At 39.7% G+C, this 117,706-nt stretch overlaps 2 protein-coding genes, 1 long non-coding RNA gene and 2 pseudogenes across 12 annotated transcripts; 3 read left to right on the top strand and 2 right to left on the bottom strand.

Moving 5' to 3' along the window:
* The first annotated feature begins 11,989 nt into the window (after positions 1–11,989).
* GNB4 (G protein subunit beta 4) lies at positions 11,990–68,205 on the top strand. 2 transcript variants are annotated; one of them, XM_008981252.5, is made up of 10 exons: positions 11,990–12,159; positions 43,926–44,024; positions 48,990–49,028; positions 50,445–50,551; positions 53,658–53,721; positions 55,180–55,342; positions 56,388–56,454; positions 56,553–56,754; positions 59,565–59,781; positions 63,577–68,205. In XM_008981252.5, the coding sequence occupies exons 2-10, from the start codon at positions 43,968–43,970 to the stop codon at positions 63,681–63,683; spliced, it is 1,023 nt and encodes a 340-aa protein (XP_008979500.3). In that variant the 5' UTR covers positions 11,990–12,159; positions 43,926–43,967; the 3' UTR covers positions 63,684–68,205. The 2 variants fall into 2 exon arrangements, with proteins under 2 accessions (XP_008979500.3, XP_078206330.1); XM_078350204.1 differs by lacking the exons at positions 11,990–12,159; positions 53,658–53,721 and having other exon boundaries at positions 43,923–44,024.
* A 1,074-nt stretch (positions 68,206–69,279) lies between these two features.
* Positions 69,280–70,210, top strand: LOC100404225 (protein SET pseudogene; annotated as a pseudogene).
* A 4,834-nt stretch (positions 70,211–75,044) lies between these two features.
* On the bottom strand, positions 75,045–117,382 carry MFN1 (mitofusin 1). Of its 8 annotated transcripts, none has more exons than XM_008981249.6 (18): positions 117,210–117,382; positions 115,917–116,035; positions 113,593–113,728; positions 105,732–105,894; positions 102,300–102,424; positions 101,439–101,547; positions 100,530–100,637; positions 98,186–98,339; positions 97,683–97,750; positions 91,428–91,549; positions 89,663–89,789; positions 89,392–89,496; positions 88,705–88,807; positions 88,329–88,558; positions 82,995–83,147; positions 81,799–81,995; positions 78,239–78,373; positions 75,045–75,563 (listed from the first exon to the last, which is right to left on the bottom strand). In XM_008981249.6, the coding sequence occupies exons 2-18, from the start codon at positions 116,026–116,028 to the stop codon at positions 75,485–75,487; spliced, it is 2,226 nt and encodes a 741-aa protein (XP_008979497.2). In that variant the 5' UTR covers positions 116,029–116,035; positions 117,210–117,382; the 3' UTR covers positions 75,045–75,484. The 8 variants fall into 8 exon arrangements, with proteins under 8 accessions (XP_008979497.2, XP_008979496.2, XP_078206326.1 ...); XM_008981248.5 differs by having other exon boundaries at positions 115,917–116,032; XM_078350200.1 differs by lacking the exon at positions 105,732–105,894.
* Positions 95,134–97,561, bottom strand: LOC144579472 (uncharacterized). The gene is made up of 2 exons (XR_013527015.1): positions 97,505–97,561; positions 95,134–96,946 (listed from the first exon to the last, which is right to left on the bottom strand). It is a non-coding gene; the product is annotated as an uncharacterized LOC144579472 (long non-coding RNA).
* On the top strand, positions 105,913–107,091 carry LOC108588312 (large ribosomal subunit protein uL24 pseudogene; annotated as a pseudogene). The gene is made up of 2 exons (XR_013526997.1): positions 105,913–105,952; positions 106,042–107,091. The product of XR_013526997.1 is annotated as a large ribosomal subunit protein uL24 pseudogene (transcript).
* Positions 117,383–117,706: the final 324 nt, after the last annotated feature.

Genomic DNA, 117,706 nt, shown 5'->3' with positions numbered 1-117,706 from the left:
CAAGTAGCTCGGATGACAGGTGCCTATCACCATGCCCGGCTAATTTTGTATTTTTAGTACAGATGGGGTTTCACCATGTTGGCCAGGCTGGTCTCAAACTCCTGACCTCAGGTGATCTGCCTGCCTGGGTGTCCCAAAGTGCTGGTATTATAGGTGTAAGCCGCCATTCCCAGCCAACCAATTATTTTAAATAGATTTTTTTTAAAAAGCAGTTCAGAAAAAGTAGGCTACCTCTCTGAAGTCACACAATTCATAAGTGACAGAGGCAAGATATGAACCTTAGTTTTTCTAACCCCATAGCTCATGTTCTTTCAAGTATGCCATGCTTATTGTCAAATCTGGGAGGCAGAATAAGCACACAGACTATTATAATTCAAGCCAAATGAATTATAGTGACTCAAGTACACAAGTAGTTTAAGCCAGATGTGGCTTGTGGACTTGGTTTGAGTTTGGTCTCTGTATGAGACACCGCAGTTCATGAGAATAGCACACACACACACACACACACACACACACACACACATAAAGGGAAATCCCAGCACCTCTTCTCAGAATTAGGAAGAGCCAAGTTTCAGTGGAAAATACCATAGAGATAAAGCAAGAAAGGACAGGTTGGGGCCAGATTATGGAAGGCTATGCCAGGTGAGCAGGAGCATCTAATTCAGTAAACAACTAGAAACTGTTGTAAGAGCTTAGCCAACAAGTGACTTAATCAGAGCTAAATTTTAGGAAAATGAATTCGACAATAATATATTGGATGGATTAGGCAAGGAAAAGCAGAAAGCTCCATTTGGTACCATGATGGATACACAGATGCATCAGCCTTTTTTCCTACGTTTAAGACTCTCATTACACAGTAAAGTTAGAATTTAACAAATGTCATTGAAATATACAAAATATCATAGTAGTTGAAGGTTGAGGCAGCAAAAAATCTGTTTTCAGTTAGTCTAGAAGGACAGGTTTATTAGGCAATCATTGTCAATGTGAAAATTTTGAAAAGCCAAGTCTAATTTCATGGACTTTCTTGAAATTTATATTTCAGCTCATATGTAGACCCAAACAATTAGCTTACCGTCTCTTCAACTTAGCAATTCCTTCCAAATACTAATACCTAAAATCATTTTTTAAAATTATATATTAGGATTTCCAGTGGCAGGGTCTGGGGAAGGGGTGGCAGGCAGCTTATCTGGCTGCTAAGGTGGCAAGAAGCCTCTGAAACAGCCCAGGACGCAGGCCAAGGAGATAGACGAGGAAGACACGGCTTTAAAGCACAAAGAAAATGAGGTTAGAAGAAACTCAAGGAGCTAAAAGAGAAGGCTGTGGAGAAGGGGCCCCTGGACACAGGCGGAATTCAGAAATCTGTCGAAAAGTGAGCTGTTCCTCGTGCCTGGGGCAATGGTGACCATTGATTTCATTTGTATTTAAACATCTGTATTCCCTGCCCCAGCATCTTTTGCCACCAATAGCTGAAAGGAAGTGTGGTCTTGGAGCCTGTTGCACAATTAAGAATAAACTTTTAGGGGGCGACGGTAGCTCCAGCCAGTTGTTCTGGCGCTTGAGGAGGCGAGGCCATGAGTTCAAAGCCAACCTGAGCAACGTTACATGCTGTCATTGATTGACAAAAAAAAAAAAATAATAAACTTTTGTGAAGATGAACAAATAAAAGATCAAAAATTATATTTGACTATAGAAGAGATTGGTGGCCATACCTGTTGTCCCAGCTATTTGGGAGCTAGGCAGGATAATTACTTGAGTCCAGTCTGGGCAGCATAGTGAGATTCTATCTTTAAAAAAAAAAAAGGAATTATTTAGGTATGCAAGAAAAGCAAAGTTAAGTTTGGTTTTTAAAATAAAATAAAAAAGAACAAAACTACAGTAAGTTTTATTTTTAGAGCTACTGCTTTATCAACTAAACCAAGATGAAACGTTTATTTATAAGATGACACATTTTTTTTCTTCTGAAATTCATTTCTGATTTAATACATATCTGACTCACTGTCACCAAAGAGGAACCTTCTTGCAGAGACTGGTGCAGCTGCCTTAGGGTCCGTCTCTCCAGAAAATATACTTATCTTCCTGCAGTACTAATAATGTAAGTGTTAGTTGAATTCTGATTTTGATTATAAATAAGATTTTATAGAAATTGACAAGTGGACTAGAATTTTCTCTGCAAAAGTGAAACTTTTAACAATGAGGTTTCTGGTTTTTTGAGAAAATACAAAACAGCCTAATACAGACTCATTTGCAATGAAAGAAAGTCCATGAAATTCTCAGAAAGTAAGATGGAGCAGTGCGAATATCTGTAACAAGCAATAATGCCACATTGCAGAAAAAGTAGGATTAATGTCATTCTGATTCAAAGCTTTTAAGCTTGGAAATCCATCTGGCAGAAAGGATAAGAACTCAAATTTATTTCTGTTGAAGCAAAACAGGAAGAACAATAAGTAGCTAATCCTGATAATGGAAAACGGGGGAGAAAGATCAGCTGAGAAATTGATGTTTCCAGATTGAATGAATTTGTGAAGTCTCTGGGATTTGGGTTAAAAGTTGGGGCAAATTGGGTGAGGATGGGGTGGTGAAATTCACCTACGTGATTTTTGTTTATGAGATCCAACTGGTGAGATAGAAAAACTTCTGAGGCATTCATGTACTGGAGACTGTGCTCTGGTTTATTTAGCAGGAAACACAATATTCACAATGAAACCTAAATGAAAGCAGTTGTAGGCGGGGCGCGGTGGCTCAAGCCTGTAATCCCAGCACTTTGGGAGGCTGAGGCGGGTGGATCACGAGGTCAAGAGATCGAGACCATCCTGGTCAACATGGTGAAACCCCGTTTCTACTAAAGATACAAAAACTTAGCTGGGCATAGTGGCGCGTGCCTGTAATCCCAGTTACTCAGGAGGCTGAGGCAGGAGAATTGCCTGAACCCAGGAGGCAGAGGTTGCGGTGAGCCGAGATCGCGCCATTGCACTCCAGACTGGGTAACAAGAGCGAAACTCCGTCTCAAAAAAGAAAAAAGAAAAAAAAGAAAGCAGTTGTGGAACTGTTGCAAGATAGGCTTCTAAGAGCAGGAAAAGGAACACACCCCAGCATCAGGTCAGAAAGTTCTGTCTCCATATGTCAGTGCCGGCATTAATCAACTGTTTGATTCCGTGTAGAAGTCTGAGGGGCTGCCGTGTTGCTGAAGCATTGTGGATTTCATTTGCACAGCAAACTCACGCTTTCCTTAGGTTGTCTAGCTACTGTGGGAGCTTGGAGGACTTGAAGATGGGGGGTTGGGAAGAGTAAGGAGGACCCGATCTCCCCGCGCCCACCCCTGGCACTGCCTCAGGACCTTCAGCAAGATGCTCAGTTCTCTGAGCCTAAATCATTCTTTAGCACATTGGGAATAATAATATCCCCTTACAAATCTGTTGTCTGGAGTAAATGAGGTTAGGTAATGTGAAGTGCTGTCTCCTAAATGCTCCGTAAATGTATGTTAAATATAAAAGATATAAAAGGGGAAATACGGAAGTGGGAAATTTGTTTAAAAGCAGATTGTTTCTGTTAAAAAGTTCCAATTCTGCACTGTTCCTAGATCATTTTTGAGATCTACTTACAGATATAGTTAGCCTTCCATATCTTCTGTATCCTTAGATTCAATCAACCTCATGTCAAAAATATTTGAAAAAAATTGAAGGTAATAATAGAACAATAAAAAGAATATAAAAATTTAAAAATACAGCCTGATAACGATTTATGCAGCATTTATATTGTGTTAGGTATCATAAGCAATTTCGAGATGATTTAAAGTTTACAGGAGGCTATGCACAGGCTATGCAGACACCACACCATTTTATATCAGGAGCATGAGCATCCCCAGACTACAGTATCCGCAGGGGTCCTGGAACCACCATGCCAAGTATAAGGGAGACGAAATATATTTGGTCCTAATAGTTAATAATAATTTTTTTGTTTTTGCTTTTGCCAAAGACATTTTAAAGAAGAAAAAAGCAGTTCTCGTTTAAATCATCTTATCCTGCCAATACTGTGGTTCAAATTCAAAGGGCCGTGTTTTCCCAAAGAACACTTGAAAACAGGGGACTCTATCACACTGTGAGGACAGAGCTGTTTTCTCTCACTCCTGGTCCCTGAGGAGAGTGAATTAATTGCCCCGGAAGCCCTTATTCGCTGCTGTCGTTTGAATAGTGAAGTGCTAGAGCAACTCCCCCGCCTACCCCTCCCCACATCACATTGGGCCTAGTGCCTGTAATCCCAGCACTTTGAGAGGCTGAGATGGGTGGATCACGAGGTCAGGAGTTCGAGACTAGCCTGGTCAATATGATGAAACCCCCTCTCTACTAAAAACAAAAATTAGCTGGGCGTGGTGGTGGGTGCCTGTAAACCCAGCTACTCAGGAGGCTGAGGCAGGAGAATTGCTTGAACCTGGGAGGCAGAGGTTACAGTGAGCCAAGATCATACCACTGCACTCCAGCGTGGGTGACAAAGCAAGATTCTGCCTCAAAATAAATAAATAAATAAACCCTAAAATGATGGCAGAAGAAAATATGAAGCTGTAAAGGTAGCCCAGTGCTCAAATGTTACTACCTTGAAGTAAAGGAAAATTGTAAAAACCATCCCAAGTCTTAGAACTCATGCCCTACTTCCACCCCAGGTTGACTATCTCACCTGACAGGAAAAGATTCCACTCCTAGAAGCATTAATGTTGAACCTAGCATTTTGTTAGCCTGACTCTATTCATTCTTAAATAGGTATCAAGATACCTTTTTATCTGAGAGTTTTTTTTTTTGAGACAGAGTTTCGATCTTGTTACCCAGGCTGGAGTGCAATGGCGCGATCTCGGCTCACTGCAACCTCCGCCTCCTGGGTTCAGGCAATTCTCCTGCCTCAGCCTCCTGAGTAGCTGGGATTACAGGCACGTGCCACCATGCCCAGCTAATTTTTTGTATTTTTAGTAGAGACGGGGTTTCACCATGTTGACCAGGATGGTCTTGATCTCTTGACCTCGTGATCCACCCGCCTCGGCCTCCCAAAGTGCTGGGATTACAGGCTTGAGCCACCACTCCTGGCCTGAGAGTGCATTCTTATAAAAGAATGAATATATGGAGCTCCCAGAGACTTTCCCTTAGAGCTCTGTATTCATTTGCTCACTCATTAATTGAATAAAATTGGTGGGTGCATGTGCTGTGCTAAAACTGTGGCTAGAATGTGATAAGAAATGACTGAGACCCCGAGAGAGAGAGTTTGGCATCAGATAGTCATCCAGCTGTAAACCTCTGGATCACACAAAGTACAGTATTACATGCTAGGCTCTAGAAAATGAGCATAATTATACAAGGGAGAAACCACGTAGAATGTAACTTTAGTGCATCATACACTCTACCTGAACTAAATTTGCTATCATGAACAATTTCACTTGACTTTCTTAAAACTGAAATGGGCTTTTGGAAACATGATTCAGATATCCTGGTCTATTTAGCTAAAATGGCTAAGGAAGTCTGAATTCATGACTCCTTTTTCTCTCAAATATTCCATGGGGTAAGAAGAGGCATTCAAAATCATTCTCTTAATCTTAGAGTTTTGTTCTAAAGAGCAGGTTCTTTATTATTATTATTTTATTATTATTATTATTTTTGAGACGGAGCTTCGCTCTTGTTACCCAGGCTGGAGTGCAATGGCGCGATCTCGGGTCACCACAACCTCCGCCTCCTGGGTTCAGGCAATTCTCCCGCCTCAGCCTCCTGAGTAGCTGGGATTACAGGCACGCGCCACCATGCCCAGCTAATTTTTTGTTTTTTTTTTAGTAGAGACGGGGTTTCACCATGCTGACCAGGATGGTCTCGATCTCTTGACCTCGTGATCCACCCACCTCGGCCTCCCAAAGTGCTGGGATTACAGGCTGGAGCCACTGCGCCCAGCCCAGGAGCAGGTTCTTTAATAGTTTTGTTTATGATGCTGAGATTGCCATTTCTACCACGAAATAAAAATGTTTAGAGTAAGAGTTGGTCCACGGGGCTCTTTTTCATCTTTTCTTACCTCCTAAATAGAGTCTGAAGTCCGGGCTGTGTGGCTTGGTATCAGATCAAAGCAATTGTTTCTATCAGAAAACTATTTGCCAAATGGGTAAACCAAGAGTGGTACTTCCATACCGAGGAATGCGGAATTCTGCACAGCAATAAGAAGGAGCTAAAGTGTCAGGCCAGTGAGAGAAGACAGTCTTGAAAGGTCACACGCTGTATGGGTCCATTTATACTATAATCTCAAAAAGACAGAACTCTAGGGATAGAGGGCAAGTCAATGATTGCCAAGAATCATGGAAGAGAGGTGACTATGATTAAGGCTGTAAATGGATAGTATGAGGGAGATTTTGGAGGTGATGGAACTGTTCTGATTATGATAATAGTTACATGAATCTGTACGTGTGTTCAAAATCATAGAACTGTACACTAAAAAACAAAAGGTCAGCCAGGTATGGCAATTCATGCCTATAATCCCAGAACTTTTGGAAGCCCAGGCAGGTGGATCACAAGGTCAGGAGTTTGAGACCAACATGGTGAAACCCCGTCTCTACTAAAAATGCAAAAATTACCTGGGTGCGGTGGCATGTGCCTGTAATCCCAACTACTCAGGAGACTGAGGCAGAATTGCTTGAACCTGGGAGGTGGAGGTTGCAGTGAGCTGAGATCATGCCACTGCACTCCAGTCTGGGAACCAGACCGAGATTCTGTCTCAAAAAAAAAAAGGTCAGTTTTACAGTATAATTTTTAAAATCAAAGCAAAGCCAAAACGAATTTGTAAGAAAAACAAGATATTTTCAATTGTTTGAAATATCTAACTAAAGGAACATATTAGCATAAATAAAATCAATGTTTTATGGGAGGAAGCAATGGAAAGACAGAATTTTAGATTTTTGGATTCTCATAGATTATTCATCCAGGGTTAGCAAATGTGCTTGTGGCAGATTATATTTCTGAAGATAGCTGCAACAATATGTACCATTCAACATGCTCCTCTAGATAAGTCTGTCCAGCCTGGGCAACATGGTAAAACCCATCTCTACAAAAGTATGAAAACATTAGCCATATGTGGTGGCACATGCCTGTAATCCCAGCTACTCAGGAGGCCTGAGAATCACCTGAGGTTGCAATGAGCCGAGATTGTGCCACTGTACTCCAGCCTCGGTGACAGAGAGAGATCCTGTCTTAAAATAAAAAAAGAAAGATCTATGTCCCTATTACATGAATTTGTGACCGCCTAGACCAAGTGCGGATGGCAGAAGTGACACTGTGTGACTGCTGAAGCTAAGTCATAAAAACGCTATGCACTTCCTCCTTGTTCTCTTGGAACACTTGCTCTTAGAACACAGCCACTCTAACGTGAGGAATTCCAAGTAGCCTGTGGAAAGACTTACGTGAAAAGGAACTTAAGTTTCTGCCCACACACCTGGCTGATCTTCCAGCCAGCAGCCAGCACCAACTTGCCAGCCATGTGACAGAGCCATATGAAAAAGAGTCAAACTATCTGAGGCTGCATGGAACGGAGAACAGGTCTGCCAAGCCCTGCCCACATTGGAAACACACGAGCAAATTGAATAATTGTTGTTGTCCTAATCCACTAGGTTTGGTGAGATGTATAGAGCAGTAGATAACTAATATGTCATCTCATTTTTAAACTCACCTAAACAGATCAGACTTCCTATTGAAAATGTGGTGTTCAGAAGAGTTCTCGGGATGGAATGAAGCTTAGAGGGCAAGAGTCCATGATTGATTAGTGAAGTCAACCTGGACACAGTACTGAGAGATGGCACCAATGTTGTCTATTTATCAATCATATTAGAATTCAGCACCTTCATTTTATATAATTAAGACAGAATGTGGGCAGGGTAAGATCTGCTTAAGATCACACAGATATTTAGTATCAGAGCCAAAGCTCTAAACCAAGTCTTCAGATGTACAGTTTAGTGTTTTTCCCTTTGCCATGTCCCTTTTCAATAGTAGATTCCACGGACCTGAACGACAGAGCCTAGAGCAACAGATGTATGCCTAGATGCTTCCACTTCCCTCTTCCACGCCTGTCACTGGCTTCTCCTAAGTTCACTGGGATGCACTCAGATGACAGATTCCGAATTGCGATGGCTAATGAGAACCTGAGTGTGAAGAGACAAAAGCTATAACTGATTTATATCATGAGTGTCAGAGGAGTACAGCAAAGGTGACTCAAAGTACAAACTGTACTTTTTTTTTTTTTTTTTGAGATGGAGTCTCACTGTCACTAGGCTGGAGTGCAGTGGTGTGATGTCAGCTCACTGCAACCTCTGCCTCCCGGGTTCAAGCAATTCTCCTGTCTCAGCCTCCCAAGTAAATGGGACTACAGGCGCCCGCCACCATGCATGGCTAATTTTTGTATTTTTAGTAGAAATGGGGTTTCACCACCTTGTCTGAGCTGATGTCAAACTCTCGACCTTGTGATCCTCCTGCCTCGGCCTCCCAAAGTGCTGGGATTACAGGAGTGAGCCACCATGCCCAGCCACAAACTGTACTTGGATATGGAAGATACATTGTGTGTGAGCAAGAGGGAAGGCTTTGGACATGCCTCCTTTGTATCAAGGATGTCAGTCTGAAACCACACATAGACTGACTTCTTACAGAATCTTCTAGGGAATTGCTTCTCACGTCCTTGGGGAACTGTGCTGTAGATCCTGTTAGACAATTTCCATTATGTTGTTGTGGGTGACAGAAAATCTGTGACTGTGCTTACGATGTTGCATGTATATACTTTGGCCTCATTTCAAACACAACAGAATGGAATGCATACAACACATATGGGGCAGTACTGAAATATTTTAACTTGAATGGGTCTGTTCTTCCTGGTGTGCTTGACATTGTCTGAGAGCAAAGTAGGCTCAGAAAAAAAGAGAGACCATTTCTAGGGTCAAACTTAAAAGCAGAATATACAGACCGAAGGCGCTATGGATTACAGGGTAGCTCACTGAGTACAGCATTCAGATTCATCCAATATATGACCAAGAGCAGAGCCTCTCTGAATTTGATCATAGTGAAGCAAAACACCCTGTAAAAGTAACTGTCACTGAACTCCTAGAAAAGCAATGATCACTTTCTCCCATCCTATAATTCTGACTAGTGTATGGCATGGGGTGAGGTATGGAGGTTATTTGCATAAAACAAGCGACCAAGTGCATTCACTCATTTATTTGTTTCTGGAGTACCTAGTAAGTGCAAGGTGCTCTGTTCAACACTGTCGGGGACATAAAGATGAAACAGACAAGGATTTTGTCTCCAAAGGTTCTCTAGCAGGGACCCCACCATGCTCTCTTAATAGAGTAGGATTTGAGTACATGGGCCTAATGAGTTAGAAATCTAATGATCAGCCAATGGCACCCAAACAAAACATCCTGGAGCTTAATCTTTAGAAGGAGGACACGTCTCTACAGCTGCCTACACAAACCAGCAGGCAGCAGAAGTGTTAATAGCATACCCCTTCACCCTTCTCTCTACCTCCCTTCTTTTTTTCTCTCTTTTGTTCTTTATGGATTTCATTATAATTGGAAAAATTATGAATTGCTGGATCTCTCAGATGCATTAATATTCTGTTATGAAATTGTTCCTGATAATGAAATTCTTTTAATCAACTCCACCTTCAGACTACTTTCAGATTTTCAGTATATGCTTGTCCTTTAACAAGCAAGTTTTTTTCCAGAAAAATATGCAGCAGATGTGGCAAAACAGAAATATAATATTATTGGAAGTAGATTCGTTTGGACAATAATTAAGCTTTCGTTTTTCTGTACTTGGACTTCATTCTTCTAGTAATTTCTTTGTCTACATTAAATTTTCAGGAAGGTTGATGTTATCATTTCTTCTAAACTCTTCAGAAGACCGTCAAATTCTTGTTCATCTTTTCTGGTTTTGTATTTTATGTTTGGGATCTGTTCATTTATATTTCCCCTCATCTTTTCTGGAATAGACGATCTCAGTGCTTCCCACTGGGTTTTCGTAAATACCAGCAACTTGTGTTTCAACAAATAATCTTAACCCAACAACCACCTCTCAAAGCATTATAGCATCTGGTAAATGCAAGTGCGCAAGGAACAAGGCAGCAAAGAATCTGAAGAAAGAATACGGGGCCAGGCATGGTCTCCTGTAATCCCAGCACTTTGGGAGGCAGAGGCAGGTGGTTCACCTGAGGTCAGGAGATCAAGACCAGCTTGGTCAACATGGTGAAATTCTGTCTCTACTAAAAATACAAAAAATTAGCCAGGCGTGGTGGCACATGCCTGTAATCCCAGTTATTTGGGAGGCTGAGACACCAGAATCTCTTGAACCTGGAGGTGGAGCCGACATTGTGCCACTGCACTCCAGCCTGGGTGAAAAAGTGACTGAAAAGAAAGAGAAAGACAGAAAAAAGAAAAGAAAGAAAGAAGGAAGGAAGGAAGGAAGCAAGCTTTGGAGTTGATCCAATCTGATGTTATGCAAGGCTCTGCCAGTACCTCCGTGACTCTGATAAATTAATCTTACTAGGGGATCAGTTTGCTTATCTGTAAAATGGGGATGAAACTCACACTTCGAGGTAATTATGAGGATTAAGTAAACTATAAGAAAGCAGAGAGCTTGGTCCATAATAGGCAATTTATGGACCAAGGCAACTATTTCCCTTTGCTTCCTCCTAAAAATGACAATGATAAAGCTCAAGATTGAATAATTAAATCATAAATAGTTACAGATGCAAAACACTAATGTCCCAACGAGCTCTTCTGACACATCGATATGCAGAATATTTGGCATTTCTTCCCTTTCTTTTGAATAGAAAAATGCTCCTAATATTAGTGAAAATGAAAATTTTGAGGAAGAAACTATCCAGTTTTTTTATCCTAGGACCATGGCTGTTGCTGTTTGTCATGGCCTGGCTTTTACACAAAACCGGCACATTTTCTCCACAGTCGCCATCAGGGTGTGCCTATCATGGCATCACCTCTTTCAAGGGACTAATAGACTTATTCCAGGTGATGGTGGGAAGCAGCTGGAGAGGAAGCATTGGAAGGCTGCGGGGGTATTAAGTTATCTGCTGATGTTGTCCAAACCTCTCTCCGGCACAGAAACTCCACCAAAAACTCCTCTGCAGTTTTCGCTACCCAGGGCTGTTTCTTTAAATTGTTTGACGTCAGAGAAGGAATGCTATAGCAACAGTCTGTCAAACTGGAATGAACTCAGAAGAAAAATGGGGGTGGGGAGAGGAAAAATGCTCCCAGGCGGTACTGACTACAGAGGAAGCAAATTCGATAGATGCGTTTATTTTATAACATTTTAAACATAAAACACCCAGAAAAATGTGGGGAAAAAGAACGCTCGATGGAGATGCACGTGGTGTAAAACTCTTGCAGAGAAGAGCGCCCTGGCAGGGAGGTCTGGAAGGCCCTCCAGTGTCATCAGAGACAATGGGACAGTAACTTTCAAGTGCCGGCCGTTTATTTGGCGGCAGGCTTCGTGCAGCATCACTTCATTTAACACGCTCAGCACTTTCTGAGGCAGGTGCCCCGATCCTTGTTTGCGGATGAGAAACTTGGGCCCGAGACGCCCACGGTGTCCAGCTGGCGGCGGCAGCGCGACTCGGCCTCGGCGGACTCCGGGGCGTGGAGAACCCGGGCGGGGGGGGGCCTCGAGGGAACCGTGGGGTCTCCAGCCCCGCCCCTCGCGCCCGCGCCCGCTCCCGCCACGCGGCGCCCGCCAGCGCCGGGAAAGAAACGGGCGCCACTTACTTAGACGGGCGCTACTTAGCGGCGGGCTCGGGCGCCGCACCCCGAGAAAACGAAACTGCGGGAGTGAACGTTCTTCTCCCTGCGGCAGGAAACGAGACGGAAAGTAGGAAGCAGAAGCTGCGCGCGGCGCCCATCCCCTTCGCCCCCGGCCCGGGCCGCGCGCGCTCCGAGGGTCTGCGCGCCCCCGACACGTCCCCGCCCGTCCCGGCGCGCGCCGAGTTGCTGCTGCTAGGCGCGGGGCTGGGTGTGGCCGGCGGCTCCGGGCTCGGGGCTCGGGGCTCGGGGCTCCTGCGAAGCGCTCGCTGTGTCGGCTCCGCGCTCCAGGAGCTGCTAGCGCCCGGCGGCCCCCGGCAGCGCGCGGTGGACGCGGCCCGTGCTCCCTCCAGGTAGGCGGCGACCTCGGCAACCACCCCAGGCTGAGCCCCGCTGCGGAAACGGCCCGGCCCCGGGGCGGAGGGCTGAGGGGACCCTCCCGGCGCCGGGGCTGAGGACTGAGGGGACCCTCCGGGCGCCGGGGCTGAGGGCGGGGGGCTGAGGACTGAGGGGACCCTCCGGGCGCCGGGGCTGAGGACTGAGGGGACCCTCCGGGCGCCGGGGCTGAGGACTGAGGGGACCCTCCGGGCGCCGGGGCTGAGGACTGAGGGGACCCTCCGGGCGCCGGGGCTGAGGACTGAGGGGACCCTCCGGGCGCCGGGGCTGGGGGCTGAGGGGACCCTCCGGGCGCCGGGCCTGGGGGCTGAGGGGAACCTCCCGGCGCCGGGGCTGAGGGCTGAGGGGACCCTCCGGGCGCCGGGGCTGAGGGCGGGGGGCTGAGGGCTGAGGGGTCCCTCCGCGCGCCGGGGCTGAGGGCGGGGGGCTGAGGGCTGAGGGGACCCTCCGGGCGCCGGGGCTGAGGGCGGGGGGCTGGGGGCTGAGGGGTCCCTCCGCGCGCCGGGGCTGAGGGCGGGGGGCTGAGGACTGAGGGGACCCTCCCGGCGCCGGGGCTGAGGACTGAGGGGACCCTCCGGGCGCCGGGGCTGAGAGCTGGGGGCTGAGGACTGAGGGGACCCTCCCCGCGCCGAGGCTGAGGGCGGGGGGCTGAGGACTGAGGGGACCCTCCCCGCGCCGGGGCTGAGGACGGGGGGCTCGGGCGGCGGACGCTCGCGGAGGGACGCGGCGGGCTCGGCTGCCGCGCGGGAACCGGCCCCACCACCGCCGCCGCAGGCACCTCCCGGGGGTCCAGACCGGCCGCGAGGGGAGGTCTGCTGTCCGAGTCCTCCAGATCCCCCGGGTCCCCTTCACGCCCCGAGGACTCCTCCCAGGAGGTCGGCGCGAGCCCGTGCGAGCCCCCGAAACAGCGGGTACTCGGGACTGTCCCGGAGGGCCGCGGGGCGGAGAGCGCGGGGAGGACTCAGGAAAGTTCCACGCCGAGTGCGAGGCGAGTCCGGTGGTTTCTGTCACATTGATCTTGGAAATGATACAACGTCCGGAGTTTCGGGGTGGGAGGGGATTAATGAATTTTGAATGTTTTTGAGTTCAGTACAAGAAATTCCTTTTCTCTCCACCTTTTTCTGCATCAGAACACAGATGATTGCCCTATACTTTGACATGTATTGATATTTGCTGAGGGAAAATGGAGTTTTCAGAAGTTTAAAACCAGGCTTTCATTTGTCGACACAAGCAGTGCTTTGCCATTTTGCATCCCCTTGTCTCCCTTTTCTCCCACTCCTTCCCTTTCTCTTTCCATAAAGGATAAGGATGCGTCTTTCCCCCTTTCAGCACCGACGAAGTTGCTGGCGTGTGAATTAGCGCTTTACCGGGAGGTTTTCTCAAAACGTTCAAAATTTAATTGTTGATTGGAACTTTCCTCATCAGTTCATCCCAGTGTTGCAGACTGAGTTTATGACCTTTAAGTACATCTTGTAGGACAGATAGAACACACGCTGCTTATTTAAGATGAGAGGGAAATCATTTCTAGTCGAAGAGGAAAACGACGGATTAGGTACATTTAAAATGGTGTGCTTTGAGTCTCTCCCATTGTTCATTTTGAAACTCTTCACTGTGGGGCTTTCGGTTTACTACTGATCTCGTAGGCTCTGAAAATTTACTGTATATTTCAGTATGTGGTTTAAAATCATTTTAAGATTTTCCATGTTGCATTTGGGTTTGTAGATGAATTTGAAACAACTAGAAATTTTTAAAATATCATCTTATTTAACATTGTCAACCCTTTGTATACACACTTATACAACTGATTAATATGGCTTGTAATACATTTAGGTTGGTTCATCTCTTTGTGGGCCCATAGACATTATTTAGGAAGTTATTCCGAGTCTTTGGCCATTGTTAACCTGTGGAATTGTTTCTTTTAAACAGTTGGCATGTAAGTATGTCAGCACATACTTTTACACTTTAAAAATAGACTCTGGGGCAATTTGAAGGTTAAGAATTGGAACTAAATGTTGGACATTTTTCTGCCCTTACCAAATACTGCCTGAGATGGTGTGATTTCTCTTTGGCATGTTACTGAAGACAGCTAGCTGTGTCATTAGTTTCTTTACCTTGCTGTTTTAATCTGCATCTGTTATGGACTTAGTTATTAAAATATCTCTCCTGGGCTGGGGCAGTTCTATAAGTTATTCTGCTTATAACTCGCAATAATTTGGCATTATCTCCTTCCACCAGTAAGGAAACTCCCTTTGAGATTTTAAGTAGCTTGGCAGTGGTCATGTAGCCATTAAGTAACTCAACTGGGATTCAAAGCAAGACTTCTCTGTTTCTAAAGTCCATGTTCTTTCCTCTGTGTCATCAGGGCATGAGAAGTGACCCTTAATTACTCATTAGCATGTGTGTAAAATATCTAAGACCTGACAGACGTGTTTGTTTTTCCAGCAAAATCATTATTGTCCATCCCATGTTTTTATTGAGCTCCCTACATCAACCATTCTCTTCTCACTACTCGACTCCTAGTTTAATGTCTTGTTCCAAGTTCAAAACCTCCCCTTTGCTAGGGCACAATGTATCCTATTGATATTAATAGGTAGTGATGGCTTAATTATCTTGATAAAATAACACCATTTTATTTATTTTATTTATTTATTTTTTTTTAGGGAGGGAAGGAGGAAGGGAGGAAGGCAGGAAGGGAGGGAAGGAGGAAGGAAGGGATGAAGGAAGGAAGGGAGGAAGAGGGGGAGGGAGGGAAGGGAAGGAAGAAATTCAAGCAATGAGAGAGACATTGCCGACCTGGATCTAGAGGTTTACAAGTTGATTTCTTTTTTTGAGAGAAGGAAAGGAAAAAAAATGAGTAAAGGAGAGAAAGAAAGAGGAAGAGAGAGAGGGAGGGTGAACGGAAATATTGCTTTATTCTGAAAAAAAATGGGTATTAATAATGGCCAATCAATGTTTCATTTAAACCTATGAGTAGGTGTGATGTGGTATTGACAAGAATATATATTTTATGTATTTGAAGTGGAGAGCTCTATAAATATTTATTCAATTTACTTGTTCTCGATCTGAGTTCGAGTCCTTGATATCCTTATTAATTTTCTGTCTTATTGAATCTAAGTCTCTATGTATCTGGGTGTTAGGATCGTTAGCTCTTGTTGTTGTATTGATCCTTTTACCACTATATCTTTGTTGCTTTAAAATCTATTTTATCCGCTACAAGAATTGCAACTCCTGCTTTTTATTTATTTATTTACTTTTGCTCTCCATTTGGTTGGTAAATCTTTCTCCATTCCTTTGTTTTGAGTCTTTGTGTATCCTTGCATGTGAAACAGGTCTGGATGTAACATGCCATTGGGTTTTGGCTGTGTCTTTTTATTGGGGGATATAGTCGATTTAAATTTAGGGTTACTGCCATTTGATGTTAACTGGCTGTTTGATCCATTCGTTGATGAAAATTCTTCTTTATGTTGGTGCTCTTTACTTTTTGGTATATTTTTAGTAAGGCTAATACTGGTTGTTTCTTTCTGTCTGTAATGCCACTTTCAGAAGCTCTTGTAAAGCAGGCCTGGTGATAATAAAATCTCTGAGTACTTGCTTGTTCATAAAAGATTTTATTTTTCCTTCAGTTGTGAAGCTTAGTTTGGCTGGATATGAAATTCTGGGCTGAAGGTTCTGTTCTTTGAGGATGTTGAATATTGGCCCCCACTCTCTTCTGGCTTGTAGAGTTTCTGCTGAGAGATCTGCTGCAAGTCTGATAGGCTTGCCTTTGTGGGTAACCTGACCTTTCTCTCTGGCTGCACTTAGTATTTTCTCCTTCGTGTCAACCCTGGTGAATCTAACGATTATGTGCCTTGGGGTTGCTCTTCTTGAGGAATATCTTTGTGGTGTTCTCTGTATTACCTGGAGTTGAATATTGACCTGCTTTGCTAGTTTAGGAAAATTTTCCTGAATAATATCCTGAAGGGTATTTTCCAGCTTGGATTCATTCTCTCCATCGCATTCAGGTACACCTATCAAACGTACATTTGGTCTTTCCACATAATCCCACATTTCTTGGAGACTTTGCTCATTCCTTTTTATCCTTTTATCTCTAATCTTGTCTTCTTATTTTCTTTCATTAAGTTGGACTTTGACTTCTGTTGTCCTTTCTTCTGCTTGAACAATTTGAGTGTTTAAACCTGTGCATACTTCTCAGAGTTCCTGTATTGTATTCTTCAGTTCCATTAATTCACTTATATTCCTCTCTAAGTTGTCTATTCTCAATAGGATTTCGTCAAACCTTTTTTCAAAGTTCCTAGTTTCTTTACATTGGGCTACAACATGTTCTTTTAACTCACAGAAGTTTCTTATTATCCATTCCTTGAAGAGTGATTCTGTCATTGGGATGCGCTCGCTCTCCGTCAAGCCTTGTTCCATTGTTGATGTGGAACTGTGATCATCTTTAGAGAGAGAGAGGTGTTCTGACTTTGAGTATTCTCAGCCTTTTTACGCTGGTTTCTTCCCATCATTGTAAATTTATCCTCCTGTCGTCTTTGAAATTACCAACTTTCAGATTAGGTCTCTTGATTGGACGTCCAAGTTGTTAGTTCCCAGGGCCAGAACTGCGGCTTAAGACTGATAGTGCTTTTTCTGCCCAGGATTGTCCTGTATGGCTTCTTTCTTGTGTCCGTAATGGGCAACTCTGCCTTCCCCGGGCGGTCAGAAGGGGAACCAGTCTCGTTTACTCTGCACTGAGAGCTGCCGCGCTGAGGTGCCGTCACAGCCGCTGTGCTGGTCTCAGGAGTCGTGCTGAGGACCCGTGTGGGTCCTCCAAGCCTCAGTCAGAAAGGGAGCCAGCCCTGTTTACTCTGTTCCGAGAGCTGCCGCGCCGAGGTGCCGGCGAAACCGCTGTGCTGGCCACAAGAGTCGCGCTGGTGACCCGTGTAGTTCCTCCACTGGGGATCTTCTGCTCCATGAGCGACCAGAATTTGTCTGAAAGTGTGGCGTCCTTTAATTCTCTGCGCTTTGACTGAGAGCTGCAATCCCGAGCTGTTATTGATCGGCCATCTTGGATCGTTCCCCAATAACACCATTTTAATGCGGGTTCTCTGGAGATATAACTAATTTGGACGGTTACAAACAGGATGGCAATCTATTTTGGGATATGAGAACTTTTTGATATCCCTCGAATTAAACCAGGGGATATTTTGATACATATTTCCCTCTGCAGTTTATTATACTCTCTCCTACATCTTCAAGTTGTCAGTTACTACAGAATCATTTACATTATTTTACAGTCTATCTCCCATTTTAAAATAAAATTGTTTCTTGATCCAGTGTTCTGCTTCAGTGACTGACTCATTTCTTTTTATTTGTTTTTATAAATAGCAGTGGGATCTCACTATGTTGCCCAGGCTGGTCTCAAACTCTTGGGCTCAAGCCATCCACCCACCTCAGCCTTCCAAAGTGTTAGGATTACAGGCATGAGCCACTGCATCCACCCCTGCCTCATTTCTCTACCTCGCCTTGAGGAAGTGTAGTTTTTTGACAGAAAAAACAAATACAGGAGTGACAACTAGAGAATATAATTAGTTACCTACATGCACTGGGTAGGTACCAAGTAAACAGGAACAACAGAAGTAATGGCCTTGCTCTGAATATACCTTTTTGCATAGTTTTGAATTTTGGAAACTTGTTAGTTTTTTTTTTATATGTTCAAAAATAAAATTAAAAAGATGTGGAGAGTGGGACTCCAAAACTGAATACAAACAGCGACAACAAACTAACTGTATTTCTGTGAATAACATAAACTCCCAGAAGAAAAAAAACAAAACAAAAAACGAACCCAGGTAAGATTTGAGCACAGGACTTTTACTGTCTGCCCTTAATCTAAAGATTAAAAAATTGAAAAAACAATCTTGAACTCTGTGTAGTAGGCTGCTATTCATATGGTAGAGGAGTAGCAATTCTGAAGCTATTTTGTGTGTATTGTAGGATTGAGCAAATGAGTAAATTCATCGATATTTTGGGAACTAGGGTTTTCACTCTGGAACAAGAGAAATAAAAATATGAAACAGAAGAAGGCAATGAAGAACTCTTGATTTTGGATTGGAATTAATGGTTTCAACATGATCTCATTATTAAAATATATATTCACATATACATACTTTCATTTATTTCCTAGCTCTGTCTGATGAAAGGGCCCAGAAGCAATGACACTCTAGTACCAATGAACACAACCTATCCCCAATCTAAATGGCTGATTCCAGATCTGGGGCAGGGAAGATATAAGATATATCTTACATACCTTGTGCCACAAAGTTAGGACATGTTCAAAAAAAATGATGGGGACATGTCAAAAGGACATAGACTAGCTGGAAGCAGCTGCCACTGACCAAATCTGGGAAAATTTGAGCATGAAAATGAATAATGATAGTAATAGATGATAACCCACTGAATAAAAAAAGAATCCACAAGTCCATAATAAATAATGAAAAAGGGAAAGCTTTTCCAAGTAGAATGCCAATTAAAAAATGTAGAAGGGGCCGGGTATGGTGGCTCATGCCTGTAATCCCAGCACTTTGGGAGGCTGAGGCGGCGGATCACCTGAGGTCAAGAGTTCAAGACCAGCCTGACCAATGTGGAGAAACCCTGTCTCTATAAAAACACAATATTAGCTGGGCATGATGGCGCATGCCTGCAATCCTAGCTGCTTGGGAGGCTGAGGCAGGAGAATTACTTGAACCTAGGAATCAGTGAGCTGAGATGGTGCCATTGCACTGCAGCCTGGGCAATAAGAGCAAAACTCCATTTCAAAGAAAAAAAAAGGAACAATACAGTTAGAAAAATCATAGGTTTACAGCCATCATGGTAATTAATATTTATTTAGGCAAGTGTCACACAGTCTGAAATGATCTCTAGGTTAACAACCAAGGGGAAAACAGTAGCTTCACAGTGGAGAAGGCTGGCGGATGCTATCTTAACCAAGGGGTCAAAGTTAGTATCACCAGTAGTAGCATAATCATGTTTTTCTTCATGTGCTTGAACCAAGAACATTATTACTTTTATGTGATATTTCTAAAATAACCAGAATCTAATCACAAGGAAGCAATTGGGGGACCTTAACTGAGGATTATTCTACAAAGTGACTGCCTTGTAATCTTCAAATATGTCAATGTCATGAATGACAGAAGTTAAGGAACTATTCCAGATTAAAGGAAGTTCAAGAGACATGGTAGTTAAATACCCTGCATTATCCTGGATTGGATGTTTGCTTTGAAAAAAAAATCATTTCTCTAAGAACATTATTAGGATATTGGCGAGATTTAAATATGGAGTAATAGTATTGTATCAGTGTTAAATTTCCTCAATTCGATAATTGGTTTGTGATTATATAAGAGAATGCTCTTGTTCTTAAAGATAACACAAGCAAAGGGTCAAAATGTTTTTACCTTAGTCTCAAATGGATAGATGATAATAACAATTCCATATAGAGAGAGACAGATAAAGCAAATGTGGTACTTGTTAGCAATTTAGGCAAAGGGTACAAAGGCATTCACAAACTGTTTTCAAGTTTACAATTTTTAGAAATGAAAAGTTAAAAATAAACTCCAAAAAATAACTGCAACTTTGCTTCAAAAAGAAATATTTTAAAGATTCCATATAGGCTCTCTCTACTTCTGCTGTCTGCCCTTAATCTAAGAAGATGGAAACATCTTCTTCTCAACCCACTCCAGAGAGACATTATCCCTCCTACTCCATGAAACAGTTCTTCTCCAGGTCACCAGACATGTCAGTCTTGTCAAATTAGATCTTCATCCACATTTGACCCAGGCAACAGATCACTCCTTCCTTATCTCAGTGTTTTTCCCCTTGGCTGCTGGGACAACCGCTCTTTCTGATTTTTTTTTTTTTTTTTTTTTTTTTTTGAGACGGAGTTTTGCTCTTGTTACCCAGGCTGGAGTGCAATGGCGCGATCTCGGCTTACCGCGCCCTCCGCCTCCTGGGTTCAGGCAATTCTCCTGCCTCAGCCTCCTGAGTAGCTGGGACTACAGGCACGCGCCACCATGCCCAGCTAATTTTTTGTATCTTTAGTAGAGACGGGGTTTCACCATGTTGACCAGGATGGTCTCGATATCTTGACCTCGTGATCCACCCGCCTCGGCCTCCCAAAGTGCTGGGATTCAGGCTTGAGCCACCGTGCCCGGCCTCTTTCTGATTTTTATCCTGCCTCATTGGCTACAGCTTCTCATTCTTCTCCATCTCAGTAAATGGTATGAACATCCACCAGTTGCTCAGGCTAAAAATTCTCAGAGTTACCCTAATTCCCCTATTTCATTCATCCTAAATCTATTCCCCCAACAACAAGTATTATGGGCTCTACCTTCAAAATCAATGTAGATTGGATCATCTTTTTTTAAAATTTAATTTGACCATTCCTATCACTAACACTGCCACCAGCATCCTTGTGCCAAACTGTATTCTTCCCTGGCCTGGATGACTGCAGGAGCCCCCACTGGTTTGTCAGCCTTGTCTCCTAGCAGCCAGCATGTACTTTAACAGAAGTAAATCAAAGCAGGTTATCTCAGTCGTCAGAACCCATTATTGTTAGATAAAATAAAAACGTTTTAGCCAGACGTGGTGGCGCATATCTGTGGTCTCAGCTACATGGGAGTCTGAGTCAGGAGGACTGCTTGAGTCCAGGAGGTCAAATTTGCAGTGAGCCATATTTGTGCCTGTGTAATAGAGCTTGACTTCATCTGAAAAAAAAAAAAATTCAGGATTTTTTTTTTTTTTCTTTTAACCGTGATCAAGAGACTGACTGGGCTCTGGCGCACCCTTCTAATCTCATCTGCCACTCTCTGTCCTGCTCACTCTCTTCCAGCCTCACCATCGTTACTGCTGTTGGTTCAGCAGGTCAGGTTAGTTTTTGCCTGGGCATTTGCTTGCTGTTCTGCCTGGAATGCTTTCTCCCAATTAAGACATGGCTCATCCTCTCATTTCATTCAGTCCTTACTTTATTTAAAAATAGCCTTCCTCTTCATCCTCTAGCTTCCTGACGTTCTTGCAGTTTTTTTCTTGCATATGACTTATCTGTACTTAAAATTACATTATTGATGTGTTTTATTATTTGTCTGTTAGGCAGATAGAGAAAAAAGCACTATGGCAATGGGAAGTTTTATTTGGTTTATGTTTGGCACAGGGTTAGGACTCAAATATTTGTTGAAAGAAGGAATGAATGCATGAATTAATATTTGCTGTATCTTAGCTAATACTGTTTCAAATGGAGAAGACAGTTTCCAGAGAATCTTAGTGTTGGTGCTATGTAAGGTGTTTGGTGACGCTGCTAAAGCTTCTCTGGAAGCTAACAAGTTATCAACTTTGAGTGTTTCACACTGTCACCTTTCTTTTGTATGCCCTCTGGTGGAGTAATGATAATAAACGGCAAGTGAGTAGAATAGGTCAAGAAGAAACTAAACTGCAAGAACCTAGATCACAAACTGGATAATTAACTTAAAAAATAGATTTGAAAATTTTGATTTTATTTAAGCCTCCTGAATAATTATAAGATTAAAAAGAATGAAAAGAAAATGAGGCACAGATTTGAACAGATATCTGGCTTAGGATGAAAAAAATAACCTATTTAGCACACTCCAAATGTTTGGATTACTTAAAATAATTCCTGCTTGAATATACTTCTGTCCCTTAAATTATTTTAATATTTTTTCATCTCTAGTTCAAAGACCTCTTTTCTCAACCATAGCAATAATTTCAGTGAACCTTTATTGACTTTACCATGTGTCAGTTAACATACGCAAGTGGTAAAGCCAGTGTTCAAACTCCAGCAGTGGAGGACCAGAGACAGTGTCCTAAATCATCATGCTTCACTGCCACCTTTGTGCTTATGTCCTATGGATGGTGCAGGGACCAAAGAATTTCCCTTGGTGCAATAGTTAGAAAAATGCTTGGGAAGTTCACAGCATGTGTTCCTCAATTCCATTTTTTCAATATACTTATAGAGAGAGAGCCTTTTCTTCCAGAATTGCTGAAAGATGTGTTACTTTATCTGGTTTGAAATAGAAATCACATGAAATGTTTCTACACTCAGGTACTACTGACTTGCTAAAAGAATACACAGTTTCCCTCAGTGTACATATTTAATATTTATGGCAGTATCAGCTTAATTGTTCCCCCAATTTTGACTTTAGCAGTGTTTGTTCATATGCTGTATAGTTATTACAAAGGATATTTAATATACCTTACTGGGTAGGGACAAATTCCCACTGAGATGCTCATCTAACTTGCAGGAGAAACGCTCCAAAAGAGAAAGAATTCATTCAGAAGATATCACGATTCTTAGCATCTTTAGAGCAAGTCAGTACTTAGAGCACTGTCTTTTTAATAGCTGCGTAATATTTCATTGTATGAATGTATCATATCTACTGTCCTATTTATATTTTTGATTTTTTGTTATATAAACAGTTGACTAATGAATATCTTTAAACATTAATTCTTACCTATTCAGAAGTGTTGGCCAGTTGCAGTGGCTCATGCCTGTAATCCCAGTACTTTGGGAGGCTGAGGTGGGCAGATCACTTGAGCCTAGGAGTTCAGGACCAACCTGTGCAACATGGTGAAACCCCATCTCTACAAAGAATATAAAAATTAGCCAGGCATGATGGTGTACACCTGTAGTTCCAGCTACTCAGGAGGCTGGGGTAGGAAGATTGATCAAGCCCAGGAGGCAGAGGTTACAGTGAGCTATGATCATGCCACTGCACTCCAGCCTGGGTGACAGAGGAGACCATGTCTTTAAAAAAAAAAAAAAAAAGGAAGAAGGAAAGAAAAGAAAATAAGTACTGTCTACTTTCTTAGCTTGTCACGAATTTTCAACTGTGAAAAAATTGGTGAAATCTGCTCTCTTTATGGAACAGATGCTATCAATTTCTCGATAGCTGAAAAAAGGGAGAATACTACTTTTGGAGGGACAGAATGAGGACAATGGTCCCTATGCTCAAAAAGCTAATAATTGCTAGGCTCTTACATAGGATTTAATTTTTTTTTTATGGCAACACTTAGCAATGGCTTGACTCTTTCGTTTTCTCCTTATTTTTATATTGAGTTTTTCAACTAAATGCCTTTACCCAGAAATTGTTTAAAATATGAAAATTGGTCTTTAACTACTTGGTAATGTGAAATAAAAAACACAGTAAGGCAGCTTAAGCTGAATGAGGTTTTATATCTAACTGGCATGTGACATAAATTATATACATTGTATTTAGCATAGTTAAAAAGGCTTATGGTGGCTAGTGTTTATAAGGAAATAATTTAACACGTCTTATTCTGGAATTCTGTAAATGAAATTATGTATGTATGTATGTATTTTTTGAGAGCAAGTCTCTCTCTGTCACCCAGGCTGGAGTGCAGTGGCATGATCATGGCTCACTACAGCCCTGACTTTCACAGCTCAAGCAATACTCCCATCTCAGCCTCTCAAGTAGCTGGGACTGTCGGTGTGTGCCACTGTGCCAGTGAAATTGTGTATGTAAATGGAACATGGTAGGCGGTTAATTACTAGAGGAAATTGAAATTTGTCAACAAGGGATCTTAATTATCTGCATTACTTATTAAATGGGGCTCTAGGGAACCTGTTGAGAGAAAAAAAAATACTGAAAAATGTGATCTCCTTGCCATGTGGTCTAAAAAAGCAAAAACCTTAGTATTTAAAAATTTTAAACTTAGATATTAGTTTTCATAGTTTGTGTAATCTTTATTATGGAAATTAAAATTTATGAACAAGAGAGTTCATTAGGTTCATTAATTATTGAATATATCACCAGGGAAACATTTTTGGGGGAAAAAAATTAAACCACAAAGACTCCTCCTTGCTGTAAGATATAAAAAAGGTAGAGATAGGTTATCGTGTAAATTTTATCCATATTTATGTGTTGACTCACCTTTTAATGCAAAAAAATTTTGGAAAGATTTTAGAAATTATGACGAGACAGATTACGTGAGGATGCTGAAGGATCAGGGGTATTGTGTTCTCTTAAGGCACTGAAGAACAGTCTTGGTATATGTGCTAGAGAGTGTTAAAAGATAAAAACAATAGGAAAATCAGCAGTAGAACAAAACTAAATGGGACTAAATGTAACTAAAAATGAATATTCTGTTCAAACCACATGGTGGGGATAAGACCCTTTGAATGATAGATTCTGAGAACATTAGTGGTGGGGTAGAAAATTGGGGATGGAAGGAATCCCAAGTAACTTGAGTTATCAATTAGCTGCTAATCTAAACCTGAGACAGATTGTATAATATTTTGATAAAGTATGATTCTGAGGTAGCAGAGATGGGTATCAGCTCATGTCATAACAGTATCACCACAAGTACACTTACTCGTTAAATAAAACAAAGTTTTATCTTACAGGTAGGCATGATGGCTTTATGTTAAGAAAAATGAAATCTACAGTAGAAGACACTGGATGCTGTATTCTACTTCTACTTATTATTGGTAACTTTAAGATATTTTACTTTTTTTTTTTTTTGAGACAGAGTCTCACCCAGTCACCCAGGCTGGAGTACAGTGGTGAGATCTCTGTTGCAACCTCTTTCTCCCAGGCTCAAACGATTCTCGTGCCTCAGCCTCCCAAGTAACTGGCATTACAAGCATGTGCCACAACACCTGGCTAATTTTTGTATTTTTAGTAGAGACGGGGTTTCACCATATTGGCCAGGCTGGTCTTGAACTTCTGACCTCAGGTGATTCAACTGCCTCAGCCTCCCAAAGTGCTGGGATTGCAGGTGTGAGCCACCATGCCCAGCCATAAGATATTTTACTTTTATTAAAGCTATGAACATATGGAATTTTAGGTACCTTTCCATGACTACGTTCATTGCGTAAGTTACATTTTGTCCTTTGAAGCCAAGTTAGCAGATAAGCTCGATGGTGATGCTTGTGAGGCACTCATAAACATTTGTTGGATGAAATTCTGATAACCCCAGTTGTCATATTCTAACCCTTTAGTGGTGGGATTGATGTTTAAAAATTTTACATGTAACCAAGAATAATATATAACCAAGTCTGGTAAATTTAAAAGGTGAGTTCTAGTAAAACAAAAGCAAATTCTATGACTTTAAAGTGATGTAAGACTGTCAGATGTGGTGGATCACACCTTTAATCCCAGCTACTTAGTCGGCTGAGGTGGGAAGACCACCTGAGCTCAGGATGTTGAGACAAGCCTGGACAACATAGTAAGGATCCCATCTCTAAAAATTTTTTTAAAAAATTAGCTTGGCGTGGTGGTGCATACCTGTAATTCCAGCAACTTGGTAAGCTGAGGTGGGAGATTGTTTGAGCCACTGACTTCAAGGCTGCAGTGGTGAGCAAGATGGCAGTGCCGTAGTGCTTTAACCTGGGTAACAGCACAAGACCTCATCTCTTAAAAAAACAGTGACATAAAACTGTGTGACTTGGTAACACAGAGATAACCACATATGGTCATATAAAAAAAATCCAAGGATGGTAATGCTTGAGTGTGTCATGTGAGAAAAGACAGGCTAAGTGTATGATTTTAAATCTATATAATCATAATTTATGTTTCTAATGTTTAGTTCACAGAATCTTAGAATACTAAAACCACCTCTCTAAGGCTTAAATACTTAAAACTACCTTCTCTAAGGCTCCTCTTAGAGAAGGTTGTTTTAAGACTAAGTAAAAGGAAATGTCCTTTTATTTTACAGAGCTGACAGTAAATTGATAACACTTGTTACTTTAAATGGTAGTACAGATGAAAATATAAGCATACTAAAAATGGGTTCAGTGAATTCATGGACAATAGTTTCAAAACGTGTTGTGTAAAATTTAAGAGAAATCTTTCATATATTGAGTTCAGCCACATTCTCATAAACATTTGGTTTTAGGTTCTGTCATAGTACTTACATGCTAATATAATCATAGTAATGAGCCCCATAATGATGTTTCAGTCAGCTGGGTGAAGTGACTTACTCCTGTAATCTCAGCACTTTGGGAGGCTGAGGTGGGTGGATCACCTGAGGTTAGGAGTTCAAGACCAGCCTGACCAACATGGTGAAATCCTGTCTCTACTAAAATACAAAATTTAGCCAGGCATTGTGGCAGGCACCTGTAATCTCAGCTACTCTGGAGGCTGAGGCAGGAGAATCGCTTGAACCCAGGAGGTGGAGTTTACAGTGAGCTAAGATCACGCCACTGCACTCCAGCTTGGGCACAACAGCGAAACTCCATCTCAAAAAAAAAAATGATATTTCAGTCAGTGAGCGCACTGTATATAGGATGATGGTCCCATGAGATAATAATATCTTTTTTTTTTTTTAAGATGGAGTCTCACGCTTTTACCCAGGCTGGAGTGCAGTGGCGTGATCTCAGCTCATTGAAACCTCTGCCTCCTGGGTTCAAACGATTCTCCTGCCTCAGTCTTTCAAGTAACTGGGATTATAGGCACCCACCACCAAGCCTAGCTAATGTTTTGGTTTCATTTTGTATTTTTAATAGAGACAGGGTTTCACCATGTTGACCAGGCTGGTCTCGAACTCCTGACCTGAAGTGATCCACCTGCCTTGGCCTCTCTAAGTGCTGGGATTACAGGCATGAGCCACCATGTCCAGCTATACCATATTTTTACTGTCTTTTCTATGTTTACATATGTTTAGATCCACAAATATTTACCATGGTGTTAAAATTGCCTGCAGTATTGAGTATGCGGTACAGGTTTGTAGCCCAGGATCAATAGGCTATAGAGCCTATTGCTGTAGAGTTTAGGTGTCTAGTAGGCAGTACCATCTAGGTGTGTGTAAGGACACCTTGTGATGTTTGCACATTGATGAAATAGCCTAAGGACCTGTTTCTCAGAGCATATTCCCATCACTTAGTGATGCATGACTGTATTGTTACTTATCTGTTTTTCCAATGGATCCATGTTTCTAATGGGGCGGGTTTCTGTGCCTAGCACAGGGTAGGTGTTAAATACATGTTTGTTGAGTGGAAGAATCAATCATGTGATGAGATTGACAGTAGGTCAGAATAATACTCAGTATGTACTTTTAGGAGTATAGGTTAAAATATTAGGAACAATGCAGAAGAAAATCCTTTTGAAAACTTTCCCAAAATGTTGACTGGAAAAGAACTTAAATTATTCATTTAAAGCTGCTATTGTGGGCTTGGCGCGGTGGCTCAGGCCTATAATCCCAGCACTTTGGGAGGCTGAGGTGGGTGGATCACGAGGTCAAGAGATCGAGACCATCCTCGTCAACATGGTGAAACCCTGTCTCTACTAAAAATACAAAAAATTAGCTGGGCACGGTGGTGCGCGCCTGTAGTCCCAGCTACTCGGGACGCTGAGGCAGGAGAATCGCTTGAACCCAGGAGGCGGAGGTTGTGGTGAGCCGAGATCGTGCCATTGCACTCCAGCCTGGGTAACAAGAGCGAAACTCCGTCTCAAAAAAAAAAAAAGCTGCTATTGAACGTCTCTCTCTCTCTCTATATATATATATATCTCTCTCTCTCTCTCTATATATATATATATGTGTGTGTGTGTGTGTGTGTGTGTATATATACACACACATATATAAATATATATATTATGTATTTAATATATAATATATATACATACATACATTAATATATACATAGTATATATTATGTACATAAATATATATACATATATATAGTATATGTATGTATACATACACACATATATATATAATTTTATATTCCCATATATAGGAATTTTTTTTAAATACACTGAAAGACTAGAAACATATTAACATTATACTTAAGATGTGTACTCTGCATTAGGTTTTAACTCCATAAATTGCTATTCATTTTTTGGTTTTGTGCATGAAATTTTACTGGGTAATGGAATTTACCATCCCTGTTTTGATTTCTGCATTGACATACCCTGTTCAGTGTCATAACCTCTATTAACCAACGTGTTCACTCCAAATGGATCCTTTTTTTTTTTTTTGACATGGAGTTTCACTCTTGTTGCCTAGGCTGGAGTCCAAAGGCATGATCTTGGCTCACCACAAACTCCACCTCCTGGCTTCAAACAGTTCTCCTTCCTCAGCCTCCCATGTAGGTGGGATTACAGGCATGTGCTGCCATGCCCGACTAATTTTGTGTTTTTAGTAGAGACGGGGTTTCTCCATGTTGGTCAGGCTGGTCTCGAACTCCTGATCTCAGGTGATCCTCCAACCTGAGCCTCCCAAAGTGCTAGGGTTACGGTCATGAACCACCACACCTGGTCTGGATCCATTTATGATACATGGAGAAAGAACTTTTTCTAGTTGGTCAATGTATGCCTATGTGTGGACTGATCACATTGTGCCTGTCCAGAAAACATAATCACAAGTTCTTTTAAAAAATACAATCATGTAAAAGTCAGTTGACATTTTAGAGTCTAAGTACCTTTTTAATTCCAAAAATACATGAAACACTATTTTCTTGGTATTTTCTCTTGTTCTTTGCTACTTTAACAAAGATTAAGTCTTAATTTTTTTAAAAAAATGTTTCAACTGTCTCTTTTTTTAGGTAGCATGAATATTTCAAGATAAAAGAAGACAGCTTGGTTACTAACTAAGCCTCTCCTTTCCGACCTTGGTATTTATTTCATTCTTATATTTCTTTTTTTTTTTTTTTTTTTTTTTTGAGACGGAGTTTCGCTCTTGTTACCCAGGCTGGAGTGCAATGGCGCGATCTCGGCTCACCACAACCTCCGCCTCCTGGGTTCAAGTGATTCTCCTGCCTCAGCCTCCTGAGTAGCTGGGACTACAGGCTCACGCCACCATACCCAGCTAATTTTTTGTATTTTTAGTAGAGACGGGGTTTCACCATGTTGACCAGGATGGTCTCAATCTCTTGACCTCGTGATCCACCCGCCTCGGCCTCCCAAAGTGCTGGGATTATAGGCGTGAGCCACCGCGCCCGGCCTCATTCTTATATTTCTTTAAGAGTAAAGTAAGACCAAAGAAGGTACAGCTACCCCCCAAAAATCACAGTTCTTTCTGCTGCATTGTTTCCCTGGAGGAAAGAGAAGATAATACCTGAACTATGTCAAGGAATTGTTAATGAATTTTGTGTAAAAACATTTTATGTTGGAGTGTTGAGAAATTTGAAATTTATATGGGAACTTCTTTTCCCTTTCTGAAGCCATTCTTCAGAAAAAAATTCAAATTCTTGTCACAGCTGAGATATGGGAAATTATTTTGCTTTATTTTAAAATTAATAAGTATGAGATTATTTTAAAGTCTGTATTCCCTTTATTGTGTAAATCAAAGAAAATGATCCGGGCAGGTCTCAGTCATTTTAGGAGGTTTATTTGCCAAAGTTAAGGACATGCGCCTGGGAGACAGGTCTATGCCTTTCTTTGAAGGTGATTTTGAGGGCTTCAATATTTAAAGGGGAAAGGGCAAGATACTGGGAATACACAATTTTCATGTGCGAAGTGGGTAGGAGAAAATAGTCATTCATGTCTCTGTCTGGCTCAGCAAATCTGCATTTTTACATAAGGCAACCTAGACAAATAGGGCAGAGGAAGCAGTCAGTTACACGTTTGTCTCAGGTGAGCAGAGGGATGATTTTGAGTTCTGTCCTGTGTCCTCACACCTGTGAAGATAAGCTATTGATTTAAATTACCATGGTGAGCTTCAACAGAACTGCTTTAGGATAGAGATCTGGGGGCCCACAAGGAATTTCCTCGTGGGCAAAATCTGCAGGAAGTATGTATGTAGCTTTTCATCTTTGTAGCCATCTTATCTAGGAACCAAAATAGGAGGCAGGTTTGCATGACCCAGCTTGACTTTTCCTTTTGGCTTAGTGAGTCTGGGGTTCCAAGATTTATTTTCTTTTTACAGATGTCTTTATATTTAAGTGTTTGTTTTGTCTGATCAGAAAGATTATTTAAATGCCAGTTTAGCGGTTTTTAGGAAGTGATTAATGCATGAACACACATTCTTGAACTTTCCTCCAATCAAATGACCGAAAACTGTTTGTGTGAATAAGAACTTAGACCAGCGGGTCTCAAACTCTTGAAAGTTTCAGACTCACCTTGAAGATTTGCTAAAACACAAATTGCTGGGTTCTATCCTCAGGGTTTCCGAGTCTGTACTTCTGGGAAGGGATTTATAAATTTGCATTTCTAACACATTTCTACGTAATGCTGATGCTGCTGATCCCCATACTCTGAGAACCATTGATTGAAACTGTTTTGTTAAATTAGTGTCTATCAACCATGGTTCTGCCCTTACACACTCGAAGGATAGAACGTTAATAGTAGCGTGTCAATTTAAGAGTCAAGTCCTTAGGGTGGGGATGGGCCACAGAGGCAGGTGCTGCTGATGCGGTGGGGCAAGTATTTAAATCTTCAGCATGTGGATGTAGGTTGAGAAAGCCCTTCAAATGATTGGTTGATTTCTTCCTATCCTGTCTTCCCCTGTGAAACCACTTTCCTCTACCTCTCAGTAAGAGAGTCCTGGTGCAGATGAAACAGTGCTCCTGGGATTGCTTTAGTCCTCATCCAGAAAATAAGACAGCCTTTGCCAACAGTTGCCCAGTGCTTCTTAAGGACTTCAGAAGAAGAAGAAGTAGCTAAACCGCAGCACAGCTGAGATGCAAAGGCCAAGAAAGGACCTCCTTTTGGTAATTTCTTTTTCCATTTTTGTTTAGAGCACTGTAGTATCATAGCTGTCAATTAATCAATCACTGTAGATAATAGCCTAAGTAGTGTTCATGGTTATAGCTTCTTTGTATATTTCCCTTGCTGGGCCAAATTAGCCCTGACTTAAATTTTCAAAGATATTTTAAAATGTATATTGTTAGGGCCGGGCGCGGTGGCTCAAGCTGTAATCCCAGCACTTTGGGAGGCCAAGGCGGGTGGATCACGAGGTCAAGAGATCGAGACCATCCTGGTCAACATGGTGAAACCCCGTCTCTACTAAAAATACAAAAAATTAGCTGGGCACGGTGGCGCGTGCCTGTAATCCCAGCTACTCAGGAGGCTGAGGCAGGTGAACTGCCTGAACTCAGGAGGCGGAGGTTGCGGTGAGCCGAGATTGCGCCATTGCACTCCAGCCTGGGTAACAAGAGCAAAACTCCGTCTCCAAAAAAAAAATAAAATGTGTATTGTTTAATTCCCAAAACAATCCTGTAGGGGTAGAGATCCCACTGTTCACATGAAGGAATGGAGGCTTAGAGTAGTTAAAGAATTTCTGGGGTCACACTATAAGTAGTCATCTCTGGCTCCATGAGGTTGTGTGAACTTGGCTAAGGTCCATAACCTCCATGTGTAAAGTTTCCTCATCTGTAGAATGAGAATGATACCAGTATCTGCTTTCTGAGGTTGTTTTGAGAACTAAATAGTTACACAGAGTTGTGTACATACAGGTAACAGCTCAATAAACGTTATCTCTTGGTTGGCTAACTCCTAGTTAGTACTTTTTAAGTTCGGGGTAATCCTGCCTTTTTTTTTAATTTGACACGGGGTCTTACCCTGTTGTCCAGGCTAGACTGCAGTGGCACAATCATAGCTCACTGCAGCCTCGACATTCAGGGCTCAGGTGATCTTCTCACTTCAACCTCCCAAAGCACTGGGATTACAGGCAAACGCCACCACACCTGAGTAATTAAAAAATTTTTTTCATAGAGATGGAGACTCACTATAGCCCAGGCTGGTCTCAAACTCCTAGCCTCAAGTGATCTGCCCAGCTCAGCCTCCCAAAGTTCTGAGATTACAGGCATGAGTCACTGTGTCTGGTCTGTCCTGCCTTTGTGCCAGCTAATCCTTCTCATGTGTATTACAGATCAAGTCTCTTACCAACACTTTAGAAACACCAAACACTCTGAAAACTACAGGTTTTTTTTCTTTTTATAAATCATTTTGTGGTAAAACCTTATATGACCTGAACTCATTTGGTGGCACAGTGTGACTCAAACTATCATAACATGAAGCTATTGCTTATTCTGTTTTTCTTTTGTTTGATACAGATTTGCTCTGTTGCCCAATCTGGAGTGCAGTGGTGCGATCTTCGGCTCACTGCAACCTCTGCCTCCCAGGTTCAAGTGATTATTATGCCTCAGCCTCCTGAGTAGCTGGGACTGTAGGCTCATGCCACCATACCTGGCTGGATTTTTGTATTTTTAGTAGGGACAGGGTTACACCACGTTGGCCAGGTTGGTCTTGAACTCCTGGCCTCAAGTGATCTGCCTGTCTCGGTCTCCCCAAGTGCTGGGGTTATAGGCTCTTAGTCTGTTTTTTTCCTACCTTGGTGAATATGCTTTACATTTTGCTGCAGAAATGTTAATTCTTGACTATGTGGGTGCTATTCTGGGGTCTGGTTGTGGTGTTATGCCAATACAGTGAACATACTTTCCTGAAACCTGGAAACTTCCAAATTCTGAAATCTGGCCCTAGGGTTTAGGGTAATGGATTATGGGCCTGTGTGTGTATGTATTTATATATCTGTCTTACCTTTTAAACTGTAAACTCCTTGAGACCCAGGCCTAAGTTTTATTCATATGTAGCCTCAGTTCCTGGCACATTCAGTAAATATTTGGTGTGAGAATAAACTCTACTAGGATATAAGTTAGGTAAAGGGAAATAGACTGGAGGGCAGTGCCTTGTTTCTTTTCTGGAACACAAAACAAACTGCCTTCAGTTCACAAGAGGTTGAATTGTTTTACTTTAAGGGTATTTAAAAATGCTCAGTGTAATGAGTAACTTGGTAGCAAAACAAAAATTGAGATAAAAAAACAACACTTAATACTGTATGCTGTAATTTCAGCATCTGCAACTTCTTTTCCTCTCATATCCACTTGTCCCATGCAGCTGTAGGTTTTTGGCTAACTTCCTGAGAAAGAAAGCTACGTGGAGATGTCTGTATATAGAATACTTGGACATGTGTGTTTTAAAATTTCTTGGTTAAAAAAAATTATAAAAGCTTTAAATATTGCACCTGATTCATTATGATTTTTAGAAATTATTTTATAAAGTATAAGAAATAGAAATTTGTATTGTAAAAAAAGTAGAATATTAGAAAATTTATAACAAATTTAAAATTATGAATAGACTTTTAGAGAAGCAAAAGTAGTTTATACTTACATTTTTAAAGTACAATTTAAATTAACATTTTTATGGCTTATATAAGCTTTCATGATTAGTATGAAACTTAGTAGCTAAGAAATACTTGTATTTTCTTGTATAGATTAAAATGTGTTCATGAACACAGCAGTATAATTGTACAGCCTGCATAATGCCTTGCTTCACTAAAAGTTCTGTGGGCATTTTAAGATATGGAGTGAGAAGGCCATTTGAATTATCCAAGTGTATTTTTTTCCATTTTGTTTAACAAATTGGCTTGGATACAATGGCTCATTAGTATCTTGATATTTGTAACTGGTACAGCTAAACTTTTAAAAGATAACTGATATGTTGCTTTCTGCTCAACAATGCTTTCAGTATGTGATAATTATTTAAAATGTGTTAAATTAATCAAATATTCATGTTGAAACATTACTTAAGCAGTTACAGTAACAGAAAATAAAAGCACTGTGTTTATGAAACAATTTGTTTAATTATTAGTTTAAAATTGCCTTAGTCAGCAATGTTAATGTCACTTTGAAGATTGTGATAAACAGCTCCAATGTGATCTTGAGCAAAAATCACTATTGGTTGAAATTTTTTGACTATTACACTATTCTCTTCTGATTTTTTTGTAAAAGAAAGGGATAGTGTGTGTATCTCATATTCCTCTTTAGCTTTGCTTCCTCCCAAGTGGGAAGTTTCTTAACTAGCTTGATGAAGATAGAACCCTGGGAAACATAAATCAATATTTAAATAAATGGAGGAGAAGTTCCTGCAAAGGTAAAGAGAAGGAATAACCAAGTACAAGGATAATCAGAGAAGTATGGGTTTATGAAAGCCTTAGGAATAAAGTTTCAATAAGAAGAGAGGATCATTAGATTGAACAAAGAGGTCTTAGGATGCCATTTGAAAAGAGGCTACAAGGCAGAGTGGTTAAAAGAGCCTGGGTTTCAGAGTTATGCTTGGATTCAAATCTGAACTCTATGTCTAATCTTAATGAAGTTATTTAACCTGACTAAGCTTCATTTCTTTTCTTTATTCCATTTCATTTATTTTATTGTTCCCAGTGGACCTCAGGTACAAGAGTTGGATAAATTGTAAATATACTCATCTTGGATGCATATAGCACTCACTTTTATATATTTGTTTGCTTGGTTATTTTATTTATTTTTAAGAGATAGGTTCTCATTCTCCTGCCCAGGCTGGAGTACAGTGGTGCAGTCATAGCTTATTGCAGCCTTGAACTCCTGGGCTCAAGCGGTCCTCTTTCCTTGGCCTCCCCTGGAGTAGCTAAGACTACAGACATCCACTGGACGCTTCATTGCATCCATTCTTTTTTTTTTTTTTTTTGAGATGGAGCCTCATTGTCACCAGGCTGGATTGCAGTGGCGCAATCTCGGCTCACTGCAAGCTCCGCCTCCCAAGTTCAAGGGATTCTCCTGCCTCAGTCTCCCGAGTAGCTTGGACTATAGGTATGCACCACCATACATGTCTAATTTTTGTATTTTTAGTAGATACAAGGTTTCATCATGTTATCCAGGATGGTCTTGATCTCTTGACCTTGTGATCTGCCTGTCTTGGCTTCCAAAGTGCTGGGATTACAGGTGTGAACTACCATTCCTGGCTTTTTTTTTTTTTTTTTTTTTTAATGAGACAGTGTCTTGCTCTGTTGCTCAGGCTGGAGTGAGTGGTGTGATCTCAGCTCACTGCACCCTCTGTAATTTTCATGCCTTAGCCTCCTGAGTATCTGGAACTACAGGTGCTCACTACCACATCTGGCTAATTTTTATATTTTTAGTAGAGATGGGGTTTCACCACATTGGCCAGGCTGGTCTCAAACTCTTGGCCTCAAGTGATCCTCCTACCTCGGCCTCCCAAAGTGCTGGGATTACAAGTGTGAGCCACCACATCTGGCCCATAGTGTGCATTCTTAAGCAATGTATTATTTAATGGTAGTTGTTTTTGAGTTTTGTAAAAGGGATATGATGCCAATATTTGTCTTCAGGAATTTGCTTTTTTTTTTTCCCTCTCATCATTATGTTTAAGATTCATCTATGTTACATATAACTGTAGTTCATTTGTTTTCACTGCTGTATAATTCATGGTGAAAAGACTACAGTGATTCATTCTCCTGTCAGTGGGCATTGGTGTTCCAGTTTATTGTATTGTAAGTAGTGCTGTATGAACACTGTTAAATCCTGTGCACATGTACTATAGTTTCCTTAGGGCTTATATACCCAGAAGCAGAATTGAATTGTCAGGTTGAAAGATATACATGTTGTCACCTTTGTTAGATGTTGCCAAATTGCTTCCCCAAGAGTTGTCCTATTGACTATGTCCCATTTCTACAACCTTGCCAACCCCTGGTTGAGATATGAAATGTTATTAATCTAATAGATTGAAATTCTGTCTTATTTTAATTCACATTTCTCTGATTCCTGAGGTTGAGTGTCTTTTCATTTGTATGTGGTCCCCTGCAGCTTTTCCTCCTGTGGTTTGCCAGTTCATATCTTTGCATATTTTCCTATTGGATTGTTAGTCTTTTTTAATAATTTATTTGAAGTAATTGCTTTTAAAATTCTAGATGCTAGTTCATTATTTGAATTTTAGCTCACAACTATCTTTTCTGTCTGTGACTTGGTTATTTTGGTTTTTTGTTCTTTTGGGGTATCTATGTTCTCATCATAGATTCCTTGTATTTACTCAGCTGAAGCTACTTGCTTTTTTTCACCTTTAGAAACAGGGTCTCTTTTTGTTGCCCAGGTGTGAATGTAGTGGTGTGATTTAGTTCACTGCAGCTTTAAATTCTTGTGCTCAAGCAATGCCCCCACTCAGCCTCCTGAGTGGCTGAGACTAGAAGCATGGACCACCATGCCCAGCTGGAAGCTGCTAGCTCTTAATAATTGTCCTTTCCTCATCTCCCCAGTTTTCTTATATATAAGGATAATTGTAAAAATGGTCAGCAGTGGATGTGTCTGTACGTTTGGGGCTGGAGGGTACAGCTGGTCATTGAACTCTTGGTAAGCCTTTGGGGAGATTCTGCTCCCTGTGTTGAAAGCTTTTGTTTAAAAAATTAGCATGTGTGATGCCTTTTCATCTTCATCTTTGGGGCCCATTTATCAGATCTGTGTTATTGGGAGAAGTCTCACTCAGTTTTCTGTTATGTGTATAACTAGTGTAGATGAAAAACTTTCTGCCTATAATTGCTTCCTGTTTTTGTCATTAATACAGGAAAAGTCTGATCAGTGAGAGAGTATTTTTTGGTTTACTCCCCTCTCAGGTTGGGATCTTGATTATTTTAAACTTTAAATAAGGAACATTGAATTAATTGATACTGCAGTTAGTCTACCAGGCTAAGACCCAGTGGAGGATTTCTTCAGTAGTGGGTGACTGTCTTGCCAATTTCTACCCTCCCTCCACTTTCTATAGTGTTCTTTCACCCACATCACAAAGCTTTAGAAATCCTTTTGTCACTTCCCTGATTACTGTTTCTTATTAAACTGTGGATGTAAAGGAACTGCAGGAGGGCAAGTGGTTAGATGACTTTGTTTCTACTGGTCAAAATGTGTCCCTAAAGATCTTCACTTCCCGGATTTACACATGCTTTAGATAAACAGCTTGAGGGAGGAGCTACTTGCTAAAGTATACCTGATGTAATTGTATTGTTCCCAAGAATTAAAGCTTTTACGGTCATATTATATACACACATGCCAATACACAGATTGGCCACTTTGGATCCTTGTCTTCACAATATAATTTACTAGGACTGGCCATCTTAGGCTTCACCTGTGGCCTCTTTTACCCTAGTCAGCCTCCAGGCTTTTCTGAGAGTAGTTTATAATCTATTGGTCTGTGCTAGAGTCATGCTTTATTGGTATTATCAGGAATCCAACAGTTGGCTGAGAAGAAAAGATCACCAAAAAATCTGTGTAATTGGAATGTTCTCTCTCTCAAGTGACAAAATGAATCAGTTGTGCTTTTTTTTTTTAAGAGTGAAAAGTTAGTTCCTCTTTTTAGCAGCAAAAAGGAAAGGAGAAAAAAGGGCATCTTTCACATTTCTTTTCAGACATCCAAAGAAAGGTTGCGGTTGTCTGGCACAGGCATCACAAGGGTTCTGATTTTGCAGCTTAGCAACATTCTCAGACAGGCCCTGCCTTATAACAACGCTTCCTTTCCCTCATGCCTGCTCAAACATAGCTGGAGCCTGCTGGACATGTGTGAGGTTTGAAAACTCAAGAATGTCATGTGAGGAAGTGGGATCATGTGTGGCAGCTCTCTGTAAAAGTTCTTGATGAAGGGAAGAAAAAGGACTCTTAAATGCAATGTGGAGTCAAGGAATTTTTTCTTTTATTTCTTTTTAGGGGAGAGACTTGGGCACATTTAACAGCTGATGGAAGACCCAATTGAAAGTGAAAGGTTCCCCACAGATTGTTTGCTGGATGGGAGGGAGGGAGTATAATTATAGTGGACAAATTAAGCTGTTAGCAACTAAACACACTGAGGAATCTTAGCTTCACTGATAGTGGCATAAAGAAACATGAAGTTCATCCTGATGTACTATAGTATGACGTCCACAGCATCACCTGAAGGATCGGTGCCAAATATATTGAACCTGAATATAATCTAGCTGGTAGAACTAACTTCCTTCCAGTTTATAAGCAGTCAGTATAGAAAATAAACAAGTTAAAACAGTACCATAAGAAGTAAACAGAATGGAGTACAGGACAAGTGATTTAGTCTTTTTTTTCCCACTCTTCACCCAGGCTCAATCTCAGCTCACTGTAACCTCCGCCTCCCGGGTTCAAGTGATTCTCCTGTCTCAGTTTCCCAAGCAGCTGGTATTACAGGTGCATACCACCATGCCTGACTAACTTTTCGTATTTTTAGTAGAGATGGAGTTTTGCCACATTCCTGGCCTCAAGTGATCTGCCTACCTCTGCCTCTCAAAGTGCTGGGATTACAGGTGCCACCCACTGCACTCAGCCAATGATTTAGTCTCTAGTTATTCAATGTTAGAAAGTGTGGAAGAGCAGGCAGGAGATGGATACTTCTAGATGGTTGGACAAGAGACAACTAAATGTATTATATAGTTCTTAATTTGATCTGGATTTGCACAAATCAGATGTAAAAAGACATTGGTGGAAGAGTTGTGGGAGATTTGAAAATCTGGGTTTTAGATATTAAATAATTTCTGTTAATTTTGGTAGTAATGATAATAGTATTGTGGTTTGGTAAATATTTTTAGAGATGTATACGGAAGTATTTAGGGCTAAAATGTCTTGATGTCTGTAATTGACTTTAAAATACTTCAGTGAAAACAAGATAAAGCAAATATAGCAAAAAAAGTTAATATTTTATAAACCTGTATGAATATTAGGGATGCTCATAGTAATTTTCCTTCTCTGTGTTACAACATGTACCCCAGAACTTAAAATATAATAAAAAAAGAAAATAAAATGAAAAAATATTTTATTAATAAAAAGACTAGGGCCAGGCGCAGTGGCTCATGCCTGTAATCCCAGCACTTTGGGAGGCAGATCACGAGGTCAAGAGATCATCCTGACCAACATAGTGAAACCCCGTCTCTACTAAAAATACAAAAATTAGCCAGGCGTGGTGGCACATGCCTGCAGTCCCAGCTACTTGGGAGGTTGAGGCGGAAGAATCGCTTGAACCCAGGAGGTGGAGGTTGCAGTGAGCCGAGATTGCACCACTGCACTCCAGCCTGCCAACCGAGCAAGACTCCGTCTCAAAAAAGACTGCCAGGCGTGGGCGGTGGCTCAAGCCTGTAATCCCAGCACTTTGGGAGGCTGAGGCGGGTGGATCACAAGGTCAAGAGATCGAGACCATCCTGGTCAATATGGTGAAATTCCATCTCTACTAAAATACAAAAAATTAGCTGGGCATGGTGGCGCACGCCTGTAATCCCAGCTACTCAGGAGGCTGAGGCAGGAGAATTGCCTGAACCTAGGAGGCAGAGGTTGCGGTGAGCCAAGATCACGCCATTGCACTCCAGCCTGGATAACAAGAGCAAAACTCCGTCTCAAAAAAAAAAAAAAAAAAAAAAGACTAAAACGAGAAAAATGTAAGAGATTGAATATACTGGAAGTAAAAGATTACTTAAAAGGTGAGAGTTTAAATAGCTGGTGTAGGGGCTGGGCATGGTGGCTCATTCCTATAATTTTAGCACTTTGGGAGGCCAAAGTAGGAGGACCAGTTGAGACCAGGAGTTCAAGAGCAGCCTGGTCAGTGTAGCAAGACTCCATTTCTTAAAAAAAAAAAAAACTAGGCAGGCATGATGATGCATGCCTGTAGTTCCAGCTACTGGGGGAGGCTGAGGTGGGAGAATTGGCTGAACTCAGGAGTCTGAGGTTACAGTGAGCTATGATTTTGCCACTGCACTCCAGCCTGGTTGACAGAGTGATACTCTGTCTCTGAATGAATGAGTGAATGAATCACCAGTGGAGGAATTGGCCCAAACAGGAGAGAAGTCAGCTACTGTATTATAATAGAAAGGAAGGGCCAGGCACAGTGACTTACACCTGTAATCCCAGCACTTTGGAAAGCTGAGGTGGGCGGATCGCTTGAGCCCAGGAGTTTAAGACAAGCCTGGGCAACGTGGCAAGACCCTGTCTCTACCAAAAAAGAAAATTAGCTGGGCATGGTGGTGCGCACCTGTGGGCCTAGCTACTTGGGAGGCTGAGGCTGGAGGACTGCTTGAGCCTGGGAGGTTGAGGCTGCACTTCACCACCTCTGCACTCCAGCTTGGGCAGCAGAGTGAGACTTACACACACACACACACACACACACTCTCTCTCTCTCTCTCTCTCTCTCTCCCCCCCCCGACACACACACAGAAGGAAGATGGGAAATATGATGAGTCAGTTATGTATGTATAGCTTTCTATATCTAGTAGTAGAAAATTGAGAGTTTGTGTCTGATGGCTTCTACTTTATGATATAGATGGCAAGGTCATCTGCAACAAGAGGGGTTGTGAGAAGGTCAAAATCTTGAAAAGATTGCAAAAGAATTTAAATATTTGATACCAAGAGCGGAAGCAGTGCATACGAAGCTGTGTAGGGTTGCCAGGTAGTTTTGAGGGCCTAGTTGAGATTGGTGTTGTGAATTTGTACTAGAACTGATAATGCACCATTGTTTGACTTTCTGAATCCATGTTTGGCCATGTGCTGGCTGAAAGAAAGTAGGTAGCTTATTTAATCCAGGGTTTTGCCTTTGCTGTTGAATGTGACAAGGTGGAAGGGCAGGCATGCTAGGGTACTGTGAAAAAGCTTGAAGTGTTGGACCTAGAATGCCTGATGAAGTACTGGATGAAGCCTGGATAAGAAGGGATGAGCCACAGTCTCACTGTTTTCCACATTGGACCCCTCATCTTTTTTCTTATGAACCACATATCAATGACTGCAAAGGGCCTGAGATCTTTACCTACTTACAAGCTAATAAATGCATGTGTTACTGTTACATGAGACTCCATGGTTGGAGACAAAATATTTCATTACTCACAGTGAGTAGCATGGTGTGACTCTGCTTTGTGTTGATTCCGCATGTTCTAGGGCCCTCAGGGGGACACAGGTAGGCCCAGATGGATGCTGCACATGCACTGGATTTGCATCAGCGCCTATAGACACTGAGGTTGGGGGTTTTACCACTTTTACAGTAAATAGAAGCCATTCTGCTCTTTGTTTCATGAGGAGACATTGCCTTATTCCTTGAGGTTGAATGTTGCAAAACAACCTTGAGAGATGGCCCAAGTAACAGCCACTAGGGACTTATATTCTTGGCATTCCCAGCCAGAATGTGCAGGAAGGCGCAGGGTCTGTGACCAGTGGCCTCTCCCAGTAGTGCCCCGTCCACGGGGTGGTGGTGGTGTTTGAGGGAACTGATTTTTCTTTGTTTCCGTTTCTATTCATGGCACCTCCATCCTTGGGGGCACTCAGCCTGAAGTTCTCATTCATTTGGTATGGATCATAGTCTATCCAAGTAACTCTTATTACAGGTAGCTCCTGCTTTAGAAGGTCACTTGTATGTGTGTGTGGCTTCCAGGGTGGGACAGCAGTAGGGTGGGTAACAGGTAATTTTGAATGCGTTTAAAAGTTCTGAGACCCAGGCTGGGCTCAGTGGCTCATGCTTGTGGTCCTAGTGCTTTGGGAGGCTGGAGTGGGAGGGTCGCTTGAGCCCAGGAGTTTAGGACCAGCCTGGGCATTGTAGCTAGAACCGCATCTCTATAAATAACAACATCAATAATAAATGCAAATTTTAAAAAAGTTTCAAGGCCCTCTAGGGTCTCTTGATAGTTCTTTCTAGTATGTTAGCAACTTAGTAGGAGAGATGTAAACTAGTTCTTACCCATAATTTTGGGGGATCCAAAAAATAAAGAGGTATCAAAACCAATTCGGGTTTCTAGGACTTTTGGGCCAGGGATATCTCAAGAATGGTTAGCAAGGGAAGCTAGGGTTGTGACTTTAAAGAGCCTGCATGCTGCTTATCTTCAGTTCAGCAAGATGATATTCCAGACCACTATAATCTATCCAGTCTGGCCCTCTCTGAGAAGGATAGTAAATTGTTAAACAATCAGGGAATGGTTAAGACTCATAAATAAAAGGTAGAAAATCTGGATAAGCAGAGAAATATATGACAATATTACATTGGAAATGGAATATTAGAATGATTTTAGTTCTTCTCAAACTGTAATATACCTTAATGCCATTCTAGTCAGTCCCAATAAATTTATTTTTTAATTGGACAAAATAAATACAAAGTGAATTCTGAAAGAATAAACAGATACTGGTGTTTTTTTGTCTGAACATAATAAACAGATATTTGTACCATAGCTGATGTGATGATTATAAGATAGACTCCAAAACCAAATTCTTGCTCATAAGGGGAATCAATCTTTTACAGGAATTTGGACTTGGGACAGTTATTTTGGGCTATAATCTTGACCTAAAAAAATATAAGCTTGGGTTCTGAACTTAGGGGAGCAGAGAAAGTTACTCTGTAGAAAGAAAAAACCAAGGAAGACATGAAGAGAAAAGAGGACAGGTAGAGAAAGAATACTCCTAGTTTCTAGCCTCTGTTGCCTTTTTGAGGAAGTAATAGTTCTGTCTTTTAGTTCAGTGATTCATCCTAAATCCGTAGAATGAATATTCCTTTGTTAAGCTATTTCAGGTTGCTTTATTTAGTGGAGACTAAAGTATCTTAAGTGATGGGGACACAACAAAGACTAAAACAGAGACCCTACCTCAAGGAACGTTACATCTTTTTGTTTTGTTCTGTTTTGTTTTGAGACAGAGACTCGCTCTGTCATCCAGGCTGGAGGCATGATCTCAGTTCATTGCAACCTCCACCTCCCAGGTTCAAGCAATTCTTGTGTCTCAGCTTCTTGAGTAACTGGGATTACAGTCGTGTGCCACCACACCCGGTAATTATCGTATTTCTGGTAGGGATGAGGTTTCACAATGTTGGCCAGGCTGGTCTTGAACTCCTGGCCTCATGTGATTCACTCACCTTGGCCTCCCAAAGTGATGGGATTACAGGTGTGAACTACTACACCCTGGCCCTTCACATCTTATCAGAAGGAAAGAGACCACAAATAAGTAAATACATGCCAGATGGTGTTGAGTGTTATAGTGAAGAAAAAGATAGGGTAAGAGGAGCATGTTTGGGTGCATTCATGCTATCAGTAAAGGTCCCACTGAGAAGATAACATTTGAGCAGATGTAAGGGAGCAAGTGATTAAAATATCAGGGACAAGAGCTATCCAAGCAGAGGCAGGAGCAAACGCAAAGACACTGAGACTGGGGCCTGCCTAGTGTGTTCAAGGAACATTAGAGAAGCCTTTGAACAGCTGGAAAAGTGTGAGTGATAGAAGTAGTCAGAGGGGTGTGTGTGTAATGATATAGGGCTCTGTGGGTCACAATAAGAGTTTAGTGGAATGGAAAACCACTGGAACATTTACAGTGACTTGTATTTTAAAAGGATGTCTAGTTGCTCTAATTAGACCAGAGAGTGGTCAAGAGCAGTAGAAAGGGGACCAGGTGAGAGATAATAGTGGTTTACACCGAGACAGTAGAAGTGGAGGTACTCAGAATTAGAACCTGGATAATTTTTTAAGGAATAACTGACATTGATTTGCTAATAGATTAGATGGGGAGGATATTATTAAACAGAGAAGAATTGCTCCCAGATTTTTAGCTTAAACAATTGTAAGTAAGGATGGACTTGCGTTTCCTGAGATGGGGAAGGCTTGGGGGTGGGATGGGGTACTGTATGAGGTGCTGATCCAGACATCCCAGTGGAGAAGTGTCTTGGTGCCCTCTGAACTATTGTAAAATATTTCTCACTGGACTCCATTTTGGTACTAATTCCCCATAATTCAGTCTTGAATACTACAACTTGGAATTTCTCCTCCATCCTCTGATCATGTTCTTGTATAAAATCCTTCAGTAAATAACCTCAATCTATATTTACTAAGCATCTTTAAGTTCTATTGATAATTGACCACCTCAGTTGAATTTCAGAAGGACCAAAAAGAAGTTATATGTTAGTATTTTAAAACTAGATTAAGATGTAAATAGAGAATTGAATCTTCCTCTTTCTCTACTTTTTAACAGCTGTTTTCACTCATTAACTTCTGAGGTAAACAGATTGAAAAGATGAGCGAGCTGGAACAGTTGAGACAAGAAGCAGAACAACTGCGGAATCAAATTCAGGTAAAACTTTTTCATTTCAAAATTTTAACACTTACTTAGTACCAGGAATGTACAAAATTTGCCTATTAGTTTATCAGTATAATTTTTTTTTTTTAAGACGGAGTTTCGCTTTTGTTACCCAGGCTGGTGGGAGTGCAATGGCGCGATCTCGGCTCACCACAACCTCTGCCTCCTGGGTTCAGGCAGTTCTCCTGCCTCAGTCTCCTGAGTAGCTGGGATTACAGGCATGCGCCACCATGCCCAGCTAATTTTTTTGTATTTTTAGTAGAGACGGGGTTTCACCATGTTGACCAAGATGGTCTTGATCTCTTGACCTTGTGATCCACCCGCCTCGGACTCCCAAAGTGCTGGGATTACAGGCTTGAGCCACCGCACCCGGCAGTTTATCAGTATAATTTCTAGGGCTAGAAATGGTCTATTTTTTTTCTCGAAGTAAGAACTAAGGTCTATTTGTGTTTATCATGTCTCGAAAGAACTCTTCAAAAATCATTGCTAACAAGTACCTATGTAGAAGAATGGCCTCTATGAAAGACAGACATAATTCTCTTTTTATTTACACACCTAGAATCATAGATTTTTGGTGCAAAACAATAATGTAGATATTGTCACAATGTAATACACTAGGAAAATACTAATCTGTACATTCGATTGAAGAAAATCTTTAATACCAGCACTTTGGGAGGGGGGATCACCTTAGATCAGGAGTTTGAGACCAGCCTGGCCAACCTGTGGAACTCCGTCTCTACTAAAAATTCAAAAATTAACTGGACATGTGGTGTGCACCTTTAATCCCAGCTACTCAGGAGGCTGAGGCAAAAGAACGTCTTGAATCTGGGAGGCAGAAGTTGCAGTGAGCTGAGCTCGTGCCACTGCACTCCAGCCTGAGTGACAGAGTGAGACTCTGTCTCAAAGCAAAACAAAAAAAAATAAAACTATTAGTGGCAGAATCAAAACATGTCTGACATCTTTTACTCTTGGAATCAACTCAAAACAGTAAGGAGGATAAGAAACAACTACAGACTCCAGCTTTAACAAAATTAAAAGACTAAAGCTTGAGAGCATAATAGGCTAGGGAGGAGTTGCCAAATGCAGTGAAGCAACACATGGGGAGGCTCTGAGAGGAGGCGTCTGCGTAGGGAGCACTGTCTCAGAGACAGCACCACAGTCCCTTCTTTGGAACAATGGGAACAGATGCTTCCTTGGACTTGGTTAGCACTGAGAAATATCAAGGAAGGCTGAGCTAAAAATGAAAGGATATAGACGTGCCATCTTGTAGGCAGCCTGTGATAAGCAGGGTGGAGGAAAGAGGCTTTGAGTTGTGAGTAGCCTGGTAGCTGCCTACTACTTTTCCCAGAGAAAAGTAAAGGCTAAACCAACGTACAAGGGTAGGCAGGGAGAATCTCGTAACTTGGAACACAGCTGTGGCTTTTCCCAGTTTGAACCTCTCGCAATAGCTGTTTCTGAAGAATTTGTCTAATTTAAAGTGAAGAATACAAGAGATCAAGACCATCCTGGCCAACATGGTGCAACCCCGTCTCTACTAAAGAATACAAAAATTAGCTGGGCCTGGTGGTGTGCGCCTGTAGTCCTAGCTCCTCGGGAGTCTGAAGCAGGAGAATTGCTTGAACCCAGAAGGCGGAGGTTGCAGTGAGCTGACATCATGCCACTGCACTCCAGTCTGGCGCCTGGCAACAGAGCAAGACTCTGTCTCAGAAAAATAAATATAATAAAATAAAAAAGTGAAGAGTAGGCCAGGTGCAATGGCTTGTACCTGTAATCCTCGAACGACTCAGGAGGCTGAGGTGGGAGGATTGCTTGAGTCCAGGAGTTTGAGGCTGCCGTGAACCATGATCACACCACTGCACTCTAACCATATGAAAGAGCAAAACCCTGTCTCAAAAAAAAAAAAAAAATCTATACAAAGATGATACAAGAAAAGAGAAGAAAGGATTAGGAATAACAGGGATGGTTGAAGAACATTCACCATAAAAGTGTTGGTTCTGAGTGAAGTCATAACCAGACAGACTTATTGCCAGCAATTTAAGGAAGTTAATTATTTAGATGTGAATAAGAATTCTGAGTTGAAATCTTAGGAATCTGAACAAAGCTTTCAAAACAAAGGTGAGACTGATTTTGAATGGGATGATTGCAGAAGGCTTTGCAGGCTCACCTCTGAATTTGATGTTACTGCATCCACTCGATGGAATTTCTGTTCTCCCTACTTTGTGTCACTTAGTCCAGATGCTGAGGAGGAGCAGGTGACTGGCCAACCATGTGGCCATATGTCCATCTCATTTAATCCTCATGCTGACTCTGTGAAGTCGATGGTGTTACTTCATTTTATAGTTCAGGAAGCTGAGGCTCAGTGAGATTAAATAAGTTGCCCAGGTAACAGATCCAGGATTCAGACCAGGTGTGTTCTGCTATAACTTAAGGTTGGTTGTCCTAACCTTCGTTACTAATGTCCTTTCATGTGACCTGCGCTGTAGCCATACTAGGCTGGTTCCCTGAACACACATTGCTCTTTCTTATCTGTTACCTTTTATCAGAGTGTTCCCTTGGCCTGGAATTATACTACCTCTGGTCCAATTTTGCTCTTTGGAAATCCTATCCAATGACTCCTAATCCTCCAAGAGGCCTTCACTTGGATTTACCCTTTTTTTTTTAATGGAAGGCAGCAAGCCATGGTCAAACAGCCATGGATTTCACCTTTTCATTAATTTGGACAAGGTTCTTAACTTCACTGATGATCAGTATCTTTGCTATGAAGCAGGAGAACTAGTACTCCACTTTATATGTTTCTGTAGAGAATTAAGTGAAATAGCAGGTAGAGGACTTAGTCTGATTTCAGCAAGTGGCAGTTTTTCACTCATTCAGCATGTTGGACATCTGTTACACAGCTGGTCATGCCTGCCTTGTGTTGTTCCTTGTGCACATTCGCCCCTTCTCTGTGTACCTACATGGAAAACTCTGTGTCTTAAATCTCCCTATCTCACTAGCATCCCAAGCACAGTGTAATGGGCACAGGTGCTCACGAGATCATCTCCTCCCATGATTTCAAGTAACCACACATATGTGAAATGCTGTGTACTTTTATTGTTAGTTTGTCACACCATATTTAAGAACCTTTCCTTTCTTCCCCCTCCGATCCAGAAATATAATCTAACTATATTTTTACCTAACTATAGTGTAAACACATGGTATAATAGAAATGTAGGCTATTTATTGTAATAGATTATTGGTTTTAAATTTTTAAAAATGCAAATAATTGTTGTGCTTCTGATTTGGAAAAAAGCATATATCATCTTTCTTTTGGAAAAGATCTTATCAGATTTTGTGTTTCTTGTGGTGCTGGACAGTATGGAATTCAGGCTTTAATGTAATATTTATTTTCTTTTTTAAAATTTTTTATATTTTTTGCCAGATTTTACAGTGAGAATATTTGTTTGCTTTTAATAGAGACAGGGTCTCTATTTTGTCCAGGCTGGTCTCAAACTCCTGGGCTCAAGGAATTCTTTCCCCTCGGCCTCCCAAAGTGCTGAGATTACGGGCGTGAGCCATCATGCCTGGCCTTATATTTTGTTTTATAATGGATAATAATGTTCATAAGAGAGAGTTTTCGGTGTAAATAGAATCTTTGCATAATGTAATTTTGCAAGTAACTGCTGCTAACATATTTGTAGAATTATTGTATTCCAACATATTTTAATTTTTGTTACCACTTTTTACTAGAGTTCGATAGTTTTCATTTGCAGTGTTTAAATTGTGTTACTAATAGCTCGATGAGGGCAGAGATTTTTTATGTCTATTGGAGCCTAGAATAGTGCCTCACACATAGAGTTCAACAAATTATTTTTAAACAACTGACTAAATTAAAAAGGAAAGAGAGCCTAAACAATGATAGTTCATTTTCCTAAAGCTTGAAATAAACCTTTTTTAAGAATTTGGTCTTCAACTCTACCATTTTTGGAACATGTTTCAGGGCCATCATTGTCATTTCTGGAATATCTTTTTATTATAGGAAAGTGGGCTATGTTATTCCTTACCAGATGATGTCTTTAAACCCACAGTTTGGCTAAGAATGAAAGAATCAAATCATATAGTTTGTGCAACTACTTGTCCCTTACATAGAAAAATTCCAAGTGGTTATGAATAGGTTGAAAGGGCAGCCAGAAAGATCATGTCTACCATCCAGTGTTTGCTGTAAGCTGAAGCAGGCATTTTTTCCTTGGCTGACTGGAACAAATTGTCCATTTGGGACATTTTATTAAACACTTTGTGCCTTCTCCTTGCTCAGGAGTATGCAAGTACTTAAACACTGTAGAAAAAACAAAGTTGAGGATACTGCTGCAGCCTTTGTGGAAAAAAGTTCGCCTAGCAGGAAGGATTTAATCACACTTCTTAGTTTTCTATGTATAGAAATCCTCTAAATTTGTTTTTAACTAATAAATTTGGAAAAAAGTTGGTAAGTTTGGTTTAAAAATTTTTTTGTTTATTAAATGTGTTTTTTTGCAGTCTTTAATTTTTTGTTAATTTCTGTTTCACTGTCTTCCTTTTGATAATCCTCTTTAGTTTGTATAAAAATTTGAGGTCTCCAATTATTGACATCTCTCAAATTTTGTTGAGAAGAGACAATAGAGAAAGAAAGTAAATTAGTGATTGTTAAGGGCTGTGGGAGAAAAAGGAATTGGGAGATACGGGGTTTCTTTTTTGGGGTGATGTAAATGTTCTGTAATTAGTGGTGATGGTTCCACAACATTGTGATACTAAAAACCACTAGATTTTATATCTTAAAATGGTTAAAATGGTTCAATTTAGGTTATATGATTTTTATATCAATTTTAAAAATTTAGATCATGTGGTACAGTGAAAAGTAAATTTGCAGGTCTACATTTTCAATAACAATATCACTTTAGTTATTCCACAGGTTTCTAAATGCATTATAATCATCTTTCTTTACTTCAGGATGCTCGGAAAGCATGTAATGATGCAACGCTTGTTCAGGTAAATTGTTCTTCTTGATTTCATTTTGGTAACTCACATGAAATAATTTGACACTGAAGCAAATGACATTCAGATTCTCGTATTAGTACTTAATTGAAAAAAAGTTAAATGAAATTTCTGTATAAAAGCACTTTGTAATTTGTCAAATGCTATACAGTGCGAGTACTTTTTTTTTTTTTTTTGAGATGGAGTCTCACTCTGTCGCCCAGGATGGAGTGAAGTGGCATGATCTCGGCTCACTGCAACCTCCACCTCCTGGGTTCAGGGGATTCTCCTGCCTCAGCCTCCTGAGTAGCTGGGACTCTGTAATCCGTGCCACCACACCCAACTAATTTTTGTATTTTTAGTAGAGACACGATTTCACCATGTTGGCCAGGATGGTCTCGATCCCTTGACCTTGTGATCCGCCCACCTTGGCCTCCCAAAGTGCTGGGATTATAGGCATGAGCCACTGCACCCAGAGCTTTTTAAAATATGAGTTAAAATAGATGTCTATGGAAGAGTAAATGCTATAAAAATGTAGATTCAAAGCCGAGCACAGATGCTCACACCTGTAATCCCAGTACTTTGGGAGGCCGAGGTGGGAGGATCACTTGAGGTCAGGAGTTTGAGGCCAACCTGGTGAAACCCTGTCTCTACTAAAAAAAAAGAAACAAAATAGAAAAATTAGCTGGGCATGGTGATGTGCACCTGTAATCCCAGCTTCTCGGTAGGCTGAGGCAGGAGAATTACTTGAACCTGGGAGGCAGAGGTTGCAATGAGCCAAGATCACACCACTGCACTCCAGCCTAGAAGACAGAGACTCTGTCTCAAAACAACAACAACAACAACAACAAAAATACATACACACACACACACATATTTAGGTATGTATGTATATATAGATTCATATAGTGTATGTTCTTTTTAAGTAGTTTCTGATTCTTTTTGGTATATCCTGATTGGTTTTTTTCTTAGGTTGGGAATGATAGAGGAGTTAAGAAAACTAACATTTAAAAAAACTCTTGGGAAGGCTTCATGTTTAATTAATATTGATCATTTATATTAAGGAAATAATTTATGTGCTCTACAAATATAAAATTGGCTTTCTCACAGAGTTAAAATTACAAATGTTCACTGTGATCATTTGTTACTAGATTTTTATTTGTGGCTGGTTTTTTACTGAAGCATAGAGATATATCTATTTTTAGTTAATAGTCTGCAGAAGGCCGTCTTATTTACAATAGCACATAGGATTATTTTAAACTAATCATAATTTTTTATGAACATTTGATCCCATAACAGTTCTGTGGAATACCTTCAATTACTATAAATTTACTTTTGTGTCTGTTGTTTTGCCTCCTCACTGTTTCTAGTTCAGGTTATCTCATGAACTATGACTAAGGTAAAGAATAACATTTTTGTTGCTTTCAAAAGATTACATCAAATATGGACTCCGTGGGTCGAATACAAATGCGAACAAGACGTACACTGAGGGGCCACCTAGCTAAAATCTATGCTATGCATTGGGGATACGATTCCAGGTTTGTACATGTCATTTTTAAACTGTCACAGGATTATTTTCATTAAGAATCATAATTTGCATTTTCTTTGTTTAAAAACAAGCTATATTCATGAAGCATTTGTAGAAAATGCATCTCAAATGAACATGCTGCTTTTACTAAGAATATTCATTGACTCTTTAAGAGATTCCGGGACAACTGTTTAGAAGAGGATTTCTTTTCTTTGCAGTAGGACATTGCAGACATTGTTTTTTACATATGCCCAAAGCATTCTTACTGTATATTAACCTTGAAATTTCAGAAATATTTATTGAACATCTTCTATGTGCAAGTTATTGGATATTGCTATAATTACTTATTACATAAATTCACAAATAATGGAAATTACATGAAACAAAGATTTTTATTGAATATATCCTTTACTCTCTTGACTCCATCACAGAAAGGTATGTGCTTGAATGTGCAAGTTGACTGTCTGCAGGTGCACAGGCACACATGCGGCTGCCTGCAATTAGATAGATTGCTCATCACTACCATTCACTACGTGTATAAGGTTACAGTGCAGCCTATGCTTTTTCCATTGTCTGGCAATAGCCGGTGTTATCTGCTGCCACAGTTGTTTACTTGTTCCTTTGATTTGGTTAATCTTAATGGGAAATGTCTAAACCAAGAAACTTCTATTTTTTAATAGAAGTTGCTACTCCAGCTCTCTCCTGCTTAGTTTTTATTTTTAAAAGAAAAAATCCAGATGAGAATTAAAAGAAAAAATAAAAGAATTACACATTTATTCTCTTATCCCAAGAGAATAAAATTGTAAAGTAGAAGAAGCCTCAGTTGTTGCTCTAATTGGGATACTTGACCACAATCATATAGAAAATGTGTGTCTTAGAAAGGGGTACATAAAATTATATAATTGACAGCTGACATAAAGCTAGGCCAATTGTCTTATTCTTATTCTTTTTGTTTGTTTGTTTGTTTTTGAGACAGAGTTTCGCTCTTGTTGCCCAGGCTGGAGTGCCATGGCTTGATCTTGGCTCACTGCAACCTCTGCCTCCCAGGTTCAAGCGATTCTTCTGCGTCAGCCTCCCAAGTAACTGGGAGAACAGACATCCAGAATCACACCTGGCTAATTTTTGTGTTTTTAGTAGAAAGGGGGCTTACCATGTTAGCCAGACTGGTCTTGAACTCCTGACCTCAGGTGATCCAACCGCCTTGGCCTCCCAAAGTGCTGGGATTATAGCTGTGAGCCACCGTGCCCAGCCAAATGTCTTAATTTTTTTTTCTCAAAGAAGTTTAAGATAAAAATAATTTACCTATTGATAAAGTAAACTTTTAACTCAAAATATAACTTGAAAACAATGTTAATGGTTCTTGCTTTCCTTAAACGTTTTCTCAAGACTATTAATCTTTATAGAAAAATGAAACTATCACCCAGGAATCTATCTTACATAGTCTTCCCACCCATCCTTGTGATCAGTTCATTACTTAAGGTTCTCCTCAACTCTTATACTGATGATGCCAATTGATTTTTAAAGAATTTTCTTTAGATTCCATCCTATACCACACTATCAGATAGATTTTCTCTTTTGTAAAATCTTGTAATGACTGCTACCCCAAAACCTGATAGTGTTTTTTACCTATAGGGAAAGGAACTGGGTGGCTGGGGATAGGACCAGGAAGGTGCTTTTTTCATTTTTTTCTGTATATCCTTTTTTTATTTTTTGAATTTTATACCATGGTGAAAAATAAACATTCCAAACAAGGCTGGGAGTGGTGGCTCATGCCTGTAATCCGAGAACTTTGGGAGTCCAAGTGGGTGGATCACTTGAGGTCAGGAGTTTGAAATGAGCCTGGCCAACACAGTGAGATCCCGTCTCTACTAAAAATACAAAAATTAGCCAATGGTGATGTTGCGCACCTGTTATGCCAGCTATTTGGTAGGCTGAGGCAGGAAAATCACTTAAATCTGGGAGGTGGAGGTTGCAGTGAGCTGAGATCGTGCCACTGCACTGTAGCCTAGGGGACACAGTGAGACTCTGTTTAAAACAAAACAAAACAAAACCCAGCACTTTGGGAGGCCGAGGCAGGTGGATCACGAGGTCAAGGGATCGAGAGCATCCTGGTCAACATGGTGAAACCCCGTCTCTACTAAAAATACAAAAAATTAGCTGCGCATAGTGGCGCACGCCTGTAATCCCAGCTACTCGGGAGCCTGAGGCAGGAGAATTGCCTGAATCCAGGAGGCGGAGGTTGCGGTGAGCCGAGATCGCGCCATTGCACTCCAGCCTGGGTAACAAGAGCGAAACTCCGTCTCAAAAAAATAAATAAATAAATGAATTTAGTGGCTAACATTACTATTAGCTTAACAAACTGCAGTTTAAACCCAGTCTGCTTTTCTCTACTTACTTTTCCTTTTTCTCACAAACTCTGTACAACTGGAAGACTAACAATTCCTGAAATACTCACTGTTTTTCTACCTGTCATTGATCTCTCCTAAAATAACAGCCTTTTCCCTATCTTGAGCTCTCAACATTTTCTTTCAAGACTAATTCTCTTTTGATTAACTGAGCTAGCCATGGTTTCTCCTTTACTCGCCTGTGGCATTTATTTTATATCCCTCTTCTAGCAGTTTTCGCTTAAATATAAATATGAGTAAATGTCTTCTCTTCACCAGATGACAGAGGCCTCAAGAGCAGGAGATGTATTCTGCTTTGTACCTCTAGTGCTCTCGTATTCTCAGGCTCTCAGTGATGTTTTTAGATTGAATGGAATATGGTTGTTAGGCCTCTGTGTACATTCTTGTCATTAAATTTAAGTAAGTTAGTAAGTACTAAAGCAGTCAGCTAAGATCCACCCATACCTTGTTTAACTAAAATGTTACCACGAAAAAGTTTAATTATACCCATACATTTTTAGTCAGTTGCTAAATTTTATTTTATGAAATATGTTCAAAATTTTTGGCATGCAGCACAAATTTTTTTACAAGTTGGAAGAACATTTTTTTGGTATCAAATTTTTAATTAGAAAATGTATTTTTTTCTGAATTCTACATTAATGCAGTACATAACCAATTTCAGCTGTTTTTTTCCCTCTAAATATCAAATTATTTTTGTGTTTGTTCCTCTAGGCTGCTAGTCAGTGCTTCCCAAGATGGAAAATTAATTATTTGGGATAGCTATACAACAAATAAGGTAGAATTTCTTAATAATTCTTTTAAATAACCCTATATTTGTTTTGCTGTTCACCAGTTCTTTTTATTATTTTACCTCAAACTTTAATTGGTTTCTGAGATAAATTTATTGTTTATTTTAATCTAGTTCTTCTCTTTTGTCTTAGTGTTTACTTTTAATGTTTAACTCTTTTTTATTTCCAAAGATGACTCTGTGTTTTACTAGAGGACTTATATTTAATATTTGAATATTAGAAAAGGGTACCATTTTATGTATACTAATAAATGATATATTTTTTAAAATCCCCACTTCCAAATATGACAAAAAAAAAAAAAGAGATTTTTGTTTTTAGTTGTGGATAAGTTAGATGGCTAGTGTAAAGCTCCTCTTTGGCCCACTTCAGGCTTTGATTTGTGCTTCTGGACTGCTTAGAAGATAGAGTAGATTGGAGGCAAATGACAACTTGTTTAAATCTCTTGGTGGTAAAAGACTGTGGATGGTCTTAGTACATCCACTGGAAGGAATCTCCAGTTTTAAATTGTTGGGTAGTAGTGAAAAAGCTTCAGGAATACTTTCAGAAGTTTAATACCTTTATACTCTGTGTATACATATTAGTATTTTCATTAAACATTTGAAAATGCCATTTTTGTGACATAAACAATAACTTCAACCTGACTGAGATTTTAAAGCTAGCTAAGACAATTCTGTAATATAATAGTTTTTCTTTATTAATCTTTAAGCATGTTATCTTTCAACTGTATTTTCATTAAAAAAAATGTATTTTAAGCATATTGTTTTAGATTAAGCGAGAGCATAGTAGTAATCCTGCCATGTGTTAATTCCCTGTATGGACTGTTTAGCCTTGGTATTCTCATACACCTTATTTTTTTCCATCTGACCTTCAGATGATTGGTGTTAGGGTAACAAGTGACCAGATCAGTGCAAAACTCTCACCATTGTTTGAATGAGATCCCAGAATAGCAGCCTATTAATAGAAGGATGCTAATGTCATCTTTTCATGGAAGACCCATGTAATTGACTCTGATATTTGCTAATTATATCCCTTGTTCTTGCTCAGAGTTACGTTGGAGAAAATTTCTCTTTTGAGCACTATTACAAAAACGAAAATTCAGTTGAAACCTTTAACATTTTACACTTAATTTTTCAAATTATATTCAAATTAAGTATTTGGCAATATATTATCATTGAAACATCTTTATATTCTTTATTTTATCAAGATAATTATTTCCAAAAAGAGCACTTTTTGACTCAAATGATTGGATAATACAAAATGATAGGCATCTTAATGTGCGTTAGCATTTTATTTTTCATGTTTTTTTCAAGCCATTACATTATTTTATTTGATTTATCTTTCTTAGGTGTATTTAATTTTTAGTAATATTTACTTCATTGTAAATGGGTTTCTGCAATAGATGACTGTTTTTGTAATCTGAGTGATGTGTGGTGTGTGCTCCACAGATGCATGCTATTCCTTTGAGGTCCTCCTGGGTGATGACCTGTGCTTATGCTCCTTCTGGTAATTTTGTTGCCTGTGGAGGCTTGGACAACATCTGCTCTATATATAACCTAAAGACCAGAGAGGGAAATGTGCGAGTGAGCCGAGAGTTGCCAGGCCACACAGGTGAGCTTCCCTAAATATTATTCTTGCCCACCACACATTTTTTGTGTGGAATGTAGAATGTGCTGATCAAGGACAAATGACAAATTGTGCTCGGCTGGCTAAAGGATGAGGATTAATTGGGTGGGAGTAGAAATTATTATGAACAAAGGAAACATTAACTTTTTATAAGCATACACGTTTATAATTTTTTCTTTCAAAAATAGCTGTATTGTTTTTGTAAGAATGATGAATTTACTGCACAGAATTCAAACTCATCAAAAATGAGGAAAATAAAATTTGCTGCCATATAACAATTACGGGATTGTGGCATCTGTACTCAATTATATGATTGGAGGTATGCATTAAGGTACATTAGTGAAGTACTTTTCACCATGATAGTGTATTGCTTTGTTTGCCAGTGTGCACATCATAGTTCAGTAGTGTAGTATTGGGTTAGTGGTGTTAATCAGGAATTTATTGCCACTTGTCTGGCTTCTATCCATCTGAATTTTTGACCATACTATTTGACCATGCTTTTACAAAATCTCTAGAATGCTATTTTCCTGCCATTTCCATGTTTTGAAACACGGATGAATACTAAACATTCAGATGCCACATCTTCCATAAAGTTTTCACTGTTGTTGTTCTGATTTCTTAGAATATTTTTATTTTTTAAATATTTTTTATTTGAAAAAAAATTTTTTTAACTGCTCCTTGCAGAGCAGGGCTATGAGGTGAATTAGCCCTCTCTCAGTATTTTAAAAGCCAGGGTGCTTAACACAGTTGGCCATTGATTATAGTTCTTCCCAAGGTTATAGTTCTTCTAAATTTCAGAGTACCCAGTACATGTCATTAACATGTTAAGTCCCTAAGAATGGTTTGTTGATAAAATGTAGTTTATAGACAATGTAGGATTTTTTTTAGTAACTAAAAACAGAACTGTAGATTATATTGAGAAGCACTTGTTGCCCAGGTATTGTTTTTAAAAATATATATTGCTATTTCATATGGTAACTAAGTTATTCAATCAGTGATAACCTAAAATTTGCTACTCTTTATACTGTAGGGTACTTGTCCTGCTGTCGTTTTTTAGATGACAGCCAAATTGTTACAAGTTCAGGAGATACAACTTGGTAAGTTTATTCCAGAAGAACACTGGTTTGAGGGTTGTGGTAGGAAATGACATAAGAGATAATTGTCATTAAGTGTTTTATTTTGTCTTTAATTACAGTGCTTTATGGGACATCGAAACTGCCCAGCAGACCACCACATTCACTGGGCATTCTGGAGATGTAATGAGTCTTTCCCTGAGTCCTGACATGAGGACTTTTGTTTCTGGTGCTTGTGATGCCTCTTCAAAATTATGGGATATTCGAGATGGAATGTGTAGACAGTCTTTCACAGGACATGTCTCAGATATTAATGCTGTCAGTGTAAGTGAATAGTATTTCCAGAGAAAATTTATTCTGCATAAAGTATTGAGCTCTATGGCATGATTTTAACAACAAATTACTTCATGGATTTTTATAAATAATATGTTCTTATAACTTTGAATCTCCAAGTAATAAGGGTTTGATTTTTTTAAAAAGCTTCAATTCATAGTCATAGATCTTTTTTATTGTTGGATTTTTGTTTGTTTGTTTGTTTTTTGAGACATTCTTGCTCTGTTGCCCAGGCTGGAGTGCTGTGGTGCAATCATGGCTCACTGCAGCCTTAACCTCCTGGGGTCAAGTGATCCTACCACCTCAGTCTCCTGAGTAGCTGGGATTACAGGCATACACCACCATGCACAGCCAGTTTTTGTAGAAATGGGGTTTTGCTGTGTTGTCTCGAGCTCCTGAGCTGAAGCAATCCTCCCACCTCAGCCTCCCAAAGTGTTGGGATTATAGGCATAAGCCACTGTGCCTGACAGTCTAGGATTATGCTAGTGAATATCGCTCCACCCCCCCATAAAGTAGAGGGATAGATTATCATGCGTAAACAAGCAGATTGTGGATGTTCTAACAGTGAATTTAGATGAGAAAAAAGTCCCATATCTCTGGGACCAAAGGGAACAACCCAAAGAGAGAATAATAAGGATGAAAAAAGCAGCTGTTTAGTGTAGAGTATAGCTTTTGAAGTCAGTGAAACCTGGGATCTAATCTTAATTCTGCTGTCATTAGTACCTGTGTGAAACTAGTCATGCTGCTTAATATTCATGAACCTCAGTACTGTGAAGTACTTTCCATGAAAGTTTACAGGGCGTATTCTTGGCTCACTGCAACCTCCACCTCCTGGGTTCAAGTGATTCTCCTTTAAGGCATGGAGCAAATCCAATCACTGTTACTCTATTTTGACTGGAAGCAGAAGTATAGCCAAGAAATAATTTTTTAAAAAATATCTCAGTTGAGGAAAGACATTGAGTTGAAGGTCCAAGAGTCTTATGAAGTACTTTTTAAAAAGTAATTAAAAGAGGAGCCTGGAGCCATGGTTCATGCTTGTAATCCCAGCACTTTGGGAGGCTGAGGCAGGCAGATCACTTGAGCTCAGGAGTTCAAGACCACCCTGGTCAACATGGTGAAACCACATTTCTACTAAAAATGCAAAATATTAGCCAGACGTTGTGACACATGCCTGTAATCCCAGCTACTGAGGAGTCTGAGGCAGGAGAATCACTTGAACCCAGGAGGTGGAGGTTGCAGTGAGCCAAGACTGTGCCACTGCACTACAGCCTGGGCGACAGCCAGACTCCATCTCAAAAAAACAAAAAAAAGTAATTAAAAGAAAACAACACATCCTGTTGAATTTAGAGTATCAAAAGATAAGGGAATAAATTCCAAGATGAAAACATAGATTACCTAGATATAAAAGAGTAAAAAACCAAGCTAACCTCGCACGTTTTCACAATAGACACCGCTGGAAGGCTCCTGAACAATAATCTGCCCAGTGTTAAGGGGGAAATATTGTGACCCAAGAATTTTCAGTATCAGAAACCAGAGTGATGATGTGGGGAGAAAATACAGTAAATATACTATAGGATAAGAGATTAAGACCATGAATAATCACTTAAGGCATTACCTGTAAATGATTACCGCTATTAAAAGATACAGAATAGGCCAGGCGCGGTGGCTCACGCCTGTAATCCCAGCACTTTGGGAGGCTGAGGCAGGTGGATCACGAGATCAAGAGATCGAGACCATCCTGGTCAACATGGTGAAACCCTGTCTCTACTAAAAATACAAAAAATTAGCTGGGCATGGTGGCGCATACCTGTAATTCCAGCTACTCAGGAGGCTGAGGCAGGAGAATTGCCTGAACCCAGGAGGCGGAGATTGCGGTGAGCCGAGATCGCGCCATTGCACTCCAGCCTGGGTAACAAGAGCGAAACTCTGTCTTAAAAAAAAAAAAAAAGATACAGAATAAACTGAACCATAATGTTGTTTGCAAGAAATAAACGTAAAACAAAACGACCCAGGAAGGCATAATGTAACAGTAAAAGAATGGGTAAGTCATAAACTGGAAGGAAATCTGTAGTGATATTACTGTATTACTATTAAGCAAAGTAGAATTGGAGCAAAAACTGTAAATGAGAGTTGTACTTTAATAAAAGAGACAATAGTGATGCTGTAACATTGAAATTCATAAAACAAAAGCAATTAAAAATTCAGGGACCCAAAACACCATTATGTAGGACACTTAGTAGACAACTTGTCAATGTGGATATCCTAAGGTGACAAGAAGTAAGATATTGAGGATTTGAATAGTGTTATTTACTAATATTGACTTGATAGTGTATTGCAGATTGCACCAGATTTGGGTTTTGCTTTCTAAAATCTGAAAAATTTTGAATTCTGAAAAAGAACTGTCCTAAGGGGTCTTTATAAGCCTATCAAGATTGTGGACTTTTTATCTCCTAACCACTCCTTCCATCGTAGCCACACACACATGTATACATTTTATAAATATTAGTACTTGCCTTAAATGTTTCAGTATGACATATGGAGAACCAGAGCCAGTATCTGTTGAATATTTGCTGTGTACTGAACAATGCGCTGTGTACTTTGCATATGTTATTTAATTCAATCCTAACCAACACTCTGAGATGGAGTCTAAAGCTCAAAGTATTTAAGAAGCTTTAGTGCCCAACATCGCTCACCTGGTAAGTAGCCAAGTTGGAATATGAGTCTAGATTTGTCTGTTATTCACTGCCTCTTATGATTTTGCATCCATCTGTAGAATAAATGTTTGTTCCTTTCCTGTCTAGTTTTTCCCAAATGGATATGCCTTCGCCACTGGCTCTGATGATGCCACTTGTCGGCTCTTTGACCTTCGTGCAGACCAAGAGTTATTACTGTATTCTCATGACAATATCATCTGTGGAATCACTTCCGTAGCCTTCTCAAAAAGTGGGCGTCTCTTGTTGGCCGGTTATGATGACTTTAATTGTAATGTATGGGACACACTAAAAGGAGATCGTGCAGGTTAGTAAATAAGTCCTAATGTGGTTCTGATTTTCAGGAAGCAGAAGAGGTTCCCATCAGTTGTGTTCTAGGCCTCCATGGACATCTTGGAGTTGTGGAAAGTGGTAACCCAATGGTTCTCTTCAAGTTCTTTGTTTTTATCCTTTGTTTGTGGTTATAATCCATAAGCCATATTTATATTTTTGCTTTCTGAAGAGTCACATTGAGTTCTGTAATATTTTCTTGTTTGGTAGGTTTCAGAATTAAAGATGGATAGTGAATATGATTCAGTATGGTATTTTAGAAATCACACTTTTCATCACCTGACAGGAAACACTGTAACTGCTGGTTTTCTTCTTTCTGAAGCAGATCTTGTATGGGACAAGACATAGACCTGTGGTCTTCCCTTAGCCCCATACTCTGAGTCCTCCTCTGCTTCCACAAGATGACAATACACATTCAGCCACACTGGGGACCTTCATTAATAACAAGTCACACAGAGTAATTTATAACTATTTTTAAAAATCAAAATTATACTTAAAGCAATCCAATTGTCCTGTTACCAAAACAGCAGTTGTTTCATTCCCAGTGCACAGTTTCTGCTCCCCAGAGTAACTATACATGTAGTCATTTACCTGGTCCCCTCATCCCCCCTTGTTTTGGGACAGAGTCTCTCTATGTTGGTAAGGTTGGTTTCTTCTCATGTCAGCCTCTGGAGTAGCTGAGATTACAGGCTTGAATCACCTTACTTACATATCTCTAAATAACATGCCTGTATTGCTGTTACTTGTTTTAATTTTAGGGATGTTAACTGTTGCTGACCTGTTATCATAGATAAGTGTTTGTTTTAAGCTGCTCCCGCCATGGCCATCTTCTTCCCAACCAGTTTTTCCCATATGATAAATTTTGTTTAGGACCACATTCAGTGTTTAAAAAGTCCTTTGCTGTTGAGCTGTGAGACATTGTGACTTCTTTTGCCATGCAGGTTTTTTGTATTTTCTACAGTTAACTTTTTGGTTTATATTCTTAGTTTGGATATACTTCTCAGTAATGAATCTTCACGCTGTCTGCCGGTTTTGACATGTCTTGGAGCGGATCATTTTCATTCATTGTGCTGGGTTATCTAGTGAGCCTTTTTGATCTGGAAACTCATTACTCTATAGAACAGGACAACTGCGGGGTGGGGGGGTGCTTGTTGAATTTTATTTCTTCTCTGTTATCATCATTCCCTTTTCTAGATCTCCCATTATATTGAATGGGCTTCCTGGACTGATCCTTTGGCTTTTTAATTATATTCTTCCATTTTCCATCTTTTTCGCTTTATCTGTTGGGAGGAACCTTTACCTTGGGTTTCAACACTTCTGTGAAGTTTTGGTTTTCATTTTTGCTACCATCTTTTTAACTTAAGAGGTATTTTGTTCTTTTTGTGGCACCCATTTTTTTGTTCATAAATGAAGTCTGTGTTTCTCTGAGGTTATAAGTAAATTAGTTTTTTAAGTTTCTTCTTCAAGCATAGTCTTTTGTGTTTCCAAGTTGTTTTTTTCCTTCATTTTTAGGGTTCCCTGTCCTTTAGAAATTTTCTTGAAAGTGTTGGTTTCTTTTTTATTTTTTATTGAGACAGAGTTTCGCTCTTGTTACCCAGGCTGGAGTGCAACAGCGCGATCTCGGCTCACCGCAACCTCCGCCTCCTGGGTTCAGGCAATTCTCCTGCATCAGCCTCCCGAGTAGCTGGGACTACAGGCATGCGCCACCATGCCCAGCTAATTTTTTGTATTTTTAGTAGAGATGGGGTTTCACCTTATTGACCAGGATGGTCTCGATCTCTTGACCTTGTGATCCACCCGCCTTGGCCTCCCAAAGTGCTGGGATTATAGGCCTGAGCCACCGTGCCCGGCCAAAAGTGATAGTGTCTTATTCAAACTTAAGAGTGAGGCACTAAAACCACTTGAAGCTCTGAGCACATGGCTGGTGTGCTGATTCTAGGCCCCCCTGAAGGGTGATCTAATTGGCCGTTCACTGAGAAACTCTGCTATGTCTGCCTGTCTGACTTTTTCCATCTTCCGCTTTCCTCCATGAAGTGTATAAACTGGCTGCCAGTTGGGGGCTGATTTCAAGAGAAAACTGAGGGGCCACAACATTTAGCTAGTAAATTCTTTCTTCCCCATATAAGCACAGTTTTACCAGTCACATCTGTGCCCCTTTTCTTCCAGTCTGGAGACCCTGTTTCACCTTTTCCATTGACAAGAGTCTCTAGTCTTAGGCCACAGTGCAGGATGATCCATCACTGGACTCTGCAGAGTAGAGGAAGCGGACACCTGGGGGTCTTACTGATTCATGAACACTTTCCAGTGCAATCTTACTTTACTCTGACTTTGCCCTACCTGTTCCAGAGATACCTGGTTCCACCTAGTAGGGACATTTTCAGAGAATCTAGAGTGTAATTTTGTTACTTGGCTTACTAGATCTTTCATTTTGAAGTCAGTATTTTGGGGTTCATTAACATGGTTGCCACCATCTAGCTTACAGAGGTTTGTTGCCATTGCCTGCTCTCACTGTCCTTGTGGGTTTACGTCCTTACCCTTTTAACACCCGCCATGCAGTTGTTGGGGTTCCTGAGGCAGCAGAGGCAGTGTTAGCTTTTCCAAGAATAATTTTCTACAACCTCTTTTAAGAGACTGCATGGTTCACAATTTTACGCTTTCCAAGTAGATTATTGGAAATCTTCTGTTGCTTAAAGCTGATTACTTTTTAAAGGTATTGGGTGTTTTGCATGGATTGAATCCATTAGTATCCATAACAAAATAAAAGTGTGCTGCTTGTCTACACTTACATGCTTGAGTTTTAGTTTTGCTTTGTTTACAGCAGGTCTCAAGTTGACTCAACTGGAACTTTCAACTTAAAATTGAATCCTGACTTGTGAATTACAAATTCATTCCCCCTCCAGTGTGACTTATATAGCCACAATGTTCATTTTGTTGTTGTTATTTCAACTCCTAATGGTAAATTTTCCCATTTTCAAACATGGCCATACTGGAGACAGTATAGAGAATATTAAGAGTTAGACAAGATGAACTTCCATTCCTGAGATGATTGATGGAATATGACATGCTTAAGAATAGAGAGATAATGGAAATTCAAACACAGTGTCTTTTAAAAATTCTTTTGGGTATTTGATGTATTCTAAATTTTCTTATTAATCTTATTGTATTTCTTGTTTTCCTCCCAAATACTGGGAATGTATCAAGTGAGTTTAATATGTAAGAGAAATGAAAACTTTCATGGTTTCAGAAAGTTATAACCAATAACATTCCTGAGTTTGGTCATTAGCATAAGGAAGTAAGTAAATTATGTTGCTATTTTTGGAAACAGTGATATAAGGCAGCTTTATTCTTATGTTTTTGTTGTTCCTGTGGTAAAGGGCTACTTCAGTGAACTTCATTGAAAAATCTTGTTTTTGTTAAAAATAACATAGCTTGGTAGCAAATTTGGAATATCATGAACTTACTAGAGATGCAGAATAATTGTCTACATATGTTTTCCTAGATACAAGTTGAATTATAAAATGATTTTTCAAAAATTAAAACCACAAATTGACACACGTCAAAAATCCAAATAATACAAATTTATAAATACATCCAGGTTCTTCCTAACCTGAGTCTTCTTAGAGAAATTCGTTTTCTTTTAATTTTGTTTTTAGCTGATGAGCTTTCAAACTGGACTGGTAGTTTTTAAGTACCCTTTTAAATCTCAGTCTATGAATATAGTTGTTGAATTCTAAAACTCTACAACTGCTTTTTACTGAATTGTTTTTTTCAGGTGTCCTTGCTGGTCATGACAACCGTGTGAGCTGCTTAGGTGTAACTGATGATGGCATGGCTGTGGCAACAGGCTCCTGGGACAGTTTTCTTAGAATCTGGAATTAACAGTGTCATACATATTCTTTGTTCTCCACCCTTACATCTGGAGAAATCAGTGCTACAGCCTATAGCTGTGAAAAAATTCTACCTTATATTTGCAGGTGAAGATTTTTCTATTAGATTATATACAAAAACAAGCTTTCAGTAAAGTACCAAAAAAAAAAAGGTGGGGGGGGAGGCAGAGGTGTCTTCTGAGATCAAAAGGACCAGTGTATTAATTTGAGGAGTTAATTTAACCTTGAATTGTTGTGTGTACTCAGAGTCTATTTTCTTTGTGTAGGACAGAATGTACACATTATAGCGGCTCACCATTGTGTTTGCATTTTTTAAGAAGTACATTTTTAGCTTTGTAGACACCAGAAGTGTCACATTATTGAGCTTTATAATAGAAGAAACAGGCACAGAAATAGAAATGCTACTGTATGTGTATTTATGCCTGAATAAAGTCCCCTTGAATTCTTGAATTCAGATCTCTCTCTGAATCTAAGAGGTCCTGATGGCTTCATGTTTAAGAGCACTGATGGGTGGGGCACCTCTGAGGGGGTCCTTCATTTCTCATGCATCTTCTGCCATACTGTTCATCTAAGGAGCTAGCGTTTCTCACGCATCCTCTGCTGTACCGTTAATCTAAGGAGGAGATTGTTTTCAGTCCTCTGAGGGGACAGATAATCTGAAGATTTCACTGATATTTTAGATATACCTAAGAAACTTCATTAGCATTTATTAATTAAAAAATAATAATAGTATATAAATGGTTCTTGACATTGTAAATGCCTGATTATGATCAGTTGACACTTTGAGTAGCCCTCTTCTAAATAGCTTGACTTTCCTATTCATTTCATATTCTGGAGCTAAGTTTGTAGTGTCTGCTCATCTTTAAGGAGTTGGATAAACATTGGGATTGTCCTTGCATCTGAACATCCTTCCCAGTGCTATCTGTATACATCTAGATAAGAAATGCAATGTGAGTGTTACATTTGGAGAGAAGTGTAAAATCTAACCAATCGCTAGCACATATTTGTTGTAACATGGTGGTTTATTTCATGTTTGCATAATATAAAATCTGAATTGACGTGAAATCTGTGCCTTTAAATTTCTTAAAATGAAACCTTTAAGCTTTTTGTTCTATTTTATAGTATTTCTTCCCTTCCTTAGCACAAAATACTGGTTTCTAAGTGGTTTTGCTTCAAAAGATGTCTAGATCTAAGTGATTTCACTTAAAGCCGTCCTAAAGCAGTTCCTAAAGGAGTTAGAGAAATATATTAATTCTTCTGTGGTAGAATAATGTGTCTATTACTAAATGTCTGCTACCACCAAGTTAAATATACTTTTCCTCTTAGATTTTCTTTTACAAATAAATCAAATTGATAATAGAAGATTGTTAGTCTTGCTTGATGGTAAAATCTTGGATTATTCTGATATAGAAGTGCTTGTTTTCTAACTTTGTTACTTTTCAGATAGGTCTTCGTTAGCTTTTGAACATGTGAAACCTTAACCTAAAAATACTCCCAAATTTTACCTGTAAATTTTTATTTTTATATTGTGAATGTGAGAATATGTGCATCAACTGTAAAGACATCGGTATCAGTTTTGTTTGTTAAAATCAGCTGACAGGAGGATAATAAAAATGGATACAGGCAAACTAAGATATAGGACCAAAAAAATAGAATATTGTAGATGGCAGTTATGAATGTATACTTATATTTTGGTTAAGATTTCTATTAACTTTTTAAAGGGTGGGTGCAGTGGCTCACACCTGTAATCCGAACTTTGGGAAGCTGAGGTAGGCGGATCACTTGAGGTCAGGAGTTCGAGACCAGCCTGGGCAACAGAGCAAGACTCTGTCTCCAGAAATTAAAAAAAAGTTTATGAAGAGTTTAAAGCAATTCCCGTAATTATTCACTCAGCAACTAAAAACTACTACTTAACACTTGTGGCTAATTATACACAGTAACAAATGGTGACAAAGTAGCCTCACTACCACAGTTACCTTCCTGGTTATACCTTAGCTTTTAATAAGAGGGGCTCCACTTGCTAAATATATTTGTTTACTTGCAGTTTAAGTTGTATTGATTAATTCTGTTATTGTTCCTGAATTCAATGAGTATATAATTTGCAGAAATGTCGAATAGTTTGGATCTTAGTTTTTCAAGGCTGAAAAATCCGGCTGGATTTAGTTTTTAAAATTTTGCATCATCAAGAATATTGCAGGCCAGGAGCAGTGGTTCATGCCTGTAATTTTAGCACTTTGGGAGGCCGACACAGATGGATCACCTGAGGTCAGGAGTTCAAGCCCAGCCTGGCCAACATGGTGAAACCCCGTCTCTACTAAAATTACAAAAAAATTGGCTGGGCATGGTGGCACGTGCCTGTCATCCCAGCTGCTTGGGAGGCTGAGGAAGGAGAATCTTGCTTCAGCCTGGGAGATGGAGGTTGCAGTGAGTCAAGATCATGCCACTGCACTCCAGCCTGTGCGACAGGAGACTCCATCTCAGAAAAAGAATATTGGAGTTAATGTTTCTTATTCTTTCTTTTTTTAAAGAGTCTCACTCTGCCCAGGCTGGAGTACAGTGGCGCGATATTGTCCACTGCAACCTCTGCCTCCTGGGTTCAAGCGATTCTTGTGCCTCAGCCTCCCAAGTAGCTGGGACTATAGGCATGTGCCACCATGCCTGGCAAATTTTTGTACTTTTAGTAGACACAGGATTTTGCCATCTCGGCCAGGCTGATCTTGTACTCCTGGCCTCAAGTGGTCCACAAGCATCAGCCTCCTGAAGTGCTAACATTTAAACATAATGTGCCTCAGAAGGTTAATCTGTTGACTCTGTAGCATGTCAAGAAGAGTAGTTTTTTGAGATCTGGCAAGAATATTTTAGAAGTACATGTTCTTTTTTAAATGTGTGATCACCCTCTGGTGTTTAGCATATTGTCCCAAAAACCTGCTTAAGAAAGCAGTTCTTGCTATCAGCAAGGATATCTCTTCCACTTTAATGGACAGCCTCATTTTTGACAGCTATGCTGTTTGAGATTTAGACTGAATATCCAAGGTCCTTCCCTAGCTCAAATTTCTACTTGTGATTACACATACCACACTGAATTCCATCTTCAGAGGCAAAGATTTTGGGCTTCATATCTCAACAGCAAATGGGCCTGTTCAGCAATTCCCTGCATTTTAGACTGAGATGACCTCAGAAATTGCACAATGATTCTAGTCTCCTGGAAATTAAATAGAGGTAGGTGCTTCTAGAATATGTTACAGATCTCAAGCTTAACCTATTAATAGATAAATGGATCTTGACTTAAGGGGAAAAAATGAAACTTTTATTATTGTTTAAAACTGCTGTGCTAATGTGTAACTGAGCTCCTCCAATGTTTGATATTTTAGATTTTACAATAAGATCTTAAGCATTTTAAATGTGAACATGTTCAGGAAAATCTGCTTTGATGTAAATGTCTCAGATCTAAATTGTAACACAACTGAATACTTGTGGCTTATTCTTGGTTTAACGTAGGAAAACTGGTTCAACAATCCCCCATTTGGGTTTGCCATCATTTCAATAGGGAAGATGTCCTTTCTAAAATCTTTGTGGAGTCTGAGTCAGGCTTAATTTTTTTAAATTAAATATGTTCAAATTCTTTTATGCCATTGTGAAAAAGCAAAATTTTAAATGATTTCTCCTGTTAGAATTTAAAAAAACAGCCACAGGTTAGACCATCTTTCTTACGGGTTGCACAATGAATTTATGTTTTAAATTAGACTACTAGAATGTGAACGTGAAGTACATTTAACATTTACTTTTCTTTCCATTGTTCATTTTGGGTTGCCTCAGATTCAGTGTATATTTTAAAATATTGGTTACATAATAGGTACTCAATAAAATGGTTTATAGTAGAATAAGCTAGCACTTTAAAAAGTAACTTACTAATCACACATTGGAGGTACACCTTGTATTTAGCAAATATTTGCATGTTGATAAAGTCTCATTTTTTTTTCCTCAATCCAGTTACTGATTTCGTAAAATAGTTATGATAAAGCAGCATTATGGGGGGGAAAATGTTTTGCTCCAATTGGTGTTAAATGTATTCAACAAAATCTTATTTCTTAATAGAACTTCAGTGATACACTTGGTAGATATCTCAAGCCTTTTGTCTTTGACACAATGGTGCTCTATCCTATTGTTTTCTTTTCAAAGAAGGATCTGATCACTTACTTTTCTATTTTCCTATCCAAAGGCATCCACATCTAAGTGTGTTTTTAAAGTTGATTAAAATTATTTTCCTGTTAAAGCATTCTGAAAATGTTTTTCTTTACCTAGAATGATTTGTATACACTTGTAGTCAATTGAACATGAATGTCAGTAGTAGTCTAATTGTGGAAAGGGTAAACATGTTAGATTACTATGGACTTGTATCATGATTTAACTGTTCTTAGCTCTTTCTTACACAGTGAATCATTCCTCTATTTGTACAGTAGCTTTACAAAATATTGTGAATTGATGTTGTAATCAATAAAATGCTTTTAACCAGATTTCACTGAATCGTTTTTTATGCCCCACCACCGTTTTCCTTTTTTTTTTCCCCCCAAGAGTATTACTCTGTTGCCCAGGGTGGAGTGCAGTGGTGGTATCACCGTTTACTGCAACCTCTGAGTCCCCAACTCAAGTGATCATTTCACCTCAGCCTCCGGAGTAGATGGGACTATGGGCGCATACCAATACACCCAGTCAATTTTTATGGAGACAGGATGTATGTTGCCCAGGTTGGTCTTGAATTCCTGGGCTCAAGAGATCTGCCTGCCTCAGCCTCCTAAAGTACTGGGATTGATTACAGGCGTGAACTGCCATGCCCAGCCAATTTTTTATAAAGGTTTTATGGAGATGAGTCTTGCTTTGTTGCCCAGGCATGTCTCGAACTCCTGGCTTCAAGGGACCATCCCACCTTGATCTCCTAAAGTGCTGGGATTGCAGGCTTGAGCCAACAAGCCTGGCCTGTGTAATTTTTAAATAAGCAATTCTGCTTATGGTGTTGATAAATTATCATTCATTACTACTTTTTTTTCACCACCATACCCTTTGGAGAGGATGAATGAGGAAATAAAACAGCTTTGGCGGTGAGTTGGTACTTCTTGAAGCTGAGCAATGGGGTGAAGGTTTATTATGCTTTCCTGGTTATTTCTGTCCTTGTTTAATATTATTCTATAATAAAATGTTGCTTTCCCTTAAACTTACAAGTCCATGCAGGGTTACAAAGCACTACAGGTTGAAGCAGAGGGCAAGAACAAAATCCCCTTTGACACTTTGAATATTAGTCCTGTTGTCCAGCGAAAAGTACTAATTATCTGTAAATTGTTATGTCTAAAGCAGAAAACTTCTTGACTGCTCTGATAGTGCTGTATGACATCGTATACTAATGAGTGTATGTAAATTTTACTTACCCTGTTTTACTACTTGGCCAGAAGAATTCAGTCATGAATTCATGAACAGTAATGCAGTCAAAAGAGGTCTACTCAAGAAACCTACGTACGTAAAAGTGATTAAGAATGAAAGAATAGAGTGTTCTGCCTGCTTCTGGACGAGCAAGAAGACTTGTGCTCCGGTTCTCAGACTTTCCCAGCAGCATGGCCCCCAAACGCTAGTCTCCACTCCTGCCTGAAAAGAAGAAACCAAGACCACCTCCTGCTCAGGGACTGGAGGAGACATCGGCCTCTGCAAGCTTGCCGAAGAAGGGAGAAAAAGAACAGCAAGAAGCAATTGAACACATTGATGAAGTACAAAATGAAATAGACTTAATGAACAAGCCAGTGAGGAGATTTTGAAAGTAGAACAGAAATATAACAAACTCCGCCAACCATTTTTTCAGAAGAGGTCAGAATTGATCGCCAAAATCCCAAATTTTTGGGTAACATCATTTGTCAACCATCCACAAGTGTCTGCACTGCTTGGGGAGGAGGACGAAGAGGCACTGCATTATTTGACCAGAGTTGAAGTGACAGAATTTGAAGGTATTAAATCAGGTTACAGAATAGATTTTTATTTTGATGAAAAGCCTTACTTTGAAAATAAAGTTCTCTCCAAAGAATTTCATCTGAATGAGAGTGGTGATCCATCTTCAAAGTCCACCGAAATCAAATGGAAATCTGGAAAGGATTTGACGAAACGTTCAAGTCAAACGCAGAATAAAGCCAGCAGGAAGAGGCAGCATGAGGAACCAGAGAGCTTCTTTACCTGGTTTACTGACCATTCTGATGCAGGTGCTGATGAATTAGGAGAGGTCATCAAAGATGATATTTGGCCAAACCCATTACAATACTACGTGGTTCCTGATATGGATGATGAAGAAGAAGAAAATGATGATGAAGAGGAGGAAGGATTAGAAGATATTGATGAAGAAGGGGATGTGGATGAAGGTGAAGAAGATGATGATGAAGGGGAGGAAGGAGAGGAGGATGAAGATGACTAATAGAACACTGATGGATTCCAACCTTCCTTTTTTTAAATTTTCTCCAGCCCCTGAGAGCAAGTGGCAGTCTTTTTTTTTTTTTTTCCCTTCCCTCTTGTGCTCAGTCACCCTGTTTTTGAGGTCTTTCTCTACACCATGGTTCTCAACTTATTTTGGGGGGAAATATCTTGAGCAGGATACAATGGGAAAACAGTCTCTACCCCTTTCTGTTTGAAATTCATTTTTATCCCTTCCTGTCTTAACAAAAACTGTATGGAATCAATACCACCAAGCTCTGTGGGAAAAAAGAAAAACCTGCTCCCTTCGCTCTGCTGGAAGCTGGAGGGTGCTAGGCCCCTGTGTAGTAGTGCATAGAATTCTAGCTTTTTTCCTTTCTCTGTATATTGGGCTCAGAGAGTACACTGTGTCTCTATGTGAATATGGACAGTTAACATTTACCAACATGTATCTGTCTACTTCCTCTTGTTTAAAAAAAGAAAAAAAAAATTTTTAAAATGGGCTTATAGAAGGTCAGCAAAGGGTGGGCTTGAGATGTTTGGGTGGGATAAGAGGGCATTTTGACAACATGGCTTCTCCTTTGGCATGTTTAATTGTAACATCTGACAGACATCCTTGCAGTTTAAGATGACACTTTTAAAATAAATTCTCTCCTAAAAAAAATTAAAACTCACTAAATACTAGTGTAAATGCTATATTTGTCAACTATCAGGCAAACAGGTTTTATTTTCACCTTGCAAGCTTGCATAGTGAAAAAATGTGAAAAGATTATACAAAGTTTAAATAATCCTGCAAACACAGAAAGTAAGCATATGCACTAACAGAACCAAAGACAAAAACCACCATTATCGCAATAGATGCAGAGAAGGCCTTCAATAAAATTCAACAGCCCTTCATGCTAGAAACTCAATAAACCTAGGTATCAATAGAACATACCTCAAAATAATAAGAGCTATTTATGACAAACCCACAGCCAATATCATACTGAATGGGCAAAAACTGGCAGCATTCCTTTGAAAACCATCACAAGACAAGGGTGCCCTCTCTCACCACTCAACATAGTGTTGGAAGTTCAGTTAGGAAGAGAGGAAGTCAAACTGTCTCTATTTGCCGATGACATGATTGTATATTTAAAAGACCCCATCATCTCAGCCCAAACTTTCCTTAAGCTGATAAGCAACTTCAGCAAAGTCTCAGGATACAAAATCAATGTGCAAAAATCACAAGCATTCCTATACACCAATAATGGACTAAAAGAGAACAAAATCAAGAGCAAACTCCCATTCACAATTGCTACAAAGAGAATAAAATGCCTAGGAATACAACTAACAAAAGATTTGTAAAGGACCTCTTCAAGGAGAACTACAAACCACTGCTCAAGGAAATAAGAGAGGACACAAAGATACGGAGAAACATTCCATGCTCATGGTTAGGAAAAATCAGTATTATAAAAATGGCCATACTGCCCAAAGGAATTATAGATTCAACGCTATTCCCATCAAGCTACCAATGATTTTCTTCCCAGAATTGGAAAAAAACCACCTTAAACTTCATATGGAACCAAAAAAGAGCCCAAATAGCCAACACAATCCTAAGCAAAAAAAAAAAAAAAAAAGCTGGAGACATCACACTACCTGACTTTAAACTATACTACAAAGCTAAAGTAATCAAAACACCATGGTACTGGTACCAAAACAGAGGCCTCAGAAATAACGCCACACATCTACAACCATCTGATCATTGGCAAACCTGACAAAAACAAGCAATGGGGAAATAATTCCCTATTCAATAAATGGTGTTGGGAAAACTACCTAGCCATATGCAGAAACGATCCTATCCTTACACCTTATACAAAAATTAACTCCAGATGGGTTGAAGATTTAAACCTAAGACCTAACGCCATAAAAACCCTAGAAGAAAACCTAGGCAATATCATTCAGGACATAGGCATGGGCAAGGACTTAAGGATTAAAACACCAAAAACGATGGCAACAAAAACCAAAATTGACAAATGGTATAATTAAACTAAAGAGCTTCTGCGCAGCAAAAGAAACCATCATCAGAGTGAACAGGAAACTTACAGAATGGGAGAAAATTTTGCAATCTACCTATCTGACAAAGGGCTAACATCCAGAAACTACAGGGAACTTAAATTCACAAGGAAAAAACAACTCCATCAAAAAGTAGTAAAGGATATGAACAGACACTTCTCAAAAGAAGACACTTATGCAGCCAACAAACATGAGAAAAAGCTTGTCATCACTAGTCATTAGAGAAATGCAAATCAAAACCAAACTGATACACCATCTCACACCAGTTAGACTTGCAATTGTTAAAAAAATCAGATGCTGGAGAAGATGTTGGTACACTGTTGGTAGGAGTGTAAATTAGTTCAACCATTGTGGAAGACAGTGTGGCGATTCCTCAAGGACCTACAACTAGAAATACCATTTAACCCAGCAAAACCATTACTGGGTGTATACCCAAAGGGTTATAAATCGTTCTATTATAAAGACATATGCACATGTATGTTTACTGCAGCATTACTCACAATAGCAAAGACTTGGAATCAACCCAAATGCCCATCAATGATAGACTGGATGAAGAAAATGTGGTACATATATACCATGGAATACCATGCAGCCATAAAAAACGATGAGTTCATGTCCTTTGCAAGGACATGGATAAAACTATAAACCATCATTCTCAGCAAACTGACACAAGAATAGAAAACCAAATACCGCATGTTCTCACTCATAAGTGAGTGCTGAACAATGAGAACACATGGACACAGAAGGGGAACATCACATAGCAGGAGGACCTGTAGGGGGCGGGGGGATAGGGGAGGGACAGCATTAGGAGACATATCTAATGTAGATGGAGTGATGGATGCAACAAACCACCATGGCACATGTACACCTATGTAACAAACCTGCATGTTCTGCACATGTACCCCAGAACTTAAAAGTATAATTTAAAAAAAGAAAAAATACCAAGATTTTTAAAACTTAAAGCAGGCATATGTGCAATAACTTTGAAGTACATCATTCATAGTTACTTAATTTCTGTATAATTTGTGGGCTTAGTACAGGTGCACGTACTTCCAGGCATAAGAGTTTCATTATTTTACTGTTCCTTTTCCAACATTCATTATGTTTTCACAATTGATCAGGTAGAACTACATAAAACAGTGATGGAGAAGATGCCATACCAAACATGCCATACCAGTGGAACCCCAACTTTACTGCATATCAGAAACACCCGGTGGCTTGTTCAACCATAGATTGCCAGGCCCAAACCTACTGCCTGACTCCATACGCTGAGTTCAGACCTAAGAATCCACACTTCTTACAAGTTTGAAGCTGATTATGGCTATGTGTGGTGGCTCACGCCTGTAATCCCAGCACTTTGGGAGGCTAAGGTAAAAGGATCACTGGAGCCTGTGAGTTCAAGACCAGTCTGGACAACATAAGGAAACCACATCTCTGCAAAAAACTAGCCAGGCATGATGGCATGTACCTGTAGTCCCAGCTACCCAGTAGGCTGATGTGGGAGGATCACCTGAACCTGAGAGGTCAAGGCTGCAGTGAGCCATGATAATGCCACTGCATTAGAGAACCTGTCTCAAAAAGAAAAAGAAGTAATGTTGATGACCCAAAACCAAGCTTTGAGAACCACTAAACTGTACTAATGAGGTGACACCAGACCATTAGGAACTTTCAAGTTTTAAGTACTTTTGCATAAAGGTTACGGCCTTGAGCTTTGTAACCTTAATTAGCAGTACGAGATTTCAAAGGCTGTTTTTCCACATTGTTTCTGTTACCTAATCCCACATTTCGTGGCCCGTGCCATTTCTTGGGTTATAAAACAGTAATAAAAGCTAAAAACCAAAATTAATTTTCATTAGGTATACTGCATTCTAGTATCAGTTTGCATTAAAATATATTTTTGAAAGGCTTCAGTGGCCTAGTGTTATCTTCTCTTGAAGGTATCTTGAAAAACAGAGTTGCACCTGCCATAAAACTGCTGAATAGCAAGGAAGCATAAGTTACATGTGGCCAAATGTACTGTGTTCCCCGGGACTGTGTATTTCTAACCAGCATCCAGGTGGTACTTATCTGGTAGTCCTGTATTTTGCCTAGCAAATTCCTAGAATGCTGTCATTTTATTACATTTGAATTCTGAGTGTCAATCAGTTTTTTTCAACACCAGTTAAAGACTGTATTTGATTTATTAAAGAGGAAACTGATGAGGCATTTCCACCAGCTAAAGGGAGAATTCTGTAAATTTTACATTTATGAATCAGAAATACTGAAATATGCAAATGGTGGCAAAACTGGCCTCTCTTCCACATTGGGGAAGAAAGTCAAGAGAACCTCTTCTAGGTGTAATTTACAAGTGTACAGACTCAATCACTTTTTAATATCGATACTTGACCCCATAACCTTTTATTAAGGCAAAAAATACAGTAATAATTTTTAATGAAACCCTGAAAAATTCATACAAATAAAAGTAAAAGCCTCCACTGGGGTATAATCCAGCAATATCCTAGGCAAATACCTCCTGAAGAACAGCTTTTTTAAAACATCACTGTTATCATTCAAAATTCAGACCTATCTTTGTGTATTTTTCTCTCTTCAAACTTTATTCCTAAAATTGAGCTAGGAAAACTTTTCTTACTGAAATCCTAATTGGAGCAAGACTGAAAATGTTTCTTTAGAAACAACTAAGGAAATCATTTAGACCCAGATATTTATAAGTGACTATAAAAAGCCTTTATTCTGTTTTACATCAGTTTTAATGGGAATAAAAAGTAAAAACAGCCTATTTATTAGTGGTTCACATACCTGCCATGACAGCAAAGAGACTGTAACTTGCAGAAATAATACACTCAAGAACATTCCACACTCCTTGGTGATTCCGGCAATGCAGTTTATTAAATAAAATTAAAAAGTGACTATTCCCATGAAAGATAGCATCAAAAACTAGTTTTGAGAAAGAAGATGAAAGGCTCAATCTCTAACTCCTGGATGCCAGGAAGCAGAGTTTTTCAGAATCAAAAACAAATGAAGAGCTCACAGCCCCACCCCTCAGGGGTCACATAAGTTGGTATTGTTGCTTGTAACTAATTCATAATTTAAGCCTTTTCTTTACCCAAAATTAAAACTAAGGACATAACACTCTCCAAAATACAAATACCCTGAGATAGATCACTATCAGAATCCACACAGGGCTTTGCTATTTAGGTACAGTTAGTACAATTCATATTTAAAGTCATTTCATAAAAATAACTGTCCCAATCTTACAAGTTTCGTTTCTTCCTATCATGGTCACCAAAGCAATCTCTGTTGTTAGGATTCTTCATTGCTTGAAGGGAGAAACTGCTTAGTAAAATTCTCCAGCTCATTTTCAAGTTGAACAGCTTTATTTCTAATTAAAAAAAAAAAACAAAAAGAAACACCAATCTAATTACCACAAAGGTCAAGGAGAAAGATGCATTCCATCCATTGTGAAAAGACAAAACTTTAATAATAAACAACGAAGAGTATACTAGACAGTGGAATCATATCACCTTGCACGGGAGTCACATCCTATTACATAGTCATGTGTGCTTGCACATTCCCTTTACATAATGCATAAAGTACAGAGTGTTTCATGGACATACAAGCAAACTAGCAGATGTTACAGCAGCAATGGTACACTAAAAAGATTTCCTTTAAACACTAGATTTATCTTTGATGCAGCCAAATGCCCACAAGACAGGAAAATTGAAACTAAAACTGACAGAGAAACAGACTTGTTTCCCATTCTCATATCATGCCAGGGCACACTCACTGAGCGGACTCTCTCCATCATGGAGAAGGGGAAGGGGACTTCTTTACTGTGCCCGGGCACACACTCACTGAGAGGACTCTCTCCATCATGGAGAAGGGGAAGGGGACTTCTTTACTGTGCCCAGGCACACACTCACTGAGCGGACTCTCTCCATCATGGAGAAGGGGAAGGGGACTTGTTTTCTGTGCCAGGGCACACACTCACTGAGTGTGCTCTCTCCATCATGGAGAAGGGGAAGGGGACTTGTTTTCTGTGCCAGGGCACACACTCACTGAGTGTGCTCTCTCCATCATGGAGAAGGGGAAGGGGTCTTGTTTACTGTGCCAGGGCACACACTCACTGAGCGAACTCTCTCCATCATGGAGAAGGGGAAGGGGTCTTGTTTACTGTGCCAGGGCACACACTCACTGAGCGAACTCTCTCCAGCATGGAGAAGGGGAAGGGGACTTGTTTTCTGTGCCAGGGCACACACTCACTGAGTGGACTCTCTCTCCATCATGGAGAAGGGGAAGGGGACTTGTTTACTGTGCCAGGGCACACACTCACTGAGCGGACTCTCTCCATCATGGAGAAGGGGAAGGGGTCTTGTTTACTGTGCCAGGGCACACACTCACTGAGCGGACTCTCTCCATCATGGAGAAGGGGAAGGGGTCTCGTTTACCGTGCCAGGGCACACACTCAGAGTGGGCTCTCTCCATCATGGAGAAGGGGAAGGGGTCTTGTTTACTGTGCCAGGGCACACACTCACTGAGTGGGCTCTCTCTCCATCATGGAGAAGGGGAAGGGGACTTGTTTTCTGTGCCAGGGCACACACTCACTGAGTGGGCTCTCTCCATCATGGAGAAGGGGAAGGGGACTTGTATTCTGTGCCAGCACACACACTCACTGAGTGGGCTCTCTCTCCATCATGGAGAAAGGGAAGGGGACTTGTTTTCTGTGCCAGGGCACACACTCACTGAGTGGGCTCTCTCTCCATCATGGAGAAGGGGAAGGGGTCTTGTTTTACTTTGTTCATGAGTGCATATGCTTCAGGTCATACAAGTGAAGAGTACATAAGCTTTGAACTCTACTGTATATATTTCTTGAGGTAGCTCTCCTGCAGTGTTAGCAAGTTAAATTCTATCCAAATGGCTGGTCCTAATCTAGTAAACAATGGATATTCCAAATATTATGGTAATTTTTTAAAACTTTTTCCTATAAGAAAAATGATTAGCAGGCCAAAAAATGAAATACTACTTAAAAACTTACCTGGATCTTTCAAAAGCTGAATAAATCAAAACCAAAAAAATCACAAAAACATACCTACGTAAAGACAAAAAAACAATTTCTACTACACAGTTTCACCAAATTTGAGAGGTATATTTGGGATGATCTAACTTAAAATAGGAGCAACTGAATATATAAAATTCGCATGGGTGGGTGAGGTTGGACAATCTAAGTGATAGGTAGTCATCTTTTCCAGAGATTTTAAAACTAAAGTACAATGAACATGTGTGTTAGTCTGATGAAGACACTACGGATAATCACTACTATGGATGCTTTAAGTACATGCCCCCAAATCCACATCACAAAGACAGTTCCTTCTATTTGTAAACATTGACTCTAAGCTGTTCTTACACAGGCAATTTTGTGTAGTGCGTGTCCTAGAAGTAACAGCAGAGACTAAATGAGGTTTCACAATTCTGCAAAGACATTTTGACAAGCCAGCTCATGGATGAGAAGTGAAAGTAAGAAAGCTGAAAGTACGTTCTCAAGCACTGAGTGAGAATTCCCAACTATAGACCTAACTGGTGACATTTTCAGTCTTGTCCCAAAAGCAAATTTAATTAGACCCCAAATATTCCATAATGAATCACATCAAACCAGAAATCCACATTTTATCAGGAAATCTGACTTTTGTTTTATGATTTAAGTATACCCAATCAACGGTCCCCCCATGAGAACAAAAGTAATGGGTCTTGGACATACACAACTAAAATCTCACTTTTAATTGTACAATTTCTGTTCTATAATTAAAGGGACTAATATATGATATAACCTAATGAAGAATAAGTTTGGATCTATAAAGTTCCTTTCTATTCAGATTTGTTTTCTTGCTGAAACTAGTCTTTGCTGAAACTGCAAAACATATGGAATTAAACATGGACGAATTTCATTTAAACCAACACAAAAAGCTACTAGGTATGAACACAAATTCATTAGTAATTTTACATATTTTGGTAATGAGACCAGTAAATGTTCAAATTATTGAGAAAAAAAAGTTTAAATACCTTAAGAGCTTTGAATTGTTTTGTATTTTCTCCAACTGATCTATTTCTTTGGGTAATCTAGCAATTTCTTCTTCCAGTTGTCTTTGAGTAGTATCAACTTGTTGGCACAGGCGAGCAAAAGTGGTAGCCATTTGTCTTAAAATAAAAATTCAGAAGCAGTCATAAACATCTTCAAAAATGAGTAAGCTTTAATTTAAAGCTCACATAAAAAGGAGAACACAAGTTTTTTAAAAATTCTAAATTACAGGGAATCAGGGCACTTCACGCTAAGAGGGAAGGTATGGCACTAGTGGGCTGAATTTTATCCTGGCTCAAGAGACGATATTACCTCTGCTGTATGAATGAGAACATGAATAAGCTACATAAAGACAAAAGACAGGTGCATTTCTTCAGAAATACCTTACACCTTACTTATGCCTGGTCCCCTGCCCAATGAAAGTAAGACATTATCAAGAACAGGAACAACTCCATGAACTTTTGTGACATAGGCAAAAACATTTTATATTATAGCAAAATGTAACCATATATCTAGAATCAAAGGGTTCTATTTGACAGCTAATTAATACATTAACTTTGACAAACATTACATTTTTTAAATGGGAGCATACCTCTTCCCGTTCCACCAAATCCCATTCCACCAGTATTAGACAGATAGATGAAGCGTGCGCGTCATTCTTTTAATATTTTGTTAAATATTATTTACTTAGTATATTTTGACTGAGAAATTATTTGAAGTTCCCTCCACTAACATGCAAAGTCTTTTAAGAAAGAGGATCAAGTCAAGTTTTTAATTCCCATAACCCCTAGTGTGCATTGCCGCATGGGAGGCAATTAATAAATGTCTGATAATCAGTGCATGGAAACTACATTAACTTTGTTTTTATTTACATGAATTTCAGTTGATTTCTTCAGAAGTCAAAGTATCTTAATTAAAAAAACTCATCCTTAATACAATTTAAAATTAAAACTACCACATAAAATAGAGGCTCAAAAAATGTGGTCAATGAATGAATGAATAAATGAACAAATTCATCAAATCTGTGGTCTCCTGGTATTCATTCTCTACAATTATAAACTGTCAGTTCAGACTCTGATTTTGTATCTGAAGCAGTTTACCGTCCCAGAAATTCCTGTCTCCCGAGCCTAAACAATTTCATACGCTACTGCAAAGTTACTTGTTCTAATTCCTGTCTCCTGAGCCTAAACAATTTCATACACTACTGCAAAGTTATTTGTTCTACAGCTAAGTGTTGATGACATCACTCTGAGAATTCCTAATTATCCAAACCCCAATCTACACACATAGACAAGGCCATATCCTGCTGTGAAGTCTATACGTGGAAGTATGTACACAGCTTATATACACATCTGCCACACTGAAATTCTTCTCTTCGTGTCGGTGAATACATTCCTTTCCTCTGATCTTCTTGCTTTGCATCTGGGCTGTTGTCTCCACTTGCATGCTGAATTAACTCTCATATGCTATATATCTTCTCTAGGAAACCTTTACTGATCTACTATCCTTCTGGATTTAAGTAACCTGTAAAGCCTTGCGTTATGATAAAAGTTTCTTTTCTTATATTTCTTATGACTCTCACTTTGTATTATAATTATGTAAATGTTACTTTCATTAAACTGAAGTTATCTTGAACTCAAAGAATTTTTAAATTCTGCTCTCAGAGGCATCTAAATACAGAACAGTGTACTTGGACTTAACTTGAGTTCTATATATTTTTGTCACATGAATGAAAGAAATATTTAAGTTGCATAAAAGCAGAAACCAGGTGACTTAGGTATATTTATAATAAAATTATTCTGAGATCTAAAATTAAAATAGCATTTAACTTATAAATTGGAATCGCGAGAGCAAAACTACATTCATCAAAAAATCAGGAGTCTGCCTACCATAAAGTTCTTTTGTTAAATGCTAAGAATTCATTCAGTTTTCTGAGACGGCTCAGCCATCTACCTTTCTATTCATTCAGTTTTCTTTATTAAGAAACCACAAGGATCTGGCCGGGCACGGTGGCTCATGCCTGTAATCCCAACACTGTGGGACGCTAAGGTGAATAGATCACTTGAGGTCAGGAGTTTGAGATTAGCCTGGCCAACATGGTGAAACCCTGGCTCTACTAAAAAAAAAAAAAAAAAAAAAAATACAAAAAAAAAATTAGCTGGGTGTGGGGCCAGGCGTGGTGGCTCATACCTGTAATCCCAGCACTCTGTGAGGCCGAGGCGGGTGGACAACGAGGTCAGGAGATCAAGATTACCATCCTGGCCAATATGGTAAAACCCCATCTCTACTAAAAATACCAAAAAAAAAAAAAAAGTTAGCCAGGCATGGTGGTGTATGCCTATAGCCCCAGCTACTCAGGAGGCTGAGGCAGGAGAAACACTTGAACTTGGGAGGCGGAGGTTGCAGTGAGCCCAGATCACACCACTGCACTCCAGCCTGGGTGACAGAGCAAGACTCTCATCTCAAAACAAACAATCAAAAATCACAAGTATCTTAAGGGCAATTGTTTACTTTTGGGACATAGTCTCACTCTGCCATCCAGGCTGGAGTGCAGTGGTGCAATCTTGGCTCACTGCAACCTCTGCCTCCCAGGGTCAAGCGATTCTTATCCCTGAGCCTCCCAACTAGCTGAGATTACAAACAGGCACTACCACACCCAGCTAATTTCTGTATTTTTCATAGAGATGGGGTTTTACCACATTGGCCAGGCTGTTCTTGAATTGCCAACCTCAAGTGATCCACCTGCCTCGGCCTGCCAATGTGCTAGGAGTACAGGTGTGAACCACCTTGTCTGGCCAGGTACATAAATTTAGAACACATCCGCTGAAGAACTATCTTTTGAGTTGGGCATGGTGGTTCATGCCTATAATCCCAGCTATTCAGCATTTCAGGAGGGCGGGATCACTTGAGCCCAGGAGGTCAAGACCAACCTGGGTAACACAGGAAAAAATTTTTTTTTCTTTTTTTCTCTATTTTTTTAAGATGGGGTTTCACCCTGATGGCCAGGCTGGTCTTGAACTCCTGACCTCAGGTGATCCACCCACCTCGGACTCCCAAAGTGCTAGGATTACAGGCGTGAGCCACAGGGCCCAGCCAAAATTTTTTTTAATTAGCCAGGTGTAGTGGTGCACACCTGTGGTCCCAGATACACAGGAGGGTGAGGCAGTAAAATTACTGAAGCCTAAGATTCCAGGCTGCACTGAGCCATGATTACGCCACTGCCCTCCAGCCTGGGTGATAGAGACTCTATCTCTGAAAAAAACAAAAACAAAAGATTAAGAACTATCTTTTTAAACCTCTCCAGAGTTCTTGAAAGTTCCTATTTACTTAAACCTAATTTATCAGGAGAATGGAAAGAAAAATAGTGATTAGGAGAGAGAGGGCAGCAGTGAGGTTTAGTATTGTTCTATTTTCTCATTGGTGAAGATCACAAAACATGTTCATTTTGTGATAATTCTTTGAGCAATAATAGTGCATTTTCTGTATGTATGTCATATTTCAGTAATTTTTTTTTTTAATAACAAAGATACATCTTTCAACTTACTGTTTTACTTGGTGGCTGCAGTTTGCACTCGTGGAGCTAACAATCATCTTCAGTTTTTCAGTTGCATAGTTTACAAATTGCTGTTTAAAGGCTCTCTCCTTGGCATGGGTGGTCCAAGACAGCCTTTCATAAAGATACAAAGCTCCATACATAGTTAATGAAACAGATATGAGTTTCCAGCCTATAGTTTTCCAAATCTGTAAGATAAAGTAACAGCTTAGTCTGAGAAGGAAAAACACTACTTTGGAGAGAATATTTAAAAGCATTTTAGTACCCTATAGATCTTTGAGTTAGAAACATTTTCTAAAAACATAGATTCCTTCTCTGAGAAAATGTGAAGTTACCAGAAATCAATCAGGCTTGAAAGGGATCAGCACACAAATAAGCAAGAGCTTTGTAAGCTGCCAGATCTGACAATCTGATTCAATCATATCTCAAAAATAAAACAATGTTAAATATTTTAGGTCATTTCAAAAACCAAAACAAGTATATCTATGCTGCTAATGACATAAATATTTTTTTGAAAACATATAAGAACTACTTCTAAAAACAATATTTAAGACAGATCCCCTTAATATTCAGAGAAGGCTGGATAAGGCACCTGGGGTTTTCTTATTACCCAGTGCACAAATGTTTCTTTGTGTGCCGTGATGTGAAAATGCTTAGGAACTATTAAAGACCAGCTAGTTGGTGATGGTTCATTCCTAAAGATGTAAGATGTATTTTTAAAAATGTAAGACTTGTGATGATTCACTCCTTTTTTTTTTTTTTTTTTTGAGAGTTTCGCTCTTGTTACCCAGGCTGGAGTGCAATGGCGTGAACTTGGCTCACTGCAACCTCTGTCTCCTGGGTTCAGGCAATTCTCCTGCCTCAGCCTCCTGAGTAGCTGGGATTACAGGCATGCGTCACCGTGCCCAGCTAATTTTTAGCATTTTTAGTAGACGGGGTTTCACCATGTTGACCAGGATGGTCTCGATCTCTTGACCTCGTGATCCACCCGCCTCGGCCTCCCAAAGTGCTGGGATTACAGGCATGAGCCACCGTGCCCAGCCGATTCACTACTTTTAACCTGCAAATTTTCCTATTATTTACAGATCCTACAAACAGAACATCATATACCTTTTCTTTTGTGATCTTCTAGTAGGCAGCTTTGCAAATATTTCCATTTTAATTATACTAAAAGAAATGTTTCTTACCACTCCTCCAACAATAATGATGCCCATAGAAGTTCTAGATGTAAGAGAAGCCAATGCTGTTAGTAACGTAATCATGAGTTCCTCCTGTGATGCATTATCTGGCACTGCTGGACTGGGAGGAGCAGTGGGAGTAGAAGCTAAAGATCTAGGGAGCTGCCAAAAACAAAAAGGTTATTACACTTAACCAACTACAAATTAAACTTACCTTCATAAAACTCTTTACAAGTACAGTAGCAAATCTATGGGAGAAAAAAATCACCCTAAATGAAGAGGATACCATACATATATGTAGAAAATAAAATAATTTGAAAATCTGTCTACAATATGGACCAGTGATATGAACAATAATAAATTTTCATAACAAACGATGGGGTCTAAATGTAATAGAAGGCCCTCAACTCTCAAGAGGAACAAACTAAGTTTAAAAAAAACAACAAAAGCACAATCCTTGAAGCAACAAAAGATAAACCAAAAAACAAAAAGGACTTCAAAAGAAACACTTACTAAACTTCAAAATGCACAGCCACAGACAGAGAAATATTTGGGGCTGCACGGTGGCTTATGCCTGTAGTCCCAGCACTTTCAGAGGCCACAGCAGGAGGATAGCTTGGGACCAGGAGTTTGAAACCAGCCTGCGCAGCACAGTGAGACCCTGTGTCTACAAAACTTTTTCTTAAGTTAGCTAGGTGTGGTGGCAAACGCCTGTGGTCCCAGCTCCTTGGAAGCAGAGGCTGCAGTGAACTGCAATCACGCCACTATACTCCAGCCTGGGCAAAGCAAGTCCCTGTCTCAAAAAATAAAACAACAAATAAAAAACATTTGGAAATCATATACGTGAGAAAGGACTTGATCCAGAATATGCAAAGAAATCCTGCAACCCTACAAGACCCAAGTAATCTAAAAATAGGTAAAAGCTCTGTCTAGACTTTTCACAAAAGAAAACTAGCACACAAATGGCTAATTAGCACACAAAAAGATGTTTAAAATCATCGATCATTAGGGAAATGCAAATCAAACCTACAATGAAACAGCACTCTATACCCACTAGAACCTAAGTAGATACTCAAGAGAAATGAAAACACATGTCCACATAAAAAACATGACTCTTTACAGCAGCATTATTCATAAGAGCCAAAAAGTACAAACTACCCTAATCTCCACCAACTAAAGAATGAACAGTGTTGTATCTATAATGGAATATTCCTCAGCCAAAACAAGAAATGAGGTACTGATACAGCCTACAACACTGATGCCATCAAGATAAACCCTACCTTGAAAACATTATACTAAGTGAAAGAAATCAGTCACATAAGGCCACATTTTATACGAGTGCATTTATAGGAAATGTCCAGAAAGGACAAATCCATAAAGAGAAGGCAGATTAGTGGTGGGCTAGAGGTGGAAATCATGGCTGACTACAAATGACAAAAAAGGCTTTGGGATGATAATCATGTTCTAAAACTGGATTGTGGTGATGGTTTTACAGTTTCGCAAATTTTCTAAAAAATTACTGAATTGATAAATTTTTAAAGGTTTTTCTTTTAAAATGCTTGTATTTATTCTAATTTATTTGAAATGTGAAAACCAAATCTTTTAAGAAAACAGAAAATTTTCAAAACTGAATGTAGCACCACAACGACAGTACTGGACGGAAGCTTGAGGACTGGCTTTCCCTTATCCAGTGTCCCTCATCCAGAATGCTTGGGACCAGACGTCTTTCAGATTTCAGATTTTTTAGGATTTCTGAATATTTTCACACATATATCAAGCTATCTTGAGGGTGGCACCCAAATCTAAACATAAAATTCACTTGTTTCATATACGTTATCTGCATAGCCTGAGGTGATTTTATCCAATGTTTGAATAATTTTGTGCATGAAACAAAGGTTGTGTACACTGACTCATTAGCGAACACAGTGTTGCTATGTCAGCCACCCATGTGAACATTGTGGCTATTCGGCGTCACTATCATTCTTGATGGAATTTATATGCTACTGACAAGCAATCATTTTCTTACACCTATTCACACAGAGGAATTTGTTAAAATATAAGACACACCATTATTAATAGTGAAAAAATAACATTCAAACTAAGCACAGTTGCATCACCAGAACACCGGCATCAGCTGTTTAACAGCAACAATGGCAGGCTTTCAAGTCTGCTGCATTGGCTCTTACAATGCTGTTTTGATTAAAAAGTTACTGAATACTGTACTTTGTTAGGTGAGAAGAAACATCGGAAGCAGCTGAGGGACCAAGAAGTAGGTTCTGCAGGCATAAGACATTGTGCTGAATGGCCTTTGATAATGCTTCCTGCAGTACCACCTACTTGCCTCATTCACAATGGTTTTCGAGGAAGTCTCTCCTTGATTTTATAAACCTATTTCTTGTTCTGTTATGAATGCACACTGTTCTAGTGCTTCAGTCAGCCCATCACCATGTTGCCTATAGGTGCAGAGTTAATGACATCTTCATTATCACCATCATCATCATCACCTTGCTTTAGAAGCATTTTAGCTCTTTTGCCATCAGTTAAAATCAGTTAATGAATGATTATTCAGCAACTGAAACCTCATGATCAATGTTAAACACTTCTTTGATATACTCTTCTTCCAGTTTACAGCTGGACTCTGAAGATATCATTTTTTGCATAAGTAAGGAAGTCAGGCATCACTTTTTTCTCACTTGACATACTTCAAAGTCATGCATTTGCTCCTCATCATCACTAAATGTAGTCACAGGCAGAGGCTGCAGGCATACACAACTGAGTCACTATGTTCCAAGTGCTGGCATATACAGCATCCTTCATCCTAAACTCCTGAAAAGCTTCCACACCCATGCCTCAGGTTCACTGCTGCTAGCATGCTGCCCAAGAAGGTTTTTTTTTTTTTTGAGACAGAGTTTTGCTCGTTACCCAGGCTGGAGTGCAATGGCGCGATCTCGGCTCGTGGCAACCTCTGCCTCCTGGGTTCAGGCAATTCTCCTGCCTCAGCCTCCTGAGTAGCTGGGATTACAGGCATGCGCCACCACGCCCAGCTAATTTTTGTATTTTTAGTAGAGACGGAGTTTCACCATGTTGACCAGGATGGTCTCAATCTCTTGACCTCGTGATCCACCCGCCTCAGCCTCCCAAAGTGCTTGGATTACAGGCTTGAGCCACCGCGCCCGGCCCCAAGATGTTTTTATAGTTACTTCTCACTCATCTTAGAACACCCTGGTCACAGGTTGAAATAATGAAACACTATTTTTGAAATGAGAATTTCAGCCAGAGGATAAGCAGAATAGTAGTCAAGGAATCACAAAACCTTGCAGTCATCACCTGGCGTAGCCTCCAGGTAAGTACACAAGAGCTGCTGGTATAAAATGTTTGTGAAACCAGTCAGAAAAGATGTCCCCGAGGGATCCATGTCTTTTTGTTAGTACAATAAGGACTAGTAAGAAATTCATTCCCAGGCTGGGCATGGTGGCCCACCCCTGTAATCCCAGCACTTTGGGAGGCCAAGGAGGGCGGATCATGAGGTCAGGAGATTGAGACCATCCTGACCAACATGGTGAAACCGTCTCTACTGAAAAATACAAAAATTAGCTGGGCATGGTGGCGTACACCTGTAGTCCCAGCTACTTGGGAGGCTGAGGCAGGAGAATTGCTTGAACCTGTGAGGTGGAGGATGCAGGGAGCCGAGATTGCACTACTGCACTCCAGCCTGGCACCTGGCAACAGAGCAAAACTGTCTCCAAAAAAAAAAGAAATTCATTCCTTTAAAACAGTGAGGACACAAGCTTTTGCCTACCACAGTAAGTTCACATTTATGCCTGCTGCATTAGCACATCTCAGCAAGTTATTCTGTTCTTTGCATACTCAATTCCTGTAGGGGCTGCCTCCTCAGCTGTGGTCAGTGTCTTTCTGGGTCAATAATGGCAAAATAGTGATGTTTCATCGGCATTACAGACTGGTTCTGAAGTCAGATTTTCATCAGAGACAATCTTGGCAAATTCATCAACAAATATCTCCTCTGCTTTGTGATCAAGATACTTTACCACCACACACCTTTAAAAAAGTTAATGCTATCTTATCTTAAATATCTCTAACCAGCCTACTGAATATTCACAGTTCCCTCTGATTTTCAGTTCCTTTTCATAGATCTTTGCTTTTTTCCTGATCAGCATGGCCTTAAGTGGCACATGTTCACTGCAATGCTGATGGATAGATCCATGTTTCAATACACGATCAAGATCTTCACTTTTAACTTTGTTTTTGTTTTTTTTTTTCATTAACTTCTGTTCATCACTTTCAGCATGGAATGTCAACAGTTTAGAAAAACTCTTCTTTTAGGTCATATATAGTGCTCATTCCAACATTATTATTCTGTAAGAAGTTTCTCACTTATACTGTTGTCTAGTTTTTCCAACAGCTTATATTTTTGTGTTTTATAAATAAAAATAAATGCCTCTTCTTTTTCTTATCAATGTTACCCACAAGGGTATCTGCAGGCCTCATAAACATTTTAAACAGGCTAGGTGGGGTGGCTCATGCCTGTAATCCCAGTACTTTGGGAGGCTGAGGCAGGTGGATCACTTGAGGCCAGGAGTTTGAGACCAGTCTGGCCAACATGGTGAAAACCCCATCTCTACTAAAAATACAAAAATTAGCTGGGCATGGTGGTGAGCACTTATAATCCCAGCTTCTCAGGAGGCTGAGGCAGAACTGCTTGAACCTGGGAGGTGGAGGTTGCAGTGAGTCAAGATCACACCTCTGCACTCCAGCTGGAGCCACAGAGGGAGACTCGGTCTCCACCCACCCCATCCCCCCAAAAAAACAAAAAAATCATTGTAAACAGCATCTTTCACCAGAGAAAAGAGAGTAAAAAGCCCACAGCGAGTGATGCACAAAGGTCTTGCTCCATGTAGGGCACCACAAGCAGCCTGCTGTTGGCACACTGGGCCTGCACACGTACCATTTTAGTACCCTTCAGAGATGTGCTTGTGTGGGGGAATTTGGGCATGTGTGGAAAAGATATACGGCAGCTTGAGTCTTTTTTCCCTTAAGGACACTGAATAAACTGTGTGTGTGTGCCTGCGTTTTTACTATGACCTCCTATGAGGTCCTTTGTGGAATTTTCCATCTGTGGTGTCATCGTACTCAAAAGTTTTTTATTTTGGACCTTTAAGGAGTTTCAGATTAGGGATGCTCAAACTAATATCTACCTCAGAAACGGCTCTAAGAGACTACTAGCTTTTAAATATGCAGATTTTGTAAAGCTAGTTTTATTATAGAAAAATCACATAAACAAAATAATAAAGGAGAGTCTTAATTGGTAGATTCAAAGATACATACCTGAAAGATAGGCTCTGATAATCCTAGAAGCACCCTTTGAGCATTTCTAGGGCCCAAAAACCGATGTACAAGGGAAGACCAGCCCAGGGAAAAATGAAATACAATATCCTCTTGAAAATCTGAACATAACTTGTGGTAATTTAGATTATAACTGAGATCAAATTTCTTGCAAGAGATCAGTGTATGTAGTTTATCCTGTATACCAGCTGGAAGTAATGGCTTCAAATTTTCTAGAAAGAACAAAATTACAACACTTATTTTAAGAAAGATAGTAAATGTTTTACCTTCAATGGAATGTCTAAAGGAAAATAAGCTCTTTACCAGAGTTATGAAAGAAAAAAGAAACCAGACACGACCTTGTAGCCATAAATATTACCAATAATTTCTTCCTGGGACTGAAGCACTAAGGCGTTTACTTCATCGGTGCATCGATCAGCCAACTTTCTTCCCATCCTGTCCTCTATGTGCTTATTTAATTCCTATTAACAATGGTAAATATCCATATTATTTTTGTCCAGAAAGCATGTAGTTTTTATAAAGACATAAAAAATGCAATAAATGCTAAAATGGTCTTTTTGATTTTTTTTTTTTTGAGACAGGGTCTTGCTTTGTTGCCCAGGCTGGAGACCTTTGATCTTGATTCACTGTAGCCTCCACCTCCTGGGTATAAGTGATCCTCCTGCCTCAGACTCCCGAGTAACTGGGACTATAGGAACGTGCCACCACGCTCAGCTAACTTCATTTTTTGTAGATCAGAGTAAACTATGTTGCCCAGACTGGTCTCAAACTCCTGGGCCCAAGTGATCCTCCTGCCTCCACCTCCCAAAGTTTTGAGATTACAGGCATGAGCCACTGTGTCTGGTCCTAAAATGATCTTAATCTCATTCTAAGTATAAATTTTCTATGTACTTTTTATACAAGATACATTTATTACCAGAGGGCACAAGAGATATAACAGTATCATTTTGTACTGATTGCCATGAAGACACTAAAATGCCAAACCATTAAATAAAATAAATGAGGGTATAGAAGAAAAAACTGTCTCTGAATACTTTTAACTTACACTTTTATATATTTTTAGTACATCTGGAGTAGGATGAAACTCTGAACAAAATTCATCAACCAAAACAGACAGTCGACAAATTTCATCTGTCATTGCACATGAAACCTGAAAATATGAAAAAGTCAGAGTTAAACAAGATTATCACTCACTCAAAAAAATTAAATGAAAAAATCCTAAAACATTCTTTTAAAGGAACAAGAATAACATTTTTAGCATTATCAAAAACAATTTCCACCCAAATAATTTTCATCACGAAGCTGCTGTTACCCACTTTGTTTGCCACCTCCTCAGTGACCTCCTTGATTTTTCTCTTAACTTCCAGTGTTAAAAGGTTCATCTGGTTTCGGATAAAGTCCAGTCTATCAATCTGGTCTTCCCTCTCTTCCACGGAATAAGCCCTATTACAGTACAAAGAGTAATCAAAATTCAGGGTATACTGAAGTCCTAAAGCATTTCAGCATGGGACTCATTCATGTATTGAACCATCTAACAGCATGACTCAAGAAAAAAAAAAAAACTTGTAACATCTGAAAGGATTCAAGTAATATTTCACTTATAAAATACTTTATATAGATGGTTTGATATAAGCTAAGTTTCTCTGCCCATGTGGCACATGAACCCCAGGAAAGATTAATAAGAATTCTAAGTCTTCAAACACTGTTTCATAGATATGAACAGGCAAAATAGAATGTAATACTGACTTTAGTTAATAAGCAGGGGTCAGCAAATGGCACCTTACAACCCAAATCCAGGCAGCTGCCAGCTTTTGTTAAAAGTTTTCTTGAAACAGAGCCACGCCCATTCATTTACCTATTTTCTATCTATGGCTGCTTCTGCTCTAAAACTGTAACAGTGAGTAGCTCCAAGAGACTTTATGGCCTATAGAGCCTAGAATATTTATTGTCTGGCTCTTTGGTCTCAGGACTTTATGATTATACAATCCTCAAATCACATCTTCTTTGTGCTATACTTTGTTCAATGTCCTATGTCTTTAAAAATTACTACTAATTAAGTCAATCTTACAGACCAAAATTTGGGTACTACATCAAAGCAACTGAGCTAGAAGAAACTTCTGTAACAGCACAATCTCATTAAACAGAGGTGATACGGAGGCTCTACAGAGGGGCTGAGTTCAGACTCAGGGTTCTGATCCTTGCGTTTGATATGCTGGCAGTTCTCTTCATTTGAACATCATTCATTCCTAAGAAAGTACCATTATCAAGCAACAGACTTAGATGGGATATGAGGGGGTTTTTGTTCCCAGCAACAGCAAATACATTTAACATTCCAATGTTATGTCATCTTGGACTTAAACTTTGATGCTTTTATGTTTCCTTCAACTGGCTTAAGTCCACTCAAGGTCCTATTGAGGCTTAATATCATTACTTTTGTCACATCTAATAACATCACAATCTTTGTTTCAAGCACACCAAGTTTGTGAGAATTATACTTTGTATTGATAACGTTGGTATTTTCATGTATTCATTGCCACCTTTACACGGTAACAAATAGTATAAAATAATGCAGTACAGTGTATCATGAAGGGTACTGCTTACCAAATCAACTTTCTGGTTGGCAGGTAGCATCACCTTGTTTGTTCATCAGGCAATAAACAAATAAACATAACTAGTATAAAATAGTGATTTCAAAATACCGACGTATGACTATATCAGAAAATGGGCTGTGGGCTGAATGCACAGAGGATCACCTGTTTTGGACTTCTTCATAAAAATCTGCTTGAAGAAATGTTTCTTCCACTGCTTTAAAGATATTTTAAAGCCACAAAACATTTTAAAAATCACAATTCATACACGGGAATAGTGGGGTCCAGGGAATATAAATGATGTATGCAAGGTTGCAGAATAAGTATAAACACTTTCAAATATTCACTTAAAAATACACAAGTAGGCATGAGTTAAACACACAAGGTTGATTTCAGTGTAAGAAGTATTTATAGTACAATTTAAAACCTCAGTCTTAACAAAAGTCTGACAAAAAAACTAACATTTTTATGTTGCAACAAAATGAACTCGTACCTTTTCTCTTCAGCTGCCACGTTTATTGAATCCATTATGTTTTTCACAGTGGCTAGTATCTGTTTAGCTCTGATAGTGTGCTGTTCAAACTTTGTTTTCACTGCTGATTGCGAGATACACTCCTGCGAGGGGCCCAAGCCATAACACATTACTGTAATTCCGTCTCAACATTTTCAGGAATTTAAACACAAAACCTTGCTGTTTGTAACTTTAACCCAAACAGAAACAGAAAATAAATGAGTGATAAAAGCACAACTTAAAATTACAAAGATGAAAGAAATACAAAGATTCAAAAGTAAAAAGGGCTTTAGCAGCAAGTTAACATCTTTGTGTATTTTTACACAGTAATGTGCAATGGTTTGACTCTAACATTAAAAAAAAATAAACAGGGTACTATTTTCAACGTTAACAGATTTCCTCATTAGAATTACTAAGTTTATCTAGACCACCTTTAATCCAATTCAAGTCCATCTATCTAGATTCTTCTCATACTTGCAATAGATATAACCTAGTAAAGTTCTTAAGATGTGAATTAGAACAATTCCTTATTTTAAAACATAGCTAAATGATACAATGATTCCTGTAAGTTTGTTAAAAAGAACTTCATTGGGTTAAAATGTGAAGAATTTGAAAGCTAACATTTAACAACAATGCAACATCTTCAATTGTTTATAGAAAAATATTTGCAGTTATTTAGGAGATAATTGTAATTACTTTCATTACAATATAGTGTATACCCAAAGGCCTGGATCATGCCCTGTCTCATCTGTTTCACCTTCAAGCTAACTCCAGCTCACAACTCATTAACAGTATAAATCAGTGTTTTATACCAGTTGTCTATTTAAATGAAAAAAAATCATAATGCATCACACATATCAATGGATACATTTGTAACATTTTTGTTTCAATTTTCAATATATGGAATACTTGTTATCTAATATAAAAATATATATATATATATTTTTTTTTTTTTGGAGACAGTCTCACACTGTCACCCAAGCTACAGTGCAATGGCATGATTTCAGCTCACTGCAACCTCCATGGCCCAGGTTCAAGTGATTTTCTTACTTCAGCCTCCCAAGTAGCTGGAATTACAGGCATGCACCACCATGCCTGGCTAATTTTGCATTTTTAGTAGAGACGAGGTTTTGTAATGTTGGCCAGGCTGGTCTCCAACTCCTGACCTCAAATCACCTGCCTACCTCGGTCTCCCAAAGTGCTAGGATTACAAGAGTGAGCCACTGCACCCATCCTACAAACATATATTTACTATCATTTATCATTTAAAGTTTATAAAATTGTTATATTGCAATTTGTCTTATATCATTTTTACTTCTTAGTCAAATTCTACACTGGAATACAGCACAGAAACTACTACAGATGTTTTATAATAGACATGTTTATTTTCTATGATACATTTCTAAAAATTAGGGATATATTAATTCTGATACTCCAATGAATTCATTGGCTTGAACCATTATATATTTAGCTAAGACAAACTGTGGTAATTGCTTCCTGAAGTTCATTACTGTCCTTCCTTTGTCAAAATAAATGGCTTTTAAGCTTCAAAAGGAATTTACATAATACTCTAGTGCTACATTTGTTGTCCTGAAATCATTAGCATGCTACAATGTCCTATTTATGACCTATGCTTAGCCTTCATGTGTCTGAAATTATTTGCACACTTAGAAAGCCTATAATCTCTTTTGCCATTTTAGATCCCCTCTTCAGCATTTTATTTGAAGTACAGAAAACAAAACATTATTTAGCTATAGGGCACATAAGGGTTAATTCATTTAGTCAACCTCTGAAGCCATTACTTTCTTGCACTGCCTAGCTTCACTTTTGCCCATGGCGAAGCTCATTTAGGCATCACTCATTTTCATTAACTTTGAAAGGATTAATGTAGGAAGTAATAGTATTCCTGTTCCATACACAACTAAAGATAAAACATTCCTGGATGTTTTCTTCTTTAAAATCACCAATAATTACACAATAGTGAACATTTGTAAACTACTTATTTTTTAATAACTAAAAGAATGCCTTGCTTTTATTTTAAATGCCTCATAAATGTGTCAAATTAACTTCTGCAAAAAAAAAGCATAAAAAATATTTTTAAAAGGAAAAAAATTAAAATAAAGTCTATATTCCTCGATGAAGCAGATCTAGATATCAGCAATGAAGTTCCAAATTTGTAGATAACAGCACAGTGTTAGAGCTAGACCAGACAGAAAAGATGCCCAAAAGTTATTAGGCAATATGTTACTGTCTGATTAAAAAATATATAATAATGAATAAGTATAGAGAAGAAAATAAGCAATCTTCTAATTAAAAAGTATCCCAGACTAGTGTTCCATTGAGCTGTAGGAAATCAAGAGGTACCTTGATAAAAGAACATTCTATTCCAAATAAGTAGGAGAAGTGTTAATTTAAATAAAGTTTCCCTTATAAGTTATTTCTCGGCATCCTTAATATACTAATAAATCTCTGTGTGGAACATATATAGTATGCAGCAGTTCCCAGACTTATCAGAAACTCTAATCATACATTAATATTAATATTTATACATGTACTTAAAACCAACAAACTTGTCAATTTCCCTTGAAAATAGACCCTACAAACACTTAACAACATGGTATTTATCACTGCCAACTTATTTTGACATATTTTCAATAAGAAAGTACAAAAGATATACCTTTCATCTACATATATCAAATATTAACATTCAGCCCCTTTCCTTTACTTTTCTCCTCTCTCCATACACACACTCCATACTAACTCTCCTGTGTGATGGCATACATACATATGTTAAAAATGTATGCTCCCACATATATATAGAGGCACACATTTTTATATATACTTATGTATCATTTTCCTTCCGGAACATTTTTACAGGTCATTACTGCATCAAAAGCTTATTATTAAATACATCAATACTTGTTTTCTAAGAAAGGGAACTTCATCTGCACAAACACGAAACAACTGTATTCAGGATATTTACCACTGAGACAACACTATTAACTAACAAACAGTTCATGTTCAAATTTCACCTGTCATCCAGGAATGTCCATTATAAAAAATACACTGACATGTTAAATAAGTTATTTTTATACATCTATCTCCCATCATACAATGCAAACTAGTAAGAATTAATGGTGAAATATCATCTGGGCAAAAGAAATCTGGATTTCTAATATGCCTTAGAACAATGCAGTCCAAATGCATTGTGAAACTTTCCAAATCCAGTTTTAAAACAATAAGAAAATGTATTAATAGACTAACATTGATTTTCCTTTCTTCCTTTTTTTTTTTTAAAGAAAAGAGACAGAGTCTCACTGTGTCGCCCCAGCTGGAGCACAGTGGAGCCTCCAAGGTTGCATGAGCCACCAACGCCCAGGCTAATGTTGATTTTCTTAATTGCTTTAACTCAGGTTAATTTTCAAGCCTGTTTAACTTAGTATTCTAAATGTTTAAAATACTTAGCTCTGTTTTAACCAAATGAATCTAAAGAACTCCATGACTGACAAAGGTCAGATTGATTGATAAAAATGATGAACTTCAACACAGTTTTTCTTTTCACAGAAAATCTTGCAAGACCACAAAGAAAAATAAGCAAATCCCCAAAACACAGAGAAAATGTGTATAAAAGCCACATTATGTGACCACAACATAAAGAAACCAAGAAATTATAACCAAAGATTAGATAAAATGAATCAAAATACTTGAATTTTAAAAACTCTTATACTGATAAGGAAATGCCAAAAATTATAATCAGAAACAAAAAAAACAAAAAACAAAAACTAAACTAGTACTGAAAACGCTGGGATACGCTGAACTCACAAATTCACAATCCTGAATCTTAAAGAACAATAAGCAAAAACCAACGCATTTTCAAAGCAAAGAAGGTTAAACACAGAACTTAGTGAATACAACCCCAAAATCATATTTACTAAGTGATAAATCACATAAAAGCTGGGGCTGGGTCTTTGGATGGCAAATCACTGGCAAACCAAATTAAGGGTCAGGGAGGGGGTGTGTGTGTGTGTGTGTGTGTGTGTGTGTGTGTGTGTGTGTGTGTGTGTGTTTATGTAGATATACATTCATATTTAAATATGGAAGTGAAACAGATTCAAAACAATTTTATGCTACTAAATTGTAAATTTTCGGAAATACATCAACTTCTAGGAAGGAAATCGGGAATTACCAAAACTGGTTTTTAAGTAGTAACAAATATCAGTTTTGGAATAAAGCTGACTAAAACTTTCAATGTAATTAATCATCAAAAAATGTTTTGTCTCTTTGTAATACATTCAGATGTAATATTTTTTTGCCCAGCTGATTATTTGTTTAGATAAACACAAGTAATTTTTAACTGATTCTCATTTTAGATATTTTAGACTTAATTTTCAAACTTAAAGCTGGACATTCCAAAAAAAGTTACTGCTCATAAGCAATTTTTTCCATACATAAATTTTAGAATCCCAAGTGGACCATTAGAATAAAACATAAACTGACAAGTTTCCTCTAAAAACGTTTGAAAAGAATAGTTCCTAAGTGTGCTGATTACTGCAATCACTTGGGAAGCTTTGAATATATATGTATATAGATTCCTAGACCCACCGCAACCCACCCCCACCCCACCCCATCTGGGGTTGGGGATAGGACACGTCAGGAGCCTACGGTTCTCTACAGCACCTCATGCGATTCTGATGATTGGCCAGGCTTACAAACCAATGCCTTACAGCATATCTTTTATCTTACATTCCCACCTCCTCATGGAGATATTCTGGGGAAGCACAAGCTATACCATGAACCAATACGGAAACGGTGTAAATGTGTGATAGAACATTACACAATTATATACTCTACCAAATGTATAATTTGATAGAAGAAATCAATGATAAACATACATAAAACACACATATATAAAGGTCAATAAATAAATAAAGACAAGGTCATAGAACAGATCATCTCCCTACATATTTTCCCCATGAATGAAATATCTGGTAACAGTGAGGAGAGGAAGACAAGGTGTAAGGATCATTTGAGTCCGTAAGTTTGAGGCTCAAAAGCGCTATGACTGTGCCACTGCACTCCAGCCTGGGTAACAGAGGGAGATCCCATTTCTTTAAGAGAAAAAAAAGGTGAGGAGAACATCAATCCTTCGGTGAAAGCAAAAGGAGAAGGAAAACAAACAATGGTCTTTGAGTAACCAGGACTTCACATATCTTATGGCTTGGCTTCGAGGACAACTACTGATATTCCAGGAGCCTCTGAACAATTAGAGATCTTACCGAGATAGCTGGCAGTGGTTTTGCTTTCTTCCAGTTTGTCTTCGTCTGTCTAATAAACTTTTTCTCTCACCAAATTTAAGATGAGAGATAGTAAGCAAATTTATTTTAAAAATCCTGCCAAGTACACTCAACATTCATGTCCCCTCTATTAAGGTGGCTACTACTTAGAAGAAAGAATAATTACAGAATGAGGTTTCTTCAATGCTGACGTCATCATGTTCATTCCTAAGTGGGAAAGTGGTACGAATTATATAGGGCAAAACAGGAGTTCAGAAGGTTAACATCTAAAAGAATTTTCCAATCAAATGTAGGGTGTTTTAATGTCTCTAAATAAAAAGCACATATACTACAATGTAAGAAACTAGCCTCCCTCCCCATCTACCACTCAGGCACTTCAGGAGTTTCCTACAAGATTCTGAAAATGCTGAAGCTCTTTTTCACTCAATTATTAATTTCGGATGTTTGGCACAAAATATGGAGAATGGACATGGGGCAATACAATTAATAAATGTAATAAAATTTTGTCAAATGTCATTAATCATGTTCTCTATACTTCTATTAGTCATGTGGCACAAAGAAAAAGGATAATGTTTACTTTGCTCTATTATCCATTCAAACAACAATTACATTTGTTTGCTCTTGTTCCAAATTATTGAATGGAGAATTTCATTCATTGTACAACACAGCAATATTGGAACACAGTTTCTTGTTTGTGTGTGTGTGTGTGTGTGTGTGTGTGCATAAAAAATAAGAATAAGGAAGAAATTAATTCTCAATTCTTACAAATCATTTTGCAGGGGCTTCCTTTCTTCAGACTTTCCACGTTTTACTGGCTGTGTCAGTAACTAAACTAAATAACAGCAAAAGTTATTGACAACGGCAAATGATAAAAATAGAAGATTATGCTTTTCCAACCAAGGAAAGAGTTTAGTATTAGGCAATATATTCATAAAATTCCTACCTCAAAGATTTGTTCAAAATTCTGAAATTCCTGTAATCTTGCCTGAAATCCTTCAGCAATTGCCCCACCTGTAATGTACAGGCAAAGATTTAAAAACCTAGTATATAGCAAGATATATTTTCTGGCATGCTACAGATTTTATAACCTTAAATTTTTCTTTTTCAAAAGAAAATATTTTTTTTCTTTTTTCAGAGATGGAGTCTTGCTGTGTCGCCCAGAGCTGAAGTGCAATGGCTCACTGCAACCTCCACCTCAAGCAGTGTTTCTGCCTTAGCCTCCCAAGTAGCCGGGATTACAGACCCACGCCACCACGCCTGTCTAATTTTTGTATTTTTAGTAGAGATGAGGTTTCACCATGATGGCCAGGCTGGTCTCAAACTCCTGACCTCATGTTCCGCCTGCCAGGGCCTCCCAAAGTGCTGGGATTACAGATGTGAGCCACCACGCCCAGTCAATTTTAAATATTTTTATATTTAAAAAGGAAAACCATAATCAGTGCATACCACCTTCTGGCATCCCCTGTGCTTTTTGCTTTCTAGCACTAAGAACTTCCTTTGCTGAAACAAAGAAGATACGATTCTGTGCTTCCAAAGCATTTACAACTTTGAGCTCCTCCACCAAGAAATGTAGGCATCTTTCCATGTGCTGTCTGCGTACCTACAGAGAAAAGGGTATTAAAAGAATTCTAATAATTCAAACAAATATAACCAATGACTACAGGCCTATACTAACTTCATTTACACTGCAATAATAAAAGTTACCATATAACTAACGACATCAAGAAATTCTAATAAATGAAGTTTGATACTTGATGACAGAAAATCTTTCTCTTAACAATTCTGTCTTTCGAACATTCACTTAAAATTCTGCTGAGCGATGTGACTTATGCCTGCAATCCCAGCACTTTTGGAGGCCAAGGCAGGCTGATCATCTGAGGTCAAGAGTTCAAGACCAGCCTGGCCAACATAGCAAAACCCTGTTTCTAACAAAACACAAAAATCAGCTGGGTGTGGTGGCATGAGTCTGTGATCCCAGCTACTCCAGAGGAGGCTGAGGCAGGAAAACTGCTTGAACCTGGAAGGTGGAGGTTGCAGTGAGCTGGGATCACGCCATTGTACTCCCGCCTGGGTGACAGAGCAAGACTCCATCTCAAAACAAAACAAAACAAAACAAAAAAATCCCTGCTGAGTTAAGGTCTGGGAGAATGCATTAACCAGGCATTAGGATTGCAATGTTGGGTTTAAGATGACCACCTGGGCACTGAAGTGCAGATTAAGGGTTAGAATTTAGGGTTTAGTACTAGTCTTTAGCATTATGGCTATGATAAGATAGCTCTAAGTTAAGACTTGCAAAAATTAATCTAAATAGGAATGCTGAAATATTTGAGGAAAAATAATTTGTGAGTGATACTTCCTACTCCTCCAATGATTATATGAGACCCCTATTGAAAGAGCATGACTGTAAGACAACAGTTAATGACAGGAGAATGTAAAACTTGATGTTAAGCGAAATTCCAATTGGGGAGATATGAAAGCAAAAAATTTAACATGTCAACAGTGATGGGATAGTTTAGGTTATTTTTTTCTTGTCCTCTACATATAATAATTTTAAAGTACTATTAAAATCAGAAATAGTCTCAAGCAAATTAAATATTATTTATAGTACAAATTCCAGATACTCTAATCTTTTTAAGTTTCTATAATTGGTGTGACTAAAATGCCAAAAAGCAAAGTTGAGGATGCAAATCTCAAGAAACTCAATCTGTTGGCAGGAGAATAAATCGACACCAAACACTCTGGAGAACTCTGGTGCTATGTTTCCTAAAATCAAACATGTTGTTAACTTGTAATCCAGCAATTCTGCCTCTAGGTACCTATACCCATGGTTTACTGACCTCTGCATTACTGACGTTTTAGATTGGCCAATGTTTGTTTGGAGGCCTGTTCTGTGTCAGAGGATGTGTAACACCATCTCTAACCTCTACTCACTAGATGCCAGGAGCACAAAAGAGCAGTTGTCACAACAACAAAATATCTTCAGATACTGCCAAATGTCCCCTGGGGGTCAAAACTCTCCAACCTCCACAGTGAGAACCACCTAACAAAAATACACACACAGGCAGGGACATACACAAGCATATGCACAGTAGCATTCATAACTAAATATAGGAAATTAACCCAAATGCCCATCACTGTGAACAAATCAACTGTAGTACAGTCACAGATGGAATACTATACAGCAATGAGAATGCAATGCAACACAAGTATGCTATGCACAATATGGACACATATGACAATTAAATGAAAAAAAAGATGCAAAAGCAGGTATTAAGTGATTCTGTTACATAAGGTTGAACAACCAGAAAGATTAATTTACGGGGTCAGAAGTCATGATAAGCAGATAATTTCTCCTTAAGAAATAGGATAAAATGGAATTTGGAAGGGTGTTAGTAAGAGGGAGGACTCTCGGGTGTTCAGAATGGTCTGGATCCTGACACAGGTGTGTTAAATTTGTAAAATTTGGCCAGGCATGGTGGCTCACACCTGCCATTCCAGAACATTAGAAGGCCAAACTGGAAGGATCATTTATGATTTATGTATTTTTCTGTTATGTACATTTCAATAACAACTTAAAAAAGAAGTTTCAAGCTTTGAAATAACTACATAGTATAACACAATTTTCCCTCAAAGTAACTTCATAACTTGGTCTTTATCACGTACCCACTTTAGGTTTTCTCTAACTATATTCTTTTCATGAAATAGTTCTTACAATTTTCTATTCTTAAAGCTATATTGTTTTCTCAAATAAAACGACTGTATTTAAAAACCTACAAAAAAAATAACTTACATCTTCCATGTATTCTGGCTCTGATGCAGAGGCATCCCAACGATTATTGAGAATGAAAATATTAGGCTTGGAAAGCCGCTCATTCACCTTGTGAAAAAAGTGTTTTTCCTGAAAAGCAAAAAAACACCCCACGGTACATTCACTATAATTTACATTTATAATTGAAATTTTATTTTAATGAGAAATTTAACCATTTAGACAACAGTAATTAACACCACTGACAAAGGATTCCAAAGTGCTTTATGAGTATTAACTTTCAAAGATGAAAAAACTGGTAACAATTTTTAAAACTCATATTATAGTTTTGAATATTAGATTATCTAATATAATCTAGACATCAAAGATAGATTCTATTAGATAATCTAGATAGATATCTAGATTATCCTATATAACCTATCTAATATAATAAACTCTGGAAAGTTTATTTCAGATGAGTCTGCCTCCAGACAGTCTGGATAAATAATCTTCTAAGTCTGACAGCAGTTTAAACTGTACACAGGTAAGCTGAAACCTAGAGTATATTCTGGTGAAGCTGGAAATGGCTGGCAATACTGAAAATATAAAAAGCCTTGCCTGACAAGACAGCAGGGAGAAGGAGTGGTTTATACTTTACTCAAGAGACTTAAATAAGCATCCTAAAATTTCTGGCACTCATTCTCCATGAGACTGGCAAATAACCAGAAGCTAGAGCCATCAAGCCCTATGTCACTAGAGAAATCCAGGTAACTGCACACTATGAAAAGACTAGAAACAGCCCTTCTGCTTCTATGAAAACACAAACCCCTTCATTATGACTGTTTTTAGAAGTTCTTTCTAATCCATGATTTGGATTTCCTTTGCTTTTCAGAATTAAAACAGACGCTGTTTCATTTCCTACCACCGAAACACAATATTATGATTAAATCCTACCGTATTCATTAGTGTTGATTCAGAGTTTGCAACCAAAACGAAGACATCAGCATCTAGGCAAAACTTATCAATCCAGCTATCCAGCTCTGTAGTAACATCTGTGCCTGGACTAATGAGAGTGAAATAAAAACTGTATCATATTTCTTGTCATGAACATCTCCTTTCTCCTCTGTTTCTATTGATTACTTGAAACAGTCATTTCCATTTAAAAGAAAAACCCATTATCAAAACCAAAATGGAGCCAGGTGTGATTGCTGGTGTGTGCCTGTTATCCCAGCTATCCAGGAGGCTGAGGTGGGATAATCAGTTGTGCCTGGGATGCGAAGGTTGCAGTGAGCCAAGATGGTGGCACCGCAGCACTGCACTCCAGCCTGGAGGTCAGACCCAGACCCCGTTTCCAAAATAATAATAATGATAATGCAACACATAATAAATGTAGATTAATCAAAAGCACTGTAAACTATTCTATTAATTACTGAAAAACAAAAATGTAAACTATCCAACAAAGTTATTTTGTGAAACTTTGTCAAGCACCAACTCACTACTGGTTAAGAAAAATATTTATTTAAAGTTATCTAGATGTCTAGATATAGGTAATTTCTAAATCCTAACCACTTATTCAAAATACAAAATTTAAAAAAAAGTAGCTAACCTTAAAATTTCTTGAAATAGAATCAGAATGATAAACTGACACTTTTATGTAACTTATAAAATAAAACCAATACCTTACCTGTTCATAATCTAGCTAATGAGAACAAAGTGGTAACTCAATATTTTAATTTTTTATACCATATGCTAAATTAAGCAGTTTTATACTATTAAATAACCTTCAGAGAAAATGCAATCCACATGTAACTTTACCTGTCTACTAACACCAGGTCATCCCTCAAGAGGGCACATTTTGCTTTTGGCCAAAACACATGTACAAGACAGCCAGCTTTCAAGTCTTTGTCCATGTGAAGGGCATGGGCCAGTTGATTAACTGTCTAAAGCAGGAGGAAAAGAAAAAAAAATAAACTCCACTTGCAATAAAATACAATAAAAACTAAAACACATTTATTTTAGCAAAACAGGTATATAAAAGGTAAAACTCTGAAATAAAACGTGAGCAATCTTGAGAACCTGAGTTTTTAAATTTCCAAGTAGGGGGGGAAAAAATGGTTCCCTCGAAAAGAACTCCAGCAATGGAATCCTAAGCAACACCTGATATGGATACTGGTTTTGCGAAGTATTTAAGTTCTGGAGTCTCTGCCTATTTGTATTTTCTGGTTCTACTGAAATAAATATGTACGACTTAGCCATACAGAGGAAATGTCATTATTAAAATCGGTTAGAATTAAGTAGATTTTAACACCCCACAGAAAGGAATGAAATCATGTTCTTTGCTGCAACACTGATGGAGCCGCAGGCCATTATCCTAAGTCAATTAACCCAGAAACAGAAAACCAAATATGCATGTTCTCACTTTAAAGTGAGAGCTGGCCAGGCGCAGTGGCTCACATCTGTAATCCCAGCACTTTGGGAGGCTGAGGGGGATGGATCACCTGAGCTCAGGAGTTCAAGACCATCCTAACCAATAATGGTGAAACCCTACATATACAAAAATTAGCCAGGTGTAGCAGCATGTGCCTGTAGTCCCAGCTACTCAGGAGGCTGAGGCAAGGTAATTGCTAGAACCCAGGAGGCAGAGGTTGCAGTGAGCTGAGATCGCGCCACTGCACTCCAGCCTGGATGACAAGAGCGAGACTCTGTCTCTAAAAAAAAATTGAGTGCTAAACATTCGGTACACACAGAAATAAAGATGGAACAGTAAACACTGGGAAACTACAGGGGTAAAGGTACAAGGTGACAAGAGCTGGAAAACTGTTAAATACTACATTCACTATGTGGGTGATGGGTTCAAATGAAGCCCAGAGCTATGCATCACACACCATATCCATGTAATAATCCTGTACATGTAACCCCTGAATCTAAAATAAGGAGGAAAAGAGTATGAACAGGACTGGAAGAGCACATATGAGGAAAATGAGAGATGATTTCTTTAAAATAACACAGCACTTTGAGACTGTAAAGCCACGAGAAGTTTGAAATTTAATTTGCTAAAAATCTTAATTACAAAACAATAGTGATTCCTACATTTATATTAATTAAAAGCTTGATTATGATTTTCTTTTCTTTTCGAGACAGTGTCTTGCGTCATTGCTCAGGCTGAGTGATCACAGCTCACTGCAGCCTCAACCTCCCAGATTCAAGCAATCCTCCTATCTCAGCCACTTGGGTAGCTGGAACTATAGGCATATGCCACTATGCTTGGCTAATTTTTGTATTTTTTGTAGAGATGGGATCTCACTATATTGCCCAGGCTGGTCTCAAGGAATCCGACCATCTCAAGAGCTAGGATTGCAAGCATGAGCCACTGTGCCCGGCCTTGAATAGTATTTTCATAAACATCATCTCATTTTTCTAATAAGTGATCTGAAGTGTATGCTTACTCTGAAACTTACAGGTTAAGTCACCTGATTTACATCAAAGAGCAAATTCACAGAACAAGAACCACCCATGACTTTACCTACAGTTTACCAAGAAATAAAAGAACATGGATCTTCAACACTGAACTTCTGTGTTTGTCAAAGAGATCTTTAGACTCAAGAGAAAGTGACTGCAATGAGAAACAGTGCCTTAACCAACTGCTTTTAGTCCAGAGTCAACAGCTTGCATCCTAATTTGTTTTCCCTTTTATTCTTTTTTTGGCTGAAGGAGTCTAGTAGGACTGAATTGAGAATTTTTTTTTTTGAGACAAGAGTCTTACTCTGTCACCCAGGTTGGAGTGCAGAGGCACAATCTCGGCTCACTGCGACTTCCACCTCCTGATTTCAAGCGATTCTCCTGCCTCAGTCTCCTGAGCACTGGGATTACAGGCGTGTGACACCACGTCCAGCTAATTTTTGTACTTTTAGAAAAGATGGGGTTTCACCATGTTGGTCAGGCTGGTATCGAACTCTTGACCTCACGATCCGCCCTCCTCGGCCTCCCAAAGTGCTGGGATTACAGGGGTGAGCCACCATGCCTGGCCTGAAATGAGAAATTTAGGAAAGGTAGGGAACTGCCATCGGCCCTCATCTATAAAATACTTATTCATGAGTATGAATATGCTTACTATAAACTCCTAAGGTAAGACAGTTTCTAAAAACACAGATACATATCGAAAACAGATTCCAGGGGCCAATTTCTTAAACAATTCTATCTTAAAAAGACAAATCTGAGGCCAGGCATGGTGGTACATGACTATAACCTCAGCAGTTTGTGGGGGCCAAGGTGGGACAAACTTGAGATTAAAAAGGCAACAATACTCTTCAATAATGTTAGTCTCACTGGAAGGGTAGATTTAAAACACTTGTAATTCTAATATACCTTTAAATTTAGGACAGGTTTTATTCTTCCACTAATTTAGCTATGAAGTAAAAAAAAAAAAAAATTTAGAAAACTCAAAATATTTAGTGATGGCTTTTTTTGTTGTTTTTGAGATGGAGTCTCGCTCTGTCACCCAGGCTGGAGTGAAGTGGTACAATCTTGGCTCACTGCAGCCTTCGCCTACTGGGTTCAAGCGATTCTCCCACCTCAGCATGCCAAGTAGCTGAGACTACAGGTGCCTGCCACCACACTCGGCTAATTTTTGTACTTTTACTAGAGATGGGGTTCCACCATATTGGCCAGGCTGGTCTCAAACTCCTGACCTTGTGACCCGCCCACCCTGGCCTCCCAAAGTGCTGGGATTACAGGTGGGAGCTGCTGTGCCCGGCCTACTGATGGCTTTCAAAGAAATATTAACAGCTCTTTTTGGCCGGGTGTGGGGGTGCATGCCTGTAATCCTAGCACTTTGGGTGGCTGAGGTGGGTGGATCACCTAGGGTCAGGAGTTTGAGACCAGCCTGGCCAACACGGTGAAACTCCATCTATACTAAAAAAATAAAATAATACAAAAATTAGCTGGGCGTAAAAATAAATAAATAATAAAAAATAAAAATCAGCCGGGCGTGGTGACAGGTGACTGAAATCCCAGCTACTCGGGAGGTTGAGGCGGGAGAATCGCTTGAACCTGGGAGGCAGAGGTTTCAGTAGGCTGAGATCACACACTGCACTCCAGCCTGGGCAACAGAGCAAGACTCCATTTCAAAAAAAAGGAATATTAACAGTTCTTTTTACGAGATGTCAGCAATGCAGACATCTATAAAAATGTTATTAAGTTAAGGATACTGTTTAAGGTATATTGTGCTGCTAAGGTTAAATATCATACCTTCACACTCTTTTTTTCATCTGATCCCTCTGTCATAAGATAGGCTTTATCTCCATCGGTTCCTTCAACACTTAGGAAGCAATTGGTTATGTGGCCAATCCCACTAGGGAGAACTTTATCCCACAGCATTGCATTGATAACAGAGCTCTTCCCACTGCTTGTCCTGAAGAATATACAAATCATGAAAAACAAAACAGTAAAAAAATTTGTTCTTTCACTGGGTCTAATATCAACTTTTTAAAAATCCAAATTTTGTTAAAATTTCTGCCCTTTTGCGGCCATCACCTAAGTGGGAGCTGCCAAAATGAAGTTCAATACCTTTGTGACTTCGACCGAAGCAAGAATCACAAAAGCCATTTCAATGCACCTTCCCACATTCCCTTTGTGACTTCCAACCGAAGCAAGAATCACAAAAGCCATTTCAATGCACCTTCCCACATTCGCAGGAAGATTATGTCCTCCCCTCTTTCCAAAGAGCTGAGACAGAATTACAACCTGCGATCCATGCCCATCCGAAACGATGATGAAGTTCAGGTTGTACGAGGACACTATAAAGGTCAGCAGATTGGCAAAGTAGTCCAGGTTTACAGGAAGAAATATGTAATCTACATTGAAAGGGTGCAGCAGGAAAAGGCTAATGGCACAACTGTCCATGCAGGCATTCATCCCAGCAAGGTGGTTATCACCAGGCTGAAACTAGACAAAGGCCACAAAAAGATCCTTGAACGGAAAGCCAAATCTCGCCACGTAGGAAAGGAAAAGGGCAAATACAAGGAAGAAACAATTGAGAAGATGCAGGAATAAAGTGATCTTATAGACAAGCCTTGATTAAAACTTGAAACGAGGAAAAACAAACTTCTCAAGACTGCATTTTGATGAAAAGTTAACCAGTTGACTTACACAAATATTAGTAATGTACATTTCAGAAAAAATAAAGGAAAACAAATCCCACTTTCTCACAGTGCTATCCTCAACTTTTCTTTCTTGCTTTTTGTGGCAAGTTGAAATCATAGGTTAAAATTCTGTGACACTACTCCTATCAGAGGATGGGGTTTAATACCCCATCTCCTGAAGTCTGGCTGGTTTGTAACTTCAACAAATCATGCATGTCAGAAGTGACACTAGGTAGCCAGACGCAGTGGCTCACACCTGTAATCCCAGCACTTTGGGAGGCTGAGGTGGGTTTATCACTTGAGGTCAGGAGTCCAAGACCAGCCTAACCAACATGGTGAAACCCCATTTCTACTAAAAATACAAAAAATTAGCCAGGCATGGTGGCGGGCGCCAGTAATCACAGCTACTTGGGAGGCTGAGGCAGGAGAATCGCTTGACCCAGGAGGTGGAGGCTGCAGTGAGCCGAGATCAGATCATGCCACTACTGCACTTCAGCCTGGGCAATGGAGCCAGACTCCATCTCAAAAAGAAAAAAAAAAAGACTAGGTCATAAAAGACAATGCAGCTTCTGTCTTGTTCACTGGAATATATGCACTTGGCACCTTACCATGTAAAAAGTCCTCTTACCCTGAGTCTGCCACGCTGCAAGGAAGCTAAACGGAGAAGTTTTGGTGGGTGCTCTACTGAACAGCACTAGTCTGTGTCATTCCAGCCCAGGTACCAGACATGTGAGAGGTTATTCCAACCCTCAGTCGTTAAGACACCCCAATCTTCATGTCTTCTCAGTTAAGGCCCAGAGTCCATGGAGCAAAGACAAGACATTCCTGCTGTGCCCTATCTGTATTCCTGACTCACAGAATCAGTGAGCATAATAAAATGGCTGCTAAGTGGCTAAGTTCTGGGTAATATGTTATGCAGTTGCAGTAAAAAGAGCTCTGAAATGGCTCTGAATGCAAAGAACTCACACTCACTTTGGGAACTTCTAATGGCTCTGAAATGCAAAGAACGACTCACACTCACTTCAGGAACTTGCTTTCCAGTAAGTCAACCCAAGTCCTAGATACCACTGTCAGCCTTTTGGTTCATCGCAAAAAAAGCATCCTGTCTTTTTGGCACATGCTTTACCTCTTTCCTTCAGCATATGAGGGAACGAACTTTTCTTATGTTATGGATATTATTCCCAACTCCCTTCCGAGGGAAGCTTCTTTCTCTCATGAGCTCAGCATTGGCTACCACTGCCACTATACCACAACCTGCAAGGATGCCTATCATTGCTCTGAAAATTCATCTTTCCGAACGTTTCATGAAGTCTTGCCATGATCCCCATGGGGCTGACATGCCAGGTTCAGTATAGAAATGTAGCTATAGCTCATGATTAATCAGGCTGCACCTTGGCCCACTTCCTCGTTGCTGTCATGTAGAACTAGATACGGACCATTTGCACCCCCATTCTTCCTAGGATCTCTGACATTAGAATCATAACACTTTTAAGGATAGCTAAAGGATAGCTGTTTGTCAGGCCCCCAAATCCAGCACTTTGAAGACCCCCCCCACAGAGGAATGGGATGGATCAGCATACAAGTACAGCCTAGCTTCATTATCTCACTGTCCATGACTTCATTCTGCAAGTTCCAACCATTTATCAAAAATCTCTACACTTTGGGCACTCCAAAAACCTTAAAAACCCTAACCTCAAATTCCTTGGGGAGATGGATCGAGGTTCCCTCCCAACTCCTCATTTGGTGACCCTACGATTAAACCTCTTCTCTGCTGCAACCTGGTGTCTCAGCATATCAACGTGCTGCATGCACTGGGTGATGAACCTATCACTGTTACAGTGTGGGGCTCCCACCCCACACTAAGAATCATCTGGAGAGCCCATTAATGATGCAGATTCCGCAACTGCACCGTGAACCTAAAGATTCAAGAACCTGGGGGTGCTCTTGGGGTGATTCTTATATACATTAAAATGTGAGACACACTGTCACCCTGTCTACCCCAAACAAACAAAAAACAACTGTGGAAAAAGAAACCTTTCTCCTCTACTATCAAAATCAACACAGAACACTTCTAACTAGATGTATGGGGATTTTTCCACATGCACAAAGCAGTTTTCCGGCAGACACTAACTGGGTGCCCTATCTTTCGATTCATTTCTACCTTCCTGAAACTGGGGTTCGATGTTGGAATAGTTCACAGAGCGCAGGAAAACACTATACTTAACATTTACTGGTTTATTATAAAGGATATTATAAGTGACACAGATGACATGCCTGAGCATTTGTACCCTCTCAGCATGCCATTCTCCCAGCAGAAACTTGAGTTTAGTTACCTGGAAATCCAATCTTGTTCAAGAGCTTTTATAAAGCCTAATTTTGAGCCTGTCCTCCCCCACCCTTCCTGGAAATTGGTGGGTGAGGAGCAAAGTTCCAATCCTCTAATCCCCTGATCACAGGTCAAAATTCTGTGATCAGGGCATCACTCAGCCTTTCAGGTGACCAGTCCCACTATGAGGTATCTAGGCACCCCAACCTAAACTACTCATTAGCATAAATTCAAGTGTCTGCAAAAAGGGCTCATTATGAAAACAAGACACTCCAATCAGGAAATTAGTATGGTTTTAGAAGCTCTGTGACAAGAATGGGACAAAGATCAAATTTATATCGTTTTATATCATACCAACACTTTCTAATTTTCCTTTTATCTGGCTGACATTTCTTTTCTTTTTTTGAGATGGAGTCTCGCTCTGTGGCCCAGGATGGAGTGCAGTGGTGTGATCTCAGCTCACTGCAACCTCTGCCTCCTGGGTTGAAGCAATTCTCCTGCCAAGGCCTCCCAAGTAGCTTCAATTACAGGTGTGTGCCACCATACTCAGTTAATTTTACTATTTTTAGTAGAGATATAAGACAGTTTATTAGGCTGCTCTACTGGTTGTTTTAGGAAGGCAAGAGAAGTACCAAAGATAACTTGGTTGACTGAGTGCCATTCATTGAAGCGGGCGTTTGGAAATTAAGTATAGGTCAGGACAAAAATAACCGCATTTTTTGCCATTTTATTTTATGGTGAAAAATGCAATTACTTTTGCATTGACCTAAATAGTTTGATTTTGGATAATCTAGATGTACATCTGTAGTACCTGTTGAGTGTTCAAGACTAGTTACAAAAAAGGCTGCTGGATATGTGAGACTTGGACTAGGGAGACGCCTAAGAAATTTAGGAATTACTGGCTTATGCTGGTGATAGAGATCACAGGAGTTGATGAGATGACCTAGGAAGACTGTCAAGAAAAGGTAAACATGACAGTACCGGGGAGAGGAAAAGGGACTACCCAGGGAAACACCAGCTGGGGCTAGAGGAAACACGGCTCACACCTGTAATCCCAGCACTTTGAGAGGCTGAGGCAGATGGATCACCTGAGGTCAGGAGTTCAAGACCAGCCTGGCCAACATGGCAAAACCTCGTCTCTACTAAAAACATAAAAATTGGGCCAGGCGAGGTGGCTCACGCCTGTGATCTCAGCACTTTTGGAGGCCGAGGAAGGAGGATCACCTGAGGTCAGGAGTTCAATACCAGCCTGGCCAACATGGTGAAACTGGGTCTTTAAAAAAAACAAAAACAAAAACATAAAAATTATGGCCAGGTGCGGTGGCTCACGCCTGTAATCCCAGCACTTTGGGAGGCCCAGGTGGGTGGATCACTTGAGCAAGACCAGCCTGGCCAACATGGCAAAACCCCGTCTCTACTAAAAACATAAAAATTATGGCCAGGTGCAGTGGCTCACGCCTGTAATCCCAGCACTTGGGAGGCCAAGGTGGGTGGATCACCTGAGGTCAGGAGTTCGAAACCAGCCTGACTAACATAGTAAACCTTGTCTCTACCAATAATACAAAAATTAACAGGGCATGGTGGCGAACACCTGTAATCCCATGTAATCCCAACTACTCGGGAGGCTGAGGCAGGAGAACTGCTTGAACCAGGAGGCAGAGGTTGCAGTGAGCCGAGATCACGCCATTGCACTCCAGTCTGGGTGACAAGAATGAAACTCCATCTCAAAAAAAAAAAAGGGGACGGATACCAACCCTCAGTTCTGGGAATTGCCCATCCCCTACCTGGAAAACTCATGAATAATGCACCCTTTGTTTGGCATACAATCAAGAAATAACCATCAAAATAGAGAAGCAGCAGTTCTGGGCGTGGAGCAGCCTATCCCTTCACTTTCTTAATAAACTTACTTTCACTTTACAGACTTGCCAGAATTCTTTCTTGCTCAAGGTCTAAGAACCCTCTCTTGGGATCAGGATCAGGATACCTTTCAGGTAACACTGCTACAACGCCTGCTACTTCCTGTCCTCATTCAATTCATTCTCCCCATTATATTTAAGGTTATAACTAACATCCAATCCTCTCATGACTATTTTCCAAAATAAAACAATGTAGAGCTCCTTACCATGATATATTAATATCAATACATAAATATTAAAGGTCCTTTACAATCTGGTTTTTACTTACAAAGTGTCTACCCGCTTCTTTTGCTACTGTTTTGTAATGCCTTAAATTCAACTACTGGAGTTCTCCAAACACAAATAGAAAGGGGGAGTTCTCTCTCCCCCTTTCTATTTATGGCTTTCTGCCAAAAATGGACTTTTGGACCCTTTTCACATCCAAAGCTATACCTATTTCTAGTTCTCAGTAGGACAGCTGAGTCATCACCTTCCCAGGAGGCTCTTCCTACTCCACCCTAATCTGAAGCAGGATCTTTTTTTTTTTTTTTTGAGATGGAGTTTTGCTCTTGTTACCCAGGCTGGAGTGCAATGGCATGATCTCGGCTCACCACAACCTCCGCCTCCTGGGTTCAGGCAATTCTCCTGCCTCAGCCTCCTGAGTAGCTGGGATTACAGGCACGCGCCACCATGCCCAGCTAATTTTTGTATTTTTAATAGAGATGGAGTTTCACCATGTTGACCAGGATGGTCTGAATCTCTTGACCTCGTGATCCACCCGCCTCAGCCTCCCAAAGTGCTGGGATTACAGGCTTGAGCCACCATGCCCGGCCGGCAGGATCCTTTTTAATGGAGCTAACTCATACCAGAATGTGTGTAAGGCCCCGAGAATATGGTCAAATAGAAGTAGAAAATAAAAACAAAATAAGAGCTCTGTGAAGTGTTGAAGGACATAAACAGGGTGCTTTAACAGACAATAACAGAGAAGGAATAATTTAGAGTGGTCAGAGAAGGTGTCCAAGTTAATAACATTTGGGATGAAATATGAAGAATGAGAAGGCATCAGACACACAACAAGGGAAGGAGAATCGTAGGCGTAGGTAATTACAAGGGCAAAAGCCCTCAGATAGGAAATAGCTGAGAAGGCCTAAGAAATTAGTTTGGTAAATATATGCCACTGCTGGTACATAGCACATGATACCTGAATAACCAATTATGGAGCTGATCATTTGTCTTTGTATATAAGCTGTGACAGAGATCACCCTCTCTCTCTGGATAGTTACACCAAGGTAATGATGCTTTCTACACTCTGTCTGGAAATGATGAAGTTGATCACTGCCCTTTATTACCCCCATAATCCTTACAACCTGTGAACCTGTTAATTGTCAACCTTAAGAAAGACACCAGAGAAAACCATCTCTAAACTGGCCAGGTGCAGTAGCTCACGACTGTAATCCCAGCATTCATGGAGACCAAGGCAAGCAGTTCACTTGAGGTCAAGAGTTCGAAACCAGCCTGGCCAACATGGTGAACCATCATCTCTAATAAAAATTTAAGAATTAGGCCGGGTGCAGTAGGTAGTTCACGTCTATAATCCCCCAGCACTTTGGAAGGCCAAGGTGGGTGGATCACCTGAGGTCAGGAGTTCAAGACCAGTCTAGCCAACATGGTCAAACCCCTCTCTACTAAAAATACAAAAATTAGCCAGGTATGGTGGTGAATGCCTGTAAATCCCAGCTATTCAGGAGGCTAAGGGAGGAAAATCGCTTGAACCCAGGACATGGAGGCTACAGAGAGCCAAGATTGTGCCACTGCACTCCACCCTGGTGACAGTGAGACTCTGGCTCACAAAAAAAAAAAAAAAAAAAAAAGGCTGATTTAACTAGGAATCAAAAATAAGGATAATCTAGAATGCATGGAATGGCATACCAGCATTCAGTGAAGGTAAGAGGAGTTTTTATTAGCCAAAAGAGATTTACATAAGCTGCCTAGAAACAGAGTTCATTGGCCGGGCATGGTGGCTCATGCCTGTAATCCAACCACTTTGGAGGCCAAGGAGGGCAGATCACCTGAGGTCGGGAGTTCAAGACCAGCCTGACCAACACAGTAAAATCCCATCTTTAAAAAAAATTTAAAAAGAAAGAAAAACAGAGTTCATTGGTTCCGGAGGTTCAATGCCAGTTATTGTCAGTTCATTGGTGGAGATGCCATTACTGGGCAAGAGCCCTCCTGAGAACATTTTCGGCCCTAAAGTATGTATACTGATAAGTCTTATCAAAGCAGGAGATTTGAAAGAATTTCTAGAAAGTCCTTGGAAATGGTTATCTCAGACATGTACACAAAAGCCTCTTTCCTTTCAGCCTTCTAGGCCTGTCTAGGTTGGACATAGGTGATTTCATCCTAGCATCTGGAACTCTCAAATAATCAAAGTAAACTGAAAAGAGTAAACCACAAATTATGCTTAGCATTTATCTGTATTTCCATTCTTAAAGCTGGCTGAGAGCTAATTCTTAGAGATGAGAATCCTTAAAAGGTAAAAATATGACTGAGTTTCATAAAGCCTCATTTTATACCAGGAGGCAAGACAGGCACATTCTTTCACTTGCTAACTAACAGCTTGAACATTCAACACAGGCAGAAACTTGTGGACTTGGGAGAGGATGGGAGAAATATAACTTGTAGAAACATCAGACACAAAGCTGATCCCCAGAAACTAATCTTAGAAACAGTAAGTGATGAATAATTACCTGCCAAAAAATGCCACCTTCATGTGCCTCCGAGATAGCACCTCAGCAATGATGGAAAGCTTGTCTTTATATCCCTGTATTTCTGCCAGATCATCCTCAGTGGCTATTCCATCAAGCTCTGGATTCTTACATGTTACTGTAAAATTGAAATGGAGCTCAGGTAGTCACATACTGATAAAAAAGTCAGGTTTGAATAGGAGCCCCTCAGAAATTAAGATATACTTCAAGGTCTCCAAGTCAGGAAAGACTTTGCTACTTTACCACATTCTATCTGCTTCCCACAGGGATGAGGTGAAACAGCTCATTTAACACAAAGACAGGGAAGAGAACTACAGCTTGTATCCTGTCCACAGCCACAGCACCCGGAATGCACTGATATCATCAGATTGTATCCCACTCTCACTCTCATCAGGTTTAGAGTTTTGAACATCCCAGCCCTCACCTCTCCTCCATGGCTAGAGGGAGTTGAAAACACCTGGGTTTGAAAAGTAGAAACATCTTTCAGTTTTGTTTATAATTCAGGAATAGGAGAAAACCTGATGTTTACCTTCTTTATGAAGGTAACGACATGAAGATTCTTTTGGGCTGCGGGCTCATGTCTATAATCCTAGTACTTTGGAAGGTCGATATGGGCGGGTCACTTGAGGTCAGGAGTTCGTGACCAGCCTGGCCAATGTGGTAAAACCATCTCTACTAAAAATACAAAAATTAGCGGGAAATCACTTCAATCCGGGAGGCAGAGGTTACAGTGAGTGGAACGGAGATCTACTGCACTCCAACCTAGGCAACAGAGTGAGACTCTGTCAGAGAATCATCTGGCTATCTGAACAATTCTAATTAGAGACAAACACTGCTACTTAAAACTTACCCAGTGTACATCCAATTAAGCTTTTCCTATCTCACCATACTTTTCTAATGCATTAATAAAATACGTGCTATTTGGTGAATAATGGACAGACTAGTTTAAGTATCATTACATTTATTTTTGCTTTTCATTTTATTTTTGCTCATTTTTCGTGATTTATCTGCTTTGTCTCCTTTCTGCAACATTTTTACTGAGGTTCTAAAACCAGTAAAACTGAATTCATATTCTAAAGCTGCCATTTCACTAGCGCCTAGCAATGCATAATCTATAACAACAATACACATTTAACTTCATTTTCACTTCCTATCAATTTTTTTTAGAAAAAAAAATTTTCCCAAAGAAAATTATGCCAGCTCAAATTATTTCCTAGTTGGAAACAAAGATTCTATACTACTATTTTTTTTTTCTCATTCAGCACTGAATTATGTCAAGTCTGGTGCTAGGGATACCATGAGTCCTAGGCTCCTGCCCTAAAGCAGCTCAAAATCTGGTAAGAGAGGGTTTCGAGAGACATGGAAAAAAAAAAGTTTGATTCTGCCAAAGGTTTCCCCACTGTCACTGGAAAATTTACAGAATCTTTCCCTTTCCATTGCACAGTTGAGAGGTACACAATCTTTTTTTTTTTTTTTGAGATGGACTCTCACGCTGTCGCCCAGGCTGGCGTGCAGTGTGAGACATCGGTTTACTGCAACCTCCACCTCCTGGGTTCAAGCGGTTCTCCTGCCTTGAGCCTCCCAAGTAGCTGGAATTATAGGTGTCTGCCACCCTCCCCAGGTATTTTTTTGTATTTTTGGTAGAGACCAGGTTTTGCCATGTTGGTCAAGCTGAATTCCTGACCTCAGGTGATCACCCATCTCGGCCTCCCAAAGCGCTGGGATAACAGGCGTGAGCCAGGGTACGAGGCCGAGAGGTGCATAATCTTAAGAACCAGAAAAAGCTTTCAACAGTTCTCTCCAAAAACGTATTCCCTACTGAGACGTTCTTCATCACCTTTAACAGTTATGAAACTCTTTTGCCCCCCTTTCCACTGCAACTCAGCCTCATTAGAGAGAATGAGATAGGCCTGAGGTCTTAGTGTAATTGCTAAGTTGATGAAGACACAAGCATAATGGTTAAATGTGGACTGCCTGGTTTTTTGTCTGGGCAGTTACTAGCTGTGTGATCTTGGGCAAGCTGTTTAACTTTTCTGTGCCTTGGTTTCTTCATCTTTAAATGAGTAAGATTAGTACCTGCCTAGTGGTGATGAAAATTAAATGAGCTATTAATATACTAAAGTTCCTAGTTGTTATGAATACCATTGAATTTTCGTCTTCTGGAGGGTAGAAATTGGTTTTATTCATGATTGTACTTCTCATAGTATACCATACAATGCCCTCTATATGTGCTCAATAACTAACGTTGAAAGAATAAGCACTTTTGTATTTTCAACAGTAATTATTTTAAGAACTTAAGAACTAACCTTCAACAAAATGTGATCCTTCAGTAACAAACTCCAATAACTGGTCAAAGATTGCAGTAATCGCCTTCTTAGCCAGCACAAAGTGCTTGAGTGGAGAAACAGTTTCTGCCATTATGCTACTAGGGCGAGATAAAGTTAGAAAAGCACGAACTGAAGTGGAATGATAGACATGCAAACGGATGACACACCAGTGACATTCACCAACTCCCCAATGGAATGAATTAGGCTGACAAAATGTTTTTAGGTAATTTTTTTGGGGAGTGTTCTAGTCAGACAACTTGAGACGACTTTTGAATATTCAGCTAAAATAAGTGAAATCTATTAAGACAAAATCTTGGTTGCAATTTCTACCCAATTTCCACTTGGTGAAGAAGAAACTAACTGTGCCTAAGATTGTCACTGCATGTGACTCTGAAGTGCATCAGGAAACGGGGTGAGAGGAAGCCAAGTTCACAAACAATAACTCAGTTTCTTCACCTGGAGCTAGTCTAGGTGGGTAGGGGTGGATATGCTGAGTGAGGAAATCCCAAGATCACAATGCGAGACTGAAATTTAGAAAGAAGGACTTCAGGCCGGGCGCGGTGGCTCAAGCCTGTAATCCCAGCACTTTGAGAGGCCGAATCACGAGATCAGGAGTTCGAGACCAGTCTGGTCAACATGGTGAATGAAACCCCATCTCTACTAAAAATACAAAAAAATTAGCTGGGAATGGTGGTGCGCGCCTGTAATCCCAGCTACTTGGAGGCTGAGGCAGGAGAATCACTTAAACCCGGGAGGCGGAGGTCGCAGTGAGCCTAGGTCGCTCCAGGGCACTCCAGCCTGGCGTCAGAGCGAGACTCCGTCTCAAAAAAAAGAAAGACGGAGTTCAACACTACAGATGAGGAGGTAAGGCTTAAAGAGGGCATTAACGCTTCCAGCCAAAGTACCAGAAACTTCAAAAAATGTAAGTTTTAAAAACATTCCCCATGGTGGTTTCTCAAGAAAAATACACCAAAGACAAACAATGACACCCCGGTCTAATCCCAGTGTGTACACGGAAAGCAACAGTGGCTACAAAGAAGGCGGATTCTTCCAGAGGGTCAAGAAACGCCGCGCGGAGCAGCAGCGTAGGAGCTGGGTGTGAACAGCTGCCCAGGAAAGGCTCCCACCACCCCGCACCCCGCCCCGCGCGCCCGTCCAGGTCCAGTCCCCGACTCCCACCCCCGGCTCGGCCTCGCGGCCTCCGCGAGCTCCACTCGGCAGACGGTTCGCTCCCTCGTTTCCCACAGAACGCCGCGTCCCCGGCTCCCGCACCTTGTCCCTAGCCGCTCGATGGTCACTCCGAGCGCAGCAAACGCGCAGGAGGTCGAGGCAGCCGGCACTCACAGTCTCCGCCCCGACTACCACCCGGCAAGAGCTGCTCGGCCGCAGGCCCCGGACTGCCTCATCTTCCCTGTAAGTTAGCAGCGGCGAGGAGGCGGGGGAATGGCCGAGGGGTCACTTCCGGCCTCTGGCCTCCGTTGTTTTGTTTGGCTCCGGGGCCGGAAGTGCGTCTCTTCCAGGCGCCATTTTCCTTAAGGGCAGAAGGCAGGCTTGCTGTGGGCAGGAACTGCTGCCAGGAGAGTGGTTTCTGTTCCCGCTCCGACTTCTCCCCTCAAAGTGTCCAAGCCTCTGCCCAGCCTAGGCTTAGCCAGTTTCCAATGATGGTCGTGGCTGATGCCTGTAATCCGGCACGTTGGGAGCCCGAAAGGGGTGGAGAATCTCTTAAGTGCGGGAGTTCGTGACCAGCCTGGGCAACATAGGGAGACCTG

Source organism: Callithrix jacchus, chromosome 15 (assembly GCF_049354715.1).
Source record: "Callithrix jacchus isolate 240 chromosome 15, calJac240_pri, whole genome shotgun sequence".
NCBI lineage: Eukaryota > Metazoa > Chordata > Mammalia > Primates > Cebidae > Callithrix > Callithrix jacchus.
This window is presented reverse-complemented; position numbering and strand designations above follow the sequence as displayed.

Excerpts from the sequence above, each read along its gene's own strand:
- MFN1 (XM_008981249.6), bottom strand. The coding sequence starts at position 116,028 with ATGGCAGAAACTGTTTCTCCACTCAAGCACTTTGTGCTGGCTAAGAAG. Across the intron at positions 102,425-105,731 it reads ATGAAAAAAAGAGTGTGAAG|ACAGTTAATCAACTGGCCCA; the intron begins GTATGATATTTA and ends CTCCTGCTTTAG. Across the intron at positions 88,559-88,704 it reads GTCCCAGGAAGAAATTATTG|AAAATTTGAAGCCATTACTT; the intron begins GTAATATTTATG and ends TGTTCTTTCTAG.
- GNB4 (XM_008981252.5), top strand. The coding sequence starts at position 43,968 with ATGAGCGAGCTGGAACAGTTGAGACAAGAAGCAGAACAACTGCGGAAT. Across the intron at positions 44,025-48,989 it reads AACTGCGGAATCAAATTCAG|GATGCTCGGAAAGCATGTAA; the intron begins GTAAAACTTTTT and ends TCTTTACTTCAG. Across the intron at positions 49,029-50,444 it reads ATGATGCAACGCTTGTTCAG|ATTACATCAAATATGGACTC; the intron begins GTAAATTGTTCT and ends TGCTTTCAAAAG.